This window comes from Apodemus sylvaticus, chromosome 10 (genome assembly GCF_947179515.1).
Source record: "Apodemus sylvaticus chromosome 10, mApoSyl1.1, whole genome shotgun sequence".
Lineage (NCBI taxonomy): Eukaryota > Metazoa > Chordata > Mammalia > Rodentia > Muridae > Apodemus > Apodemus sylvaticus.
Genome location: NC_067481.1, coordinates 74,297,791 through 74,428,451, shown reverse-complemented (window position 1 = coordinate 74,428,451; position 130,661 = coordinate 74,297,791). Strand labels below are relative to the sequence as shown.

The 130,661-nt window shown below is 45.3% G+C and overlaps 3 protein-coding genes and 1 pseudogene across 21 annotated transcripts; 2 read left to right on the top strand and 2 right to left on the bottom strand.

Annotated features, from left to right (window-relative positions):
• Positions 1–24,807: 24,807 nt before the first annotated feature.
• Positions 24,808–25,590, top strand: Cby3 (chibby family member 3). Its single transcript, XM_052195285.1, has one exon. It carries the CDS (start codon positions 24,842–24,844, stop codon positions 25,568–25,570), a length of 729 nt encoding a protein of 242 aa, XP_052051245.1. The 5' UTR covers positions 24,808–24,841; the 3' UTR covers positions 25,571–25,590.
• Positions 25,591–31,268: 5,678 nt separating this feature from the next.
• On the bottom strand, positions 31,269–49,447 carry LOC127694873 (40S ribosomal protein S10-like; annotated as a pseudogene).
• A 313-nt stretch (positions 49,448–49,760) lies between these two features.
• Hnrnph1 (heterogeneous nuclear ribonucleoprotein H1) lies at positions 49,761–58,933 on the top strand. Of its 17 annotated transcripts, none has more exons than XM_052196614.1 (14): positions 49,762–49,866; positions 50,354–50,490; positions 51,838–51,993; positions 52,191–52,334; positions 53,856–53,994; positions 54,929–55,107; positions 55,203–55,274; positions 55,352–55,464; positions 55,577–55,712; positions 56,085–56,144; positions 56,237–56,326; positions 57,041–57,133; positions 57,546–57,595; positions 58,176–58,274. In XM_052196614.1, the coding sequence occupies exons 2-13, from the start codon at positions 50,394–50,396 to the stop codon at positions 57,593–57,595; spliced, it is 1,329 nt and encodes a 442-aa protein (XP_052052574.1). In that variant the 5' UTR covers positions 49,762–49,866; positions 50,354–50,393; the 3' UTR covers positions 58,176–58,274. The 17 variants fall into 17 exon arrangements, with proteins under 17 accessions (XP_052052567.1, XP_052052568.1, XP_052052581.1 ...); XM_052196618.1 differs by having other exon boundaries at positions 55,331–55,464; positions 56,237–56,296; XM_052196611.1 differs by having other exon boundaries at positions 55,331–55,464.
• A 2,531-nt stretch (positions 58,934–61,464) lies between these two features.
• Rufy1 (RUN and FYVE domain containing 1) lies at positions 61,465–104,937 on the bottom strand. 3 transcript variants are annotated; one of them, XM_052196604.1, is made up of 18 exons: positions 104,445–104,937; positions 95,717–95,890; positions 94,452–94,569; positions 93,700–93,801; positions 90,719–90,842; positions 89,766–89,827; positions 87,785–87,850; positions 84,610–84,679; positions 81,613–81,714; positions 80,271–80,387; positions 78,641–78,808; positions 75,656–75,753; positions 72,151–72,270; positions 71,294–71,423; positions 67,306–67,400; positions 64,183–64,231; positions 62,450–62,527; positions 61,465–62,001 (listed from the first exon to the last, which is right to left on the bottom strand). In XM_052196604.1, exons 1-18 carry the CDS (start codon positions 104,761–104,763, stop codon positions 61,978–61,980), a joined length of 2,016 nt encoding a protein of 671 aa, XP_052052564.1. In that variant the 5' UTR covers positions 104,764–104,937; the 3' UTR covers positions 61,465–61,977. The 3 variants fall into 3 exon arrangements, with proteins under 3 accessions (XP_052052564.1, XP_052052563.1, XP_052052565.1); XM_052196603.1 differs by having other exon boundaries at positions 61,465–62,121; positions 104,445–104,936; XM_052196605.1 differs by lacking the exon at positions 104,445–104,937 and adding an exon at positions 96,002–96,115 and having other exon boundaries at positions 61,465–62,121.
• Between the last annotated feature and the right edge of the window lie 25,724 nt (positions 104,938–130,661).

Sequence of the window (130,661 nt, the reverse complement as noted above, 5' to 3'; positions counted from 1 at the left end):
GAGACAGGGTTTCTCTGTGTAGCTCTGGTTGTCCTGGTTCTTGCTCTTCTGACCAGGCAGGCCTTGAACTCAAAGATCTGCCTGCCTCTGCCTACCAAGTGCTAGAACTAAAGTTATGCACCACCCTATTCTTTCATTTTTAAAACAAATGATGTTCTTGGGGCTGGAGAAATAGCTCAGTGGATAAGAGCACTGGCTGTCTTGTTGTTGTTGTTTGTTTTTTAAGGAATCCTGCATCAATCACCAACACTCATATTGTAACGCACAACTGTAACTACAGTACCAGGGGATCTGACATCCAATTCTGACCTTCATGAGCACCAGACACACACATGGTACACAGACACACATGCAGACAAAATAACCATACACACAAAATAAAAATAAAATTTTTATATAAAACTATTCGTGTGTGTGTGTGTGTGTGTGTGTGTGTGTATGCATGTTGTGAATGTATGAGAGAGAAGACAACTCCCAAGAGTCAATCCGTTCTATCTGTGTTTCCTAAGGATTAAACTGAGGTTGTCAACTGAGGTTGTCATCAGGCCTGGTGGCCATCTTAGTTGGGTTATTATTGCTTTGATAAAACACAATGAACAACTTGGGGAGGAAAGGGTCTATCTTTCCACGTATACTTCCATATCACTGTTCATCATCAAAGAAAGTTGGGACAGGAACTTACCCAAGGCAGGAACCTGGAGGCAGGAGCTGATGCAGAGGCCATGGAGGGGTGCTGCAGGGAGGGGTGCTACATGGAGGGGTGCTGCATGGAGGGGTGCTGCATGGAGGGGTGCTGCATGGAGGGGTGCTGCATGGAGAGGTGCTGCTTCCTGGCTTGTTCCCGTGCTTGCTCAGCCCACTTTCTTATAGAACACAGGACCACCAGCCCATGGGGGGCTTCACCTACAATGGGCTGGAGCCTCACCCATCAATCACTAATTAATCGAGTTCTGAAGTAGACGTGGTTCTCAACCTTCCTAATGCCACAACCACTTAATACAGTTGCTCGTGTTGTGGTGACCCACAACCATAAAATTACTTTCATTTCTAATTCATAACTGCTATTCTGGTACTTTTATGACCTGTCGTGTAAATAGCTGCTCTTTCCAACGGTCTTAGATGACAAGGGTTTTCAACTCCCAAAGAGGTAGCAGCCCACACACAGGTTTGGAACTGTAGGCTTGCCTGGAGCCTGACCTTATGGAGGCATTTTCTTAATGGAGGTTCCCTTCTCTCAGGTGACTTTAGCTTGTGTTAGGTTGACATAAAACTGGTCAGTACAGTGGCAAATACCTTTACCTGTTGAGCCATCCAAAGTGGCTCTCGTATTTTTTTTTGTTTTTTGTTTTTTTGGGTTTTGTTTTTTGTTTTTTGTTTTGTTTTGTTTTTATTTGGTTTTTTCAAGACAGGGTTTCTCTGTATAGCCCCGGCTGTCCTGGAACTCACTCTGTAAATCAGGCTGGTCTCAAACTCAGAAATCCGCCTGCCTCTGCCTCCCAGAGTGTTGGGATTACAGGCATGCGCCGCCACCACCACCCGGCATCTCTCTTGTTTTTATTTTTTGATAGAGTTCACTATAAAGGCCAAGCTGGCCTTGAATTTGAAATCTTCCTGTCTCAGCCTCCTTAGGACACATACACACACACACACACACACACACACACACATGCACACACATGTGCACACATACAAACACACACATGTACACACACATGCACACACATACACACATGCACACACACATGCACACATCCACATGCACACACACACAAACACACATCCACATGCACACACACACAAACACACACACATGCACACACACTTACATGTATAACTATATCAAAACACATGAAGCAGAAAAGAAATACCAACTCACCTTCCGCCATTCCAGCCTGGCACTTGCAGTGGAGGCTGCCCTTTCCTCTGGAGCCTCCTGACTTCTGTTTGCTCTTCCCTTCCTTCACTAAACCCTTCTGCTTCCAGTTGTTTGTTGACGAAGGATCTTCCACTATAGTGAGGGCTAACCTGAAACGTAATGAATGCATAGATGTGACTGGCCTTGAACTTGCCTCCTCATTCTAGGATTACAGAACTGATCTTGAGCACAATTGCTCCTACAGCCCCTGCCCCTCCTCCTATGTGCTAGGGTTTTGTATTTTGGGGTTTGTTTAGGAGTTTTAGGGGGGACGGGGCAAAGGGTTCATGATACAGGAACCACTGACTAAATCACTAGCTATAGGTTCCTCAGTCTCCAGGAGCTCTCTTCTCCCCTGAGTGACAGTGGAATGCTCCAGGGCAGTGCTCACAGGGGTGTCTCATTTGTCACCAGCCCTCAAGTTGAAGCTGTCTAGAGTCCACCAGTAGACGTCTCACCCAAACAAACTCTAGAGAGGCTGAAGCACAAAAGATATGACTCAGAACACAAAAACACATTTCTCACCTCAAAGGGAATAAGTTTATTCTGGAGTCAAAAATGAGCAACCATACCCAGGGAAACCGATTTAGATCACCCCAGGCTACCTGTTTATTGAAGGTTTTATAGTAATAGAACAACAACAACCAAACCCAGAAATCAAGATTCTTGAAATACATGGGTAGAAACATTAGGTGGGCGGCTACAGCAGCTTGGGGGAAGTCTCCATTCTAGGCCTCAGATGCTATATAACGACATTCTTATGAAAGATGGGGGTCTTGCTGGTACATTCTAAAATGTTTACTCAATGTTTGTAAAGTCATTGGATTACACAGAGAGGTAGGCAGTAAATGACTCATTTAAAGAGCTAAATATATCCCAAGAGAATCTGGGTCCCCACTTGGGAAACACTTTGGCTCTACACAATCACAGATGTTTTAACCAGTCAATTTGCTTTGTAGAAGGTTTAATGTTAAGTGTGGCTTGGGTGGGGCAAAGGGTTCTATTCCCTCCTATCACCCAGGAAGTCAAAGGCTTTAGGACTCTGTGGTAGGAACCAAACAGTTTTTGACTATACTTCATCCTATTCCAAGTCTCTTCCTGACACTAGGATCAGGAAAACTGACTTGCTCCTATAAAGTAAGATCTGTCTTTTGTAGAACTTCATAACCATGGAATCATTAGTAGTAGCCTTTCCTTACCCAAGGTTCTGCTAAGATTTCAGCTACCTCAGGTAACCTCACTCCAAAATTAGTAAATGGAAAATTCCAGAAATAAAAATAACCAATTTTTAAATAACTTGTATGACAGTATAGTTACAATTATCCTACTATTAGCTATTGTTGTTAAGGTCTTATTATATCCAAGGGTTTAGCAAAATGAGTAGAAACATTTCAGAAGTATCCAAGGTTCCAGGCAGGTGAGGAATACCTTAGAACACATTCCAGAGAGACGGCAGACAACTGTTTAGTATTTTGTGTTTGGATCTTATGGGTTTTCTGTACGTATTTAATGTGTGTGTATATATGCACTGGTGTGTATATAAGTCATGCATGAAGCTCGTAGAACAATTATGTAGGAGTCAGATCTCTCCTTCTACCACATGGGTTCCAGGGCTTGAACTTGGATCCTCAGCCTTGGCCGTAAGCATTCTCACTTAATGAACCTTCTTGCCACGCCTTCTTTTTTTTTATCTTGTGATTCCTTATTACATACTGTTTAGAATCCTTGCTTAGGCCGGGCGGTGGTGGCGCACGCCTGTAATCCCAGCACTCTGGGAGGCAGAGGCAGGCGGATTTCTGAGTTTGAGGCCAGACTAGTCTACAGAGTGAATTCCAGGATAGCCGGGGCTACACAGAGAAACCCTGTCTCGAAAAAACCAAATCCAAAAAGCCAAAAAGCCAAAAAGCCAAAAAAAAAGAATCCTTACTTACACTGTAATCGTCATCAGAACTTTTGGGTTCTCTCTCTCTCTCTCTCTCTCTCTCTCTCTCTCTCTCTGTCTGTCTTTTAGAATAGAAAGAGAAGCATTGTCATTGTGCTTAATGGTACAGCTTAGGCCTGGCATGGAGTTGAAGCATCAGAGACCATTGGTGACCTGATGGAACCTCAGGTGACAAAGAGAATGAGAAAAACAACCACAAAACAGAAGCCCAAGGCCTCCCAGAGCGCAGAGCCCAGAATGGCAGAGCGAAGGGGCAGCCGCTTGAACCGTGGTTCCTCACATACCAGTAATCAAGCTGCCAGACAGTGCTCCAGTGCCAGTCCCGGTCCAGCTGCACCAGCTGTCCATATCCCAGGAGACCACACTGGCCAGGAACTCCCGCCTGGCCACCTAGAGAAGGGATTAGACTTGTGCTACAAAAATGGTCAGAACTGGAGAAAGGAGCAGAGTCCTGGTGGCCCCCATTTCCTTTCTTTCCTTCTTTCTTTCTTCCTTTTCTTATTTTCTTATTTTTTTTAAAGACAGGGGCTCAAGCCAGGCATGAGCTTGCTGTGTAGACCAGGCTAGCCTCAAGCTCAAAGATATCCACTTGTTTCTACCCCCCAAGTGCTGAGATTAAAGGTGGGTGCCACCACTAAAATATACGTTTTTTACAAAAATGTTGTTCACATTTTTGTGCATGGATTACACACTTGTTACCACGTGACTGTGCAGACCAGGGGACAACTTACAGGAGGGAGTTCTCTCCTCCCATGTTGTAGGTTCCAGGGATGGAGCTCAAGTGGTCAGGCTGGGGGTCAAGTGTCTTTACTCCTCACTAAGCCAACTTGCTGACTAAAAAATGTGTAATCTGCCTGCCTGCCTGCCTGCCTGCCCACCCGCATATATGTATGGATACCACATGAATGCCTAATGCCCATCGAGGTCAGAAGAGGGCATCTGATACCCTGGGAATGGTTGTGAGATACCATGTGGGTGCTGTGAACTGAACGCATGTCCTCTGCAAGAACATCATTTTTTTTTTTTTTGGATTTGTTTTTTTTTTTCTGAGACAGGGTTTCTCTGTATAGCCCTGGCTGTCCTGGAACTCACTCTGTAGACCAGGCTGGCCTCGAACTCAGAAATCCGCCTGCCTCTGCCTCCCATAGTGCTGGGATTACAGGCGTGCGCCACCACCACCGGGCGCATCAAGTACTCTTAACTGTTGAGCCGCCTCTTCAGCCCTAAGCCTGTGCGTTCTAACAGAGTAGGTTACTACGTGCTTAATGTCTCATCAGTTGGGAGGTAAGGGTTCAAATGTCATTTCAGTCCAAGAGTTTGAGACCAGCCTGCTCAGTATAGGAAGCACCTATCTCAAACAATATTAAAATAAATGAGAAAGTGTAAACCAGGTGTTATGACACAGGCTTGGAATCCCAGTCCTCAAGAGACAGAGGGAAAATACTGTTGCAAGATATTTGATCACACTATAAACCCCAAGACTATGTTATTTACTGAAAAACCCTGTTTCTAGTTGTGGTGTGGCTCAGCCCTTAGCACACACCTTTTATCCCAAACAGTGAAGGTAAAGTTAGTTTGTAGAAGGAAGCGCCCATGTTTGAAAGTGATGTCTAATTCAGTCGAGACTGAGTTAAGTTGTGTTTTATTCAGAATCCATCTGAGGTTACCAGTTCAACGCCCTGGAGAAACATGTCAACACCACAGTAGCCAGCTGGTTTTATAGTGTGGTGAAAGGAGAGGTGTCAAAGACAGCCAGTCAGGCATTGCTCTGATGAGAGGTCGGCTGCTTCCCCAAGACTGTCTGTCTGTCTCATCAACCCTTGTACTTCTCTCTGCACTGATGGACTTCTTCGACCTGTCTGCGTAGCATAGGATCAACTCCACTCCACACACACGCGCACACATGCACATTCTCTCCCTCTCCCTCTCTCCCCCTCTTCCTCATAAAATCCTTTTCACAATGTATATGTGTTCATGTAGAATAGCACCCCCTATCATCCTACTTACAGGGTTTTTATCTTGTTTTACTTTAGGAATGATGTCTTATATGTTAGCCAGGCTGCCTCTGAACTCTTGATATCAAGTGATCTTTAACCCACCCTTAGTCAACTCTCTAGCTAGGGCAAACTTTTTACCAAGATATAATTTACAGGCTATAAATGTTACCCATTTTCAAAGTGATTACTTTCACTGATTTATACAGCACAAGTACCACCATCCCTTAGTGCTTGACAGTCAACATCCAGCCAACTGAAATGTGTCTCTTTTTATCTTGTAATAGACTATGGATTTAGAGCTGGCATTCACAAACTGACATCACAGTGCTCAGATTGGTTGTGAAAGGCCCTGAGTCAGTAAACTAAGCTACAGATTAACAAGTCAAAACTGTAACCAGGGGCTAGAGAGATGGCTCAGTAGTTAAGAGCACTCACTGGCTGCGATTGTAGAGAACCTGTGACCAGACCCACGTGGTAGCTCACATCTGTTCCTAACTCTGGCTCCAAAGGCCTGATAACCTCTTCTGGTTTCTTTGGGTACCAGACACACAGAAGGTGCACATCATATATACAGATTGACACTCATACAAATTTAAAAAGAAAACTGTAACCAATTAACCTGTTGATTGAGCTGTAACTGATAAAGTTGCTTTTATAATTTCTCACTTGCCTGATCAAGTCATTGATTGCTCTGGTTCTGGAAGCTGCTTGGCTTTCAATTCATGTTTTCTTTGGCTTTGGCTCTACTAATTTAACCATGGAATTTCCCTTGTGGCTTTGGAATGTCGTGTGGCAACTTGCAATGTCTGATTTCTTTTGGATGTTTTTTAGCTTGTTCCAGATGAAGCCTGTATTGGTACTTTATCCCTTTTTATGGTTTAATAATGTTCCATTATATGGATATACCACATCTTATCTACTGATCATTTGAAGGGCATCTGAATGGCTTCCAATTACTATCTGTAGTGAGTAAAGCTGCTATGAAAATTTGTACAGGAGTATTTTTTGTTGGCATGTTTCCAATTCCATTTTGCGGCAGATAGTAGAATTGCTGACTTGCAGGTTTATGTTTAACTCTATAAAGAAACTACCAAACTGTCCTCTAATGTGTCTGTGCCATTTCATATTCCCCTGTGGAAGGTTCCAGTCTTTCTATGTCATGGTAAATTTACTATTGTCTGTTTTGTTTTGTTTTTTTTTAAGCAATTTAGTGGATGAGAGACTATTTCATTGTGGGTCCCTCTGTCAATAGAAGTGTTATTTTGTATATTTTGCCTAGTGTTTCCTGGTATACTAACCCTGCTGAGCAGGGTGAGGCAAAGTTAACAACCCTAGGCAACAATGTTACTATTCTGACCCTTTGGATCCGAAGCTTTGCCTGGATAAACGCTTCCAAATCACTCCAGTGCTTTGGCTTTAGTTCAACTTCTGGAGCTCTCTCTCTCTCTCTCTCTCTCTCTCTCTCTCTCTCTCTCTCTCTCTCTCTCTGTGTGTGTGTGTGTGTGTGTGTGTGTGTGTGTGTACACATGCCACAACTTATGTGTGGAGGTCAGGGAAAAAGCTAGGCTGTTGGTTCCCCCAACCTTCCGCTTTGAGACAGTCTCTTCTTTGCTCTACTGAAATGCAAGTCTAATGACCCTCAAGTTTCTGGGGATTGTCTGGCCCCCCCACTTCCCTGTGAGCATGTTAGGGTCACAGCCGCTTGCACGATGCATTTATCTTTTTGTGGGTCCTTGGGATTCTCACACTTTTTTGCGTGGGTTCTGGCGTTCCACACACCTGAGTGTCAGGTGCTTTTCTCCAGAGAGGGAGTAATCTTCGTACCCCCTTGTCTTACTTTTTGAACCAGGGTCTCACCACCCAGCTAAAACTGCTGGGACTTACTATGTGGCCTAAATGGGTCTTCAACACACAATCTTCCTGACCCCTGAGTGGTTTTAAGTTCTCTCCAGTTCGACAGTTTTCTGAGCTAGGATTTGTTAATCTACCAAACCACTGCCCTCCCTCACCCTTAGCTGAACAGTCTCCCTCTCCATCCACGTTCTCTGTGTGCTCTGCCTTACTTCCCTGCTTGCTTACCTTGGCCTCTGTTCTACGTGTGAGTTATTTTTCCCCACCTGCATGTCAGCAGCACCCCCAACAGCCTCCCTGATCCCAGTGCTGATCAACGCTAATCCCAGGATGCAGGAGGCTGAGACTGAGCATGAGAAGTTTGAGGTCATGGCCTGGGGATGTAGCTTAGTTGTTACAGTAATAGGCACAGTGCTTGCCTAGCATGCAAAAGACCCTGGGTTCTATTCCCAGGACTGCATAAAGTAGGCCTGGTGGTACACACCTGTAATGCCAGCCCTGGAGAGGCAGAGGCCTGATGATCAGGAGCTCAGTCATTCCTGACTATAAAACGAGTTTGAGGCCAAATAAGTTACAGAAGTCCCAGTCTTGTTTGTTTGTTTGTTTGTTGAGACAGGGTTTCTCTGTATAGCCCTGGCTGTCCTGGAATTCACTCTGTAGACCAGGCTGGCCTCAAACTCAGAAATCTGCCTGCCTCTGCCTCCCAAGTGCTGGGATTTAAGGTGTGCGCCACCACTGGCCGGCCTCAGAACTCCCAGTCTTATAAAATAACAGTTTAGTTAGTAAGGTTGTAAGGAATTGGCCATTTCTTCTACCTTCTATCTCTGAATCCCTTGCAGAACTTCCAGTAGGACCATGTTGGTGGAGAGGTCCACCACCATGGTCCCTCACAGACACTATGGGAGGACACAGAGGAAAATGTCCATTCTCAGGGGAAAATATGGGGCAGTTACTGGCCATGAGGATCATGTACTTTGGATTTGGATTTATTGCACCTTTCTGTATGGTAAGGCACCAAGTTCTTTTTTTTGTTGTTGTTGTTTGTTTGTTTTTTGGATTTGTTTTTTTCGAGACAGGGTTTCTCTGTATAGCCCTGGCTGTCCTGGAACTCACTCTGTAGACCAGGCTGGTCTCAAACTCAGAAATCCACCTGCCTCTGCCTCCCAGAGTGCTGAGATTACAGGCATGCACCACCACCGCCCGGATCACCAAGTTCTTAAGAAATAAGGATGCTTTAGTTGGGTAGTGGTGGCACACACCTTTAATCCCAGAGATCCAGAGGCAGAAGCAGGTGAATCTCTGAGTTTGAGGCAAACCTCGTTTACAGAATAAGTTCCAATATGTCCAAGGCTACACAGAGAAACCCTCTCTTGAAAAACCAATGATGATGATGGTGGTGATGGTGGTGGAGATGATGATGATGTTTAATTCATGCATTTAACAGACATGAACAATGGTCAAGCAATGGTATCTTAGTTGCAGTTCTATTGCTATGAAAAAGTCATGACTATGGAAATTCTTACCAAAAAAAAAAAAAAAAAAAAAAAAAAAAAGAGCATTTATCTAGGAGCTTGCTTACAGTTTTAGAGGGTTAGCCCATGATCATCATGGCAACAAACAGGTAGTCAGGCAAGCATGGCACTGGGAAAGGAGCTGAGAACTTTAACATCCTGATCAACAGGAAGTAGGCATAGAGAGACAGAGAAAGAGAGAGACAGAGACAGAGAGACAAACTGACTGACTGGGCTTGGGCTTTTGAAACCTCAAAGCCCACCCCAGTGGCACACTCTCTCCAACCAGGCCACACCTCCTAATCCTTCCCAAACAGTTCCACTAACTGGAGACCAAACATTCAAATGTATGAGCCCATGGTGGGCATTCATATCCCAAACACCATAGGTATGATTTCTAAAAACAGGATTTGACTCTTGAATTTTTATACTAGATAAGATTATAGATAAACTAATGACATGAAAAAAAAAGTATGAAGCTGTGTTAGTCAGGGTTTCTATTCCTGCACAAACATCATGACCAAGAGGCAAGTTGGGGAGGAAAGGGTTTGTTGAGCTTACACTTCCACACTGCTGTTCATCACAAAAGGAAGTCAGGACTAGAACTCAGGCAGGTCAGGAAGCAGGAGCTGATGCAGAGGCCATGGAGAGATGTTCCTTACTGGCTTGCTTCCCCTGGCTTAGCCTGCTCTCTTATAGAACCCAAGAATACCAGCCCAGGGAGGGCACCACCCACAAGGGGCCCTCTCCCCTTGATCACTAATTGAGAAAATGCCCCACAGTTGGATCTCATGGAGGCACTTCCCCAACTGAAACTCCTTTCTCTGTGATAACTCCAGCCTGTGTCAAGTTGACACACAAAACTAGCCAGTACAATTGACCCCTTGTCAACTTGACACACAAACACATCACTATTAAGCCTCAACCCTTACTTTATTATTCATCCCCAAGATCTAAATTACTCTAAAAGTCCCACAGTCTTTACATATTAAAAGTTCAATCACCTTAAAATGTCCAATATCTTTAAAATTCAAAGTCTTTTAAAAATTCAAAGTCTCTTAACTGTGGGCTCCACTAAAATACATTCTTCCTTCAAGAGGGAAACATATCAGGGCACAGTCACAACCAAAAGCAAAACTCAAACTCCAATGGTTCAATGTCTGGGATCCAACTAACAATCTTCCAGGCTCCTCCAAGGGCGTGGGTCACTTTTCCAGCTCTGCCCTTTGTAGCACACAGCTTGTCTTCTAGGCTCCAGCTGCCTGTACTCCACTGCTGCTGCTGTTCTTGGTGGTCATCTCATGGCACTGGCATCTCCAAAACACTGCTGACTTCTACTGTAATTAGGCTTCACCAATAGCCTCTCATAGGCTCTCTTCATGGTGACAAGACTCTGCTCCTATGCATGACTCTTTCAAGTCCTGGGCCATCAATTGCAACTGAGGCTGCACCTTCACCAATGGCCTTCCATGACCTCTCACTGTGCCAAGAGCCTCAGCTGCTCTTCATGACCTCTTCATGCCTTCAAAACCAGTACCATCTGGGTGACTCTTACACAGTACCAAGTCCAGCCACAGCACAAAATACAACTGTGGCTATCTCTGGAACACACTCTCTGTGCTCTCAGAAAACAATTCCAAGAAGATTTCATCTCAGTGATGTTGGTCACTTCTTAATCACCACTAATTTCTTAGCTCCAGCTAACCAGCATCAATAGTCCCAGTAACACAAAGGTTTGCTTTAGTGGTTCTGGTATCTTGTTACTCACAGCTGATTCTTCAGCCCCAGCTAACCAAAACCACAGAATCTTCATAATCAAAACAGGGCCATGCCGGGCAGTAGTGGTGCACACCTGTAATCCCAGCACTTGGGAGGCAGAGGCAGGCAGATTTCTGAGTTCGAGGCCAGCCTGGTCTACAGAGTGAGTTCCAGGACAGCCAGGGCTACACAGAGAAACCCTGTCTTGAAAACACCAAAAAAAAAAAAAAAAAAAAAAAATCAGATCAAGTACAAATCACTAAGATGTAAAATGTAAAATTTGGAAGAAGCTTGACAAAAAAACAGGGTATTGTTTGTTTGTTTGTTTGTTTGGGGTTTTTGTTTGTTGATTTTAGCTTTATTGTTTTTTTTTCCATAAAAATTCTGTAGTCTGGAACTCACAGAGGTCTGCCTGTATCTGCCTCCCGAGTGCTGGGATTAGAGGTGTGCAATACCACTGCCTGGCATGAACAGGGGATTTCAATAGCAGCAGTCTTGAGCGGACACTCCTAGTAAACCTTCAGAACTGAAGCATACATGGGCCATATCCATCTCCATGTAAGGTGGATATCGTGGAATCATTGAAGAGAATACACACTGCAGGCTGGGTGGGGATGCATCTCAGTTGATAAGGTGGTTGACTGGCACACATGAGGCCCCGGGCTCAGCATTTCATAAATTGGGTGTGGTGGCACATGTCCGTCATCCCAGTACTCAGGGATGTCCAGGAGAATCAAAAGTTCAAGGACAGGCTGGAGAGATGACTCAGTGGTTAAGAGCTCTTCCAGAGGTCCTGAGTTCAATTCCCAGCAACCACATTGTGGCTCACAACCATCGGTAATGGATCCGGTGCCCTCATCTGGTGTGTCTGAAGACAGCTACAGTGAACTCATATAAAACAAGTAAATAAATCTTTAAAAGAAAAAGTTCAAGGTCACCCTCAGCTACTCTATCACACACACACACAAAAAAAACCAGCCTGGTCTACAGAGCTAGTTCCAGGACAGACAGGACTATGCAGAAAAACAGTCTTGAAAATAAAAATGAAACAAAAAAGATATGATATACATCAGTTTAAAAAAAATGACTATAATGGGGCTAGATAGATGACTCAGGCTCAGAGGTTAAGAGCACTGGCTGCTTCTTCCAGGGGTCCTGAGTTCAATTCCCACCAACCACATGGTAGTTCACAACCATCTGTAATGGGATCTGATGCCCTCTTCTGGTGTGTCTGAAGACATCTACGGTATACTCATATACATAAAATAAATAATTATTTTTTTAAAATGACTATAATGTATAATGTATATATATAATGTATATGAATGTTTAGAAACAAGGCAAATAGGCTGAAATATTGACAGAAATTGGTTAATCGGTACAGAAGTATTCTTCACAAAACTTTTAAGTTAGCAAGGTTGTATGAGACTGTATAATGCCAGCACTGGGTGTGGTGGGAGGTGCTGCTGAAGTAATAGGACAGGACTTCAAAGAACCTGTCCTCAAAAGGGGGAGGGGATAGGCTTTTTTCACTTAGGACAACTGCCCTGAGTCTATTTTGGAAGCTCAAAGCTCAAAACAGAATTCAGTTTCGTGTAGAATACCTCAGGTGTTTATTGAAGTGGTAGCAAGCTTCCAGGTCAAAAGGCATCAGTCCAGACAAAGGAAGCACACACAGGCCAGAGATTAGCCCCACACAGGCTTATCTGAGTACACATAAGCATAAATCTACTTCTAAATATCCATTTAAGCAGACAATGCAGCTCAGTTGCAAAAACAAACAAATAAGTGTTATTCATCTATAACTATTCTATAACTATAAATTATAAGACATTTCTGCAGTGCTGAACTCAGGGCTTTGTGCATCGCAAGACAACACTCTACCACTGTATAAGTCCTCAGCTCACATCAAAGACTTTTCTTTTTCACACGTATTAGAGACAGGGTCTCACTATATAACCAGGTAGAGCTGGAACCAAGAGATCTGTTTGCCTCTGCTTCCCCGGCACTAGGGATAAAAGCTTATATCACCATGCCTAGTGCACGTTTATTTATTTAGTTAGTTAGTTTTAGTTTTTTGGGACATGTTTCTCTGTTGTAGCTCTAGCTATCCTGGAATTCTCTTGCTAAACCAGGCTCGCCTGGAGCTCAAAGAGATCCACTAGTCTCTGCCTGCTGAGTGCTGGGACTAAAGGTGAGCACCAGCCACCATGTTCGGCTAGCACAAAAGATTTTTAAACTTAGGTATAAAACAAAGAGAAAATAAAATTAACAGTTAAAGAAGACAACAATGAGAAATGGTTCAAGGCTGGAGAGATAGCTCAGTGGTTAGAGCACTCGCTGCTTTCCCAGAGGAGCCAGGTTTGATTCCCAGCACCCACATGGTGACTTTCGACAATCTGCAGCTCAAATGCTAGGGTATCCAGTGCCCACTCTGACCTCTATGGGCACTAGACAGACATGTATGTAACACAAAGATACACAGGTAGGCAAAAAAAAAAAAACATACACATAAAAAATAAAATAATTTAAAATTACATTTTGTTCTCTTTGAGAAAGGGTCTCACTGTGTAGCCCTAGATAGCCTGGAGCTCACTCTATAGACTCGAGCAGGCATAAACTCACAGAGACTCTCCTGCTTCTGCCTCCTAAATGCTGAGATGAGAGGTTATACCACAGTGCCCTGCCCAGGTTTTAAAAATTAGAAAAGAAACATTGTTCTGCTGAAAACACAAAGGGCTGTGTTTTCTGGGCTGGTGCCTCAGGCAAATGTGAGGGAGTCTGCAGGCATGTGTGCTAGCAGGAGACTTATTTTTAGGTCATTGCATTCCTTCCATGACTGAAATCTTCCCTGAAACATCTCAGAGCTCCGTTTCTGCCTGCCTTTCTGCTACTGGGATTTACTGGCTTATAAATACTCTCACTTTAGTCTCCGCTAGCCTACACCTCACTTGGCATGCCAGACTGGTCTCGAACTCATAAAGATCTGACTGCTTCTGCCTCCTCAAGTGCTAGGACTAAAGGCACATTTGGTGTGTGTGTGTGTGTGTGTGTGTGCACCAGTTTGTACACAGCACATGTTAGGTGCCTGTAGAGACCAGAAGAGGGCATACAATCCCCTGGAAGTCCACTTACAGGTGGGTATGAGTCATGCCACGGCACATATGTGGATGTCAGGGGACAACTTTCAGGTGTCATTCTCCCTCCTGCCCTGCTGAGGCAGGGTCTCTAGTCTCTGTTACTATACTACAGACCTTTGGCTAGCAATCCCATTAACTTCCTGATGAGTCTGTCCTGCCTCCCATCTCTCTGGAGTGCTGGAGCTACAGATGTGCACCGCCACAGCCAGCTTTTTACCTGGGTTCTAGGGACGGAACCCGGGCTGTCAGACTTTCACAGTTAGTACATTTAACCTAAGAACCATCTGTCCCAGCCCTGTCTTACTCTTTGCAAAGCACAGAGATCAGCTCATCTTTCTTAGAGAAGGAAAAGTGTCACCAGCACAATATCTCAGAAGACAGGGTAAGTGGTGTAGCTCAGGGGTAGAACAGTTGCCCAGTACACCCAAGGCTGTGGGTTTGATTCCTAGAACTGCAATAAACAAACAAGCAATTACTAGAAGTCAGAATGAAACTGTTGTGGGTAAAACAGGATTTCATGTTTTCAGTTACAGGAGTATTATCTTCCATCTCCAGAAGGGACCCACTAGCCAATATGCATGCAGTACAGGGAAATTGGAAAATTTATTTTTGGTTCCTTTTTTATTTTTCAGAGACAGACAAGAATAGTGTCGAACACTATACATCCATCCCAGGCTGGCCTGGAACTTTCTGCAATCCTCCTGCATCAGCTTTCAGCCTGCTGAGATAACAGCCCTATAATCCCACACCAAGCTTTAGATTTAGTATGAGTGCCAGATGTGGTGGTGGTGCTTTAATCCCAGCACTGGAAAGGCAGAGGCAGGTGGATCTCTGTGATTTTGAGACCAATATAGTCTATATATCAAGCTCCAGGCCAGGAGAGGCTCACAATAAGACTGTCTCAAAAAACAAAACAAAACAAAAATCTATTGTGTATTTATATGTACTATTACGTACATGGGTGTGGTCCAGGTCAGAGGCCAGCTTTCTGGAGTCTGTTCTCTACCTCTTCCTTTGTGTGGACTCCAGAGATCAAACTCGGGCTGTCAGGCCTGCACAGCATCTCTATACACTCAGCCATCTGCAGGCCCACATCTGGCTTTTCCCCCCCTTCTTCTTCTTCCCTGACGTCATTACTACAAACTTTATGTCCTTATTCAGATCTGTTGGTACTTGGTAATCTCTCCTCACAGGAGCCAGATTTAGCTGATGTTGTAGGGAAAACTGTTAAAAAAAAAAAAAAAAAAAAAAAAAAAGTCGAGACCAGACCAGGTCAGGCACGGTGGCATATATCTTTAATCACAGCATTTAGGAGGCCTAGGCAGACAGATCTCTGTAAGTTTTCTAGGCCAGTCTTGAACTGAAAGTGAGTTACGGGATAGCCAATGCTGTTACACCACAGAGAAACACTGTCTTGAAAAGCAAAAAAGCAAAAAAAAAAAAAAAAAAAAAAAAATTAAAAATATAACAATAACAACAACAACAACAATAATAATAATAAATAGTAAAATAAAATAAATAATTACAGGCTAGAGAGCTGGCTCAGCAGTTAAGAGCACTGGCTGATCTTCCAGGGGACCCAGGTTCAGATTCAGTTCCCGGTACCTACATAGCAGCTCATAATTGTCTGTTCCAGGGGATCCGGCACCTTACCATAGACGTACATTTAGGCAGAACACCAATGTACATAAAATGAATCTTTAAAATCAAATATCAAGACCAACTGTGGAGTGTTTATTTGTTTATGTTGCAAATGTAAATCCTGCAGTTAACATTACACATCTTCAAGAGACGGCTCAGCACATTGAAGCACTTGAAGACCAGATTTTAGATCTCAGCACTTGCAAGTTATAACCTTGTAACATGCTCAGCCATCTGCAGGCCCGTGTAACAAACACTTATACACTTGTAACCCTAACTCGGAGAGGTACAGAGACAGGAGGATTTCGGTGACTTGCAGCCTTCTAGACTAGCAGAGAAACGCAAGTCCCAGGTTCAGGGAGAAAGTCTGCCTTAAAGGAAGAGGCAGAAATGGTGCAGGAGACCTAAGAAAGTCTTCTGGCTTCCATGTGGCACACACACGCTCGTAGTGCATAAGTACACTCAAGCACAAACCTTCCCGGGCTGGAGAGATGGGTCAGGGAGTAAGAGCTAGTCTCTTCCAAAGGATCTGGGTTTGTTTCCAAGCACTGACATGGGTAATTCACAACTCTCTGTAATTCCAGCTCCAAGGAGGAATCTTACTCTCTCTTCTGGTCTACAGGCATGCGCGTGCGCCTGTGCACACCCACACCCACAAACCCACACACCCACACCCACACACCCATACACACACCCATACACACACACACACACACACACACACACACACACACACACACACTGTGTGGCCCTGGCTGTCCTAGAACTCACTCTGTAGACCAGGCTGGCCTTGAACTCAGAAATCTGCCTGCTTCTACCTCCCAAGCACTGGGATTACAGGCGTGCGCCACCAGGCCCAGCTGGCACAGGTCTTTAATGTACTCAAAGAAGCAGGTGGATCTCTGTGAGTTTGAGGCCAGCCTTTTCTATATAGAGAGTTACAGGACAGCCAGTGAGACGTTTCTGAAAAAACAAAGTGGTGTTTCCTACACTAACATTCTGTGGTTATTCTGTTCCTGTTTTCCCTGGCTTTCCCGGTCCTCCTTCCCCTCCAAATTAGAACTATTTATCTTCAGTGTTAAATCGACTGGTTTAAAAATCACCATGGACATAACTCTTAAGTGTGCCTATGAAGGTTTCACCATGGAAGTTGTCGCGAAAGTTAATTTCAACTAACAACTAGGAAGGACCGAGGTGTAATTCAGTGGTGAGTATTGCCCAGCATGCACGGAACCCAGGTTCCATCTTTAGCACTGAAGAAAATGCACAAAATTAAATTGACTCTGAAGCAAGGCATGGTGTGTGACTCATGCCTTTAATCCCAGTGCTTAGATGTCAGGAACTTGTTATGTAGACTAGGCTGTACTCTAGGAGTTGGAGGCTAGCCTGATCTACATAACAAGTTCCAGGGTACCCAGGGCTGCATGGCAAGAGCCAAATAAATAAATAAATAAATAAGCCAAAAATATGTTGGGTCGGTCATGAGTGGCCACCAGAAGATAGGCAATTTTAATATTTCAATTCCCAAGTGCTGGGATTAAAGGTATGGGCCATCACTGCCTGGCTGGAGTCACTGGTGTTAAGGATATGCTAACACTCCTCCTTGTGACTCTACCATTCCTATGCTTGTATTAATTTGAGAAACAGAGGAGTGGTGGAGAGAGGGAAGGAGTCCAGACAATGGTTGGCACAGACATGTGCATTAAAGTTTTATGTGTACTTGTCTCCCAACAATAAACAACCCAAATTTCTACCAACAGAAAAGAACAGATTGTGAGGTATATTTATTCGATGGAATACTAGACACCTATAAAATGAAATAAATTGTCAATACAACATGGGTGCCTTAAAATAAATACTCTACAAGCTAGCTGCTACCTCTCCCTCACATAGGAGTTCATAATGACTAATTCTAGTATACAAAATTCCATAGACTGCTAACTACAGCGATGAGAATAGGTAACTTTTGCAAGCAATGTAAACCTTTACCTTATTTTTATTACCATAGGCTTTTGGAGATGAGATCACATAAATTATCCAAACATATCACATTATGCATTAGAAATGCAGTTACTGTGTTAATTATATTAATAATTATCCGTAAAACTGTAACAGAGCAGATATCATGTGAGTCTATAGTCCCTGAGGGCTACTGAGTCCAGTAGTTCAAGGCCAATATTATAGAGACCCAGTCTTAAATCCCTAAAAGACACCTCCAGAGAGCAGTAATGTCATAGAGCAGAGCTGCTATGCTTGAGCATTCCCCTGGGATTGAGTCCACCTCCTCCTAGGGCAAGCAGAGGGTACGTTAACTAGGAAGCCCTGAGAAGAAACCAAGATTAGAAAGGCCAAGTAGAGACAGTCATTAGGAGCACTTCCTCTGTTCCAGACATGGCCTTCTTGTATGGCAAGCTGTTTCCCATTCTAGACCACAGATCTTCCATGTGGTCTCCCCATTGCCACCCTTCAGATTTAGACATGATCATTAAGTGCCCTCTTTGAATAGCGCATAAATTAGTTCTCTGCGTGGTGGTGGTGCACGCCTGTAATCCCAGCACTCAGGAAGTAGAGGCAGGTGGATCTCTGTGAATTCCAGGCCAGCGTGGTCTACAGAGCTAGTTCCAGGACAGCCAGGGTTGCACAGAGAAACCCTGTCTCAAAATAAACAAGAACAACAACAACATCCCAACAATGAATACGTTCTCACCCTTCAACTGCCCTAAAGCCACTTTCTGTATTAGTTTTTATTTTCTTCATGGCATGCACAGTCAGAAATTCTTCTCCAGATAATAATTTTCCTGCCGTTTTTCATTTATTTGCTTTGAGTTTTTAGACAGTGTTTGTGTAGCCCAAAACTGACTTTTCCTGGTTTATGTAAACCAGGTTGGCTTTGAACTTACCATCTACCTAAAGGTGTTTGCATCTGGATTCCTGGCATCTTAAAATCTTTTTGTTTTTATTTTTCAAGAAAGGGTTTCTCTGTGCAGCTCTGGCTGTCCTGGAACTCCCTCTCTACAGAGGCAATGAATTCAGAGATCTGCCTGCTTCTGCCTCCTGAGTGCTGGGATAACAGGCCTGCACCACCACCACCACCCAGCTACTTCTAATAATGTGTGTTGTGGGGTATGTGCATGTGCCTGCAGAGGCGAGAAGAGATTGGATTCCTGGAAGTTGGACCTTAGGTAGTATGAACCACCCAACCAAAGTGGGGGTTTGGAACCAAACTCGGGTTCTTTGTAACAATAGTATATAGTCTGAGCCACTGGGCCATCTCTCCCCCAACATTTTAATTTTAAACTTATTTTTATTGTGTGTGTGTGCATGTGCATGTGTGTGTTAGGGCTACTATCGCTGTGATAAAACACCAATGAGCAAAAGTCACTTGAGGAAAGGGTTTGTTCATCTGACAGCTTCATTATCACTATTCAGGGAAGTCAGGGCAGTCACTGGGAGACAGGAGCTGAAGCAGAGGCCATGGGGAGGGCTGCTGACAGGCCTGCTCCTCCTGGCTTGCTCAGCCCACCTTCTTATGGCACCTGGATAGACTACCTGTCCAGGGATTACACCACACACAGTGGAACGAATCATTAAGAAAGTGGACTATAGATTTGCATACAGACCAATCTTATGGGGGTGTTTTCTCAACTGAGAGTCCTTCCCAAAGTATCAAGCTGACATAAAACTAGTCAGGACTGTCTGAGTGTGCTTGTGGATGTCATGCCTGTGGAGGTCAAGCGAAGGTGTCAGATGTCCTGAAGCAGGAGTTATAGGTAGTTGCAAACCACCTGAAGAGAGCAGGCACTGGTGCCGACTGAGCTATCACCTCTCCAGCTTCTACCCAGATCTTTCCTACTGACAGCGCGACATCCCACTGTTGCTTTATTATCAGGTGATAACTCACAGCCACAGGAACCCCGCCCCCAGCAGTAACTGACAGAAATGTGAGGCCTGAAGGGGCAAAGACCAGCTCTCTCTTGATGCAGTGCAGTCTGTGCTGATTTCCACTCACTCCAGTCTCCCTTCAGTGTGAAGCCTGTCCTTCCATCTTTTCTCCTGAGACCCTCATAAATCACTCAAGAATTTTCATCATATACTGTGTTTCTCAAGGCCCTGCTGTGTGACACCATGTTAGGAGGGACTAGCTAGTATCACTCTGTTTTCTGTTACCACACATGAGACGGTGCTTTGTAAAGAGGATCTGGGACTGAAGCGTTGGCTTACAGGATAAGAGGACTTGCAGATCTTGTGGAGAACCTGAATTGGATTTCCAGCACTGCGAAGGTCAGCTCACAACTACCTATAACTGCAGGCAGGGATCTGATGCCCTCTTCTGGCCTCCTTGGGCACTGCATTCATGTGCACAAACCACACAGACACACATACATGCAGGCATCATTTTTTTAAAAAGTAAATTTAAGCCGGGCGTGGTGGTGCACACCTGTAATCCCAGCACTTGGGAGGCAGAGGCAGGTGGATTTCTGAGTTCCAGGCCAGCCTGGTCTACAGAGTGAATTCCAGGACAGCCAAGGCTACACAGAGAAACCCTGTCTCAAAAAACCAAAAAAAAAAAAAAAAAAAAAAAAAAAAGGAAATTTAAAAAACAAAACAAAAAACCAAAAAACCAGAGAGAGAATCATTTGGCTCACAATTGGAGGGTCCAGGAGAATGGGGCTGATATCTTCTGGTCCTGATGAGGTCTTCCTGGCTGCAACATAACGTGGCAGACAGCAAGATGGTAGATGGTAGGGGCTCAAGAGGAGAGACCACACAGAAAAACTAACTTCAAGCTTCCTCTCTCCCTCTCCTCTCACCTTCTCTCCTCTCTCCTCCTCTACCCCAGGCTAATCTAGAACTCATTCTAAAGCTCAGGCTGACCTTGAACTCAAGAGTAATCCTCTGACCTCAGCCTCCTAAGTGCTAAAATACAGTCAGGGGCCCACCATGCCTGGCATTCACACTCTTTAAGAAAATGTTCTTCAATAGTATGCATTAATTATACGTAGTGGGTTTCATCCTAACTTATTCATAGATGCACAGTGTATTTCTATTTTATTTGTCTCCTTACCCTCTCTTCCTCCATCCTAGTCACTAATCATCTTCCTCTTTCCAACTAGCCTCTCTTCTAATTTCATGCTGTATATATTTGGTAGGGGTTGGGGGGTGAGGGAGAGACCAGGAGCCTGTGCAAGCTCAAAATAAACCGAAGAATGTCATTAGGGCTGCTAACAGGAATGTGGGTAATTTATTTACTGAAGCACTGGAACCTTAACTAGAGGCCACACCATCAACCATTAACTGCATATAAACCCTCAGGGCAGGGTAGGCCCAGGATCACTCTGTAAGCCAGTTTTTCTGGAACTAAGCACTCAAGCCCAGCAGTAATTTCTTATCAGTATAGTAGCCCCAGGGCCCTCACTGCCTTCACTGGGCATCTCCTTTTAAAGGTTCCGGTTGGGGTAGCTCAGTAGGAGAGTGAAGTGGAAACAAGGGTTCTTTGGAAAGTCAGTTGGATGGTGTTTTGTTGGGGCAAACAAGTGAAGGAATGTTTTCCTGAAGTGGACACAGATGAAAGGCCAAGGCAGACTCGAAAGGAACATTTAGCTAAAGCAGACACAGGTAAAAGGATGTTCTCCTAAAACAAGCACAGGAAAGGATATGTGAAGGATTCTTTGCTAACAACATGTATGTATTGGTCTGCCTTATATTGCATAGTTGAGTTCCATTTGTTGGGACTCCATAGAGAGAAATGCACCAAAAAACTTCTGGTGGTATGTTATAGTTTATTGCCACTTCCCTGGACTCGGACTGATTGGCAGTAATGTTAGCAAGACATGTGCTAAAGCAAGACCTGTGGAGGACACATGGTCTTTAGAGGGTATAAATGGGACTCAACAGTGACAGAGGCTTAGCTAGGCTTGCATATAAAGATAGCTGTGCAATCTTCCCTGATCTTTACTTTGCTGAGAGAGGCACAGCCAAGAACTTCTGGTGTTTCTCCTGGTCCCTCCTGCTGACTCCAGCAGAGGCTGAGGCCCGGTTGTCTCTGCTAGGTAGTACAGATTTGTCTTTGCTATCCTGATTCTACCGAACTGGACTGCTGGTGTATCATATCCATGAAGTGTTTGTGAGTGGACTGAGCTGCTGCTGCTGACCTGTGAACTGAACAGCACAGATGGGAGTTGCTCCAAAGAACCTTTCTAAACAGGTTCACTTCTCCCAAATCCTTTCTTTCCCACTACCTCTGGTGGGTAGTAGGTTACCAGGAAGGTTAAAGCATTTAAGAACCATCACTAAAAATAGGATTTGAGAGTATACCAATTCCATGCAGGAGGCCCTGGACTCAATCTGCCCCTGAGTGTTTCCATTGCCACACTTGGGATTAAGGTTGCAAGAAAATTCCTGGAGGACAACCCACATGTATTCTAGAGCAATACCCAGAACCATTTCAGATTCCTTATGGTCACCTCCCACTCCACCCCATTGCCAAGAACGCTGGGTTAAGCCAACTGTGTGCCACAAGCCTATAGGCTGGAGCTGCTCAGGAGACTAAGATGGGAAGAGGATCTCTTAGGCCTAGGAGATTTGAGCCAGCCTAGGCTAACAAAGTAAGAGCAGGTCTCAAAAAAACCCCAGTAAGAGGCTTGAGATGGCTCATGAGGGAAGGGCCTGCTGCTGTGAACTCTGCAGAACACTGTCCTTGGGGGATACAGTGGATATGGCTGCCTGCTTCTCTAACCCTAGTGTGGTCAGGACACTGACACATGTGCACCCCTACACACAACATCTGCAGGGCACACTGATTTCTGTTGGGGATGTGAGGAAGGGAAAGGAGGAAGGAGTAAGATCCCACTGCCGTATCTTCATTAATTGAACACATGATTCTCATAGCTGGCCAGAAGTTGAGTGGAACCCCACTCCCACCTCGTTCACAGATGGCCTCTCTGGGAGCTCCCACACCCTCACCTTTGATGTCTTTACAACTCCCTGGCAAAGGTGGAGGTAGAGGCAGGAGGATCCCTACAGTTTATTTGGCCAGCTGGCCTTGTGACTCTGTTAGCTCCAGGTTCAGTGAGAGACTGACTCAGATAATACAGTGGAAGATCCATCAGGCATGGTGGTTCACACCTTTGATCTCAGCACTCTGAGGCAGGAGCAAGTGGATCTCTGTGAGTTTGAGGCCAGCCTGGTCTGTATAGCTAGTTCCAGGACAGCTGGAACTCCATAGAGAGACCCTGTCTTTAAAAACATAATAAGTAAATAAATAAGGTGAAGAGTGATCAAGGAAGATACTGGATATTATTTTTTGGTCAGAGGTCACACTACCCATATCCCCACCGTCCGCATACAAACCAAAAGAACTGTGTGCTGGCTTTTGACTATAATCCAGCTGGAAGGCTAAGGCAGGAAATAGGAAAACTCCTTGTTTTTTTTTTTGTTTTTGTTTGGTTTGGTTTTCCAAGACAGGGTTTCTCTGTGTAGCCCTGGCTGTTCTGGAACTTACTCTGTAGACCAGGCTGGCCTCAAACTCAGAAATCTGCCTACCTCTGCCTCCCAAGTGCTGGGATTAAAGGTGTGCTCCACCACTGCCCAACTAAGATTACTTTGTTGTTTTTTCCAGACAGGGTTTCTCTGTGTAGCCCTGGCTGTCCTGGAACTCACTCTAGACCAGGCTGGCCTCGAACTCAGAAATCTACCCCTTAAGACTCACTGCTGTCACTGCCTGGCTCAGGAGGATTCTTATTAGCCTGGGTCACATAGTCAAAACAGCATGGGCTAGGGTAGCTTGGGCTATCCTGTCTCAAAATGACCTAAATCAAAACAACAAAGACTTAAATAAAAAAACAAGGAGTGTTATTTAATGATGGAATGCCTTCCCATGCCCAGGACAGCGCCTGGAGCGAGGTAAACGCTCCATAAACTTCACGTAACTGACCACACTTCACTGTCTGCACCTCCCCTTCCCTAGCAGGCCTGGCAAGGAGGCATTGTGAGTCACAGCTGGCAGACAGGTGGTTGAAGTAATCCAGAAATGGGGCTAGGCCTGGAACAGCAGTTTGGGCACCTCCACCACATCTTCCAGGTGAGGAACAACTTGCAAGGAATGTCAGGAAACAAGTCTTCTGGGGAGTTGTGACCTCAAAGATGGATGGATGTGTAGGGACTTCCAGAGACCATTTCCATGAACTAAATGGGGGTGTGGGGGGGGTTCAGCCTGCCTCTGCCCACCTGCAGAATGTGTTGGTTTAATGAAGGTGTGGCCAAGGGAATCCTGACTGCATTTTTCTTTACTCCCACCCATGATGGGCAGGAGAGGTATTTGAAAAACCACACTGTAGGATCCGTACTTTATAGGTGTTGTGAGAAGAGTTATGTAGCAAGGAGAACGGTTACTGGTAGTAAGCTGGGCTTTAGATTCACTGAGGTAGTCCGCTAGGAACAAAAGTCAACTCTAGTGTGCAGAATTGAACTTACTTTAAAGCTAAGCCTAGGTCTAGGCTAAGACACCTGTCCTAAGATGTCAGTGATTGCAATGGATTTTAATATATGTCTTTTCCAACTGGACCAGGAACATCTTGAGGGTAGACAAAGGCTGTGCTTGTGGTAGCTGTGCAGGCCAGACCTAGAATGGAGCAGGTGCCCGTTTAAGAATGTGCTAGCAGTCTTACCAGACAGCCTCTCTGTAGAGTTCATACTAACCCTGGCTTTGCAACCATCAGCAGCCTCCCTTAAAGAAATGACACCACAAATGTTCAGCTTCCTGTACTGTACCTCAGAATGGCCTGGCTCACCTTTCTAGCCTACGTTTTTGCTTGTTCTCAGAAGCAAGCCTATTCGGAGGCTCTTCCACACATCTGGAACATGATAGCCCTTTGCCTCACAGCTTCCACCAAGGAAAGGCCTGTCCTTCTTGCTTGGCTACTGGTCCCCACTCATGGCTGTCCACCTGTGGTCTCTTCCAGCTGCATTTCAGAGAATGTGGTTCCTAGGCCTTTACCTACATTATCTCTTACACACCCACAGATAAAGGATTGGGGGGAGGGAGGAGGTGGTTTTGGCGAACGCAGCTGGTGTGACTATATGCAGGAATGGGCTCCTCCATTAGCCTACAACTGCAGAGCTTTGGACCTGAGGAACAGCCTATTCTGAGTAGGCCGCTCACGGGCCATTTGCTTTCCAGCAGTGCCACTGGCTCGCCTTCATCATTCCAGGACATCAGGGCTCCAGACACCCGCGCGCCCCGCGTGGCCCACCCCAACTTCACCCTGGAGGCCTTTGAGTGCCTGGCCGCGAGCCAAGCGGGCCGCCTATGGGAGCAGGTGAAGCAATTCTGGGCCGACCATTTCTCGCGCCGCTTCTCGCCACGGAGGCCGCCGCTGCGCCATCTCTCATCCATGTCCACCTTCTATCTGCTGGACCACCGCACGCGACAGGCCGAGCTGGGGCTCAACTACGGCGCGCCGCGCACCCGACTGAGCGACGAGGCCTTCGTGTTCCGCGGCGGCCGCTGGACCGCGGAGGGGAGGCGCGCACGCGCGCGCACGTCACTGCCCTCGTCCGCCACCCCCGCCTGGAAGCCACAAGTGCAGCGGATCAAGAGCCAGGTGCTGCTGGAAGAGAACAACTACCTGAAGCTGCAGCAAGAACTGCTCATGGACATGCTAACCGAGACTACGGCGCGCATGCAACTGCTGGAGAAGAAGGTGCACGCGGATGACAACCCCGCGGCCCCGGCGCGCTCCTGGAAGAGAAAGATGCACAAGCACGAGGGCGCGGGCGTGCTTATAATTCAGCCGCGCGCTCTGGAGTCGCGGTGATGCAATAAAGCTGTACCTAATGCAGGGCTGCGCGTGCGTGTCTCGCCTCGCCCCCTCCCCGCCCCGCCCCGCCCCACCACGCCCTGGTGGCCCGGGTGGTCCAGGTCCCGCGGGCATTCGGGTGCTCCTTGGGTGGAACTGAGTGGGGCACAGATAAGTGGGAGTGGGAGTTAAAGCGCGTGGGGCGCTTGGGTAGTAGGGAAGAGGGCGCTTGGATTTTTCTCGAAACCTTAGGTTCTGCTTTCCCATACTTTTTGTTTTGTTTTTATTGGGGAAGCTCGTGATTTTTATCATACGTGGAATAAAGACTTCTGTTTGACCAAGCATTTTTAAAAAAATGTATAGGAAGATGGGCAGGAGTGGCCCATGTCTTTAATCCAAGCACTCCGGAAGCAGAGGCAGGCAGATCCCTAGAGTTCGAGGCTAGTCTCTACAGACCTAGTTCCAGGACAGCCAAAGCTACACAGAGAAAGTTAAAAAAAAAAAAAAAAAGCATTGGGGCCACACATAGCGTGCGTGCATGCGTGTGCGTGTGCGTGTCTCAACAATGTGGGACATAACTCAGTGTAGAGCACTTGTTTAATTTATACAAGGCCCTGTGTTTTCAAACTCCAGGATTATAATTCATTTTGGAGAGAGGCTCATAAGATCCTCCTGTCTCCACTGCCAGTTTTCTGGGGTTAAAGATATGCGCCACCACACCCAACAGCAAACGACTACTTCGACACGTTTCTAATTCACTGGAGGTTGTGGAAGAGCTGATAAGACACAGGAGAGGCTGAGTCACAGCACGGAGAAAGTGTATTTGACTCGTTGGAGGCTTTTCTCTAATGACCAAATGTACATCCCTGTAGGAAAGACCCACGGTGGGCGGTGAACTGGGAAAGCAGAGGTCATGAGACCGAACCTCCATCTACAAACAAGCACTCTACAACTCCACCTGCCGACCAGCACAGGTAGCAGGTGGCCGCTGAGATTGGAGCGAGAGCCTGGGAAAAAAACTGTCAGACAACCATGTGTTCCTGGTTTGCACCTGTAATCCCAGAGAGCGCCTGGAAGTCTGAAGCAGAAGGATTGTTTTAAGTCCAAGACTAGACAGGTCTATATAGTTGTAGGTCAGCCTGAGCTATAGAATTAAGTTCTTGCCTCAAATACACACACATACATAGAGGCTCCAAAACAAAAACCAAAAAAGAAATTCAGAATGGACTGAGGACCCCTTTTCTGAAATCCCTGGGACCCAGAAGTATATAATTTTGTATTGTTTTGTATTTTATAAAATGTTATGTTTTACCTACATGTGTGTGCACTGTATAATTGTCCCATGCCCTCTGCATGTTTTAAGAGGACATCAGAACCCCTGAAACTGGAGTTATGGAAGGTTGTGTGTAGCAGTTAATTATTTAAACTGCTTTGGCTCCTGACACACTTTCCCAAGAGCTCTGGATTCATGAGTGAAAGACACACATAAACCAGCTAATTTTGATATGCCTTGACTCGCTCAATGGCTGGACATTTCTAATCCTCCCCATGGCGGTGACTAACATACATTTCTCTCCAGTATTCCTGGCTTAACACCTTCTGAATCTTATTTTATCTGTGCTGCCCTGTTACCTTCTGGGCAGCCCACCCACATAGGACTGCACTCCCTTTCTACCTACGTTGTAGGATGCTTTCTCTCCTGCAGCTCTTAAATCTGATCCTTCGCCCTGGGAGTCATATGGATTCTCCGTCTCTTCTCTCTCTCCCATCCCCTAGCCCATGCACCTCTGTCTTTCTGCCCAGCTACAGGGTATATGGCAATTCTTTTTAAGCAAGAGCAAAGCACTTTATTAGGAAATACACAGGAGCACAAACTTGGGACAGACAGAAGACACAGGATACCCAGGAAGAACCAAGCAGAGAATTCAATTCTGGGCTCACTCTTGGTAAATGCCACCAAGGGGAAAGCCTTTGACTCCTTTCCCTATTGTGTCACTGATGCATTATCGGTGACTCTGAGTTTATTACTAATGTGCTCAGCCAATGCAGCAGGCCAAGGCTTCCGCAGCTCGTCAATGTCTCCTGTCTTCCTCCATTGTTAGCATGTGCTTGGGGTTGCCTTGTGCTCATGGCTGTCACTGATCCACACTCTCCACTCTTAGCTGGTGGAACCGTAACCTCCACCCAGTGTCTGCTTCTATCGCCCTCGCCTTCTAACCTGTGGCTATCCTGGTGAGTGTGGGTCGCTGTTTGGAGGGGAGGGGAGGGGAGGTGGATGGGAGATGGAGGGGAGGGGAGATGGAGAGGAGGGGAGGAAGGTGCTTGCCAGGAGCTGAGATCCAGAGGTGCGAGTGCTTGTGAGAGAGCTTGGGGCCCATGCAGCTGGGGACATCCTTGGTTTGGGGAGAAGGCTCACACTCGGGTCTCGGTGGAATCTGGTCTTCAGTCATCACACCTTGCACAAAACATGCAGCATGGCACTTTCAGACCGCAGTCCTCCCCATGCAGGCCCTTCTCCCATCCTTCCCTTGCGTGCTGCTTTTCGGGTGCACACACGGCTTTTCCCCTGTATGGCAATTCTTTATTATCAATTGAAGCCAGCTGGGGGCAGGGACCCTCAGGTCTGGAAGCCCGGCTTTTTTGGAGCCAAAATAAGACAAAGCATTAGAACCAATCCCCAACAGTTGTGAGCCACCTAGGAACTGAGCCCAGGCCCTCTGCAAAAGCAACAAATGCTCTCAACCACTGAGCCCTTCCTCCAGCCCTGTGTTGGATTCTTTTTTAATTTATAGACATTTATGTACCTTAGAGGTATCTTATAGGACTCAAGTCTAAACAAGAACTTATTTTTATTTTATATACATTTTATAATGTAGTCTGAGGTAATTTTTTAAATATTTATTTATTGGTTTTTTTTCGAGACAGGGTTTCTCTGTGTGCCCTGGCTGTCCTGGAACTCACTCTGCAGACCAGGCTAGCCTCAGAAATCTGCCTGCCTCTGCCTCCGAAGTGCTGGGATTAAAGGCGTGTGCTACCACTGCCCAGCTTGAGGTAATTTATTTAATGTGTATGGTATTTGCCTGTATGTCTATGCATCATGAGTATGCAGTCCCTGTAGAATCTAGAAAAGGACCTGAGATTCTCCCGACTGAAGTTACTGGGTGGTGAGCCTCCTTGTGGATTCTGGGCATCAAACTAAGGTCCACCGACTCATTGCTTCAGCCCCTATATGATTTTTTTTCTTAAAACCGGGTCACACTCAGTAGCCCTTTTATTGTTTGTTAGAATCACAGCAATCCTCTTGCCCCAGTCTCGAAAGTGCTGAGATTACAGGTGTGCACCACCACACCACCTGATTTATTCAGGCCCGGGGATCAGGCTCCGGTCTTCTCCAGTGCCAGATAAGCACACTGTCAGCTAAGCTATCTCCCTAGCCCAGAGACAGTAGCTCAAAGGGTTTGTTCCAGGCCACAGTTTCGGAGGTTTCAGCCACAGCCTCTGGGCCCTTTGGTTGCATAGTGTAGCATGGTGAGAGCACAAGGAGGAGGGGCTGCGTTCAGAGGTCCGACACGCCCTCAGAGACTCTGGGCTAGTGACCTCCTGCCTCCTTAGGGTCCCACCCCCAAAGGGTCCTCCTTGTAGGCTTACAGCCTTTAGCTGTGTTGTGTAAGATTCCTCTGCGATTGAAACATTCCATCTTGCAGGGAAGCCCCTTAAGCAGGAAGGTAAACAACTCAAGAGCTTCAGGAAGTCCCTGAAACAGACCAGATTCACTAGGCCCCTCCCCACCAGAGTAAGCAATAAAAGATGAGAGTTGGGCAGAGACTCTCAGAGGAGAAAGGCTTCCAAGACTCTGAGACCAGGCCAGCTGTTTGGAGGAAGCAGACACCAGCTAAGCTACCTGGAAGAATCTGAGACCAACAGAGGCCCCTGACAAGGCCACTCTCCAACCTTGAGCAGCCCGCAGCCTGCAGGGTGCTCCAGGTTCCCAGCTTGGTAAGCCCCCATTCTTGCTTGGGCTGGGCTTTGGTGATGCAGCTGTTTTCGAGTCATGTCTGCCCCTTAATGACCCCTCACCCATATTCCTGTAAGTAATCACAATAAAACTCATTGGTTCCATCAGATTGGACTCCGGTGATATCTGTACTCTGGTGTGTCAAGGGTTCCCTAAATGGGATGAGTGGACGTATGTTGCATCTTCCCAGGAAACATTTTGTTACACAACAAGCTTGAAGGCCTTTCAGGGACATCACAGATCCAAACCATGAAAGTGCCAGATTCTGTTCTGGTGCGATGTCACCCAAAAACATTTCAGATTTGGCAGTGTGTTGGATTTCATATTTTTCAGGTTAGACTGGATTAACACGACACAAGAAACAGGAGCAATATTCATTTTAAAAATCAGTTAGTTAGGCTGGGCATTGGTGGCACACGCCTGTAATCCCAGCACTCTAGGAGGCAGAGGCAAGAAGATTTCTGAGTTCGAGGCCAGCCTGGTCTACAGAGTGAGTTCCAGGACAGCCAGGGCTGGCTATACAGAGAAACCCTGTCTTGAAAAAACCAAATCCAAAAAACCAACCCCCCCCAAAAAAATAAACAAACAAAAATATTAGTTAGTTAGGCAGAAGGGTGGCGACACACGCCTTCAATCCCAGCACTTGGGAGGCAGAGGCAGAGGTAGGTGGATCTCTGTAAGTTAGAGGCCAGCTTGGTCTACAGAGTAAGTTCCAGGACACAGCCAGGACTACACAGAGAAACCCTGACTCAAAAAACTAACTAACTAAATAAATAAATATCAAAAAACAAGTAAAAGCAGCCAGGCGGTGGTGGCGCATGCCTATAATCCCAGCACTCTGGGAGGCAGAGGCAGGAGGATTTCTGAGTTCAAGGCCAGCCTGGTCTACAGCGTGAGTTCCAGGACAGCCAGGGCTACACAGAGACACCCTGTCTCGAAAACAAACAAACAAAAACCAAACAAAAAGAGAAAGAAAAAAACAAGTAAAAGCATAATAAAAATAAAAATTAATTTAGGAGAGATGGCGCAGTGGTTGAAAGCATCTGCAGAGGACCTGGGTTCAATACTGAGAACCCACAGGTTGGCTCACAACTTTAACCTCGGTTGCAAGGGATCTGATGCTCTCTTCTGGCTAACACAGGTATTACATGTATGTGACAGCCTTACACTCAGGCAAAAACCTACACACAAAAAAATAAAAATAGAATAAACACAGGTCTCTCTTCTTGGTGTGAAACTTGCTAAGTAGGTTAGGCTGACTTGTCTCTGCCTCATCTGCTTGTCTCTGCCTCACCAGCACCAGGACTGCCAAAATGTGCCACCATACTTGGCTTTTGTTTGGTTTGTTTTGTTTTTCAAGACAGGGTTTCTCTGTGTAGCCCTGGCTGTCCTGGAACTCACTCTGTAGGCCAGGCTGACCTTGAACTCAGAAATCTGCCTGCCTCTGCCCCCTGAGTGCTGGGATTTAAGACGTGCCATCATTGCCTGCCATACCTGGCTTTTTTCATGTGAGTTCTGGGGCCTGAACTTGGATTGTTGTGTTAGAGCTTTTCCACCTGAGCCATCTCCCCAGCCGAGAAGCTCAGCTCTTAAGAGAAAACAGAACCTGACAATCTGGGAACAGAAGGACTTGAAAGAACATTTGCAGGTCAAAGGGGAGAAACAGGTGTGACTACTAGGTGTGCTGGCACAATGGCCATACCCTGTGACAGACCAGCAAAACATGTAAGACAACTGGGGAGAGATGGTGTGTGTGGGTGCATGTTATGTGTAGATGATGCTTTTTTATGTTTTTCTTTAAAGTTTATTCAATACAACATAATCTCCAACTTCACTGAGGTGGCTGACCACACCTGCGACCAAAGCTGCCTCTAAACTGGGATTGGGCTGCTGAGACAGCCCCAGCCTCAGCGTTCCTGTGAGCTCCTGGTGGGACAGCACTCCTTTGTAGGTGTCTCTGTCTGCCTCCGTTCTTGTGAATCTTGCAGGCTGCTCATCCTCTGGCCTTTGGGCCAAGGCCTGCCAGTCTCAGGACAGCTGCAGGGCAGGGTGGCGGGAGGACCTCAGGAGGTAGGTTCAGGTAATCCCAGAGATACCCGGTGCCCGAATTCGAAAGGTACCAGTAGAAATGTCTCCAAGCAGACTGCTCCTTCACATAGCCTCGAGACTTGAGAGGCTGCATGGCCTTCATTACAGGAAGATTGGGCACATTTTTGTCTGCCAGCTCGGGGTGTCTGGGCACGTGGACATCTGCTTTGGTGACCATCACACCTTCCTTAAAGAGGAGTTCATAGGTGGCAGTCCGACTCTTCCGACTCTTCTTCAGCATCAACATCTCTCAGCAGCTGCAGGGTCCGAGGCAGAGGCTGGAAAGGCTGTGGTTTTTTTGTTTTGTTTTGTTTTGAATGTATGTGTTGCTCTGTATGTATACCTGTATACCAGAAGAGCGTATCAGATCCCTTTGTAGATAGGTGGTCATGAGTCACCAATGTAGTTTGGGGATTTGAACTCAGGATCTCTAGAACAACAACTACTGCTTGTAACTGCTAAACCATCTCTCCAGCCCCATGAATGTGATATTTTTAAAGATTTGTGTGCAGGAGTTAGGGGGAGACCATGTGGGTGCAGTGCCTGCAGATATCAGATGAGGGCATTGAATCTCCTGGAACTGAATTTACAGATTGTGAATTACTGTGGGTGCTGGGATTTAAACCTGGATCCTTCGCAAGAAGAGCAATCTCCCCACCCCCACAATTGATTGACTCATTGATTCATTGATTTTGAGAAATGGTTTCTCTGTATAACAGCCCTGGCTATCCTGGAACTCACTAGGTAGAACAGGGTAGCCTTGAATTCATACAGATCTGCCTACCTGTGCTCCCCGAGTGTGACAATCAAAGGTGTCTGACACTAAGCCTAGCTCAGCCCATGTTTCTTACCTCTCTTATCAATCTGGTCCTAATTGGCTCAGTAGACTGCGCATCAGTCTGCAAGGGCCTCTCATGCCCGATTCCTTCAGTCATGCCTGGCCTTCCTCTACTGTCTTGATATTTAAAGATATAAACTGGCAAAACCTAAGTGCTAGCAGGTAATCCAAGGTCCTGCTTTCTTCCCAGTTGTGATGAATTCAATGTATCCTTGTACTATGAGCTGAAACTCATATGTACTATAACTGAGTAAATCTATAAATAACTGAGTGCAGGGTTTCTGTCAGAAAAAAAAAAAGAGCAGCATTGAAGGCAGAGTGGAGATGGCTGCACACCATTGTGAACAGACTTCACAGCCCAAATTATACAGCCCCAGCTGTTCCGTCTCTAGGACAGCGCAGCTGGTGCAGTATGTGTGCCTGTTATTCCAGTGCTTAGTGGTGCAGACAGGACAATCAGAAGTTGAAAGTTATTCTTGATTTTGTGAGCTTGGGGGCAGCCTGGACTACATGAGGCTGCCTGAAAAAACAAAACAAATGCAAGGAAGAAAATAAGTAAATAAAGGTCAGGGAAATGGGGGTGGGGGCTAGCTCGTATACCCTGCTTGGTAGGATGCTTGCCTAGACTATACAGAGTTCTAGGTTTGATCCCCGACACTGCATGAACTGGGCATAGCATTTACTCCTCTGTAATCCCAACACTAGAGAGACAGAAGCTGAAGAAACAAAAGTTCAAGGTTATCCTCAGCTAAATAGCAAGTTCCAGGCTAGTTTGAGATAATATCCTGTACCAGAGGAGGGGAGCAATCTAGAGACAGCACTCAAGTAAGAGATATGAGAAAATCTAGCCAAGAAATGCAGAACCATATGGTATTATTACTGCATTAGCTATATTAATTACTATGCCTGTATGCTTTCCTGTATTAGCTGCACTAATTACTGTGTAGCTATGACCAAACTACTCAAAGAAAAGAAGACCTGACCTGGAGGCTGAAGGGCAGGCAGGCCCTGTCAGCCTGAGACCAGCTCAGCTACCACTCAGGTCCAGATCCAGCATTTTGGGTGCATCCACCCCTCAACATCTACCCGTCTGTGAACTGCTGGAGCATGTGAAGGAGCCAGCCCTGCAGAACCAGAGCCACAGAATGACCGTGACTCTGGGCAGCAGCAGGGTAAAAGAGAGGAGACTCAGTGATGGTCCAGTTATTGGTGGTGTGTCAGAAACTGGAAACTAGACCAATGACTTGTTACAGTGAACATTTGCATGTAAAGCTCTTTAGGCAAATACACGCACACACATACACGTGTGACACACTACAGCTTCCAATGCCACTACAATGAGTGAATACAGTTGTGAGAGGCATGCGAGAAGGCTGCAGTGGATGGAGGAACAAGTCATTGCCCGGTAGGCTCAGCGCGGAGGTGCACAGCAGCCTGGAGCTTCCACAGACTCAGCCCTGGAAAGCTCCCCTCAGCTCTGAGCAATAACAGGATGTCCAAGGTGAAGAGTGCCTCATTTCCTGGATTGAATCTCCCTGAAAGACCTCCCTGGTCCATCCTTCCCCCAGAGGCCATGCTGGCATCAGTGGTCTCCAGGCGGTGATGAAGCCCAGGGGCCACATGAACGTCTGTGGTCTGTGCTAAAGCCCTGCCAATATCCATGGGTTACACTGCTGCCAAAACCCCCATTGGGCCCATGGTCACACAGCAGCCAGGAGCGCTGTTGACATCTGAGGCTTGTGCTACCACCGCAGTTGCCTGTGGTGTATGCCACTGTCCGAGGCCAGGTTCATGTGAGTGGCCTGTGCCGGCCATGCTGAAGTCCGTGGTGATCTGTACTGCCGCCAGAGACCAAGTGGAGGTCCATGGCACCATGCTGATGCTGGAGACCACGTGGATGTCCATGGTACATACTGTTGCCCGAAAACATGTAGAAGCCCAGGACCCGTGCTCCTGCTGACTCTAAGTGGCAAGGAAGCTGCTCCTGCAGTGGTATCGCTGATGGTAGCAGCACAGTTGAGAGGGCCGTAGAAGGCTCCTGCGGCAACCCCTGTGCCCTACTCCTCCAGAGTAACAGCCTGAAAAGGAAGCCATCCAGTAGAACTTGTGATAAGGATGCTACAGAGCAGCCTTCAAAGTTGATGGAAGTGAGGAGACTGACCCCGGGGCTTTGACCATACTCCAGTGAGCATACGGATAACACAAATTGGACTTTTCTTTCTTTTGTTTTTTGTTTTTGAGGGGGAGATCAGAGGGGTAGGGGTAGATATGAGGGGACTGGGAAGTGTGTGTGATCTGGGTGGATGACGTGAAATTCCCAAATAATAAAAATATGTTGGGGAGAAGAAAGAATAAAGGCTCTTGTTTGGCTTTCGTTTTCAGAGGGCGTAGTCTATGAGTTCTTTGAGCCATGGCTTTGGGAGAACATGGTAGTGGGAGTGTATGATATTGATTTTTTTTTTTTAAATTTAGTGGCAGAGGGGTTAGTAGGGTTGTCAGGCACTTTCCTGTTGCTATGATAAAATATTATGAACAAAGATAACTTAAAGAGAACTTGGGGCCAAAGAGAAGTCTCGACAGTGAGGGACGCTTGCTCTTCGCGTCCACTCGGTGGCTCACAAGCATTTGCCGCTGCAGTTCCAGGGCACCTGACACCTCTCTGGGCCTCTGCGGGTCCTGCGTACACACAGGCATGTGCACATAAAGTAGATAAGGATGTAAAGGACAAGAGGCTTTACTTTGTTTTCTGGTTCCCAAGGTCGGAGTCCATCTCGGTAGGCGGTGAGTGGCAGCCATGGCAGTAAGACAGAAGCTGAAGCAGGTGGGAGAGATGACGGCTCAGCAGTCAGGAGCACTGCCTGACTGTTGCATTCTGTAGTTACTGCGAACGAGGGTCCTGGAACAGACGCTGAGGGATGGATGGGGGAGGCAGAAACTTTAATGGAGGTCAGACCATTTAACAGTTTGGGCGAGCCCCTCCTCCCAGACTCTGGGCTGAGCTCTGGGGAGTCGGCTGGCGGTTCTGGGCTCCATTACTCAGGCAGCTGGGTGGGTCACCTGCTTAATTCAGGAATTCGTAGACTGGGAGGAACAATGAACTTCACCTTCACTCTGAGCACTCCACCCTAGGATAAAAATTCCTGATGTAACCTACTTCCCTATTATGCCCTAATGCCCGATTCCAGCCCAAAGCCCCTGTCCTTGGCCAATGTCAAGTTCCTACCAAGTGGCATGACACCCCAATATGGTTCTGTACACCTGATCTTCTGGAGGACTTACGTCCAATTCCTAGCACATACATGGCAGCTCACAGCTCTCTGACTCCAGTTCCAGGGCATCTGACATCTTCACAGACATGCTGGCAAACATCATTGCACATAAAATAATTTTTTTTAAAAAAAAGGAAGCTGAAATAAACTGGAAGTGATTGATTTTATTTTTTATTTCCGTCGAAGCCTATCCCTAGTGACATACTTCCTCCAGCAAGGCCACACCTCCTAACCTTTCCCAAAAGGCACTCCACCAACTGAGGAGTGTGTGTGGGAAGTGTTTAAATAGCCAAAGTCTACTATGGAGGACATTTCTCCTTCAAACCTCCATACAGCGAATATAGAAGAAGCCAGAGCCAGGCACAGCCTCCAAGAACACACACGCCGGTGACCTCCACACACTAGGCCTCACTGCTACTTCTTACTGCTTTCCAGTAATGCCATCTGAGGTGGTCGGAAGAGAATGGGCCCCAGAGGTTCAGACCTTTGACTGTTTGGTCCCCAGTGAAGGGGATGGGAAGGATTGGGAGGTGTGGCCTTGTAGTAGGTATGGCTTTGTGAAGGAGATGTGTCACTGTGGGTGGAACCATGTCTGTCTCGTGGCCTGCTGCAGCATCATGTCTGCCTGCCTCCATACTCCGAGCCTTGATGACTCACCCTCTGAAACTGTAAGCAAGCCTCCAATTAAATGCTTCCTTTTATAAGTTTCCGTGGCCATGGTGTTTTGTCACAGAACAGTGACTAAGACACTGCCATATTAAGAATCCATCATGAGATTAATCCATCATTCAGCCAGAGCCCTCATGATCTAATCATCTTTGGAAATAACCACAGGGACACACCCAGAGTCCTGTGTTACCAACCTCATAGGACTTCCTCAAACCAGCAGTTACAACCAATCATCAGAATGGTATCTTTTGGTTTGAGATTCTGAAGCCATTTAGGTGACTTAAGATTTGTTGGACTTTACATAAAGGAAAATGAACCCAAACACAGACTTACAGGGCATGGGCCTTATAAGAAAGCAGGTCCTTGTTCCTTCCGGCTGCCATTTGCACCAGGGAGCCACAGCCTTCTGTGCACAGCCCACCAGGAGAGAGTGATCTCCCAGAAGTGCTTTCACTTCTGAGCATGGAGGTAAGATCTCCACCTTCTCTCTTGAGGGGAACAGCTAAGAGTGCACAGGGCATACGATCAGTGGAGCTGTTGGGACAGGAATCTCCCCTTCCAGCCACCATTTGCACCAGGGAGCCAGGTGGCTCCACAGCCTTCTGTGCACAGACCCTGCCAAAAGAGAGTTGGTCTCCCAGGGGTACAGACACAGGCTTACAGGCACACAGGAGGGACAAACTCCATCCAGAGACAGCAAGACCAACTAACACCAGAAATAACCAGATGGCGAAAGGAACCCTATCAACAGAAACCAAGGCTACTTGGCAATATCAGAACCCAGTTCTCCCACCACAGCAAGTCACGGATACCCCAACACACTGGGAAAGCAAGAGTTCAATTTAAAATTGTATCTCAGGATGCTGATAGAGGACTTCAAGGAGGACATAAGTAACTCCCTTAAAGAAATACAGGAGAACATGGGTCAACAGGTAAAAGCCCTTAAAGAGGAAACACAAAAATCCCTTAAAGAAATACAAGAGAACATGGGTCAATAGGTAGAAGCCCTTAAAGAGGAAACACAAAATCCCTTAAAGAATTACAGGAAAACACAAACAAGTGAAGAAACTGAAAAAAACCATCCAGGATATAAAAATGGAAGTAGAAACAATAAGGAAATCATAAAGTGAGACATCTCTGGAGATAGAAAACCTTGGAAAGAATTCAGGAGTCATAGATGCAAGCATCAACAACAGAATACAAGAGATAGAAGAAAGGGGCTGGAGAGATGGCTCAGTGGTTAAGAGCACTGACTGCTCTTCCAGAGGTCCTGAGTTCAAATCCCAGCAACCACATCGTCGCTCACAACCATCCTTAACAAGATCTGACGCCCTCTTCTGGAGTGTCTGAAGACAGCTACAGTGTACTTACATATAATAAATAAATAAATCTTTAAACAAACAAACAAAAAACAAAAACAAAAAACAAGAGATAGAAGAAAGAACCTCAGGTGCTGAAGATACCATAGAAAAACATTGACTCAACAGTCAAAGAAAATGCAAAATGCAAAAAGCTTGTAACCCAAAACATCCAGGAAATTCAGGATACAATGAGAAGACCAAACCTAAGGATATAGGTATAGAAGAGTTACAACTTAAAGGGCCAGTAAATATCTTCAACGAAATTATAGAAGAAAACTTCCATAATCTAAAGAAAGAGATGCCCATGAACATACAAGAAGCCTTCAGAACCCCAAACAGACTGGACCAGACCAAAAAGTCCTCCCCTGGCACATAATAATCAAAACACCAAATGCACTAAACAAAGAATATTAAAAGCAGTAAGGAAAAAAGTCAAGTAGCTTATAAAGGCAGGCCTATCAGAATTACACCAGACTTCTCACCTGAGATGATAAAAGCTAGAAGATCCTGGGAAGATCTCATACAGACCCTAAGAGAACACAAATACCAACTCAGACTATTATACCCAGCAAAATTCTCAATCACCATAGATGGAGAAACCAAGATATTCCATGATAAAACCAAATTTACACAGTATCTTTCCATAAATCCAGCCCTATAAAGGATAACAGATGGAAAATGGCAACACAAGGAGGGAAACTACACCCTAGAAAAAGCAATTTTAACATGCTTTTCTATATATTTCTTCGATTTTATTAGAAATATTTTCCATGTAAATCTTCAATTTTATCAGAAAATGTTTATAATTCCACTTTCAATCAGCTTAGAAATTTTTTATGCCTACCATTTTATCTGTATAATTTTCTATTAGTCAATTTTAATGTTTTTTCTATATATTTCTTGAATTTTATCAGAAATATTTTCCATGTAAATCTTCAATTTTACCAGAAAATGTTTATAATTCCACTTTCAATCAACTTAGAAATAATTTTATGCCTACCATTTTATCTGTAATTTTCCATGATAAGCTTCAATTTTAACATGTTATTCCATATTTTTGTACAATTTTATCAGAAATGTTTTCCATGTAAATTTTCAATTCTATCATAAAATGTTTCTACTTCCTTTTTCAATTAATTTAGCAATATTTTTATGTCTACCATTTTACTCTTTCATTTTTCCATGAAAATTGTCAGTTTTATTTTATTTTGTTTTTTTGTTTTGCTTTGTTTTGTTTTTTTCTGAGTCAGGGTTTCTCTGTGTAGCCCTGGCTGTCCTGGAACTTACTTGGTAGACCAGGCTGGCCTCGAACTCAGAAAGCTTCCTGCCTCTGCCTCCCAAGCGCTGGAATTAAAGGCATGTGCCACTACCGCCCGGCTGAAAATTGTCAATTTTAATGTGTTTTCCCATATATTTCTTCAATTTTGTCAGAAATATTTTCCATGTAAATCTTCAATTTTATCATAAAAAAACAGAAGAAGAAGAAAAAAAGAAAAAAGAAAGCAGACCCTCAGGAAAATAGCAGAAGGAATGTGAGAACAGAAAGATAGCCAGCCAAAGGTGCTGCAGCATGCAGCTGGGAGAAGTGGGAGTCAGGGCTCTGGGGGGCTTATCTCGGTGAGGATGTTATCCAGAGGATTAGTGAACACTAAAGACTTTTAGGAAGGGTTAAATGGGGTGGTATGATGGCTCAGCAGGCAAAATGCATTTGCTCTGCAAGCCTGCTGACCTGGGTCTGATCAGACCCCTGGGTACAAGAAGAGCGCTGACTTCCAAAGGTGTCCTCTAGCTTCCACACATGCACATGTGTCCATCACACACTAGACACGTGATGCATGCAAAAGAGTCATTTTTTAAGATAGAAGGGTTTCTGGGTAATAAGTCCTTAATCCTAGTGCAGGAGGCAGAGATAGAAGGATCTCTGTAATTTTCAGGCCAGTCAGAAGAGAAATATGCTGAGACCTTGTCTCAAAAAAACAAAAAACAAAAAAACAAAAACAAAAAACAAAAACAAGAGGGTAGGAGAAATGGCTCCAGGATTCAGAGCACTGAAGGCTTTTCCAGGGGACCCAGGTTCCATTCCCAGCACCCGCATGGCTGCTCATAACTGTCTATAGCTCCAGTCCTAGGGATCCAATGCCCTCTTCTGGCTTCCGTGGGTGCTAGGCATCCAGTGGTGCACAGAGGTAGGAAAACCCCTCATACACGTAAGTTAAAATAATTGTTTAAAAATATAAGAAGTAGGACTGGAGAGACGACTCAGTGGGTTAAGAGCACTGACTGCTCTTCCAGAGGTAACTGAGTTCAGTTCCCAGCAACCACATGGTGGCTCACAACCATCTGTAATGGGATCTGATGCACTTTTCGGTTGTGTCTAAAGACAGTGACACTGTAGTCATGTATATAAAAAATAATAAATCTTTAAATAAAATACAAGAAGTAAAGAAAGGGGTTAAAAACGGGCTTAGGGGCCAGGCAATGGTGGCGCACGCCTTTAATTTGGGAGGCAGGTTTCTGAGTTTGAGGCCAGCCTGGTCTACAGAGTGAGTTCTAGGACAGCCAGGGCTACACAGAGAAACCTTGTCTCAAAAAACAAAAAAACAAAACAACAACAACAACAACAAACCAGGCCTGGGGATGCAGTTTAGGTGGTAGAGGAGCTGGTGCCTGGCATGCCTGAGGCCCTGGCAATAGCGCTGCATACAAACTGGCCTGTGTGTGAATGTAATCCCATGCTTAGGAAGCAGGGGCAGGATAGACTGTGAGGCTCAAGGCCCTCCTCTGTTACCTGGGAGTCACCACCAGCCTGTGTGCTGCATGATCCCACAGAACAAACTGTTTAAAATGGCTTTATGTTATGTATATTTTCTTTCTCACACTTTTAAAATATTTTTTTTCTGGCCCCTGCTCGCTCTGGTCTCATTTGCTCCGGCCCGGCTCCGGCCATATTTATTTCATATATGTGGGCACACTGTCACAGCAGTGAGGGCATTGGATCCCATTACAGATGGTTGTGAGCCACCATGTGGTTGCTGGAAATTGAACTCAGGACCTCTGGAAGAGCAGTCATCTCTCCAGCCCTAAAATATTTTTTTTTGTTTTTTTGTTTTTGTTTTTGTTTTGTTTTGTTTTGTTTTTTCGAGACAGGGTTTCTCTGTGTAGCCCTGGCTGTCCTGGAACTCACTTGGTAGACCAGGCTGGCCTCGAACTCAGAAATCCGCCTGCCTCTGCCTTCCAGAGTGCTAGGATTACAGGCGTGCGCCACCACCGCCCGGCTAAAATATTCTTTTAAAGAACATTAGCCCTTAGTACATTTTAAATACAGTTTGAGAATTTATTACCTTGACTGAGTATTAGGAAGCCAGGACCAGTCTCCACAAGATTCAAAATCTGTTGGGCTGGGCGTGCAGCTCAGAGCACCTGCCTAAACTGGCAAGGCTCTGGGTGCCATCCTTAATACCAAAAAACAAAAACAAAAACAAAAAGTATACGGCAAAAACCAAGTAATTCGAAACAAAGACGTTTTTCTAAGGAATACGCCGAGTGAACTGAAGAGGGCGCAAAACCGCAGACCTTAACGGCAGTGTGCTAGATTGAAGGCCAGAGCTGAGAGACGTCTTCCTTCTCACACAGATTCTCACTGACCAGTTTAAAATGGTTGCCAAGCCAACGCCTGAAACTGGGAGAGCTATCCGGTCTAGGGCAAGGAGGCGGCGGGGCGAGCCCCCGGGAGCCCAGCTTGCTCTCCCTCTGCTCTTCCCAGGTCACTGAAGCTTTGGGAAACTGTCATCTGAACAGACAGGGAGGGCCGGGGGTGGGAGGTGTGTGTGCGGGGTGGGGATGGGGAGGGGGTGTTCCAAGCCCAGGCATGCTACTGCTCTTTTAATATTTTAGCCTTGCTGGGGATGGAATCCATGACAAGCTAGGTAAATGCTCTCCCACTGAGCTGAACCCCCAGTTCCCTTTTGATTCAGTGTTCTGATAATCCTTGCAACTGAATGTTAAAGTCCTATGATCAATCCATCCATCCATCCATCCATCCATCCATCCATCCATCCAATTTTTCTTTAAATTTATTTTCGGTGCACTGGTGTTTTGCCTGCATGTATGCATGTCTATTGAGTCCCCTAGAGCTGGAGTTGAGAGTTGTGAGCTGCCATGTGGGGGCTGGGAATTAAAGCCAGATCCTCTGGCCAGTGCCCTTGATCTCTAAGATCTCTCTCCAACCCCCCCAATTTGTTTTTTATTTTGTTTTTTTTTTCTTTGTTTTTTGAGACAGGGTCTCTCCATGCCCCCATGAAACTACAGTACCCCCTCTTAGGATCAGGCTGGTCTCAGACCTGTGATCCTCCTGCTCCTGCCTCCAGAATGCTAGGATTATTTTGCTAAAAGTGTAGATGCATAAGTAACGGAGGGTTCAGCATTATGGCAGTTACAAATAACAAGAAGAAAACAAGTCCATCTCTGTTCCCACTGTCGAAGGTAGGCTGAGAACATTCTAGACTACTTTGTTCAGGTATATGTTTCTGTGTATGTGTGAATTTTATGTATTTCAGAAACCTGAGTACTATATCCCACTTGTCTTGGAGGTTTCTGTAGTTCCTGGTGTTGAGCCTGGCGGCACACACCTTTAATTCTAGCACTGTCTCAGGCAAAGAATTTTAAAATATATCTTCATGTAATTAATAGCATCAAAATGTATTAAACATACGTTTTGAGAACCTTCAGCTTCTCGTACTTTTTTTTCTCCTCTGAGACTCGGTTTCTCTGTTGCCCTATCTTAGAACTCCGTTCTCGGTCTTAGAACTCACTTTGTAGACTAGCTGGCCTTGAATTCACAGAGATCACCTGCCTCTGTCTTTCAAGTGCTGGCATTAAATTCCTGTGCGACCATACCCTGCTTTGAAGCTTTTCATACCTTAAAAAAGGTTTTAAGGGGCTGGAGAGATGGCTTGGCAGTTAAGGGCACTGACTGCTCTTCTGAAGGTCCTGAGTTCAAATCCCAGCAGCCACATGGTAGCTCACAACCATCTGTAATGAGCTCTGACCCCGACCCCCTCTTCTGGAGTGTCTGAAGACAGCTACAGTGTACTTATATATAATAAATAAATCTTTTTTCTTTTTCTTTTAAAAAATATTTATTTATTTATTATATGTAAATACACTGTAGCTATCTTTAGTCACTCCAGAAGAGAGTGTCAGATCTCATCACAGATGATTGTGAGCCACCATGTGGTTGCTGGGATTTGAACTCAGGACCTTTGGAAGGGCAGTCAGTGCTATCAACTGCTAAGCTATCTCTCCAGCCCCCTTTTTCTTTTCCTTTATTTTTATTTTTATTTTTATTTTTTTGAGAAAGGGTTTCTCTGTGTAGCCCCGGCTGTCCTGGAACTCACTCTGTAGACCAGGCTGGCCTCAAACTCAGAAATCCACCTGCCTCTGCCTCCCAAGTGCTGGGATTAAAGGAATGTGCCCCCACTGCCCAGCCAATGAATCTTTTTTTAAAAAAAGGTTTTGAGCCGCGTGGTGGTGCCTGTAATCCCAGCACTCTGGGAGGCAGAGGCAGGCAGATCTCTGAGTTCAAGGCCAGCCTGGTCTACAGAGTGAGTTCTAGGACAGCCAGGGCTACACAGAGAAACCCTGTCTCGAAAAAACCAAATCCAACCCCCCAACCCCCCCAAAAAACAAGGTTTTAATTATGTGTCTGCATTTGTGTGTATACTGAAACCAGTCAGGGGCCGCCTAACGTAGGTGCGAGAACTTGAACTCAGGTCCCCTAGAGGAACACATGTCCTTAACCACTGCGCAAATTTGCTAAGCCCAGATTTTACAATTTTAAGCTTAAAGCGTTCATCGAGGCACGGTAGCCCATACATCCAGTCCCAGTGCCTAGAGGCTGAGAGGGATGGGAGGACTGCCAACTCAAAGCTAGTGAGTTTAGGGACGGCTGTCCTGGACTCCGTGCTGACTTCCAAGCTAATCTAGGCTGCAGTGCAGAAATGTTATCAAAATAAAAATCCAAATCTCCCAATATAAGTTTAATTCTTTTATAATCTGCTTGCAGTTCTTTTCTTCTTTCTTTTTTCTTTTGGTTTTGTGTGTGTGCTTCTTTTTTCTTTTTTTCTTTTTTTGGTTTTTTTGAGACAGGGTTTCTCTGTGTAGCCCTGGCTGTCCTGAAACTCACTCTGTAGACCAGGCTGCCTCCCAAGTGCTGGGATTAAAGGCGTGCACCACCACCAGCCGACTTTTGGTTTTTCAAAATAAGGTTTGCTCTCTGTAGACCTGGCTATCCAGGAACTCACTCTATAGACTGGCCTGGCCTTGATCCTCCTCTTTCTGCTTCCTGAGTGCTGGCAATAAAGGCCTGGGCTGCCACTACTCAGCTGCTTGAAGTTTATTTTACTATGGAGACAGAGCATCAATGTTATTTGGTTCCAAACTGCCAATCATTATTTTAATATTTATTGAAGATCCTTTCTATTATAGTGGGAAATGACACCTTAGTAGATGATGAATTCCAGACTATACCCTGGACCTGTCTCTAGACTATTCCACTAAATAGTCAATGCACCAGTATATGTTAGAAGTTTAATTGAACATCTATTTACTTTACATGGTTAATGTATTACTGGCTTGTCTGAAAGGCTCTATGTAGACAGGGCTCACTTTGAACTCACAGAGCATGCCACAGCTAAGTATTGGGATTAAAGTTATGGAGTACTACTGCACCCTCCCACCAGGCCATCCTCCAACTCACTATGTAGTTGATAATGGTGATAGTTTTGAATTCCTGATCCTCTTCCTTCCATCTCCTGAGTTCAAGGCTCACACACACCTGGTTAAGAATTCATCAGTTCTGTTGGGCAGTGGTAGCATACTCCTTTGATCCCAGCACTTGGGAGGCAGAGGCAGACAGATTTCTGAGTTCGAGACCAGCCTGGTCTACAGAGTGAGCTCCAGGACAGCCAGGGCTACACAGAGAAACCCTGTCTTGAAAAACCAAAAATCAAAACCAAAATAAATAAATAAATAAATAAATAAAATAAATAAATAAAATTCACCAGTTCTTCCTGGTGTGGTGGCACACACCTTTAATCTCAGCACTAGGGAGCCAAAGGCAGGCTGATCTCTGCGATTTCAAGACCAGGCTGATCTACAAAGTTCCAAGACAGCCAGTGCTGCACCAAGAAATCTTGTCTTGAAAGAAAACAAACACACCCACACCCACACCCCCGCACAAAGAAAACCCCCTTCAAGAATATACAAGCTTGGGCTGGAGAGATGGCTTAGCAGTTAAGAACACCCGACTGTTCTTCCAGAGGTCCTGAGTTCAATTCTCAGAAACCACATGGTGGCTCACAACCATCTGTAATGGGATCTGATGCCCTCTTCTGGTGTGTCTGAAGATAGCAACAATGTACCCACATACATGAAATAACATGAAATAAATCTTTAAAAAAATATACAAGCTCTACCAAATCTAAGATGCCATCTGTGTTAGGACCTGTTTATATTTCACTATGAAAAGCACTTGCTAACCAAACCCTGACATGCCATTGATTTTAAGTTATATTTATGTTTTGGATAAGTTAAACTGGAAAAAATGTGTTTTCACAATTGCTGAAAAATGTTTTCATTTCTGGACAGGAAAGGGTTCTCAGGGTTTGGTTTGGTTTTCCACATAAAACCCTTTTTAAATCTTTATGTTTCAGCCCAGGCATGGTGGCACACATTTCTGATGCCAGGACTGGCAGAGGCAGTCAAATCTGAGGCCAGTCTGGTCTGCCTAACTGAGCTCAGGCCACCCAGAGCTATACAGTGACACTCTGTCTCACACACAACACATTAAGTATGTGTCGCTTTGAGAAATGCAAGCCCCACGTGCATTTTACACTCGGAAGCAGAAGACCGGGCACATGTTACCCTTTACACATTACATGTTACCCTTTACACATTTAGACACTTGAAGGGTGTGCAGCAGCACCTGACCTCTCATCTTCCTGGGAAAGGACCCACATATGACCCTCCTCCTGTCTTAGGTCAAAATCATTAGTTATATAGACTAATAACCATCAATAAGTATAGAAAAGCATTAGGGCAGGAAGTGGAGGCCACATAGACAATCTTGTTTCTTCCAGAATGCAGCAACAGGAATTGGGGAGATGGCCTAGCCAGGAAAGGCACTTGCTTCTCAGGCCCCAAAATCTGAGTTTAATCCTTCTCTCTGAAGACTCTGAGCCTTGCTTATTAAACTTAATATCTGAAGTATCTTCTGCTGCTTAACCTGCTTTTCTGCTAAGGAACTCTTTATAGTATTATGTAAGCAGCACCAAGAGCCAGCTGTGGTGGCTCAACCTTGTAATTCCAGCATTCCGGAGACTGAAGGAGGAAGATGCCTCTGGACACCCGGCTAGCCTGGGCTATACCCTGGGATGCAGAGACTCTGGCTCAAACAAAGAAGAAAGCACACTAAGACCAAAAGAACAGTTAAGAAAAAGCACAAAGAGAAAAGTAGATCTTGGTGAGTTCAGGGCCCTCCTGGTCTACATAGCAAGTTCTAGGCTAGACAGGGATATATAGTAAGATTCTGAGGGGAAGAAAAAAAAGAAAGAAAAAAAAAAAGAAAAAAAAGAAAAGAAAAGAAAAAAATCTCAGCAGAGGCATGTGGATTTCTGAGTTCCAGGCCAGCCTGGTCTACAGAGTGAGTTCCAGGATAGCCAGGGCTACACAGAGAAACCCTGTCTCAAAAAACACCAAAAAAAAAAAAGGCACTAATTAATTACTAATTAGTCCAGACTGGCCTCAAATCTCCTGGGACCTGACTGCTCTGCTGTGATTAAAGATGTGTGCAACCTGTGCCTGGCCCAGAAGCTGAACTTTTTCTGTGAGAAAGCTTTGTGTTGGACAATTTACATCAAAGGGAATGGCTATATCCTAATATTTACTCACTAGTGATCAGATACAAATAGTTACCATAGTCCCAGTATTAAGTTAATAAGAATTAAAGGAAAGGGCACTGCCAGTGTAGTGAAATTGGACTCCGGCAAGTGCAACCCTAGTATACAAGAGGATCTTCAAACTCTTCCTTTTTTGGGGGGCGGGGGTTGGCTTTGGTTTTTTCGAGACAGGGTTTCTCTGTATAGTCCTGCCTGTCCTGGAGCTCACTCAGAAATCCACCTGTCTCTGCCTCCCAGAGTGCTGGGATTACAGGTGTGCACCACCACCGCCTGGCCAAACTCTTCCATTTTTAGAAGTTACAAAAATACTCAAGAGAGCCAGGCAGTGGTGGCGCACATCTTTAATCCCAGCACTCTGGGAGGCAGAGGCAGGCAGATTTCTCAGTTCAAGGCCAGCCTGGTCTACAGAGTGAGTTCCAAGATAGTTAGGGCTACACAGAGAAACCCTGTCTCGAAAAAACCAAAACCAAACCAAACCAAAAACTCCTCAGAGCCTTCTGCCGAGTAATTGTCCATCAGTAAATCCTAACTTGTGTGTGGGGACATACGCACCTTAATCCCAACACTCTGAAGGTGGAGGCTCAAACAGGAGTCCAGGCTTTACTATGAGGGGAGTTAGGGGCCGCCCTGGGATATGTGCAATCATGACTCAAAACAACCTATCCTAAGGAAATGACTTTTATCTATAACTATACATTGCATTTATTTATTCTTACTACGGAAAAATAACCTCCCTATACAACTAGAATAGAATTTAGAGAAACATCGTAGGAATGTGGTTCTGTTGTCAGAGGGAAACATTTCCCCCTTCAGGTGAGAGATCTGGAAGTCCTAAGTTGACTCTCCCATCTCAGGATCTCAAGTAGCTGGGACTACAGGCACACTCCTGTGCAAAGTGAAAAAAGATGATTCAAACAAAAAACAGTGTGTGTGAAGATATAGTTGAGCGGTAGGACTGGTTTGCCCAAAGCCTCTCTAGCTCTCCCCACACATCTAATCATAGACCAAGGACTGCAGGTCATCTAATAAGAATAGGGCTCTCAAATGTGTGAATTAACTAAAGAAGAGTATGCTCTTGGTAATCTATCTCATGTCTCAAGGCCATGTAGTGAGAAATGTACATGCTAAGCAAGCTCTCGACCACTAAGGTTTTTCTCGTCTTTTGAGACAGGCTTTCACTAAGTTGCCCAGGCTCTTGGGCTGGGCTTGTGTTCTTGCTTTTCACCCACCTCCTGGCCTGGAGACTTGGGAGTCTCACTTTTCGATGACCTAAGCTAGTGTTTTCCATCTCCTCTAGATAGATCCTTTGCAGGTGAGGTCATGTCCCGTTGTTCTCCCAGCCTGTTTCATCTGAGTTTCCCTTACACCTGAAGGTTCACATTACACTGCTCCTGTTGCTCTCTTGCTGAAGGCTTGTGATGCCCTTCTGTCTACTTAACACCCTTGCGTAGACTTAAAAGGTCCGAGTTCTGCACGCTGTCTCTGCACCTTTCCTTTGATGACCTCCCTTTAAAAAAAAAAAAGTCCAAACTGGATTTAGCCTCAATATTGTACTTAAAAGAAAAGCGTAGCTGGGCGGTGGTGGTGCACGCCTTTAATCCCAGCACTTGGGAGGCAGAGGCAGGCTGATTTCTGAGTTCGAGGCCAGCCTGGTCTACAGAGTGAGTTCCATGATAGCCAAGGCTACACAGAGAAACCCTGTCTCGGAAAACCAGGACGGAAAAAAGAAAGAAAGAAAGAAAGAGAGAAAGAAAGAAAGAGAGAAAGAAAGAAAGAAAGAAAGAAAGAAAGAAAGAAAGAAAGAAAGAGAAAGACAGAAAGAAAGAAAGAGAGAAAGTCAGAAAGAAAGAGAGAAAGACAGAAAGAAAGAAAGAAAGAAAGAAAGACAGACAGAAAGACAGACAGAAAGAAAGAAAGAGGAAGACAGAAAGAAAGAAAGACAGAAAGACAGAAAGAAAGAAAGAGGAAGACAGAAAGAAAGAAAGACAGAAAGACAGAAAGAAAGAAAAGCGTATTTTTGCCGGCAACCTCTTGTGATGGCATTCAGAGGCTTACCAATTGTGGTACCCACTGTGGCACCGCCCAAACAATAACACTCCAGTTACTTTCTACCAGGTCTGGCTAGGGTAGGTCAGTCAAATCCGGACTCGGGACATCATCCGTATTCTGTTGTGTTGCTGGAATTCTCTTAACTTCACCCCATTTACCTCTGTAAGTGTACACGGGATGACCGGGGGTGTTTCCACCTGGGAGAGGCGCGTCTGTTGGTCGGTCGGTCGGGCGCAGCGCTCTGGGGCTGCGTCCTTCGCGCACCAGGCAGTCTCAGCCTTCACTCGCGAGGCGCAGCACACAGAGCGTTTCTCGTGCGAGGGCCCGCGGCCTTGGGAAGGCGAGAGGTTCGCAGAGTGCGAGTTCGTTAGTCAAAGTGGGGCAATGGCAGCCCTTGTGGGTCGGGGACTGATGCCCTAAAGCGGGCAGGTAAGGGGACTGGTCCCAGACGCCCCACGGTGATCGGGGCTTTGGGCGCAGGGGCGGGGCGGTACCAGAGGAGGCTTGGCACAACCCAGCCCTCCAGCTCCTATGCCTTCTGGGGAGAAAGGGCATGGCTTTCTTTTCCTAGTGCTGTCTTTCAAAACTGACAGGAGCGCGGATGAAAAGCTGCGGATTAAAGGTAGAACGACCGCCCCTGCAAACCTGAGCCAACTCTAGGTTACTACCCAGACCCTGCTGGGAGCTGATTATCGCCATTCCCCTCCCCCACTCTGGCGGGTAGGTCTAGAGAACGGTTTGAAGGTAGACGCATGCGCATTAAGTAAAACGATAAACCGCTGAGACGCCAAGCGCAATAATTGCAAAAAGGCGCAGGCGCAGAAATTAAAAAAAAAAAAAGGTCAGTTTATGAAGAGGGCTGCGCACAAACGCATGCGTGTAATAATACGACAGCGAGAGTAAGCTCGGTTTTTCTTAATACGCATGCGTCCAATCTCTATGTGACGCAAGTGGGGCGGGGCCGGCAACAGGGTGCGCGTGCGCAGAGCTTGCTCGAAGGGCTTTATTTAGCCTGCGCAGGCGCCCGCTTATCATTTCTCCTCAGCCACGCCGAGGCTTTGTGTTGAGGTGAGTGGTGGTCTGTCTTCGCTTGCTGCCGGAGTTCTCCACGGACGTGTATTTTGGTGGCGATTGCTTGTCGCTGAACTTAGGTTATAACCTGAGGGGCCGTGGCAAGCGCAGACTGCTCCTGGGAGCCGCTAGTGTCTCGCCGGCGTGGCAGCGCCGCCTAGGCCTGCAGGCCGCGCCGCTTCTATTGTGTGAGATGTCTGAGGAGGCGGAGCGGAAGCGGCGGCCGCCATTTCCTCGTCTCCACCATGGTTGTAGGCCAGGGTCTTCTTAGCTTGGAGCCTCAGCCCTGGGCGCACAGGGCGGCTTTGGGGATCGAGTCGCTAGCGGAGGGCGGGTTGCATGCTCGAGTCTCCGGGGCCAAGGCATCTTCACGGGCGGGGCTCCCATCGCGGCTCCCGGTCCCCGCTGGCCGCCTTGAAGTGGGAGGGCCATTTAAATGACTATTTCTCAGACGTGTTCCTAACGCCCCACCCCCACCCCGCAGCCCTGCAGTCTGTTTCGACGCCAGGACTCGCGAAGAGACGATGATGCTCGGAGCAGAAGGCGGAGAGGGCTTCGTGGTGAAGGTCCGGGGCTTGCCCTGGTCCTGCTCCGCGGATGAAGTGCAGCGTTTTTTTTCTGGTGAGTTGAGGCGGGAGTTGTCAGTGGGGCCCGCGGCCGGGTCGGGGCCGGGCTGAACAGGGGCCGGGCAGGGGCGGGGCCGAGCGGGGCGGGCCGACCTCCCGGGCGCCCCCTAGCGAGTCGCGGGCACCAGCGGTTCCCCTGGCGGCTCGCGCCCGTTGGCCGCTGTTACGCAATGGTAATTGCGAAATTCCCCCTTCCCGTGCAGCCCTTGGGGATGCTGGTGACCCTGCTGAATTTTTTTTTCTTCTAAAACTTTTTCTGTCCCTGCATCAATCTGTGCAGTCCAAAGCTGTCTCTAAGAAAAATTCAAGTAGGGAAAGATGTGATTTCTTTGGCCTTGAAAAAAGACAGAGAAACTATGGGGCACAGATATGTTGAAGGTTTGATTTACATTGCCCTAGTAACAGTAAATGTTTAAACACATAGATGTTTTACCCCTTCTTGAAAACAAAAAAGTGACAAGCCTTAGTTGGACAAGTAATAGTAGTAATTCGCCCTTGAGGTGCCACTGCACTTGTTTACATATATTCACTTGAAAAGAAGGGGCATTCTGCTTTGGAAAGTTCAGTTTTCCTAATTAGGATTTGGTCCTTGAATTCATGCTCAAGATGTAGTTAATTCATAATCTGGCTCCCTTTACAACTGAGAACCCTGAAACCAAGGAAGTTTTATCACTGTAGAGTCTTATTTATTCATTTATTTAATATGTAGGCTTTCTGAATAATTCCTACCAGAATCTTGTTCCCACTGTTGTAAGAAGAAAGGTATATTTCTAGAAAATTGTGAGGTTTTGTAAAAAGGTACTTGTGGTGTTGATCTTACTATCTGAATTTAGCTGTGGTAACAGAAAACGACCTGTAAACTGAGACACAAGTATACTGGAAGCAATTGCAGGGGGCAGTTGCCGTTGGGGTTTAAGTTGAGCTGTACAACTTGGAGCCTTTAGTTGTTTACATTGATCACCTTTCAGGTGAGTATTGAGCTGGAGTTTGGATTTGAATGACAAATTGTTATGTGGCTGCTGATAGAGGAAAGCTGATGTGGTACCCAGACCAGAAAATGCTGAGAAGTCACCAGATCCAGATAAGATTATTCTGAAACATTGTACAAAGAGATGGTTAGTGGATACTTCATGGTGGTAGCTTCATATGAACTATTTTTGAGTATTGGGTTACCTTGATGGATTAGGAATGTAGCCTGTATATGCAGCTACATTTGATGATGTCATGTTTGATCAGTTTAGGTTTTTAGGCCTGGCGTTTTTATGATGACACGAATATGCATTTTATCTGTATCACCCAGAGGTGGTTTTAAATTTCGTATTAAGCGTTGTTTTCTTTTCAGACTGCAAAATTCAAAATGGGGCTCAAGGTATTCGTTTCATCTACACCAGAGAAGGCAGACCGAGTGGCGAGGCTTTTGTTGAACTTGAATCAGAAGATGAAGTCAAATTGGCCTTGAAAAAAGACAGAGAAACTATGGGACACAGATATGTTGAAGGTTTGATTTACATTGCCCTAGTAACAGTAAATGTTTAAACACATAGATGTTTTACCCCTTCTGAATTTTAGGTATTTGACCGCATGGAAATGGTCATCTAAGGGAGTTTATGGCAGCTCTTCGTAGTTATCTAAAAACCCAGGAAATCTGAACTTTGTTCTCTAACTTAATTGACTAATTCTAAGCACCTCTTTCAGTATTCAAGTCAAACAACGTTGAAATGGATTGGGTGTTGAAGCATACTGGTCCAAATAGTCCTGACACGGCCAATGATGGCTTTGTGCGGCTTAGAGGACTCCCTTTTGGATGTAGCAAGGAAGAAATTGTTCAGTTCTTCTCAGGTATGTAGTCCTGTTTGTTGCTGAGCAGTGAGGTATGGCAGCTTCTGGCGACATGATTTAGTAAAAGTAGGCTTTAAAGTTGAGTAGTCTAGGTTCTTAAAGTAGCTGTTGGATATATGTTGTTGAATTCACATTTTTCTTCCTGGAGACCTTCAAATAACTTAAGCCCATCTTAAAGGTGGAAATTAGAAGTATTTCCAGAGTGTTAACTTTGCCTATATTTAGTATTGTAGTTCAGAGTAGACCTTTGAGGATTCTACTCAGCCATCTTAACTTCTTCCTCATATTGCTGTTTAGCAAAATACTTCAAGTTAAAGGTAAGCTCTTTTAACATTAGATTAGTGTGAGTTTAGATTGTTACAGTTTATAGTGTTTGTTGTAAGATAACTTATTTTCCGTCATGGGACCAGAAATATTTAGCTAGTGTAATTCTCTGTATGAAAAATTGTTATGAAAGGAACTTGGCTTAGCTAGCCTATTAGAAGTCAAAAGAGTCAGTTGTAGCAAGTGTAGGTTGAATGATTGTAGTCTGAATATGAAAACAGTATAGAAGTTTTTGAAGTTGTTCTGGGCCTAAAGTATTTGAATGTTTTTATGTTGAAGAGCTGATAGGATTGCATGCTTAGCAGAATGTTAAATCTTACATATATATTTTAAGTAGTAAATACTCTTGATGACATAGACAGAATTAATCAGAAATCTTCATAGTTTTTAGCATAGTCTGTATTAGAACTTTGACTATAGAACTTTATATATGTATCAATTTGTAATATTTTGTAGTTTGAAATCAAGTCTGTTTTGTTTTATCTAAACTGGTGAGAATTGAATGCTATCTGTCAACGTTAAATATGAACATAATTTCATATCTTCTAGGAAAGTGCTTTAAGGCCTTTTTGTAAGCTTGGGAATGTATCCACGGGAAGGATTTTTCATAGACGGAATTTCCAGAAGTGAATCATACTACTGTTAGAACATAAGAGTGCATGATTGCTTTGTAGATAGTTATTGTTGAAAGTTCAGTTTGTATGTTTGTCAATTATGATTCTTAAATAATGTTTTCAATTTTTACATGAACTGTTTAAAAATGTGTAATTTTAAAATTTTTCAATTTTAAAATTGAAGTTCCAATAGCTTAATAGAATTAAAATATATGAGATTAAAAGCTTATCTTATTTTAAACTGTTATTTTAATGCTTAAAAAGTTTAAAAGTTCTTGTGTGTCTATTAAGTTGCATAGATTAAAGTGTTTTTAATTGTTGAATTCTTAATGCACCCTCTGGAGTATAATTTTTTTTTTCTTTACTGTATATACTTTGCCTTGGGTGTGTTAAGAATTGAGTTATACTTTGTAATAGTGGAACTTCTTATTATTGCAATGCATATTTTAAGAGTACTTGTTGAAAGCATACCATTCACCTAAAGTTAAAATTCTGGTTTATTTAAAGCTATAAGAAGAATCATTTCTGGGCTTGTGATGTTAATATTGCCCCCCTACTGGGGTTATTTGTCCTTGGGTTGAAGGGTTGGAAATCGTGCCAAATGGGATAACATTGCCGGTGGACTTCCAGGGGAGGAGTACGGGGGAGGCCTTCGTGCAGTTTGCTTCACAGGAAATAGCTGAAAAGGCTCTAAAGAAACACAAGGAAAGAATAGGGCACAGGTGGGGATGGATGGTTGGTTGGATATGTCACTTTTCTTATGGTAAACAATTAAATCCATATTCTCTCTGCTTAGAAAGAGGAAATTACCCATTTCCTATTCCCATTTAATTGATGATCTGCTATAACTTCTAAATTTTCCTAATATATTTCATTCAAATTAAATTTTAGGCTTTAAAATTATCCCTAGTTTATTTGGGCTATCTTTACAATTTTGTAGGACTCTTAGTTTATTAACCCCAATCAATAGAGTTGAGAGACTATGGCTTTAAAAAATTACTACAAACCTGTCTTTAGCTGTAAAAATACCCACATAGGAAATTAATATTACCATAAGAAAATGTGATACTTTCTGATCTTGTTTTTAAAGTTGAAATGCAACAAACTTTTTCTTGCTGTATAAATATTCTGCATATGTATTAATAAGCATAGCTTTCAAGAAATTGTCACAAAGGGTTTTATTCTCTTTGCTTGTGACTATTTTTCATTGAAGCATGCGCTTTTTTTACCTATGCTGATTCCTACTAAAAGCATAGGCTGGGTATTGGCGAAAAGAAGTGTGTAGTGTGGGCTAGATTGTTGGTGGAGGCTGGCTTTTTAGCCCACTTGCTACACATACTGCCAAAGGAGTTGAAATATGAAAGTTGAGTGGAATTATTCCCTCCTAAACCATTTACTTAACAATACTCCTCTCTGCCTCTAAGGTTGGGCTCTGTCTCAGAGGAGTTTGTTTTCTTTTTTTCTATAACGTTTAAATAGTCTTTTGAGTGAATTTCTGGTCATTGCCTATACAAATGTAAGAAATCTGGCTTTAAATATTAGTCAGTTTCATGGCTATGACTAAATTGTTTTTCTTGTATAATTAAGTAATTTTATGACATGAACTAATGTTTTCTCTCCCCTCCCCATTCCCCTTCCTTTTGAATAATGCTTTAGGTATATTGAAATATTTAAGAGCAGTCGAGCTGAAGTTAGAACTCATTATGATCCACCACGAAAACTCATGGCCATGCAGCGGCCAGGTCCCTATGACAGACCTGGGGCTGGCAGAGGGTATAACAGCATTGGTAGAGGAGCTGGTTTTGAGAGGATGAGGCGTGGTGCCTATGGTGGAGGTGTGTATGTCCTGTTACGTGCTGAACTGGTTTCTTTTGTGTAGTTTTTTTGTTTTTTGCTTTTTTTGTGTGTGACTGTACTTTTTATCTTTCAGGCTATGGAGGCTATGATGATTATAATGGCTATAATGATGGCTATGGATTTGGTTCCGATAGATTTGGAAGAGGTAAGGTAAGAATTGAATTTCTCAATTGAAGGATACTTACACACTTGTCCATCTAGACCTCAATTATTGTTTTTCAGGAATGTCTGACCACAGATATGGGGATGGCGGCTCTACTTTCCAGAGTACAACGGGACACTGTGTACACATGCGGGGGTTACCATACAGAGCTACAGAGAATGACATTTATAATGTAAGTGTTCAATAAATTCCCTTAGATAATTCAGTACAGCAGTAAAAATATGGGGTGATATCATACATTTAGATTTTAAGAGTTAACTAATTTGAAATAACTTATATTTTAGTTTTTTTCACCACTCAACCCCGTGAGAGTACATATTGAGATTGGACCTGATGGTAGAGTAACTGGTGAAGCAGATGTTGAGTTTGCAACCCATGAAGATGCTGTTGCAGCTATGTCAAAAGATAAAGCAAATATGCGTAAGTGTGATTAAAATATTTGTAACCTCAAGGCAGTTGAGTGACAAGCATCTAGAGTAGAATAGATTAGTAAGGGCATATATAGGAGAGATTTGATCTCTAGTGGGGTAGCTTGGTTGTACTGAAGGAAGCTTATGTGTTGGGTTTTTTTTTTTAAAACCTATTTCGGATTTGTGATAAAGATATGATCTTGAGGTTTGTCCTTAGTTGATATGATAGTTCAAAGTTAAGTGTTTAAAAAGCTAGTTCTTAACTAACATGGGAATTTTTTTTCTTTTTGCCAAAACATTTGTGATTCACAAATTACTTTTAAGTTGATTATTGTTTTCTTTTACCAACAAACATTTTCAAACTTTTTTTTTCTCATTTCAGAACACAGATATGTAGAACTCTTCTTGAATTCTACAGCAGGAGCAAGCGGTGGTGCTTACGGTAGCCAAATGCTAGGAGGCATGGGTTTGTGTAAATATCACTTTAGTGTCTTTTTTTTAAGCTAACCTTGTATGCCTTTTCTCTCATTTCAGAACACAGATATGTAGAACTCTTCTTGAATTCTACAGCAGGAGCAAGCGGTGGTGCTTATGGTAGCCAAATGATGGGAGGCATGGGCTTGTGTAAATATCGTTAGTTTTTTTAAAAACCAAAACATTTATATCTGTATAAGTAGATAATCTAGTGTTTTAATATATATTTAATTAGTTTAGCATAAGAGTTTTATTAGCATAATAATTACATAAGTTACAATAATCTTAAGTTAGGAAGCAAATGTAGGCAGAGAGATTCTTAATTTGAACAAATTTTGTAATTGATGTATTACTAAAATCTTTCAATTAACATAAAGCTGCTTAGGTAGATTATTCAAAGTAGATATAAGTACTTCTGTTTGGGGGAGGGGACTATTGAATATTACATTATCTGTCTATAAACTTTAAAATACATAGTAAAAATATAGAATTAAAATTTAATTAGTTGGGCATAATTAGGTGTTAACTGGTAGCCTGTATAATGACATCTAAATATATATTGAGCTAAGGAGGAACCCCGATAAAATTTCATAAGATGGTCACAGAATGATTCTATTTAGGAAATCATGTGTATTTAGTCCTTAACCCTTTGATTTATAAAAGATTGATTAGCTCATGATTAATATAAAGGTTAATCTGGATATAGACAGTTGGAATCTTGTCATAGATAATAGGCAGAAGGAGACAGTGATATAAGAATAAGAACAAGACTGCAAAATTGTAGACATAGATTTACAAGCCCGGTACCACCAGGTACCACATTGGATAAGGAACAAAGCTCTAATGTTCTCTTAACTTTAACAGCAAACCAGTCCAGTTACGGTGGCCCAGCCAGCCAGCAGCTGAGTGGTGGTTATGGAGGTGGCTACGGTGGCCAGAGCAGCATGAGCGGATATGGTGAGTGCTTTTTTTCTTGCATAGTTAGAGTAGGTTTCTTTAGTTGGGGGTGATGTACAGGTTCCTTTTGAAGAGATTGGGGTTATTAAATGTTATGTTTTTAATTGTAATTCTTAATAGCTTAATTTGCAGAAAGTCATTGGGGAGGAGGATACATGCTCTAATCATTGCAATTTTGGAACACTATCCAGAAAACCAGAAAACCTCTGTTTATTAAAACATTAATTTGCTTTTCTGTTGTAGCATTAAATTACTTTTTGACAGGGTGATTCTTAAATATTTAGAATGGTGGTTGGGTTCAGGACAGTATTTTACTAGTTGGTTAACTTAGGGATGGTGGTTTTTTTTTTCAATTGGTCTAAAGAATGGTGATTTTGGTATTATAGTCTTACCCTACAAAATCCTTTTGCAGACCAAGTTTTACAGGAAAACTCCAGTGATTTTCAATCAAACATTGCATAGGTAAATATTTTCTCAAAAAATATAAATTCCCAATAGCAAATACTGATGTTGTGATAAACTTTCTATAGCAGTCAGTGACTCTGACTTAACTCCACGGAGGCTGCCATTTTGGGCACAGTGAGTTGCCTATAGTCCAACTTTTGTTGTCCTTTAACTTTTGCTCACGATGAATAAACAAAGCAAAAGACTTCCCCTGTGCTCCCCTATTCATACACATCACTCAATGGACACATAGTACATGTTTATGGTACAGTTTTTTTTTAAAGTGCTTTGTGTACCTTTAGAAACAGTAATTTTGCAATTTTTGAAAAACACTAGTTTTCCTTTAAACTTAAATTTCCACGTTGATCCTGAAGAATCCACTTAATGGTAGCACAAGAGTCTGGCAAGTTGGTACTGCAGAGAAAAGGGTTTAAATGAAATTTGTTTGGAGTCGGGATTCCCTTTCCCAGACAGCGTCTCACCACTTGGACAGCAGCCATTTGCACTCGTATACCTTTTAAATTTTTTCTTGGAATGCTATTTTATTTTACTTTTTATTTAGCACTATTTGTAACTTGTCAAATGGATCTCTTTACAGGTAGCCAAGGAGCAGTGAACAGCAGCTACTACAGTAGTGGAAGCCGAGCATCTATGGGCGTGAATGGAATGGGAGGGATGTCTAGCATGTCCAGTATGAGTGGTGGATGGGGAATGTAATTGATTTTGATCACTGACTCTTGGTCAAAAAGAATTTTTTTAAAACCCTTCAGTTTAACAGTTCTTGCAATCCATCCAGTCTTGTGGCTTTATGCCTGCTCTCTTAAGTGAACATTGGCATCACTCTAAAGAAGGTTCAACGTTGGACATAGCAGTCACCTAGGATGGTAGGGCAAAGTTGAGTGAACTGTAACTGTTAAACTTAATTCCTAGCTTTTCTCTAGTTACTGTAGGATGTATGTAAGCAGTAAGTGTATTTAGGTTAAAGCAGTTGAATTATGTTAAATGTTGCTCTTATACATACATTACATTGAACACTGTTGATGCATGTTGGAAAAACATGCTTTTTTTTTTGTAAAACTATAGGGACTGCGTCTACAATTAAAAGTGAAACATTTGGCATGTTTGTTAATTCTAAATTCATTTGATAACCTGTAAGGCACGTGAGTTTAAAGCTCTTCTTTTTTCAAGTTAATGGAGGAATTTTGAGACGCAATACCATTACTTTTTAGGATTTTTGGTCTTGGTGTTTGTATGAAATTCTGAGGCCTTGATTTAAGTCTTTCATTGTATTGTGATTTCTTTTTAGGTGTATTGCGCTAAGTGAGCCTTGTCAAATAAATCTTCCTTTTAAAAGTATACTTTGTCTGTGCTTTAGTGTCCTGTGTGGACTTTGTGTTCTCTTCCTGCTAGGGTATAGGTAGGTCCATCTTTCTTCCTATGACAAACAGGCTAGCTAGCTGAGGCTGCTGTTCAGATGTCTTCAGACTTCAAGTATAAGCAACTGCAGGCAAATGTGGCTGTGGGCCCTTGCAGAAGGGTTGTTTTGGCCTGGCTGCTCATCTGAATGGTCTACAACATACTTTACATGTTCACGAGGCTCATAAGTGCCAATGTTCAACACTAGCTCTCCAGCATGGCTGGAACAAGTGCCAGAGCAAAAATGCAAGGCAGCTATACCTGTGATGCTACCAGCTTCCTGAGTGCTAGTTAAATGTGTGTTGTATATGCTGCTATCTAATGTGTTTCCCCTGTCCCCAGGTCCTTAACACCTAGCCACAGGTTCCTTAGCCCTCATGCTTTTGGAATTTGCAAGGTTCATGCCTTTGCACATCTACTTGGAAATATGCCATTACTCTTAAACCACCTGAGTTGGAGCACTAGGAAAAAGTGGGTGTGGTGGCGGTACTTGGGGAGGCAGGCTAATTTCCAGGCCAACCTTTTCTGAGTTCTAGGATAGCCAGAGAAAACCTTGTCATTCCCTGTACCCATCCCCCCTCCCCCCAAGAAAACAGTGTGTAGCCCTAGCTTGTAGAAGCAGAACCAAATCCTATAGATGTCCTCTGACCTCCATTTGCCAGATGGTATACCCACATTCACAACGAATATACACCTTAAAGATTTCAGTACTGGGCATAGTGGCACATGCCTTTAATCCAAGCAGAGGCAGGCAGATCTCTGACCTCTAAAAGAATGCTGTGGCCTCTACACATTATAATTTAACAAACTTGTATTTGGCTACATTCTGCATTTAAGTTTGAGCAGCATTACTGTGGAGCACCTGTGCCTTTGCTCAGGGTGGAGGTACAAGCTGGATCAGGCACTGAAGTTCTTGAGTTGAATTCGGTATAAAATTCTGCCTTGACCAGGCAGCTAAATAGTGGTGACTTGGATTCATTGTGAAAAAGTACTTTTTGTTACTTTGAAGTTGAAGCTGAGGTAAGGATAAGGGAGAAGAAATTTGAATGGTATGTGTTAGGTGTAGGTGGGACTTGATGTGTTTTTACTGAAGGATCAACAGCACAGAAATGGGAGGTGTTACCCTGCTTTTTTGTACACACATGAAAAGATGTGACACAAGTTAAATGACTAGATTAATGCTCCCAGCAAGCTGGAGGTTACAGTTACGTGAACTTTGTGGGAAAATTGGGTCTTGTTTGAGGTTAGAAAATGGGCTCAGGTAGAAAAGGAGTGGTCTCCTTTAGCTGTTTTTTACTTCTCACTGGGTTTAACTGAGCGTGGGAGCTATTCAGGCTTAGTTTTTTAAAGTCTCATGTGCAGTCTTTGCTATAGGACTTGGGGTAAATGGGGGTTGGGGAAGAGTCAGGGACCTAATTCCATCCTCTTGTTTCTCATCTGCAAAACATGGAAAATCTTAAAAGCACCAATACCAGTACTGACTGGAATGGGAGGCAGGAGACAGAGGCTTGGATTGGTTGGGCTGACTGGACAATAAACAGGACAGGAAATTGGTAAGCAGTGAAGGGGTGTCATTTGTGAACAAGGGATTAGGTGTAGAAGGGCGGCAAAGTACAGTCTGGAAGACGGGCTGACTGCCCTGTGGCTAGATGTTATTAATATTTATTCTAACTTTCAGAGTCAGGCCAGCAAGATGGCTGAGTAAAGGTGTTTATTGTCGAGCCTGATGACCTGAGTTTGATCCCTGGATGCCACACGGTAGAGAAAATTAGTAACCTTACATCTGACATGCATCCTGGTACCTTTTTCCCATGTCTGCCCAAAGAAGTCTTGAGAACATTGGCCTTGGGAGGGATATGTGAACTTGTACTGGGTGGGACCATAAGACAGACAGTCTACATGGCCACAGATGTCTGTGTTAGCACTGCAAGTCTCATGTAGCTACATGGTCCTCAACTTCGCCATTGGTGTAGAAGTACTTGAACAGCCAGTTTTCAGTAAATTATTGAGATAACATCTATAAAATAGGCTTTGTATGTTTTGTTGGACATGGTAACACATGCTGGCAATGTACATGGGAGGCAGAGGCAAGAGGAAAGTTCAAGTCTTGGCTACATTTGAATTTGAGACCAGAGCAGGCTATCTGAGACTTTGTCTCAAAACAAAAGATTGTTAGCTGTCTGCTTTTTTGCAAGCTCGGTGGTTTGAGAACTTTCAAGGCGGGCTAAGAGAGGCTGTACTGTGGTCATTATTGGCTCATTTCTATTTGACTGCAATGTAGATGTAACCCCACTTTGAGCCGGGCATCTGTGTAAGTAACTCACTTGGACTTTAGTGACAGGCTTTGGTTCACCTGGGCGGAGCAGCCTGAGTCCAAACAACACTGAGCTGAAGAGCTCAAACCCAGCAGGCCCTCCTCCCCACGCCTTGCTGAATCCTCCACAGGCAAACTGGAGGCCAGCACTTTGTACCAGAGTGAAAAATAAAGAATTTTATTGCAGGGCTGACAGTAGGTGTTGGGAGGGGCATGGTGGCAAATGCTGGATGCTGGAGCAGACAAGGCACACTGACAGACCCACAAGGTTCAAAGCACAGCAGAAATCAAGGTTTCTGTGGGATGTAGGTAGGAAAGAAAGGATTCCGTACTAGTGCAACTGCTGCACAACAGGTTAATCCTTTGAAAAGTGAAAGTGACAGTAGCAAAATCATGAAGATGCACCCATACCTAAGCCAGGATTTAACCGAGGACACAGAAGTGTCTGTCTAGAGGAGCTGGCTGCATACAAACGTCGGCAAAGTGCTCAGCTGCCACTGGGCGCTCTCTTCTGAGGATGACAGCCTGGTGAAAGGTTTATTCTTTCCTTTGATTCTTGGGTCCCTCCAGGTCTCTGGAGACCCCAAGTTTGGCACTGTACCTGAGGCTGTCCTCCACTCTCGAGATGAAGGTCAACAGGCTAAGGACCCTGCTGTTGGGGCTGATGGCTTCAGGACGCTGTGGAGGAGCAGCGCTGCAGGAGCAGGGTATGACAGCTGTCACAAACGCGCACTGGCTTAGGGTAGGAGGGCAGGGCCAGCTCATTGCTAGAGCAGGTGTTGCAGAAAATGTGGCCACAGTTTCGGCAGTGGTGCTAGACGGCAGGACAAAGGCAGTTAAGACTACTGGGGACGTGGGACCTGACACCTATAATACTTTGTAAAGCATGGCTTCTATAAATGGCTAGGTCATAGACCCATATGCTTTTAGACAGCCTCTACTGATTAGGAGGTTTGCCTAAGTTAGTCAAACAACTGGTCCTGGTGCATAGAGAGGGCCGCCAGTGGTATACACAGCAGCTCTACACAGATGCTCGCTGCCCCACCCACGCCAGTCATTACAGAAAGCTGGGTAAGGGCCTCCAGCAGACAAACAGGCAAAGCCAGGCTTTTCCAGGGAACCAAGGAGTGGCTCCTACATACCTTCCTCCGGGAAATGGAGAAGTCCTTCTCACACTGCTTACAATGTGTTGCCTCGTCATCTTTTAACCATGTGTGGCCCTGAGGAAGAAAGAATACCTGAGAACTCCACCTCATGTCTGTCCCTGGTTGGCTGCATCTAACTATCTTGTGACTGTGCTGATTTTTTTTTTCCAGGCCTTGTTGCTTTACCAGACAATTAGAGTCCATTCTCTCATACTGGCTGCAGGTGGAATTCACATGTCCATATAAGGTGCCTGCTCTCAGCATCCTGGTCTCCATCACAGCACAATTTACCCAAGACACTTTCCTGTCCTTTAGTTTGTTTTTGAGACGGTTTCTCTGTGTAGCCCTGGCTGTACTGAAATTTACTGTACAGACCAGGCTGGCTTTGAACTCACAGATCTGACTGCCTCTGGTTCCCAAGTGCTGGGATTAAAAGTGTGGGCCACCATCACCTGGCTCCTTAAGTTCCCTGTAGCTGACTGAGGTCACCACAGGTAAACTCTGGTGCCTACAACCTCACGTCTGGCCTGAGACATGATCTTACGACTAGCTACATTGGCAGGAGGGAGGGCTAACCAGATCTGAGCTAGGCTCAAACAAGTGACATGGACTTCTGCAGAGAGACAATGTGCAGGGGAGGGATGCTCTCAGTCCAGTGACACTCCTCTGCATACCCAGCCCTGGTCCTCAAATGGCTTGGGAAGCAGCTTGGCTACTTTACGTAAATGAAAATGGAGGCTCTGGAAGAGGATGTCTTGCAAGTTTTTACTTGGAAAAACTGTTCTGAAATGTAGTCTCCCTTAGGAATTCTGTAGGTGATCAGAAGGGTAAAGGGCCCTTGACACACCCTTCACTAGAGAAGCAGGCTGCTGGGGTTACCTAGGGTACTCACCCTTACTCAAGAAAGCCCTTCTGGAGCTGTGGGCTGCTACTGTCATGCAAACACTGTATAGGAAGACAGAGACAGGCAGCTCCCCAAAATTACAGTCAAGGTGCTGCACTAAAGAACAGGAGAAGCTGCCGGGCAGTGATGGAGCACGCCTTTAATCCCAGGGCTTGGGAGGCAGAGGCAGGTGGATTTCTGAGTTCAAGGTTAGCCTGGTCTACAGAGTGAGTTCCAGGGCAGCCAGGGTTACACAGAGAAACCCTGTCTCGAAAAAACAAACAAAATAAAATGAACAGGAGAAGCCAGGGACCCACACTCCTCCTGGGCTAGAGGCAGCGGCGGCACCTCCCACCTCTGAAGGAGTCCCTTTCTGCCTTTCAGCTTCTGCTCTGCTGTGGCAACTGAGGCAGGCCCCTCTAGCTGGCACTTTGTGGACATGCAGAACAGAAACGCTGCTGTCTGCTAACTCCTCAAGCACACAGAAGGTCAGAGACAGTCAATAGGCAGAGCGCCTACCGAGAGCTTAGGCTAGGGTCTTAGAAGAACAGCCACCAGCAGTTCAGCCTCCAGCTCATGCCTGTCCGCCTGCAGCACTGCCATCTCAGACATGCCTGTGTACTGTGCTGTCACCACTGTGTGTTTGGGGGGGCGGGGCGCTTTGAGCAGTCTTTATTTTTAATGAGGCAGTCTCACTATGTAACCCTAGCTAGCCTGGAGCTTGCTATGTAGACTAGGCTAGCCTTCAATTCAGTAATTTGTGGCCTTTGCCCCCAGAGTGTTGGGTTTCCAGCACTGCACCCCACTCAGCTGTGACTTTGCTGGCGTATGTGATTTTATCTAGTACCTTCAGTGCCTTATTTACTTCCTTTATGTCTTCCATCTTCAGTTTGGACCTGCAAAAATAAAGATAATTTTTTTTTTCAGCAGTGAAAGATTAAGACACAGCTAATGTACTGACTATGGCTGGGGGTGGGGCTAAGGGTGGGGGTACAGACGGACCCTGAGTATAAGAATGAAACAGGGGTGCTTTGAAAATGACCCCCATTTTTGTGAGGCCCGCAGTTATATTTCATACCCCTGGCTCATGTGCCTGCAAAGCCTGAGTCTATGAAACCTATGAGAAAATTGTCAAGCCCCCAAGGGTCAAAAAAATTGAAGTGGCCGCCCATTATTACAGAATGGTAAATGAGCTCTGGAAGTTTGCAATTCTGGCTTCTCTGTGTAACTATCCCTGCATTTAACGTACTTATGATGCTAAGGCTGGGAAGTACAGGCCTAACTGGCACTCTCAGGAGAGACTTTAATCTCCCAGGCTTCGTGGAGGGTCTCCAGCCCACTGGGCACTCCAGAAGGGGCATGCTGAGAGGTGCCACAGATTCTCCATGCTGGCCATCTGGGGTAACCTTCTGGACCTTTTTTTTTTTTTTTGGTGTGTATGTGTGCTATGTGTATGTGTGCTATGTGTATGTGCTCACACGCCTGTTGGCACATGTCAGATGGGTAAGGATGCGTGATACTGGGTGTTGTCCCTGATCACTTTTCTACTTTACTTCCTGGAGCTCGCTGACTTGGCTAGTTTAGCTAGCCAGCTTGGCCTGGGGGAGAGTTTGCTTACCTGAGAGTTGGGGGTTACCGACCTGCTGCCTGTTTGTGTAGCTGCTGGGATCCAAGCTCCAGTCCTCATACTTACATAGTGAATAAGCGCTTTATCTGATGAGCTATCCTCCCAGTCCCACATGCAGTTAACTTGGTGATCCTTCTGCCTCTACCTCCTTAGCATTTCCTTTTGGCATGTGCTACCACAACTGGCACAGACCTTTTGGGTCCCCTGCCCCGGCTTGGAAGTGCAGGTTGCTGCAGGGACACCATGACTGTAGCACAGTGGCTAGAACCCTTTATTTTTGTTGTTTTTTTGTTTTATTTATTTACTTTTTTTGAGACAGGGTCTTAGGTTCCAGGCTAACATGGAGGTCAATATGTATACCAGAGTAGCCTCAAACTTATAGAGATCTATAAGCCTCTGCCTCCCAAAATGCTGGGACTAACAGTGTCCTCTACCACACCTGGCAATTACCTTCAAGTAATTGGGGACAAGTTAAAAATGACTATGTAGACCAGGCTGGCCTTGAACTCACAGACCTGCCTCTGCCTCCTGTATGCTAGGATTAAAGGTGTGAGCCACTACAGCTAGCCTTGGGCTTTCTTAAAAAGGTGATTAGTCTTAAACGCCTTAGATTGCTAGGTGTTGAAGAGGTAGATTTCTGAGAGATAGGCTGAATTGAGCTAGAGCTTAAAAATAGCCTCAAAACATTCGGAAGGCCTGGCCTTCGCCTCTGATCAGCAGGTAGCCCCTTCTCTGTCAAGCTGTGGAGAAAGGAGAGCAGACTGACTGGACCAGAGGCTGTCCTGGCACGGGCTAGCAGGAAGGGGAGATAAGGTGAAGCGACTACTTGGGCAGTCCTGTCTTGGACTCATGTACACCTAACTTTGGCACAGCCACACAGCACAGCTTTGAGGGACACAGTGACCAAGCATCTCCAGGTAGGATTCCAAAGCTAGCTCAGGTGATAGCACTGAGATAGCCCCAAAGTCAGAAAGCCACATCTTTGAAGACCACTAGGTGTGGCTCTTTGTGTCCATCCATTGTGGGGACAGGCAGAAGGAAACGCCAGGTATAAACCCAGGTGGTCCCTCCAGGCAGCTCCACATCTGCCTCTGGGGAGGGCTCCTGAGTTTGGCACGGGGACAGACACTCGGTTTTGTGTTTGTTCAGGGAGAGTAGGGTGGAGTGGGGAACAGGGCAGAACATGGCAAGTCCCAGGTCAAGAGAAAGCAGCGTGGAGCCCGTAGGGAAGGTTAGGGCTCAGGGTGGGGTGTGGCCCATCAGTAGCCCTGTGCATCTCCAGAAAGATGTTGAGAGAGAATATTGAATGAGCCTTTGCTTGCATCTGAGACAGGACAAAGGCTGAATGTTCTCCTTTCTTGGTAATAGGAGCTCTTCCATTCAGCATGGTGGGGCAAGCTCTAATCCGTATGAGGCCTTTTTTGTTGTTGTTGTTGTTGTTGTTGTTTTGAGACAGGGTTTCTCTGTGTAGCCCCTGGCTGTCCTGGAACTCACTCTGTAGACCAGGCTGGTCTCAAACTCAGAAATCCACCCGCCTCCGCCTCCCAAGTGCTGGGATTACAGGCTTGTGCCACCACTGCCTGGCTGGTATTAGGCTTTAGAAGGAGGACTAGAAGTTCAAGGCTAGCCTGGGCTACATAGTAAGACTGTACCAAACACCAAGGCCTGGGACAAAGCACAGTGACAGAATACATGTCCTGGGGCCAGTCTCTAGTATCACAAGCCTTGGGGCTGGAGAGGTAGATACTCAGTCGTTAGGAGCACTCACTGCTTTTCTTGGGGACCTGAGTTCAGTTCCCAGCACCCATGTCAGGTAGCTCACAATTGCTTGTAACTCCAGCTCTAGGGGACCCAATACCCTTCGGCCTCTGAGGGCATCAGCGCTTCTGAGCATTTACTGCCTCCCCATATTTCAAAATAATAAAAATAAATTCTTTAAGAAACAAAATAGGAGACCTTCCAACATTTCAGACAAAACAAAAGGTTGTGCACGTTCTCATGCTTCTTGGATTTTCTAGCTTTCTCTCATTTGGTTCCCATCTCTAAACTTCTTCTGGTCACACATATCCTGGCTGTATGGGTCACACGTATCCTGGCTGTACGGGTCACAATCCCCCAAGGCTCTGGTCATGTGGGGTGCAAGAAGAACTTTTCTTCTCTTAGCCTGACAGATCCGCTAGGATCTGGTTAAAGGACTAGGAACCACAGAAATGCCTCTTGAGGCCTGACTCCCTGGGAGGTCATCCCGGAACAGCTGAGAGGCCTCCGGGCGGGCTGGCTGGCTCCTCCTGTACTAAGCCCGGAAGGTGCCCAGATCCAGCCTTGCATGTGGGTGGCTCTTACTGGCTAAGGTGCAGTCCCATTTCCTGGAGGGCTTGCTCCTGCTCCTCACAGACCTTACGTAACTCTGCCTTCTCGTCCTGGAGCTCCCGCAGCTCCTGCAATAGACAAGCGACATGTCATACACATTGCATTTTCCTTTGTAAGTGTTTAGGAAGCTCTGTGGTCAGGAGATCAGGATGTCTTGCAAAAGCAAAGAGCAGTTTTGTAGCATGACTATCATCTCTCGTGGATGGATGACTTCACACCAGCTATGGGCAGGGGATACAGTGAGTTTGAGATCAGACTGGGCTACAGGGAATCCTCTCTCTCTCTTTGTTTGGGGGGGGGGGGGGTTCTAGACAGGGTTTCTCTGTGTAGCCCTGGCTGTCCTGGAACTCACTCTGTAGACCAGGCTGGCCTCAAACTCAGAAATCCGCCTGCTTCTGCCTCCCATGTGCTGGGATTAAAGGCATGTGCCACTACTGCCCAGCCTAGGGAATCCTCTCAAACAATTGCAAGTGGCTTTTAGCTAGATACAAGAGTGCAGGACAGGGATGAGATACAGTCAGGCCAGTTAAGAACAGTTACCAGGGCTGAGCATGGTGGCATACACTTTTTACAAATTACTATTTTTAAAAAATTATTTATTTTTTTTAAACATAGTTTTCTATCTGCATGCACACCTACAGGTCAGAAGAGGGCATCAGATCCCTTTACAGATGGTTATGAGGCATCATGTGGCTGCTGGGAAATTAAACTCAGGGCCTCTGGAGGAATAGCCAAGGTTTTTAACTGCTAAGCAACTCACCAGCTCACGGTGGCATATACTTTTAATCCTAGCATTCAGGAGGCAGAGGCAGGTAGAACTTTGAGTATGGACCAGGACAGCCATAGGCTATATAGAGCAACCTTATGTCTAAAAACCAAAAAAAAAAAATAAATAAATTCAGGAGGCAGAGGCAGGTAGAACTTTGAGTATGGACCAGGACAGCCAAGGCTATATAGAGCAACCTTATGTCTAAAAACCAAAAAAAAAAAAATAAATAAATAAATAAATAAAATAAAATAAAAAATAAAATAAAATAAAATAAAATAAAAGGGAGTTGGAGGAGTTTGCAACTCCATAGGAAGAACAACAATATCAACCAACCAGGGATCCTAGGGTCTAAACCACCAACCAAGGAGGATACATGGTGTGACCCATGGCTCCAGCCGAATATGTAGCAGAGGATGGCCTTGTCAGGCCTCAATGGGAGGAGAGACCCTTGGTCCCATGAAGGCTCAATGATTCAGTGTAGGGTAATGTGAGGGCAGGGGAGTCAGAAGTGGGTGGATGGGTGGGGGGGCACACCCTCACAGAAGCAGGAGGAGGGGGGATGCGATGGGGATTTCTGGCAAGGGGGGAATTGGGAAGGGATAATATTTGAAATGTAAATAAATAAAACAGCCAATTAAAAATTATATTTATAAAAAAATGAACAGTTCCTCTGCACTTGTTTGTTTCTGGTTGCACACAGCTCACACCTTTAATCCCAGCACTTAGACACAGAAGCAGGTGGATCTCTGAGATCCAGCCAGCCTGGCCTACACAGTGAGACCCTGACTACATAGCTGCTGTCTTAAAAACCAAACACAGTCACCCCAAGGTACAAGTAAACTTTGCTTGTCTTGAGTGCCTACGGAAGGCGTGGTTTTAGAAACAGTTACCTGGGCTGGATGTGACAGGAGACAGCATTAGGAGCTCAGTGTGCTCCTACCACATACTGAGCTCTAGGTTAGCCTGGGCTACAAGAGGCCTTGTCCCAAAACAAAGTACAAATCACTCCCCCCAACAGCTATCTGGAAAGTATACAGACCAACTTTATACAGAGTCGTCCTGCTTCAAAAGTGGCTTAATTTTTTTTGTTTGTTTTACATTATTTATTTGTGTGTCTGCATGTGAGTGTGCATGGATATGGGCACATGTGTGGATGTCAGAGGATAGCCCTCAGAAGTCTGTTCTCTCCTTTTACCTTGTGGGTTTGGGGATTGAACCTAGGTGGCCAGGCTTAGAAGCAAGCTCCTAGGGGTGGGAGGGAGGACAGGGGAAGAGAAGGGGGCTTACGGGACTTTCGGGGAGTGGGGGGGGGCTAGAAAAGGGGAAATCATTTGAAATGTAAATAAATTATATCGAATAAAAAAAAAAAGAAAAAAAAAAAAGAGAGGAAGACGGTAGCTGATGTTAATCAACATGGCCACAAGTTGTTATATCATAAAGGTTAGAATATTGGGATAGTTTGTATAATCTAGGTGGGCAGCTTTTATCATTATCAATTGGTTCTGAAATTATTGTATTGACATCTTGTGTATTGAGAATTTATTGATATATAAATCTTATTAGTTAACTATAAAAAAAAAAAAAAAGAAGCAAGCTCCTGCAGCTGCTCAGCCACCCTACTGGCTCTAAAGTCTGTTTTATCATCTGTCTGTTTGTCTGTCTGTCTACCCACCCACCTACCCACCCATCCATCCATCCATCCATCCATCCATCCATCCATCCATCTATCCATCCATCCATCCCTCTATTTTGAGACAGGGTTTCTTTGTGTAGCCCTGGCTGTCTTGGAACTCAACTGTGTAGAACACGTTGGCCTCCAATTTAACAGGCCTCTCCTCACAAAGGCTAGGATTAAAGGGTGTGTGCCGCCACAATCCCACTCTAAAGTCTATTTTATAATATCTTTGGAGAAAAAGAAGAAGAAAATCTTTGGGCAATGGATTAGGACACTTTTCACCAAGTCTGACAACTTGACTTTGACCTCTAAGACCCACTTAGTGGAAGGAGAAAACTGATACCCGCAAGCTGTCCTCTGTCACGTGTGCACACGTATGTACATACACGCGATATATGCAATAAAAATGTTTCTAAAAAGATTTTTAATAAAACTCCAACTGCTTTGTATTGACTAGTCCTAGAATTCTTTTCTGCACTAAAGCCACGAACCCTGGATTTGCCAATGTCAAGGTCTTGAGAAGATGAAGGGGCTACGTGTACACCTTTAGTCCCAGGACCGGGGAGTCTGGTCCCAGAAGGCGGCAGGTCTCTGTGAGTGCAAATCCAGGGGATCACACTGAGACCTTGTCTTATAATGAAAGGTTAGCATGACTGCAGGGAGCATGATCTGCCCCTTCACTGGCAGCATTATCAAGTCTGTGGTTATGTATAATTCAAATGCACACTGAAGGTTTTTGAGGTGGATATGTTCAACGACAGACACTTTCTAGGTCCTTTCATGCCCAGATTCCTCCCTCTGCTCTCTGGGGCTGGCCTGCCTCTGAAGCCCCTTCTTTCCCTTCATGGTGTGCTGAGGGTAGTGCACACTTGGCTTTGTTATCCAGGCGGGGTCAGTGGCTTGGAAGCCTGATGCTCAGGATGCGTGGAGCTCTCCAGGAGATCACATTCTAGCAGACAGACAGACTGCAATCAGCTGAGTTTCCTCAGAGGTCTGTTCCTACAACAAGACCATCACTAGGACAACACTCCACTTTTGCTCACAGGATCCAGGACATCCCTGAAAGTGATCTCAGGGACTCCAAGGACTGGCCATGCCAGGAGGAGATGCAGCATGGGATGACCATGGGGTCCGGCTCTGTCTGCATCCTGGGATGACTTGAGCTTTGGGAAAAACAGCTCACTAACCCCTGTGGAGGTCACGTGCACAGATTTTTGCTGACAATGTTGATTTGCTGTCCTGCACTGGCTCTCCACATAGCAGCTGATCCTAAGCCCAGCTGCCAGGGCATCGCCGCTTCCTGCTTCCTTGGCAGTTGGCTTGGCCCTCCCCCAGGCCTCCCCTCTCCTCAGCCTTCGTTCTCACTCTCAGCCTTACTGCCCACTCACACATCTGTCAGGACAGACTCTGTTGGAGTGAAACACTGCCCCACAGAGGCGGGGAGGGACTGGCCTTCATGCAGCCTCTGGAGAGGCCCAGTGCTGAAGGCCAGTGTGTTGGCCATAGGCAGCTCTTACCTTCTTGAGACCTTCCACTTGCTGCAGTTCCATCTGGAGCAGAGAAGAGGTGTCTTTCTCCCGCTGTAGTTCTCTCTGGAGAGCTTGTCTTTGTTCTTTTTCTGACTTCAGTTCTTTCTCTAGACATGAGCTGTTGTTTCCCCAAAAGTGAACTACAGTTAGTTTCAGTGGGAGATTTCCATGGAAGACCCACAATCTACCATACAAGATATGGAGACTCATCTGAACAACCACATGGACATCAAACCTTTTTCTTTCTTTCTGGCTTTTTTTTGGGGGGGGGGGGGCTTTGGTTTTTTCGAGACAGGGTTTCTCTGTATAGCCCCTGGCTGTCCTGGAACTCACTCTGTAGACCAGGCTGGCCTTGAACTCAGAAATCCACCTGCCTCTGCCTCCCAGAGTGCTGGGACATCAAACCTTTTACAGAGAGTGAACCCACGCCGCCAGCTCCTCCTATATGGCTGCCTGAGCCCCCCAAAAGACTAGGAGCTGCCCAGTACATACTTGGCTATGGTGCCAATGAGAGGAAAATACAAGGACCTGAGCAGCAACAAAATTCGGTATCTCTGGCTTCTTACAGTCCACATTCAGTAGACGGGAAGATAGCAAGGGGTGGGGGGACCAAGGTCGGGGGTGAGTTTGGCTGGACTCTGACTCACCCTTCACCAGCCAAGGGGGCTGAGGACACAGCTGGCTCCCAGAGCCGCCTGCCCAGCTCTCATCTGTGAAGCAGGTTTGGGTGTAACAACACCTGACACAACAACACCTGGTGAGGGACTGGCTATCTCCTACTCTTGCTGGAGACAAGGAAGGTAGGAAGCCACCTCCCGGCCCTCTCAAGCTGCCCAAATCCTCACCATTGGTCCTGCAGCTGGGTCAGCTGTAGCTGCAGGGCACTGATCCTCGTGCTGAGCTCCCGCTGTAGCCTGTGGCTCCGTTCTTCGGCTGCCTGCCTGGCCCGTTCTGCCTGCTGCAACCTGGAGGCAATGCCAAGATTCCACACACAGACTCCCTCTTTGTAAGGAAAGCCTCGCCTCTAGTAACTAACAGCGCTCAGCATGAGCTGCAACTCGCCCCTTCCTTCCTCCCTCATTGTTTTTCTTTTCCTTTCTTTTCTTTTGAGATAGCACTTTGTTCTGTAGCTTAGGGACGCCTTGAAGTTGCTACCTAGTTCAGACTGGTTTCAAACTCATGATCTTCCTACCTTAGCCTCAGTGTAGACCATGCACAGCTCAACACCTGACACGGCATTTATATGATGGATGGACGCTGTTCTTTTTCCCTTCCTTTTCCCTTCCTTCCCCTCCCTCCCTCTTCTTTCCCCTCCCTCCCTCCTCTCTCTCTCTCTCTCTCTCTCTCTCTCTCTCTCTCTCTCTCTCTCTCTCTCTCTCTTTCTTTCTTTGGATTTGGTTTACAGAGGCAGGGTTTCTCTGTATAGCCCTGGCTGTCCTGGAACTCACTCTGTAGACCAGGCTGTCTTAGAACTCAGAAATGCGCCTGCCTCTGTTCCCAGAGTGCTGGGATTACAGGCGTGCGCCACCACCGCCCGGCTCCTTTTTTTTTTTTTTGGTTTTCAAGTCAGGATTCCTCTGTGTATCTCTGGGTGTCCTGGAACTCAGACTAGGCTGGCCTTGAACTCAGGAATTCTCCTGCCTCTGCCTGCCAAGTGGCATGTGCATGTGGAGGTTAGAGGACTGCCTGAGGCACCAGTCTTCCCCTTGCTAAGACAGATCCGTATTTGCACAGGGCTTGCTGGTCCATATGCTTCCATGAACTTGGCTTTCTTCACCTCCTATCCTGCCACAGGCGCTCTAATTTTATAGATCTGTGCTACTGCCCACGGCTTCATGGGGGTCCTGGGGATCTGAATTCAGGTCCTTATGCTCTCCCATGGCAAGTCCTGCTAATCACAGAACCATTATCCCCCCACCCCCTCACCCCTGGCTCCATCTGTTTCTAGTTGAATTGTTTGGCTTACTAGGGTTCTTTATATAGTCTACTACAAGTTCACTGTCAGATATTATCTGCAAATTTTCACTAAATTCATAAGAATTCCTTTTAATTCTTTTAACTACCTTTCATAGGATTAATGTTTAAAGTATTATTACATTGCTATTAGTCTTAGGGTTTTATTGCTGTGAAGAGACAGCATGACCAAGGCAACTCTGGTAAGGGTCATTTAATTGGGGCTGGCTTACTGGTTCTAAGGTTCAGTGCATTATCATCATGGCGGGAAGCATGGCAGCATCTAGGCATGCGTGGTGCTGGAGGAGTTAAGAGTTCTACATCTTGTCCAAAGGCAAACAGGAGAAGATTGGCTTCTAGGCAGCTAGGAGAAGGGTATCAAAGCCCACCCCACAGTGATGCCCTTCCTCCAACAAGGACACATTCCTAATGGTGCCACTCTCTGTGCCAAGCATATTCAAACCACCACAATATTTTTTGTTGTTGTTGCTTTTTAAGACAGGGTTTGTCTATGTAGCCTGGGCTGACCTGAAACTCACTCTGTAGACCAGGCTGGCCTTTAACTCAGAGATCCACCTGCCTCTGCCTCCTGAGTGCTGGGATTAAAGACTAGTGACACCTTGTCTAGGAAGTTTAGAATTTTGATAGAATCTAGATTCACCCAGTTTTTCTCTTACAGGCTGTGGTGGTTTGACTAGAAATGGCCCCCATGGGCTCATATTTGTGCTGGGTCATTAGGGAGTGGGACGATCTGGCAGGGATCAGAAGGTGTGGCCTTGTTGGAAGTGTGTCACTGGGAGTGGGCTTCGGGGTTTCCAGTGCTCAAGCCAGGCCCAGCAGGTCTCTCTCTCTCTCTCTCTTCTTGCTGCCTACTGATCCAGTTGTAGAACTCTCTGCTCCTTCTCCAGCACCATGCCTGCCTGCCTGCCCGCCACAATGCTTCCCACCATGCTGATAATGGACTAAACTTCTGAACCTGTAAGCCAGCCCCAGTTAAATGTTTTCCTTTTTAAGAATTGCCATGGTTGGGCTAGAGAGATGGCTCAGATGTTAAGAGCACTGGCTGCTTTTCTAGAGGTTCTGAGTTCAATTCCCAGCAACCACATGGTGGCTCACAACCATCTGTAATGGGATCCAATATCCTCTTGCTGGTGTGTCTGAAGACAGAGACAGTGTACTCACATACATGAAATAAATAATAAATTAAAAAAAAAAAAAGAATTGTCATGGTCATAGTGTCTCTTCACAGCAAAAGAAGCCCTAACTGAGACACAGGCCATGTAGAGTTTCCTGTTTCCCTCTAAAAGACTTGTAGTTTTTAGTTTTACATTGAAACTTACTCTCTTCTTTGAGGCAGCTGTTCTATCATATTAGAGGGTTGAGTCATTGTTTGCAGATGAAGTACCAAATGCTCTGATACTATTTATCCAAAAGACCACCTTTGTTTGGAATCAGCATCTGTTAAAAGTCAGCTGGCTACATCTGTGAAGGTCTGTTTGGGATGCTATCATTTTTTTAAGGTTTACTCTTGTTTAATGTATATGAGTGTTCTATTTGCATGTACATCTGCAGGCCATAAGAGGGCATCAGACCTCATTATAGATGGTTGTGAGCCACCATGTGGGTGCTGGGAATTGAACTAGGGACCTCTGGAAGAGCAGGCAGTGCTCTTAACCACTAAGTCATCTCTCCAGTCCCCATATCTTTGTTTTTGTTTTTGGAGACAGGATTTCTCTGTGTAGCCCTGGCTGTCCTGGAAATCACTCTGTAGACCAGGCTGGCCTCGAACTCAGAAATCTGCCTGCCTCTACCTCCCAAGTGCTGGGATTAAAGGCGATGATATCATTTTTTGATGATATCGTTTTTTAAAAAATTTATTTTATTTGTATGTGTGTGTATGAGAGAGAGATAGAGAGAGAGAGAAAGAGGAGAGAAACTCAGAGAGAGAGAAACAGAGAGAGTGTGAGTTGTGTGTTAGGATCCGCAGAGGCCAGATGATCACATGGAGCTGGAGTTAAGAGTCACTGTGAGCCACCCAGTGTGGGTGCTGGGGTCTTCTGCAAGAAGTACGTGCTCTTAATTGCTGAGCCATCTCCCAGTCCCTGCAACTCTATTCTGATCCACTGCTGAGCTGTGGATATTTGAATGTGACAGTGGTAATCCACTCTGTCTAGTTCTAGATCCTGAGAGGACATTCTGATGGAGTGGCCAAAAACCCGACTGACTGGCTGACTGACTTACCAAGGCTGCTGTGCACCAGTGTTCTCCTTAGGTGGAGGGTAGCCAAAGAAGAACGGTGACCCCAACTTGTCTGTACTTTTCAGTGGGACTCTGTCTCTAGGCCCATGTATGCCCAGAACCTTCTAGAGATGGCATGTCTACCAGGGAAATGATTACCTTTCCTCCATTTGTTTCATGCTGGACATCACTTGAGTGGTTTTTCCTTCAAAAGATGCGATGGCTTCATTCTTCTGCTGTAAACTGCTCTCTGCGCTCTATCAAAGCAAGGAGGGGGAGTTGTAAGCTGCCCACGTCTCCACATTTCTGCACGACATACAGGGTTCACTGCTAACACATAGTCTATGATGCTGGCAAGAGTATTTTATTAATGGCTATCCTTCCCTAGAGCCTGGAAAGACAAACCAGGTCAAGGCTCCAGCTCTGCCAATGGAAGAAGAGCAAAGAGGCAGGGACTGGGGTTGGCTTGATGGAGTTGGTGTGACCTCGGCTTCTGAGCATCCTTATAGCCTGGACACACCTGCCAGGTCATGTGACCCCTTGAAGGTTCTCAAGGGAGGCCTTGTTAGCCTCGGTTTCCAGTCAAGAAAGGAAGGCTCAGAAGAGAAGAGACTGCCTGGGGACTGAAGAGCCAGTCCGAGGCAGGACAATCCCTCAGCCATATCTGTGAGATGCACTGTGTCCCAGTTTTAATCAGAACAGGTACCCAGTACCAGGAAGCAACACTCTAAAGTCACAAAAGACATGCTGTAAAAGGACAGGCTACAGAGAGGCTGCTGTGGAAAGAAGTCCTAAGGAACACAGACGGCACTCTTGGACGGACACTTACACTAAGGAAATCACCGAAGAAAACAAGACAAAACAGCTCACTAATTATAGTTCAGTTCAAAGAAAAAGCTACAGAGGAAATGCAGAGAAGACAGCGTAATACAGGTGAGGACGGCCAGCCTTATCAATAGCACTTCTGACCTCAGTGTGGGGTCCCCACATGATCAACCCTGATGCCACCTGGTATTCTACAACTTAATTCAATTTAGTCTTGCTGGCACCCTGCAGAGTTAATGATGATGCCACAGGTGAAATGCACTCCACAATACTGCCCACTCTCCTCACCTCAGGGGAGGTCCCACAGTCACTACCTGCCTATACCTCTGTTGGCACTGCTGATCAGTAGGACAGACGCCATGGCCAAGATGGGAGTGCTGCACACATGATGCGTTGGCCATGCCAAGGCTGATGTGACAAGCTGGAAAGTTGGTGGCTCTTGCCAGTTATGCAAAGCGGTTGGCATAACCCTGTCACCCAAACTTGGAAGACAGTTACTGCTACCACCAGGAGGTGCCTGGGGGGAGGGGTGAGTGCCAGCAGCTCTCAGTGTTCCTTGCTGCTTGAGCAAGGCTCTGAAGAAGGGCAGAGTCCAGGCCAGAGCCGACTGGTTTGCAGACAGACACACAGCACATCCCGGGGGAGGGCGAGTTGTTCCTGACCCGTCAACAGTGAAGACAAAACACTGCACAGGCATAGAGCACATCCCTGTAACCCGAGCACTTGGGAGGCAGAGGCAAGCCTGGTCTACATACAGAGTTCCGGTACAGTCAGCCCTGTAAATCAGCTTCTGCAGGCTGGAGGAATGATCACTGGCAGAGAGCACTTGCCTAGGATGCATGCAGCCCCATGCTGTGAAAATCAGACCCCAGCTTCCTCTATGTAAGTCTAGGATTTTGGATGATCAGTTATTTAATGAAACAGAGAGACCCAGACACAGGTGTAGACTCAGACCATGGCACAGTCATGCAAAGCAGTGATCAAGAAGTACATTCACTGAACTTGGAAGGAAAATGAGCAGAACCTGTGACAGAGGTGACAGCACTGCCAATGAGCCAAGAATCTGCTATGACAAATACTTAGGAGTATGGTTCCTATTACAAATGCCAGGCTGGCAAACTGACACCAGCAAGAGGCTGGCCACCAAAGCTGTTTATCTTCAAGAACAGACACACTCCCCGAACTCCTTCAAAATGTGGCCAAGGATGGTGGTGGCCCTCGGGTGACACAAAAGTCCTTTCAGAAGCAGAAACAAAGCCCACTGTTCGGGACTGTGGTCCTGGCAGTTCCTACTCAGACAGTGTGCTTGTCTCTTTTCCAAGTTGGTCCTCCACACTGCTTGCTCTGTTTCTACCTCATCATCATAGGCTGTAACGGGTGAATGTGAGCTGGACAGCGGCTGGAGAGCTACTGGCCGTCAGCCAGAGTCTGTGGCCTTTGAGGAGGATGCAGGGTGTGGATGTATTTCCCAGAAGCTTTCTTGGGGCTAACTATAGACAGCCGATTACGTGCCCACCAACAAATATTCTCTCTTTCACCAGGCTGCAGCCCAGGAAAGATGGAGTTCCTAGAGCCCTGCAGCTCCAATGATCAGCATTCCCACGGAGCATGCCCGAGCGATGTGTACAGCCCCCATCTCGCCTGGAGGCGGGACGTGTCTGGCTGGCTCTCGACGGCTTCCTTTCCTTTTCCCTCTCAGAGGCATGAGCACAAAGCTGTCTAGGTCTCTGAGTGACCGCCAAAAGCAAGGTGTGCAGTGCTCACCCTGTTACAGAGACACTCCCTGCTCACAGGCATTCTAGTGGATGATAGGAGCACTTTTCCCTAACACACACTATTATGTCTCCATATGAGCCAAAACCTGAAAAAAAATGTAAAATCTTAAAACAGACGGTTTGCCGAGAGGTTCCAGTACCCATACTGGGCAGCTCCCAAGTGCTCTAAGGAATCGGAGGTATCTGGCTTCCTCAGGTACTTGCACACATGTGTGCATGCACTCACACAGGCACACGTGTACACACATACATAAAGATAAACCTTCAAAAATAAATGTACACAGCAAACACAGCAGAAGCACACTTCTAACCCCAGCATTCAGAAGGCAGAGGCAAGTGGAACTCTGAGTTTGAGGTTAGCCTGGTCTATATTGTGAGTTCCAAAGCAGTCAGAGCTACCAGTGAGAACCTGTCTCAAACAAAGAAACCAAAATTCTACAATAACATGGAGGCTTGTCTGCACACTGTGGGGAGGAAGACAGCACTGGAGGGCATCAGTGTGAGTGTGTGTGTGTGTGTGTGCAGACCTAAGGCCAGCTCTCACCTGAACTTTGTGAAACATCTGTAAGTTAATAGCTTTGACCTCCTCCAGCTGCTGGCGGAGGGCGGCCAGTGTGTCCTGCTTCTCATGGGTGTCTTTCTCCAGAAGCTTCATGGCGATCTCCATCTCTGTCTTCATTCCAATCTGTAACTCCAGCTCCTTTTCGAGTTCCTTTAAAGACATGTACAAGGAGAAGCAAAGGTGGAGAAAGGCCTGATGGGATTCATTCATTCATTCATTCTCTCCTCCCTCCCTTTCTCCTTTCCTGTTCCCTCCCACACCCTCCTTCCCTTTCCTCCTTTCTTCCTCTCTTTTCCCTCTTCTTAGCTTGGCGAGTGTGTGTAACCTAGGCTGGCCTTTAACTCATAATCCTCCTGCCTCAGCTATTGAGTTATTAGGAGTGCACCACCACCACACCTGGCACACCTGGCTCTTTGTCAAAGCTGGCTCTGTGTCAAGTCAATGTTGGGGTGATCTTTTTGTGCACCATGCAAAGGTTGTCTTTGTATTATTCAAATGCTGGTTGATGTGCTGCAGAGATCTGATTGCATGCATGCTGCTGCATCATATCTTATACACTCTAACACCTTCCGATTGGTTTGATAAAGAGCTGGTGGCCTACAGCAGAGTAGGAGAGAATGGGCAGGGCTTCCAGTAAAGATAGGGGCCCTGGGAAAGAGCCAGGCTCAGGTAGATATTGAGGTGGTAACAAGCCACGTGGCAGAATGTAAATAAATACAAATGGGTTAACTTAAGTTCTAAGAGCTAGTTGGGAGCTAGCCTAAGCTAAGGCTGAGCTTTCATAATAAAAAGTTTCCATGTCAGAGCTGGAGAGATGGCTCAGCGGTTAAGGGCACTGGCTGCTCTTCCAGAGGTTCTGAGTTCAATCTCTGGAAACCACATGGTAGCTCACAACCATCTATAATGGGATCCAGTGCCCTCTTTTGGTGTGTCTGAAGAGAGCAACAGTGTACTCACATACACTAAATAAATAAATCTTAAAAAACAAAGTCTCCGTGTCATTACTTGGGAAGCTGGTGGGCTGAGACAATCTGGAGATATTTGGCCTTCATCGTTGGGTGACACACACTGACTTGGCAACATGAGTCTAGAGTTCTAGAAGCCAGGTTGTCTCAAACTAGGAAACAGAACCCATGGTCTGCAGGATTGTGGAGCTTGTGGCTGAGTACCAGGAGACCACAGGGAGCAAGAGTACAGTTTCTGAATACTTTGGACTTTATCCTAGAACAGGTACCGCCATTCTGAAATGGCTTTTTCTGTCCTGGGTACCTCAGGACACAGTATCCCATATGCACTGGCATCCAGGAAGCCAAGACAAGAAAGCACATGGGAGAACTAGGCTCGAAAGGAACTGCGGCTACCAATGCATAGCGTGGAAACACGTGGGCCTGAGCCTGTGATGGAGGAGCCAGAACTGGTCTCACAGCAAACAGCAGCCTCCAGAGGAGAATCAGACAATGGGACCAAACACAAATGATGACACAAAACTGCAGAGTAGACACGAGCTAAAAAGAGCAATTTCCGGCCAGCAGGTGTGAGCATGCATGCGGAGTGTAGCCAGGTTTCCTCTGGAGGGCAGTTGACAGACTCTTCCTAAGGCCTCGGGTCTCACCAGTCGGACTTTCTTCTCCTCCTTCAGCTGTTTCCACACATCGCTGTACATTTCATCCAGGCCCTGCCGGGTCTGCTTATACGTCTCCAGTTCAACTTTGGTGTCCTGTTTTGTTATCTGAATGAAACAAGAACACCAAGAATGACTCACTCTTGGAAAGTGAACTAGTGACAATACATTTCAAACTACGTCACTTCCTTAACAATAAAAAGACAATTTTATACCTTTGAAACATGATGGATCTTAAAGATGTAATAACCGGAAAGACAAAGGATGCCAGCAGGCCAATAAATGTTGTGTGACTGTGCAACAGTGTCTTACCACCTTAGGCAGGACTTGAACTTGTGATCCTCCTGCTTCTGCCTCTTTAGTGATCGACTTGTGGGTATACTACCACATGTGGATTTTTAAACGAGTTAAACGGTGTAACAGTTTTGTTAATTTTCTTTACCACAGGACAATGATTCCTGGTGGGAAAGTCTCCCATCGACCCATCACACTGCATTTCCTGCCATTCCCACCTAGCACTGTGGCGACTCAGACCTGATCTCTACCTGCAAGCCACCAGGTGAGGCAGAGCTGCCACCTCGTACCTCACAGATGCCAGGGCATCTGCAGTGCAGGAGGAATGAAGTGCTCGAATGGTGCAGAAGGCAGGCTGTGCCCAGGGACGGAATGTGATCCGCATGTCGTGTGAGTGACACGCGTGGGGACAGCAGCGAGAGGTACTTTCTGGTCACACAAGACACCCTTTCTTCACTCTGGAGACCGGGGCAGTTAAATCGCAGCTGGCCCTGCTCTTGGAGGCTCGGCACAGCTTGCTCAGCCACCAGGCTGTGGGAGTGGTGAAAACAGCTCTCCGCACAGCGCAGGCTCGGCGTTTCCTCTCCAGGAAAGCCAGATGGCCACCGTTCCCCGGGTCATCTAGAGAGGTTTAAAGCATCCCAAAGGACACGTGCAGGTGATCTGTGACTGCCAGGACATTTTATACAAGAGATTCAATATTCTTATTCTTTTTTTTTTCCTTCTGTAGTCCTGGCTGTCCTGGAACTCACTCTGTAGACCAGGCTGGCCTCGAACTCAGAAATCTGCCTACCTCTGCCTCCCCTAGTGCTGGGATTAAAGGTGTGTGCTACCACTGCCCGTAGAGACTCAATATTCTTAGTCTCGAATCTTTCCCCCACGATGCCAAGGGTCAGTTACAAACTTGAAACTAATGATGTGTATCTGTGTCTGGGTGTGTGTGTGTATGTGCGCGCGCGCGGGGGTGGGGGGGGTGGGGGAGGAGGGAGAGAGAGAGAGAGAATAAAAAGACAGCCAGGTTGTCAGGTCAGCCGCTCACCTCCACGCTCTTCTCGCTTCTTTCTCGGATTAGTTCGTTCTGTTCTCTCAGCTGCTGCTGTTCCTCTTGTAGGGAACAAATTCGGTCTGTCGCAGCTGAAAGCTGATTAAGAAAGATTTCTTACCTTTTTTTTTTTTTAACATCAAAATCAATCTTGCTACCCATGTTAAGAACTGACACTTAGCTTCTGCACAATTTACGATGCTCCTTAACGCCTTGTATTTTATTTCCTTGCTTTAAACAGGAAACATGTGGTTCAAACTTCCAGAGATACCTATGTAGTAAAACTTTTGTCGCACCCACCCCATCCTGGCTTTCTGTACCCTCCCCAATTTTTCCCCCACATTGCAAAATCAGTTTCTTAATGCGTCACATGAGTGAAAATTTATGTACATACACATCCAAATTATCCACTACTACAGAAGCACCAAACAGAAATCTGCCATTACTCAAACATTTAGAATAGCTTTTAATGACTTGAGAAATTCTTATACCAACAGGGGGACATGTTTTATGGTACACTCTCATTGGTAATTTAAAAAAAAAAAATCAAGGAAGCCCCAAATGTGTAAAATGAGGACTATTTATGCTATGAGAGGCAAAGGGATCTCAGCGTGCTTTCTTGTTATTTGGGATGGGGTCTCACTGTGTAGCTATTGGCTGGCCTGGAACACCCAGAGATGCGCTTGCCTCCGTCTTGTTTGTTGTTGCATGTGTGTACACAGCCTTGCCTGTGCATGCACATGTACACAACCTTCCCTGTGCATGCGCCTGTGAATGCCAGAGGCCGACAGTGGGGGTCTTCTCCAGGGTTCAACCTTAGTTTTTGAGGCAGGGTCCCTCACTGAGCCTGGAGTGTGCTGCACTGGCTAGGCCTCCTGGCCTGGCAAGCCCACGGAGCTGCCTGGCCCTGTTCCCAGCACTGGGGGGTCAGGTGCGTACATTTGTGTGGAGCTTTGACTGAAGGGCTGGAGACGCCACGTCAGCTCCTCACGCTATGGAGCAAACGTTTCCGACTGAGCCATCTCCTAGATCTCATCTTCAGTTTCTCGATAAGCAGAAACATATTTTATTGTCAAGGGAGATTAAAGACTTTGGAGGAAAGAATCAAACTTAAGTCAGAAATAGGCCCCAGAGGAACCGTTCCTCTCCTGAGATGTGTCATCATGGCTTAATGGAAGGATAGTTGGATTCATTCATGAATGTGTCTAGTAAGCGATTATCATGGGAGGCAAAGGGGATGGGACAGCACAGATCCCAGACCCCCTTAGTCCAGCTCCAGGCTCCAGCTTGCAGAAGAGGAGGAGGGAGGAGCAAGCTATCTTGTTCATTTTTCCTCAGTGGAGAGATCTTGAGACACTGAACTGCCCTCTAAAACCCTTCAGAGTTCTCCTAAGACCCCAGACTGACGTTTCTCAACAACTGCTGTGCCTGAGAAAGACAGCCTAAGGCCCCGGAGGTGTCAGTTGTCAAACGGGAAGAAGCAGGTGACAGCCATCAGCTATTTCCGTTCCTCTGCGAAGGTTTCTCTAAAGCAGGTCTTTCCCACAGTCTATGGAGGAGCACCCCACTGTTGAGTCTCAAGAGTGCAATCAGATCTCCAGCCCAAGCCTGCTGCCTGCCTAGGAGCGCTGCCTTGTTCTGAAGTCAAGCCTCAAGCCCTCCCTCTCCCAGTGCACCTTCAGGAGTATTTATACCACAATAAGCTGGCTTGATTTCTACAACACAATTATAAATTCCATGTATCACCCAACTTGGAGACATTAGAATGAGGCTTAAGTGGCTGGAGAGATGGCTTAGAGGTTAAGAGCACTGACTGCTCTTTAAAAGGTCCTGAGTTCAAACCCCAGCAACCACATGGTATCTCACAACCATCTACAAGGTGATCTGATCCCTTCTTCTGGTATGTCTGAAGGCAGCTACAGTGTTCTCATAAATTAATAAAAATAAAAAATTAAATTAAAAAAAAGAATGAGGCTTAAAGACCTACCTATCTCTGAGAGGCTCCAAGGCCTGCCTACCAAGCAAGGCATGTGGACTAACTGCAGTGGCGCCTCACACGACAGTCCCCTGGGAATACTGTCTCTGGTGGGTGTGTCCTTCAGTTCACACAGTCCTGAGCCCCTCCCCGGAAACCCCCTAAGGAGAGCAGCCTACAGTGAGCCTTGGTGGGTCCTTCACTTACAGACCCTCCCAGCCTGCTGCATCCTGCCTCCACACTTCGGGATGCCCCTTCTCAAAGCTCTCCTCCTTCCGACTACCTGTGGAAAGTCTCAAGGCTGAGCAACCCCCCTCCTGCTAACAGGAGACAAGATGTATCCAGCAGGGAGATTGCCGGGCAGCGGGCAGCAAGCCTTCTTCCTCGGCCTCAGCCCTCCTTCTTCCTGTCCTTTCAGTCTCTCTCTCTTCCTAGTGAGAAAGCAGAGAAAGACCACACTGTGGGGAGACTGGATCTGTGCTCCTGAGAGGCCAAAGCAGAAGGGGTGGGCTGGGGTGCCTCCGGGGTGGCCTGTGTTCTCTGGGGCAGCAGGGATGCATGTGACACTACAGCAAAGGTGGGTAGAGAAGAAAACTCCCCTTTCACAGCCACCCGATGGTGCTCTGCCCTGAGGTGATATGACCGAGCTTACGGGGAGCTGCCCCAAGATCAGCCTCAGTGTCTCCCTACACAGGTGGACCACAGATGCTCTGTCTCCTGTGCAGTTCCACAGGAGGCGTGCTCCCCTCCCAGTGAGATGCTCTGGTCAGATGCACCAACTATCCCGCCTCTTTCTCTCTCTTTTTCCTTCTTATGCAATGTATGGAAGCCAGGGCCTTGTGCACACTCTTTACTTTGAGACAGGGTCTCCTTAAGTGGTTCAGGCTGGTTTTGAACTCATTCTATAGCCCTGGCAGCTTTGAACGTGCAACCTTCTTGGCTCAGCCTCCTAAGTAGCTGGGATGACAGGCCCAGCTTAAACCTTGGGTCACTCTTTTGTTTAGGCTAAAGTTACCAACCTCTTCTTGAAGCTTTGAGTTCGTCTTTTCCAAGCCATCTATTTTGGTCTGAAGGTCCCCAACTGTGCAGCTGTAGAGAATAAATGCAGGGGTTAGCAGAAACTTAAAACAGTGGACTGATTGTCTTACCAATTGGTGGGAGAAGGGACAGTCCTGACTTAGTGCATGAAAGGAAAGGCATGGGGCTTCTCAGAACTTGGAGGTAGAAACTCTCAATGTGTGTGAATATTAAAATATTGTCAGCCTGAAGTGCTGGTACATACCTTTTGGTTTTGTTTTTGGATTTGGTTTTTTTAGAGACAGGGTTTCTCTGTATAGCCCTGGCTGTACTAGAACTCACTTTGTAGACCAGGCTGGCCTTGAACTCAGAAATCCGCCTGCCTCTGCCTCCCAGGGTGCTGGGATTACAGGCGTGCGCCACCACCGCCAGGCTTCATTTGTCAATAAATCTTATCTTCCAAATAAAGAAAATATTTCCCTCCACTTTAACAGATGATGAGAATCAGAAATACATTGGCATTTATATTAGGACTTTTAAAATAGAAAAATTAAATTACATTTATTTACTTATTTGGCAGGGGTCATTTGCCACAGGGCAGCTGTAGAGCTCAGAGGACAACACATGGGAGCTGTTTCTCTCCTTCTACCACGTGGGGCCCAGAGGCCAGGCTCAGTTTATTTTATTTTATTGTTATTTTGAGATATGGTCTCTATATGTATCCCTGGTTGACCTGGAGCTCACTACGTAGATCAGGCAAGGCTAGCCTCGAACTCGAGAGACCTGCCTCCCAAGGGTTTGGGAACTGAAAGTGTGTGCTGCCATACCCTGCCAAGACCACCATCAGGCTTGGAAGCAGGAGCCTTTTCTTGCTGAACAATCTTGCCAGGTGTGTGTGTGTGTGTGTGTGTGTGTTTAGGCCAGAAGTTGCCACTGGGTATCTTAATTTGTTTTTATATCTTTAAAAAGACTTATTTGTATGCACGTGGGTGTTTTGCTGGTATGTTTCCATGCGCCTAGAAGCTACGGAGGCCAGGAGAGGGCGTCAGAGCTTCCGTCAGAGCTTCCGGTCCTGGAGTGCAGACGGTTGTGATCTGCTATGCAGGTGCTGAGCCAAACCCAGGGCCTTTGCAAGAGCAGGAACTGCTTGTGACCACTGAGACCTCTCCAGCCCTGTTCCCCTAACCTTTGGGACAAGGTCTCTCACTGGATAGTTCTAATTGGCTAGAATGGTTAGCTACTAAGTTCTAGGGATTTCCCATTTCCTTGTCCCCAGGCTGAGGTCACAGAAGTACACAGCAATGCTCAGCCTTTTATGTGGGTACCGGAGCGCAGAACTCAGGTCTGTGCAGTAAGTTCCTCACACACTGAGCCATCTCCCCAGCTGCGAGACAGGTTTTTAATTTTTATTTATTTATTTTACTGCATACATGTATGTTTCCTGCATATATATTTGTACTACATGTATGCCTGCTGCCTGCAGAACTCAGGAGAGGGTGTTAGATCCCCTAGAACTAGAGTTACAGATGGTTATGAGCTAGCATATAGATGCTGAGAATTGAACATGTTAGGAAGTATAGTCAGTGCTCTTAACTGCTGAACCATCTGTCCAGTCCTGTAAAGTTAATTTTTAAATCCTATTTACACTTTGATACATTTTTGGAAATTTCTTTTTAAAAATTAACTTATTAATTTTTATTTAGTCTTTTAAAAAACAAGGTCTCTTTATTATGTATCTCTGTCTGCCCTGGAACTTGCTAGGTAGACCAGGATGGTCCTGAACGCACAGATCCACCTGCCTCTTCATTGCAAGTGCTAGGATTAAAGCCTTGCACCAACACACCCAGCCTAGCTTTACTGTTTATGTGTATGAATGTTTGCCTGCATGGATATACGCGCTCCACATATGTGCGGTGTCCACAGAAGTCAGGCGGTGTTGGATCCCCCGGAGCTGGGGTTATGAGCTACCACGTGGGGACTCTGCAAGAGCAACAATTGCTCTCAACCACTTAGCCATTCCTTCAGCCACTTCTGTAATATTTTAAACAACTTTATACTGAAAACATATGAAAAAATGTAAAGATCCTGTAAACAGGGAATAGTAGGTTTGATGACAGCAACAAGGCCACTGATTTGGCTGAAGAAGGACAGGAGCTTACGTTTCTGGACTAGGTGTCACACCATCTTTGCTGAAAGCATTTACGTCACTTAAGCATCAGCTCCGCCCCCCACAGTTGGAGAGGCAGATCTCTTCACTGTCAATGCTCACGGTGAGGCACAAGCACTTGGTTAAGGGACTCAGCGCACACACCTATCCCGTCCCTCCCTCCCACGCCCTTTCACTTTCTTTTTCTTTTTTCTTTCGGTGATACAGCTGAAATCTAGGGCTTCTCTGAATCACAACCCGGACTTCCTTTCCCACCCCTAAATTTAAGACTTCATTTTGAGCCAGGCTTGAGGCTCACACCTTTAACCCCGAGGCTGGAGAAGCAAAGGCTGGTGAGTCTCCTATTCACCCGTGTGTGTGTGTGTGTGTGTGTGTGTGTGTGTGTGTGTGTGTGTGTAGGTGCCCATGGAGGCCAGAGGTAACAGCTCCGTCTGGAGCTGGAGCTGGAGCTGCAGGCAGCTGAGGCTGTCTGAGGTGCGTACAGGGAACAGGATTCTGGAAGCACAAAATGCCTTCTTAACTGCTAAGCTGTGGCTCTCAACCTGTGGGTCACGACCTCTTTGGCAAACCTCTGTCTCCAAAAACATTTACATTATGATTAATAACAGTAGCAAAATTACACGTATCAATTAGCAATGAAGTAATTTTCTCGTGAGGAACTGTATTAAAGAGTCAGTGTGAGGACGGCTGAGAGCCACCGCTCGCTTCTTCCTTCATTTCTCATATTCCACTTGTTCCCTTTCCCAAGGGCAGAGCTTCAGGCTCCTGTATTTATCTCTCTGTGCTGTACAGCTGCGCGTGCACACACAAAAAGCCCAAAGTCTTCCCAAAGCTGTTCATCAGGGAGGGGTCCCCTGAGGCTTGACGCACAAACATGGCTTGAATGGTTACAACTTGTCTCTCCGTTTAGACAACACGTAATCACCACAACAGCTAAGACAGCAGACCCCTGCAAAGCTCCGGCAGCAGACCCCTGCGAAGCTCCGGCACCAACGAGGAGCGAGTCTTACCTCAAGTGCCGGTTAAGTTCCTCCACGTAATTTTTCTGATCAAGGACATCGGTAATTCTTTCATGCCTGTGAGAAGAACGCAAAGAGAAAACCCTAGACTCAAGTCAAACTGTGTATATATAGCCTGTGTATAGCCATTCCCGACCTTCAGAAACTGAGAGACCGGCAGAGCCACCCGTGGAGTGAGCAGCACCGCTTGCCTAACCCAGCAGCCAGACCTGAGGACAGGCTGCTGCGCCTGCGCAGGACCCTGACTGCTGGCCAGCGCCTCTGTGGGGAGAACAGAAGGCCATGGGCACCTATCCGTGCGTAGTGAACACACCCGCCTGCCGCACAGGCTCTGGGTCTTACTGTACTGAAGGGGATACGCACTCAAGGAACAAAGAAAACCCTGATTGACTGATTTCTTTCTTTCTTTCCTTCTTTCTTTCTTTCTTTCTTTCTTTCTTTCTTTCTTTCTTTCTTTCTTTCTTTCTTTCTTTCTTTCTTTCTTTCTTTCTTTCCTTTTCTTTCCTTCCTTCCTTTCTTCCCTTTCCTTCTCTTCCTTCCTTTCTTTCTCTTCCTTCCTTCCTTTCTTTCCTTCCTTCCTTTCTTTTTTGATTTTTTATTGAGACAGGGTTTTTCTGTGTAGCCCTGGCTGTCCTGGAACTCACTCTGTAGACCAGGCTGGCCTTGAACTCAGAAATCCACCTGCCTCTGCCTCCCAAGTGCTGGGATTAAAGGCATGCGCCACCACTGCCTGGTAACTGATTTCTTTTTTTAAAAAATTCCAATCATTTAAAATTTTTGCATATATGTGGTTTCCTGTTTGTCAGTAGGCACACCATATGCAAATACCCGAGGAAGACAGAATGAGTGTCAGATTTTATGGGACTGGAGTTACCAACTGCTATGAGCCACTTGATGGGGGCTCTCTGTAAGTGCGGCAACTTAACCACCGAGCCATCTCTCCAGCTCTTTCTGTAAATCGTGTGTATGTGTGTGTGTGTGGGTGTGCGCGCGCGTGTGTGTGCATGCATGCGGGTATGTAGGGCTTGGCAGCAGGCACCGTTCCGCATGGAGCCATCTCACTGTCCTTCTTGTCCCTTTACACATACATTTACATATGTAGCTCACATCAATGGGGCCATGACACACTGTTTATGCCACAGGTGCTGGGCTGGAGTTTGTTTTTCAGTTGCTATCATTTTGCTTCTTTTACCTTTTTTTTTTCTTTTACTTGATATTGCTCCTTGAGGTAACCAATAGTAATGGCTTATTGACTGTCTTCTTTTGTGCATAACCATCATATCTAGCTAACATATTAATGCACTATATAGTGAACTTTTTTTGGCTTATAAAAAAGGAACATATATATATATATTTCTTGGTATCATACTTTTCTCATTTCATCATCCTTTGGGCAAAATTTCTCTTGGTCTATTATACAAGTAGCTCAGATTTAGTCACATATGTCCTCATAACACACAACCACTAGAGATGTCCTTTAGTTATCCCCTTATTGGTAGAAAATCTCAAGATGTTTTGGACAGTCAATAAAATAAGAAAAAAATAAAATTGGAGTCTAATGCAATGGTTCAGGGGGTAAAGTACTTGCCATGCAGGCCCAATAACCTGAGCATAATTCCCAGAACCCATGGAAAGGTGTTCAGAGACAACCAGCTCCAAACAGAAGTCCTGTGACCGCCATATGTGTGCTGTGGAATATGCATCCACCCATGTGCTACACCATATCCCCTATACATGGTTTAGAAGGAAGTGACCATAGCAGCTTCCTGTGGTGAGCAGAGTGGGCTGCGATGGGCAAAGGAGACGGTACAGAAGGGAACTTCCGCATGCATGCTCTATTCTGAGCTTAACTCCTGAAACAGAGAGGATGTCACAGACTCACCTCTGAAACTAACTCAACAAAGCTAAAGTTGCAAAGCAAACTGAAGCCCGTGTCACCAGGCGGTGGGGGCTATGAGCACATACTACTTACTCTCTGCTGCCATCAAGGTCCTGCACGTCCTTCAGATAGAGGGAGAAGTCAATCACTCCGACCTGATTGAAACAGAGGGCATAGGCTTAGATCAAACATGGCAGTGCTCATCCCCACAGACCCTGGAAGCCTTGACATTCAGGATGATCACTCCACAACCGTGTGTGCATCCAAAGGAGGATCATGGCATTTATAAAGAGCATCAAAGATTTGGGTGTACTAAGTAATTTTAAAACAGAGGAGAGGGAGGGAGGGAGAGAGTGAGTGAGAGAGAGAGAGAGAGAGAAACACTAGCCTAGAGAAACTTCTAGACTAAAGGACAGTCTTATTTATCTGACACTTCTAAGTCCTTTGTGCCCGTCTTGTTTGTTTTGTCAATGTGACACAAGCTAGAATCATCTGAGAAGAGGAAACAACTGGGAAGCACTTCTGAAGGGAGCCCACAGGGCATTTTCTTGATTGATGATTGATATGGGAGGGCCCAGCCCCTTGTGGGTGGTCCCACTGGGCATGCGGTCCTGGACGCTATAAGAAAGGCTGACATGAACCAAACAATGACCAGCATGGCACCGTAATAGACTAAGGTCCAGGAGTGGCGCAGATACCTTAGCAGTTCAGCTCTCTCACTGAACTGATGAAGACCCACTCAACAAGCAGGAAACCATGTCTGGTGCTGGAGACCTAGCATCTGCCCAGAGCTAGTGAAGGCAAGGATCTTGGAGAGGAACCCACAACCACCATTTTACTAAACCAGCATAACCTCTAACTACATTCTAAATACTCTGAATACTAACAGATAAGTGTAGTCCTCACCCCCATCAAGAACTTCTCTTTGCAAAAGATGGAGATCATTACAGAAAATTACATCTAGTCAAAAATGTAGAGATGTCTGCAATTTCAAGCCAACAATTGCTGACCTGGTTCATTCCACTAAAGCCTAAATTCCATGTTACCTGAGAATCCAAGTCTTCTCCCTTTAAGCAGAGATTGGCATCCAGAACGTTGAGTCCCACCAGCAGGCCGACAATCACCATTCCTTCCTCCTCCATCATTAAGGCCTCAGGCTCATAGAACTCACTGCAAGAGACTGTTGCGTCAGGGGGCTGCTCACCAACACCTCTGTTACTCACCTCACCCCAGCTCTCCTCCTGCCTTTCCCTCACTAGGATTCATAGGCCTGGCACCTACCGTGCAGCGGGGACCCTCAGGGACTCCTACCATGTCACATGCCTCTTCTTGGCCTACATGTCTCCCCAAAGCTCCATGTGGTCAACGTGCTTCCCAGCTTGGTGCTGTTAAAGCTTCCCACTTGAGAGGTCATTAGGTCACTGGAGGTGCGCTCTGAAGGTTCGTGACCTTTGCCTTTTCCTCTTTCTCACTTTCTGTCTAGGAAGTCAGCAGTTTTTAATTCTACCTACCACATGCTTCCTACAGGATATGCTGCCTTGCTCCATTCAAAGCAGAAAGGACCACTTATGGATGGAAACCTCAGAAACCCGGGAGCCAAAGCTCTCTTCTTCTTTTATACATTTAGGTGTATTTGTGTGAGACCGAGTGTGTGGGTGCACATATATGTATGTGTGCATGTGAGAGGTCAACTTTAGGTGCCTCAGGTGCTGGTCCTCAGATGTCTGCTTCCCCCTCGCACCCAGACAGGGTTTCTCTGTGTAGCCCTAGCTGTCCTGGAACTCACTCTGTAGACCAGGCTGGCCTGGAACTCAGAAATCCACCTGCCTCTGCCTCTCAAGTGCTGGGATTAAGGTGTGTGCCACCACTGCCCGGCTGAAATAGAGCTTCTAACTCCAGCTTTTTCACATGTGTACTGGGGACTGAACCCCATGCCTGTACAACACACAGCTTATATACCGAACCACTACTTCACCCCTTTCTCTTTAACATCTGACTCTCAGGGGCTCGGTGACAGCATGGGAAAGCCACAAAGCTGCCTCTCAGCCTCCTCCACTGGGATCTTCCTCTCAGTCCTTCTCCCCTACTCCTGGCCACTGTCTTCCTGTCACTCTGCCTTGTGTCCCTGTCTCTTCACTGGCTTCTGTCACAGAACTAGGCTACCTAAAACATTAGGTTACTATGACTGGCTAGTGAGGTGACAGTGACAAAGGCTCCTGCCACCAGCCTGACAATCTGAGTCGATCTCCAGAACCCACTAGATTGAAGGAGAGAACTGAGCTGGGTATGGTGATGCTCATCTTTAATCCCAGCACTTGGGAGGCAGAGGAAGGTGGATCTCTGTGAGTTCAAGGCCAGCCTGATCTACACAGAGAGTTCCAGGTCAGCCAGGGCTACAAAGAGAAATCCTGTCTCAGAGAAAAAAAAAAGGAGAGAACTGACTTTCTCTTTTTTTTTCTGCCACACATGTGTGGCCTGGTATCCACACACGCTCCCTGAAAATAAGTAAATAAATTTTTATTTATTTATTTATTTATTTATTTATTTGGTTTTTTTGGATTTGGTTTTTTTCCGAGACAGGGTTTCTCTGTGTAGCCCTGGTTGTCCTGGAACTCACTCTGTAGACCAGGCTGGCCTCGAACTCAGAAATACGCTTGCCTCTGCCTCCCAGAGTGCTGAGATTACAGGCGTGCGCCACCACCGCCCGGCTAGTAAATAAATTTAAAAGGAAAGAAAAACCAAAAATTAAAACAAGCTATGTTTAACAATAAGAAAAATTTGGGTCTTGGCTATGATGAAAAGGATATTTTTATATGATTTAGACAAGAGAATTAACTCTAGAGATTTCTGTTATATGAATTTCAGTCTAGAGAAAAATCTCTTTACAATGACTACTTGTTTATAAACCATAAATATAAAGAATGAGTCAGTCATAAATTTCAGTGATAGCCACTTTTTTTTTTTTTTTTTTTTTTGAGACAGGGTTTCTCTGTGTAGCCCTGGATGTCCTGGAACTAGACCAGGCTGGCCTCGAACTCAGAAATCCGCCTGCCTCTGCCTCCAAGTGCTGGGATTAAAGGCATGCACCACCACCACCCAGCGATAGCCACTATTTAAGCTTTCACTGATACTAACAAATAAATATACATTTTACAAACTAGATAGGAAATCTTCATTCAGCTAGACGACATATATATGTCCTTTACAAAAAAAATTTTACTCACTGTCACTAGTTCAAAAGTTATTTTATTCCTGTTATCATCCAGTCTAATAAATACCACTTTATTGAAACTTATTGAATGGGCTGCCAGTTACCAAATTATAAGTATTAATGTTCTGGGAGAATTATCTTCAGAATTTCAAAATGAAGTCCTGTGAGTTTCAGTCATAATGCTTCTGGGATACTTGGGTTCAATAAAGAAACACTTCAAACCAAACTTCAGAGCATCAAAGACTAGGAAGAGTTGATCTCAGCTATGAACATTCTAGTTTCTTTTTTTGACAATGACTTATAGACTATGTTGCAACTACAAAGTAATAGACAAATACAATGATGGAGCTGTTTGCTGTCTATGATACCTTAGGAGATGCTTGTTGTCTAGGCTACCTTAGGAGATGCTTGTTGTCTATGATACCTTAGGAGATGCTTGTTGTCTAGGATACCTTAGGGGATGCTTGTTGTCTAGGATACCTTAGGAGATGCTTGTTGTCTAGGATACCTTAGGAGATGCTTGTTGTCTAGGATACCTTAGGGGATGCTTGTTGTCTAGGATACCTTAGGAGATGCTTGTTGTCTAGGATACCTTAGGGGATTCTTGTTGTCTAGGATACCTTAGGAGATGCTTGTTGTCTAGGATACCTTAGGAGATGCTTGTTGTCTAGGATACCTTAGGAGATGCTTGTTGTCTAGGATACCTTAGGGGATGCTTGTTGTCTAGGATACCTTAGGAGATGCTTGTTGTCTAGGATACCTTAGGGGATTCTTGTTGTCTAGGATACCTTAGGAGATGCTTGTTGTCTAGGATACCTTAGGAGATGCTTGTTGTCTATGAGGACTTTCAGATAATCTGCCAGTTTCTTTTGCATGAGAGCAAGATAAAGCCATGCTCTGCCTCTTCCCACAGCTGTCCTAGAATTCAAACAGAGAATCAGACAACCATGGCAAAAGAACAGCAACACAGAACAGAAAAATTACACGCGTGCGCACGCACACACACACACACACACACACACACACACATGCGCGCGCGCACACACACCATACTGTAGTTTAGGGGTTAGAGAGGTACTGTCTGGGCACAGAGAATGCTCACAGACAATTTGTACCATAGGCACTTCAAGTGTTAAGAGTCTCATAACATTTCTGAGGCACAAGGTCATATATGCAATTTATGTTTGTGGTGAAATACCACGTCACTGAGCTAGAGACACGTCTGCAGTTTCTCTGATTCCCACTCCACCTGCTGTGAAACAAAACTGCAGTCCTCTGTGAGAGCAGCAAGCCCTCTTCACTGCTGAGCCCTCTCTGCAGCCCAATCAAGAATGCAAAGGATGTGAGCCTTGTGGTACGGGGCGGCCGCTGTCTTCACATTAAAGGAGTGTGAGGCCCAGAAAAGTTCGTGTCACTCAAGGTCATGTGACCAGTGTGCAGCAAAGGCGGGGTTAGAATCCACATCAAGCATGGTTCCTATTACAGAGTGTTCCAAGTTAGGAAGGAGCTCAGAGGAGGCGGACACCAGAGAGGAAAGGACACACTCGGCATTACTACTTCTTACTCACTTTAGTTCTGGAAGATTCCTGACACTGGTAGCTATATCTGATGCTTCAGGACAAAGTTTTTCCACCAGCTCCAAAGGACCAAAGAAAGACTTATTTTGGCCAATGAAACTCTTCTTGACTAAAAGGGGAAACATCGGAGTGAGTCTCGAGAATGGGCTGTAGGTTCTCCTGGGGCCCACTGGCTTCCTTTCAAAAGCCAAGCACAGCTACAAAGCTCCACCCTCTGCCATATGAGCCAGGCTTTGGATGGCAGAGGCCACAGAACAGATGAGCTCTGCTTTCCTTCAGCAACGAGCTTTCTCTGATCCCACGCACTTTCTTTAAGGTTACTGCTTCTGAACTGAAACCTGCGAAGTCCCGCCCCCTTCGTCCTGCGGGCAGCATCAAAGTGGGGCTCCTGATTGCCACAGCTGCCTCCATCCTGAACTGCCACAATATCCCAACTGCTTTCCTAATATCTTTATTTCCTTACCCTTATAATTTGTTCTCCATTTGGCTAGAAGGGTTTGCTTGTTTAGGATGCAAACTAAGTCATATTGCTCCTGTAAACTCCAAATTTACTTAGAAGAAAATGCAGCTTGCTGTCATGATCTCTAAGGGCGGGTGTGGTCCAGTCCCTCCCCATTTCCTGGCTCTCATCTCCCGTTCCACACTCTGGGTCGTCAAAGGTCTGCCTCAAACCACAGCTGGTCCCACTCAGGCCATCTGCACCTTCATATCTGTTTTGTCCCCCTTCCCTTGTGCTAGGAATGTTGTGGACCAAATATCTGTAGTGTTCTCTCTTCCTTAAGTCTCAGATCACACGTCAATCCCTCCAAAAAGGCTTCTTGACTTTGCACCCTACCATCTCAATTTTTTTTTCCTGGCTTCCCTGAATTGATAGCATTTCATAATTCTGCATTTCTGTATTCACAGTCTTGGCTTTAACTGTGTTCCCCAAGGCTACCACCAGCCACACGAGCTACCATGAGTTATTAATGGTGCACCCGCAGTGTGGCTACTTCAGTCAAGGACTGAAATGCCATGTGCTGGCAATGTAAAACATGGTGGATTTTAAGCCTCACTACTAAAACGTACCTATCAGAGAACTAAGAATAGCCTCTGTGCTTGCAGTACCATTTCTACTGGACAATGGTGCTCTAGAACACTGGGAACTTGTCTGTTCTGTGGGCTACTCTCCTCTCTACACCCACAACAATGCTTGGCACTAGCGAGGGCAAAGACTTAGTCCAAATTCCTACACCCCCGAACGCCCCCAGGCTCACCTTTCAGCCCATGTTTGAGGCAATGCTCCATCACTACAAAGAACTGCTGCAAGGGGGCGTGGTCTGCATCCAGACTGCGTCCCAGGCTAAGCGCCGACTGGAGTAAGACCTTAATGCTGAGTTTCATCATGTGCATTAGGTTGGCACGCTCCTCCATCATCTGGCCTTTGGAAGCTGTGGGTACACACAAGGAAAGTTTAGTTAGTGGGCTGAGTGGGGTTTGGAGGTGAGAGGGGTCAGAGTGGTGCGGCAGAGGGTCAGGGGCTTCTCAGGGTGCGAACATACTGGTGGGAGGATATCCGGGGTTCGTAGTCAAGTCGCAGTCCATTTCTGCAGGCTACAGATCCTAGAGTTCCGGGCGCTTTAAGTGGCAGCAGCTGAGCCTTCTTCTAAGCAGCTCCTTGCGTTGCTAGGGGGCTGGTTCTAACAAAATTCGCCGCGATTGGTCTCTGCCCTGACCAATGATAGGGCGCAAAATCTAGGCAACCTTGCCTCACCCCACCCCGCCCCTAACCATTCCTATTGGACGAAGCCAGTTCAGGGCCACACCCAAGGAGGAGGGTGGCCATTTTGCGCTGTCTTTGGACCTAGTCGGAACTTCCCTGAGGCTCACAGGGTTTCAGATGTCTTTATGTCCCTTTATCTGTGCCTGCAGGAAAGCGTCCTTCCTTCTTTCCTTTCCAGACTCTGAGCTTTTATTCACGACTTGTGGCCATTCTATGTTTTGCAAACCCTTAAAAAAAGTTTGTTAGAAATAACTGAGCTACATTTCCACGTTATTCATCTTGTCACTTTGGAGAGTGAGAGTCTGTCTACAGTTAGTATGGGATCTCTAGAACAAGTGCTTACCAAATGCTCGCTCGAGCCCAGGAAATGGCATCCTAGAATTTCTTTTTTAAAAAAATTAGACTCCACCACAGGAGAGATTATGTGGTTATGAACATATTATGACCATGTGCTGCTCTTTCAGAGGACCCAGGCCTACCACCTAAGCTCACAGCGACCTGTAAGTCCAGCTCCAGTGCATCCTACGAGATTTTCCGGATTCTGCAGTCACCTGCACAGACTTTCCTCCCCCATACACAAATTAAAACAAAACAAAAGCAAAATACCTTAACCCCCACCCTCCAAGACTTCAAACTAAGAGCTTGAAGGTGCACTAGCTACAGGAGGAGGGCCTCCTGTGGTGTGCCTGCCTCTCGGCCTGAGCCAGTCTTCTACCTTGTCCTTTGGTGCAGGAGATTCCAGTTTGCTTGTCATCTATTGCCTCCCAGGTTTTTTGTTTTGTTTTTCTGCAAACCACTTGCTCAGTTTTAATTTTTGTGCGGGAGGCTTTGCCCTTCTCATTGATAAAGTACATTCTGGATGTGAACACTCAGGAGGACATAGAATTAAAAGGGAACACAGAGATGCCCTGTGAATGAAAATGAGGACAGGACTGCTCCTGGGTATGGTTGAAGAGGTCCAGACTGAATAAGGGCAGCAGAACAGGGCCATCAGAGGAGTGTTGGCAGAGAAAGAGGGAGACAGAGAAAAGGAGAGGACAGAGAGGGAAGGGGAGAGTGCAAACGGACGAAGAGAGATACGGAGGCCCAAGAGTGGCTAAGAGGGAAGCCAATAGAGTTTGTAGCCAAAATGGCTGAGGTATCTAGGAAGGAGAGGCCGGAGGAAGGGAAGAGAGGCAGGGGTGGCAACAGAAGGTGGGGTAGACACCAGAGAGGTTTAGGGTAGGGGGTTGAGGTATGCCAGCCAGAATTACTTGGTGACAGGCACTTCTGAATAGGGAACGAGGGACCCTAGGGTCTGTGATGTGCGAATAGGCAACAGAGGCATAGGTTAATGGATGAGTCATGTGTCCTTTTTGCCAGAGATAAGGAGACTACTACCTTCTTAAGTCCTCGAGGGAATGGCTGGCTTTTGTCTAAATGTAAGACTTTGAGGATATATATATATGTGTGTGTGTGTGTGTGTGCATGCAAGACTGCAATTGCAACGGGGCTAACATTTCTAAGTTCTCTCAGTGTGGGGAGAGGTGCTGGGTCTGCTGTTCTCTCTATTTCCTCTTGGCTGCAGGAGAAAGAAGTGGATTAAGTAAAGCATTTGGATAAGAGTGGGAAAGTTATTTTTACCTGTTGGGAAAACCTATTAATTAAATGTTTACATTTTAAATAGATTGGAAAAAGCTATAAAACTTAAGGGAAAAAATAATAGAAAGGAGGACTTCTTCAAGAAAAAGTATGAATATATCATAATCAGAAAGTTTATTAAAAAGTATTTATTTATTTATTTGAGACAGGGGTTCTCTGCGTAGCTCTGACTGTCCTAGAACTCACTCTGTAGACCAGGCTAGCTTCAAACTCAGAGATTGGACTGCCTCTGCCTCCTGAGTGCTGGGATTACAGGGGTGCAGCAGAACACCAGGCCCCTGAGATCTGACAGTGCACTCATCGTGAGACCCTAGGTTTCCTGTGCTTTCTTCCTTTGCTTTGTAAAGGCGAGTGATCCCTGAGCCCATAGCTTGTCTCAGTGCAATGACATCATGGAAAAAAGACTTTTGATTAAAAAAAAATACTGCATTAACAAAAGAGTAATGAAATAAGCAACATTTAGATCACTTTGAGTTTTCTGCGTTAAACATGGTGTGTGTGTAAATGGACCACTAACAGGTATAGTTACCATTTGGTAAGTCTTGGTGAAATACTTTTGGTATTTCTCAGAAGTAGAGACATTTCTTCCTTTCTTTTTTTAGAAAAGCATTTTAAAGGTTTATTTTTATGCTGTGCATGTATGGGTATTTTACCTGCATATATGCACATGTACACGTGTGTGCCTGGTGCCCATGGAGGCCAAAAGAGGGTGTCTCATGTCCTTGGACTGGAATTACAGAAGGTTGTAAGCCTCCATGTGGATGCTGAGTATCGAACATGAGTCCCCCGAAAGAACAGTCAGTATTCTTACTCACCGAGCCATCTCTCCAGCCTACACTTTTAGGTTTAAAGTCAGTATCTAGGCCAGCATGTTAAAGTGGCTCAGTGTGTTCAAGAGTCTGCAGGCAAGCTTGAAGACCTGAGTTCTATCCCTAGGACTCACACGTTGGAAGGTGAAAACCAACTCCTGCAAGTTATCCTCTGACATACAAGCAGTGTGGCCCCACATGTCCACACACAGGAATACATTAAAAATAGGAAATAGATAAAAGACGATATTCAACTTCTGATCCTTTTGCTTCACCTTGTAAGTGCTGAGATTACAGGCCTGTGCTTCCATGCCTATTTAGCTTGTGTTGGGTATTGAACCCAAAGTCTGGTGCATATCAGGCAAGCACTCTACCATTGAGCTGTAGCCCCAGTTGCATGATCCACCAATATTATCCTCAGCTGCATGGCCCACTAATATTATCACAGGTTGTGTGGTGCACTAATATGGGGTAGTGTTTATGGCACTGAATTGCTAGCACAAACAATCCCAGGCTTTCTAGACTTTCAGACATTTTCTCTGTTTGTTTTTACAGCTCACTTAAGGGAAAGCTGGCTTGTGTCACTTGAAAAAGACTTTACCAGTTGTATGTAGAGGTGTTCTGACACATGGAAGATGGGCATGGTAGCATATTCCTGAATCCAAGCCCTTGGGATAAGAGACTGAAACCAGTCTTGTCTACATAGCAAGTTTGAGGCCAGACTGGACAACATAAGACTGTCTCAAAAACCAAAGAAAACCAAACAAAAGCCGTGAATAAGAACAGGCAGACATAGTTCACACCATGACCTGATGAGACAGACACAAGGGAGAATTTCTTCCAGATGGCTTGCCAGTATGCTACCTAGTCTAGCTTTTGACTCCTGGCTCAGCAAGCCCTGCCCCCCAGTCTTGTGAGTAGCCAAGACTCCAGGCCTATCTAAATAACTGTAATGTGAAGACTGCCCCTACAGGCCTTCATTTTTTTTTTTTTTTTTTTTTTTTTTTAGGAAGTTTCACTCTAAAAAGCAAGATACACCATTATGTATGTCCAGTGTATCTGAAAGCACTGTGTTGAGAGGGGAAAGCTAGTGAGCTTTTGCAAAGGCACTTGGAAAGATTCAACAGCACGCATGCACACTCGTGCACACATGCATGTGTAAGAAAAATCCCACCAAGCAAAACAAGACAACGATGCACCTGGGATCATGTGGGATATTTTAACACACGGATCAAAGCATCCTGCAACATTCCATAGCAGCTTTTTTTTCTTGCTTGCTTCTCTCTCTCTCTCTCTGTTTCTGTCTCTGTATTTCTCTCTCTCTCACACCCCCCCATACATTATCTCTCATTAAATAAGTAAAAAATGTAATAAAATGGATGAAGGTAATAGTAACCTCCACATAATTCATAAAGCCCATATAAAATCTGGGCCTGGACCAAAATACCAATGTCAGTCTTCCCTTACCATAGACTGACGGGTGACAGTCACCTCCTCAGTGGCTTGACTAGAGTGGTGTGGTTCCACCCTGCCCTCAGAGGGGCTCTGTCCCTGCCCTTCCGGGCCAGTCATGGCTACAGTGGAGTTGAGTGTTAGGGAGTAGTTTCAGAGTTTTTGAGAAGGCAGACAGGGATCTCATATGAGTTTGGCTGCAAGTGCCTCTGCTCCTTGGTCTCAGCACGCTTCACTTATGAAACACAGACTCAGGGCTGGAGAGCTGGTTCAAGAACTAAGAGCGTATGCTGCTTCTCTCAGAGGATTTGACTTTGGTTCCCCGAACCCACATCCCACAGCTCATTCCAGCTCCAGAGCACCTGACACCGCTTCTGGACTCTGCAAGCACCTACACGCATGACTCGAGCATAAATTCACCCAGGCACACATATAATCACGTAAAAATTAATTATCTGCCTTCCAGAAAATCGAGGAAAAATTATTATTGTGTCATTTTGTTTTTTGGTGCAGAAGTCTCACTATGTAGGTCAAGCTGACCTCAAACTTGTGCTAATTTTCCTGCCCCAGTCTCTCTAGTGCTAGGATTAGAGGTGAGAGACACAATGCCTCGTTGAAAAAAATGATCATTAACTCCAAGCATGGGACTTCTGCAAGCCTTGCTTTTTGATTGAAGCGGCTGTAGGGGCATACCCACGAGGCCAGCCAGGCTTACTGCGGAAACAGAGGTAAACTGGGGGGTAAGGGGGTGGGGGGGATAGTGTGAGCCACAGATCTAACACTCTTATGGCATTTGGTAAACACAGAATGAAGTGTTGTCTACACTTTATGTCATTGCCCTAACAGGAAAACAGATACACCCTTGCTCACCAGACGGTTATTGATTATCTATGATTCCCGAGAGGCACAGGCACATTTTACCAATCAGTGAGCAGTATGAGCAGTACAGCAATGCTTTAGTCAATGACTGATAAAGTACGAGATTACAAGGGAACAGAAGAATTCCCATGGTCTGTGACCCTCATAGCGGCTGCAAAACCGCATTCCTCACACACTGTGGGACGACCGTATAAACAAGCCGTTCGTACTGCTGGAAGTGCAGAGTACAGTTCACACACAGTCAGGGACAGCAAGAGGATCTGGTAGGGATAAATTACCGTCACTGGCTTGTGTACTCACCCTGTTACACTTTTTATCATTAGTGTAGTATATCCTCCTTCCATATTTAAAAAGTTAACTGTGAAAAGTGATGGGCCAGTCGGACTCCAACTTAAGATTATAAATCACTAGCACTGCTTGGGTGTGGTGGTGTGTGCCTTTAGCCCCAGTATTCAGGAGGCAGAGGCATGTGGATCTCTGTGAGTTCAAGGCCAACCTGCTCTACAAGGTGAGTTTCAGGGCAACCAAAGCTGTACACAGAGAAACTCTGTCTCAACAACACCAAATACCAAACCAAACTAAAAAAAAAAAATTGTTACCAGGTCAAAATAAGTTCATTCCTGTTTTCTGTAAAACTTGGGTTTGATCATGTCTTGACCCATTTGACATATTACACACTCTAGACCCTAAACTCTACCCTGATTAGATAAGATGTTCTGCCAAAAAAAATTTGAGATGTTCTGTCAATTTTATATGTAACCAAAACCCCTGGGAACCCCCTAGTCTTGCAGCTTTCTGGGCTATGTGATTCTCACTTTCCCCCTTGAAGATATGTTCTCAAAGCCCACTTATCCCCGACTGACATAAAATAAGACCTGCATAATCTGACCAAGGAATTTGGATAATGGTCTTTACTCTCCTTCTGTGAGATTAACAAATGTTACCTAAGGATATGTATGTGTGTGTGTGTGTGTGTGTGTGTGTGAGTGTGTGAGTGTGTGTGTGTGTGGGGGGGTGTGTTCTAGAAGAAGGCATTGTTAACACAGGTGATGAGGTGATGGCTCTGGGGGTATTGTTTCCTGAAGATTTTCCAGTTGGATGGACAAGATGCAGCAAATAGTCATTTAGGATGCTGACCTTGGAGGATAACCTAAGCTAATGTATCCTAGTTAAAATACAGGTCCATATGTGCATATGCATTTAGTTAGAGAGTTGGGTTGCCATGGTACACAGATGGTGATCAGAAATCAATTTGTGAGAGTCAGTTCTTCCCTTCTACCAAGTGGGCCTTAGGGATTAAACTCAGGCCATCAGATCAGGAGGCAAACACCCTTACCCACTGGGCCATTTTGTTAGTGTATATTTACACTGTGACATTTTAGTTTATGGATATGACATGTAATGATCACCAGGGCAACTGGCACATCCACCACCTCAAACAGTTTTCCTTTCCCTGCTGGGAAGGAATGAGTAAAACATCCCCTGTAGCTGTTAAGACAATATTCGATAGTTGTTGCAGATCTGAGCTATTCTAACTTCAGTATAGAACTTCAGAAACCACTCCTCCTACCCAGTTCTACCCTGAGTTCACTAACCAGCCTCTTTCCATCCTCACCCAAAACTCCCTGAGATCTGGGAGCTCTTGTTGATTCTCTCTGTATCTTCACTCTTAGCCAACAGGCTTAAGTGAAAAACTAAAACCAAAGCAATTTTAAATAGAAAAAGGATAAGATATGGATATCAAGAAAGAAAATATTTTTGTATAAGTACATAATGTGTGTATGTTTTAAGCCACTGTTATAAGAGTCAAAAAGTGAAAACCAGGACTGGTGAGATGGCTCGGTCGGTAAAGGCTTCTTGACAAGCCTGGTGATCTGAGTTCTGGCCCTGAATGACATTACAAACTGGGCATGACAGCATGTGTTAGCATTCCCAGTGCTGGGAAAGCAGAGACAGGAGGATACCTGGATCTTGTTGGACAGTGTGGCCAATTGTTAGCTCTGTTGTCTCAAAAATAAGGTGGATAAACAGTAGAGGAAGACAGCCAACCTCTGGTCTTCAAGTACACAGAGACATGTATAAACACATGACCCCATACATACACAAAAGTAAAGGTTATAAAAATAACCAAGATTGCCAGGTACTGGGGGTGCACATCTTTAATTCCAGCACTCAGGAGGCAGAGGCAGGAGGATTTCTGAGTTCAAGGTCAGCCTGGTCTACAGAGTGAGTTCTAAGATAGCCAGGACTACTTAGAGAAACCCTGTCTCAAAACAAACAAAAAACTAAAACCAAAACAAAAAACCAAAACCAAAACAAACCAAGACCCAATCCAAAAATCAAGGTTAATTCATTACCAAGGAAAGAAGTTTTTTGTTGTTGTTGTTTTTGCTGTGATTTTTTTTTTTAAATAAAATCTGGGTAATAAAGTCTATTGTATGCACGTGATGCCCCAGGGGTTTGCAGTCAAGCCTCAGTTTACCACAGTAACTTGGAGTCTGCATGGTCCATTCACAGTAAGTGTCCTAGCCATGTGAAACATGGTTATTTATCTATTTGTCTGTTTATTTATTTAGGGGCAGGGACTCACTATGTATAGGGGGGGGGGGTGTCTCAAACTCTCAGAGCTCCACATTCCTTTACCTCCTAAGTTCTGGTATAAAGGAGAGAGCACCACAATACGCAACACCCTGGCTATCTTTTATATTGTAATTTTAGATATGTCTAGAAACAGAAACACCAATGCATTATAATTAGCACAGTTCTCAGTACTTACATTAACATGTACAGGAAGTATGCACCTGAATCACCATGCCCAGCCATCAAAAATAAATAATAATTTGCTTTTTTTTTTTTTACCTGTATGCTGAAATTCTAATCTAGATCATAAGAGCTGAACCGGATTGTACAGGTAGCTGATTAAAAGTTTTTTAAGATCCCCATTTTTTAGATTGGGAAATGCGAGTAGGAGGGGTGATGGGTTGTCCCTGTCCCACAGGGGGTTAGTAGCGGGAGAATAAAGGGAACCAAAACCTCCTGACTCTGACTCGCTGCTCTCACCAACTTTGGAATAAGCTGTCAACCTCAGCCGCAGGTGCATACCGGCTGGCTGCCAAGATTGTTAACAGGGGACCAGCATCAGACTTCATTTGTCAAGTATGCAGACTATGAACACAGACGACTTTCCGTCTAAGCCTCTAATTTAAACCTCCTATTTAAAGTCAATCCGTGATCACGACGCAGTTGTTCTGAGGTTCACAAAGAAAACACAAGGTGGGAGGGGAGTCCCGGGCCGCGGCCACCCAGTCCCGCGCTTCTCCCGAGGGGTCACATCGATTGCAGAGCCCCGCGTTGCGCGGCACTGCTCGGCGGAGCAGCTCGTCCGGCGGGTCGGGTTTGCCCAGCCCGGTAGCAGCCCCCGCCCGCAGGACCCCGGCCTACCTGCGCGCTCCCCGCCGCCGCCGCCGCCGCCGCCGTCCCCCAGTCCCGCGGCCGCGCGCAGCGCGCTGCCGCAGCTCGCCGACAGGTTCCCGGTGGCTCTGCGCGCCAGCGTCAGGATGGGCGCCGACCAGCTGTCGGCCGCTCGAGGCCGCGACGCGCTCCGCAGCTCGCCGGGGCTCGGCAGCTGGCTCCGGTCCACGATCTCGAACTCTTCCCCCGACTCTAGGCCTGCTTGGGGCTCAGGCTCCGGCCCCGGCTCGGACTCTGGCTCCGGCTCCGAAACCTGCCCCTCCCGGCGGCAATCTCCGCGGGCGGCCATGTTGGCCGGTCACGTGACCCGCCGCCGGCCTGGACCTCCGACCTTAAGCTGCTGCGGGCCGCTTTTCTCCCTGCTCGCGCTCACCTGGGCTTGCTTTCCTTGTAAAACATTCGGGGAAAGTACGATTCCTAAACGCAGTTGATACCCAGCTGGAAGTACTTGGAAGTTACTTTTGGACTTTCTACTTCCCACCACCGGGAATGCCCCTTATTTTAACGTTTTGTGACACAGCTTCCTCTTTTAAGCTTTCATTTCACGCCCTTTTTTCCCCTTTGAAACAAAAATCTCACTGTTGGATTTTTTTATTTGTCCTTTTTATTGGCCTTTAAAACAGGCCATGTAGCCGAGTGGTGATGGTGCACGCTTTTAATCCCAGCACTAGGAAGGCATAGGCAGGCAGATCTCTTGAGAACAGCATAGTCAACGGAGCAAATTCCAGAACAGCCACAGTTACACAGAGAAACCCTGTCTCCACAACCCAGTCCCCCTCATCCCCACATAGGCACTTAGCAAGGGTGTGCTTTAACTGCTTTTTTTTGTGTGTGTGTGGGGCAGGTATGACAGTTCTGGGAATTGAACTTTGTATCTCACACATGCTAATCAAGACCTCTACACCCAACCCCCAACACACACACACACACACACACACACAAAACCAACAGCACCATTGATTTTGTGATCCTCCTCTCTCCATCTCCCAAGTGCTTCTGACACCACACCATGCTAAGCCCGCACTCTACTAGCAGAGCTATGTTCCCAGTCTGTAGCTCAGGCTGGTCTAGAACTCAGTAATATAACACTAGCTGGCTTTGAACTCCTGGTGATCCTCCTGCCTCTGTCTCCTGAGTATGGGGATGAATATGTGTCTTACCATGTCAACTTATGTCTAGTATTTTCTACTTCATCATTTTCGGCAGTATTCTTCAGAACAGGCTGTAAAACGGCTGCCAAAGAAACTAGGACAGATGAATCAGAGGTGTGTGTGTGGTGGTGGGAAGTTTTCTTTCAAATCAGATGAATCTTAGTGACAGCCTAGCAGGCAAGATCCGCAGTGGTGGACTGGAAATGAGCTCTGTATTCTGCTATTAATTAAGTGTGATAGGAATTGAACCAACCTCATTCCTAAGTAAGATTTCACAATAAGGAAACACAGCACACACCTACCTTGTGATTATTATCTCTGCTTTCCAACTCTGGCCTGGATAAGTCACCATACAGATATGTGGTTATTCAGCCTATTTTCTTCCTAGGAATAGAAGGGAATTTGGCAAGACTGAGATGCAAATGTTACGAGAATTTAACAATTTGCAAATTAGAATTTAACAATTTGGACCATGTCAAACCACAGAACTCTTAGTGTTTAAAATTTTTACAGTGTGGTTGCAGGCCAGGTATGGTGGCGCACACTTTTAGTCCCATCACTTTGGAGGCAGAGCAGGTAAATTTTTGTGAGTTTGAGGCCAGCCTAGTTTACATAACCAGTTCCAGTCCAGCTAAGGCTAGGTAGTAAGATCCTGTCTCAAACAAACAAAAAAATAAATAAATAAAAATAAAAATAAAAATAAAAATAAAAGGCTGTGGTAGGTTGTTAGAGATCAAATAATTTTACCTAAAAATCTGCATTTTACTCCTTTTTGAATCACTGAGAGATTGAACAACTTAGAATATGTTTCCTGATGGTGACACATTATTGGTAGTGGTTGGATGGCTGCTATGAGAAATTATCTGTTTGTGCTCCCGTTGGCATTACAGACACTAAAACTGGGACAATATTGAGAAGCTTAGCATAGTGTCTGTGTGTCCGAGGCACAAAGGAAAGGTTCACGTGGTCTAGATCATCATATCTGCTGCACCAAGCTGTAGAAGGAGAAGCACGTGACTGAGACCTGACACAGGGCTAGGCTCAAGGACAGTGACCACTAGAAGATCCACCCACACCTCAAAGAATGAGGCCCTCATCAAGTTTAATGCAGATGAATTTGAAGATCCGAGAAGTGGCTCATCCTCTGTACACCTTCACAATGCCTGGTGGTTTCTGTGGCGGCCGGTGTCTCAGACAATCCTGCCTGTTTTGGAAATGTGGCAGGGGCTAATGCAGATTCATTGAGTCCAACCTTAATTCTCCTGTCACCCTGCACACAGTAAATGTAGCTCTCTATAGGTCTCTAGTATGTGGTTTACATGGTGGATTCAAGTTAAAGAGGCTATGGCAGAGTGCAAAGGGTTTGAGAGTGCACGGCCGGAAAAGTCAATAGAATCTCTATGGGTAAGAACCTGAGAGCAGCCCTGGGGTGAAGCTCCTGCTGTGGCCCAGGGAAGGGACAGGCTGAAAGACAGGCTTCAGGGTGGAGCCTGGAGAAGAGTGAAACAGGCTGGAGGAGGGAACTGTGTGTGTGTGTGTGTGTGTGTGTTGTGGGGGGGGATGTCCAGGTATGTGTATGCTCCCAGGTGGTGTGTGTGTGTGTGTGTGTGTGTGTCCAGGATCACCAGGCAACCACATGGATCAGCAGGCATTCCAGCAGGCAACAGGGCCCAAGCTGAGCTAAAGGTCCAGGGTCAGACTAGTGTTTTGAGGTTGTCATTCTTGGTGCATACTGGGTGTCAGGCTGGTGGGCCATGCCATGTCATCTTGGTGCTAGGAATCCATCAATTTATGGGGTCCAGGGAGTTACACACTATTCTTGGTCTGGTCTGGCCAATCCACTCTCCTGTTTTCCCTCATCTGATTTTAAAATATCCATGTTTCCCTAGCCACTTAATTACCCTTAGAGCGACAAGCGTATAGTTTGGTTCTAGTCCCAGAAGCCATCCTTTTAATAAGTCTGTGTGGCATGGTCTGCTTCTGACAGATGGTGAAGTTGTGGGTCCATCCAGGGGCTCCAGTCATCTTTGAGTGGACATTGTAGCCTGAATGGTGCCCCCCTCTTTGTGACTACTCTTTTGCATCAATAGCAGCCCCTCTGTGACTTTTTCAATTTCCTGAAGTCAACACTACAAACGCCATTTCTGCCGTATTCTAGTTTAACTATTAACACTTCTTGACCACACCAGACTTCAATCCCTCCCTCTGCCAGCCCAGATCCCTTCCACTGATAAGACACCTCACCTGTAAGTGAAGCTCTCTCTCTCATCTTTTCTGATCTTTACCTTCTCAGGTTTGTTCTACAACAAACCAATCCCCATCACCATTAAACCTCCCTAGTTTTCTTTTCTCCTAACATCCCTTCTCCCTAAACAGAGCCAAAAACCATCTGTAAAATAGCATCTCCTACAGCACAGCCTGAAAAAGCACAGTTTTATACATGATGGAGTGAGTTAGAGAAGGGCCTAGTCTGACCTCAGCATCCTCACCTTGTGAGACCAAAGATTCCTCACCTTGTAATCTGTAGCCCCTGTTTTTCTCCATCATGACCCATGGAGGGCGTGGTAACTTTGGTTGTATATTCAGCACTGTGAATGAGAGGAAGCCGCTTGCTCCAGAAGTAGCAGTTGGGGAATTTGGCTTTTCGAGACCCATCCTGGTCATGCCTGGATTAAGGGCATTAACAGCTTTGCACAGGAGTTTGTTCCATAACCACCCTGGCCAGGAAGGGCTGTGCTGCTCTGTGGAATCAAAGGCCCATTTATTTCTCAATGAAGAATAGAAATAACTAGAAAGAGGCATCTGGGAGCTGAACAGATGGCTCAGTGGTTAATAGCTTGCTGCTCTTTTAAAAGACCTGAGTTTGGTTCCTAGTATCCTTGTTTGGCTGCTTACTGCCTGTAACTCCAGCTCCAGGGGAGTCTATTCTCTCTTCTGGCCTCTGAGGGAACATGCACCTACCTACTCACACACACATACACAGGAATAGAAATAAAATGGAAAAATAAACAGCACACATGGAACAAATAGAAATATTTGGCTTCCATCAAGCAGTCTAAAATGGATTTGGGTTTCTAACCATGCAGGATTTGACAGTATCTATGCATATATTCGTCCATGAATCCATCCATGTATGTATACATATACCCTCCTATTCCCTCACCTGTTTATGCTTTATTAAAAGCTTTTTATGCTTTTTAAAAAAATTTATTTATTTATTTTGTTTATAAGTACATTGTGGCTGTCTTCAGACACACCAGAAGAGGGCATTGGATCCCTTGTGAGCCACCATGTGGTTTCTGGGAATTGAACTCAGGACCTCTGAAAGAGCAGTCAGTGCTCTTAACCACTGAGCCATCTCTCCAGCCCCTGCTTTGTTGTCTTCTAATCGATCCATATCTGTTTTCTACCCATTTGGCTATCCTGTGACTATGAGACCTGTTCTCCATCAGTCATTCTGACTCCTTTTGGTATCATTATACAGGATGTGGATTTATGAACTCCTCATAATCTTTTCATGTAATTTAAAAGCATTTATTTTTTAAAAAAGATTTATTTCATGTATATGAGTACACTGTAGCTGTCTTCAGACACACCAGAAGAGGGAGGGCATCAGATCTCATTACAGATGGTTGTGAGCCACCATGTGGTTGCTGGGATTTGAACTCAGAACCTCCGGAAGAGCAGTCAGTGAGTGCTCTTAACTGCTGACCATCTCTCCAGTCCCCAAAGAGTTTCTTTTTTTTTTTTTCTTTTTTAAATTTTTTATTTCTGGGTGCTGGAGAGATGGCTCAGTGGTTAAGAGCTCTGACTGCTCATCCAGAGGTCCTGAGTTCAATTCTCAGCAACCACATGGTGGCTCACAGCCATCTGTTTCAGGATCTGATGCCCTCTTCTGGTGTGTCTGAAGACAGCAACAGTGTACTCATATGAGTAAAATAAATCTTAAAAAACAAACAAACAAACAAACAAAAAAACCTTTAAAAAAATTTTTTTTTTATTTCTTGGTTTTTCAAGACAGGGTTTCTCTGTGTAGCCCTGGCTGTCCTGGAACTCACTCTGTAGACCAGGCTGGCCTCGAACTCAGAAATCTGCCTGCCTCTGCATTCCAAGTGATTAAAGGTGCACACCACCACTGCGTGGCAGGCATTGTTTATTTATTTATTTGAGAAAGGATCTCCCGGTGTAGCCCTGGCTACCCTAGAGTTCAGGCTGGTCTTGATCTCACAGAGCTCTTCCTGCCTTCATCTCTCAGGGCTGGGATGATTAAAGTGCACTACCACCAGAGAGCTCATTTTTATTTATGTGTAGCTGTGCATGTGCATGAGTTTATGTATACCACATATGTGCAGTGCCCTGAGAGGCCAGAGGGTGTTGGATCTCCTGGAACTGGAGTTATAGGTATTTATAGGTAATCTGATGTTGGTGCTGGGAACAGAACCCAGGTTCTCTGGAAGAGCACCAAGTACTTCTAATAGAGGAGACATCTCTCCAGCTCTTTCTTACTATTCCTAAAGACTTCAAACTAATTGCTTGCACAGGCTCTGCCTGCTATACCAGTTTTAGCACGACTGGCTGACTTTAAAAATATATACATATTTAGCTGGGTGTAATGGCACATACCTTTAATCCCTGAACTCAAGAGGCAGAGGCAGAGGCAGGTGGAGTGAATTCCAGGACAGTTAGGGCTACACAATGAAACCCTGTCTCAGCCCATGCCCAAATTATCTCTGTCTATTGTCTGTCTGTCTGTCAATCTATCTATCTATCTATCTATCTATCTATCTATCTATCTATCTATCTATCTATCTATGTGTACGTTTGTCTGTGTTCTTTTATGTGTGTGCAGGTGCCCTCAGTGGCCATAACAGGCTGTCAGATCCCCCAAAACTGGAATTGTAAGTGACTGAGTCAACATACAGGTGCTGGCGACTGAACTCAGGTCCTCTGGAAGAGCAGCAGGTGTTCTCAACCACTGAGCCATCTCTCCAGTCCTAGGACTGTTTTTGTTTTGTTTAAACATCACCAAGTTCAGTTCCACACACGTTTCCAGGGAGATTTTTCTAGTCATCCTTACACGTGCACTTCTCCCGACCTGCCTTCTCTTTGCCACCAGCTTGGCTTACCTCACACTTCCTGATACTGTCTAGCTGAATTTGTCTGCGCCTCTGCCTGCTCCTCAGATGCAGCTCAGAGGGATGCTTGTCGGTTGTGTTTTCCTCTGTATCCCCAGAACATACTCCAAATGTTTGTGAGTTTAAACAGTGACATTTATTCCATGCACTACAGCAAAGCTGCCTCAGGTTAGTGGAGGACCTGCACACTCCTCCACGCTTGGCGGCCAGCGCCTCGGGTTAGTGGAGGACCTGCACACTCCTCCACGCTTGGCAGCCAGCGCCTCCACTCTGTTGACCTTTCTCGTCTCTGTAAGAAGATGGGGACAGGAAGGACTGTGTTGCTGTTCACTTCATGTAGTGGCTCAGGAGGCAGTCCAACTCCTGGGCACCTTCTTCCTTATCCCCCAGTTTAGCCTTTGTGCTGAAGCTGTTGGAGGAGAGAGAAAAAAATACACACAGTGGGGTTGGGGCTGTGGCTGTGGCGGGGTCTGGGGCTGTGGCGGGACAGGGGCTCCCTTGGCAGAATGCTTATGTAGCATCCACAAAGCTTGATCTCTAATACCTCCCAAGACTTGGGCTGGTGGCCTCAGACTCCAGCAGACCTGAGCACGGCACACTAGCTCCCCCAGGGCTTTTACCTCTTACTGTTTTCCCCATTCCCTCTGCCCTTTGCTCAGCTGTTAGACTGCACCCCTAAAGCTCGCCTCCAAGGTCCGTTCCCTTGTTTGGCCACTTCCTCCCCTGAGGCTAATCACAAACATGAAGCTATCAGAGCACTGAAGTCTAGCAATCCAAAGCCCCCCCCACCCCCACCCTAATTAAAATGCCTGGTCAAAACAAATCAAGTCATTCTAACTTGGGGTTTCCCTTTTCTCCTTTATAGCATGCAATCCCCCTATGGGCTGCCTCTGTGTTTTCTCTGCCCAGAGGCAGTCCTTTGTCCCTCTCAGGCAAAGATCCCCCTTTCCTCCCCCTTGTTCTTTCCCCCTCTCCCTCACCTTGGTCTCCTGCCTTTGTCTCTTAGTCCCTGCTGTTTGCTCCCCTGGGGCAAATGAATCTCCTTTGTGTTGAGAGCTTGGTCTTGGGTCTCCCAGTGCCTGTGATCCCAGGACTGAGGTGGTGGAAGCACCTCAGAAGTTCACGGTCATCCTAAACTATGAGGTGATGTCGAGGACAGCCTCGACTGAGTGAGATCTTTGCAAAAACAATAACAAACAAAAACCAAAACCAAAACACCCCCAAACACAACACAAGATCCCCCTCACCCCTCCAAAAAAAAACCCCAAACCAAAAATACTTCAAACAAAACCGACCAAACAACCCTGCAAGCACACACACACAGCATGTTGGACTTGCAGTACAGGAGGTTCAGGACTGAGGCTTGCCTGGGACTGGAATTGGAGAGAAAACTGATGAGCAGGTCAAAGGGCAGGATGAAGAATAGTCCTCCTTTTCTGGTCCATGGCTGCTTTTCAGACAGGAAAGGAAGTCCCACCACAACTGCTTATCCTTCTACCCACCCCAAGTGGTCATCTTTCTAATCTCTAAGTAGTTATCCCCCTACCCACCCTAAATGGTTATCGTTCTACCCTCTCTCCAAGTGGTTATTCTCTTACCTCTACTCCAAGTGGGTATTCTCCTGTCCCAGCCTCCCATGAGCTGAAAATACAGGCATTTGCCACCAGACCTGGTACTGGTACTGGTTTTTGAGTTCGGTTTTAGTTAGCTTTGTACTACAGTGGCACAATAATTTAATAATCAATTTGATACAGGAAAAGGTTTATCTTGACAAAATTGAGATTATAATATAATGAGATCATTTCCCCCTTCTTGTTTCTTCTTCTAGGCCCTCCCATATGTGATGTGTTTATAAAACATAAAGAGGTATAAGATATGTTCTATGAGAATATAGTGAGGTATGAGGGGAAGGGGGGAGCCTCAGAGGGTCCATGCCAAGGCATCCCTTCCCCCTGAGGGACCAGCTATAGGACGGTAGAATAGTTTATTCAGGGCATGGGGAGGGGAGTTAAGAGGGTAGTAGAGGCAGAGAAAGGCAGAGAGAGAGAGTAGAGGAGTAGAGTCCGGCCATGACCACGTTGTGGGGGGGGATGGGGAGAGGGGGAGAAAGAGGGCAAGAGAGGGAGGAGGGGGCAAGCAGCCCCTTTTATAGTAGACCAAGCCTGTTGCCAGGAAACTGGGGTGGAACATACTTGGCTGTTGCCAGGTAACTGTGGGGTGGAGTTTAGACATAATGTTCACAATATGCCCCTCCTTTCTCTCTTTCAAAGTCATGGTCTCTTTTTTCATTAATTGTTGTTATATGCATATATGATTATGTATACCCAGAGTCCTAAATATATAGATGCCACCTGCTCAGTCTGTATAATGTTATGTGTGTGTGTGTTTTTAGGGATTATCATTTGGTGTTGGATAAGCAATGGATGTTTCCCCAGAAATCCTCTGGGGAAAGAGGATTTCTCTCACTCCCAGCATTCCCTTTGTTGCCCATGGTCCTTTGTGAAGGGTTGAGGCCTTGTGGGCTTTCTCCCTTCCACTGTAGGCTGCTATTGTTGACTGACAGGGTTTTAGTCCACTGACTCTTAGTCTTGCTGCTTTGGGCCTGTGGTGAGGCAGCACAGCATGGCAGGCTGTGTGTGTGTGTGTGTGTGTGTGCAGCGTGTGCGGTTTGATTCTGTTAGCTATATTTTATTCTATACTTATGATCGTGCTCTGGAAGAAAGCAAGTACTCTTGCTCTGGACTGCAGAGCTACCTCTCCAGGTCCCATAGCAATAATTTTAAAGTAAAAAAAAAAAAAGGTTAAGTGTCAAAAATGTAACAATGGAAATAAAAGACACAATAGATAGGGTAGGAAATAGGAGAGAGAGAGAGAGAGAGAGAGGGAGGGAGAGAGAGAGAGGAAGAGAGGGGGAGGGAGAGGGAGAGAGAGAGGGAGAGAGAGGGAGGGAGAGGGAGAGAAAGAGGAAGAGGGAGAGAGAGAGGAAGAGAGAGGGAGGGAGAGGGAGAGAGAAGGAGAGAGGGGGGAGGGAGGGAGAGAATGCTGAAGAAAGAAGCAGCAAAGGACACAGAGGACAGGCAGACAACTTGATGATAAAAGCTAAAGAACAGACTTGCTGGAGAGACAGCTCAGAGGTTAAGAGCCTTGCAGACAATGCAGACAATCCCAGGACCCACAGGGTGGGTGACTCACACCCATCTGTAACTCCAGTTCCGTGAAATCTTATGCCTTCGTTCTCCTGGCTTCCACAGACGTGCGTGGTGAATAAACACACGTGCAGGCAAAAACACATTCAAAACACAACCTTCTGTAATCCCAGCACTTGGGAGGCAGAGGCAGGCGGATTTTTGAGTTTGAGACCATCCTGGTCTACAGAGTGAGCTCCAGGACAGCCAGGACTCCACAGAGAAACCCCATCTCAAAAAAACCAAAAACCCAAAAAACAAAAACAAAACCAAAAAAACCAAAAAACCCAAAAACAAACCAAAAACAACAACAACAAAAAAAACAAAACAAAAAAACAACCAACCAACCAACCAAACAAACAGAAAAACCCCCACAGCCTTTAAAAAAATAAGACAGAAATTTAGAAAATACAATTATAAAAATCCCAAGTTCAGATCCATAGCACAGTGTAAAAAGCTTGGTATAGCTACATGTGTCTGCAGTTCTAGATTTTCCTGGCCAGCCAGGCTAACCAAAATGGCAAGCTCTAGATTCAGTGAAGGGACCTTGACTCAAAAAAAAAAAAAAAAAAAGTCCCTTACAACAGGTAGTTTAGGAGCAAGACTGACCTCAGAGTTTTGAGGCAGCAAAGGAGAACAGAAAGCGAGTGCCCTAGATTCCTTTTGCTCCAATGATAGAATAGCCTGACACCCCTCCCCCATGCCAATCTTGAAGGAATAAGGAACTATTTCAGAAACACAGGTCTGCTTAGTGCTCTCTGCTAGCATTCCCTGCTCTTACACAGAACAGGGCCAAACCCAGGGAATGGTGCTGCTTACTTTCAGTCTGGCTCTACCTATCTCAATTAAAGCAATCAAGACTGGTGCCCCATAGGCATGCCCAGAGGCCAACCGGATCCAGACAACTGCTCATTGGAGATTTCCTTCCCAGGGTGTCTCCTTGACAATTGAGCGAGTAAATTTCTCAGTGTTGTGAGCCTGGAGATACAGCTCTCCGGGCAAACGCTCATTCACACATGTGCATGTCATTAAATACCACTCACAGGAGGCAGCTCTTCAGATGTTTGCTCACACAATGACTCACACTGGAAACAAGTCTAGTTTCCTATGACTCAAAATCCAGAAGCAGTAAGAGCAACAATGGATACACTTCATTACACACAAAGTAAAACGTGGGGGCTGGAGAGGCGGCTCAGCAGCTTCTAACTGCATTTTCTGCAGAGGACCAAAGTTCAGTCACTAGCACCCACGTGGGCTAGCTCACAACCACCTGTAACTCCAGCTCCAGGGGATCTGACGCCCCCTTCTGTCTTCCTTAGGCACTGCATGCATGTGGTACTTACCTATGCATGGGCACTCTTCAACCACAGATGATGTGCACGGAATCTCTACGCTCTATGCCTGAGGGTTGCCTTTTATCTAGTGAATTTTCAGCTGGTGTACAAAATAATAGGGCTCATTAAGACATTTTTCTTTCTTTCCTTCTTTCTTTCTTTCTTTCTTTCTTTCTTTCTTTCTTTCTTTTGTTCTTTCTTTCTGTTTTTTTTGGATTTGTCTTTTTCGAGACAGGGTTTCTCTGTATAGCCTTGGCTGTCCTGGAACTCACTCTGTAGACCAGGCTGACCTTAAACTCAGAAATTCGTCTGTCTCTGCCTTCCAAGTACTGGGATTAAAGGCGAGCGCCACCACCACCTGGCGTTATGACATTTTCTTACGTACGCATATCTAACCTCTCTCTTCCCTTCTCCCCAGTCCTGTGTTCCTCTTCATCCTCCCAAATAGTCCTCCTTCCATGTTGAGCACACATACTTACACACATATGCATGCATGAACACACATGTACACAGCTCAGATTCTGTATATGAGAGAAAACATGGTTTATTAGGCAGCTGGAGTCTTTTTTTATTTACTTCATCACTTATGGGGACTCTGGTTCCATCCATCTTCCTGCAAATGACATAATTTCCAGGCTGGCCTAGAACTCAGTTCTTAGTTCAGGCTGGGGGCAATCGTCGTGCCTGTTTCCCAATTGCTGAAATTACAGGAGTGAGTCACCAGGTCCAGCTTAAAAAAAAACATTATTATATATATATATATATATATATATATGGATTTTGGTGGCATTTGTCTGAATAGCACTTACATGCCTGGTATTCACAGGGGCTAGAAGTGGGGGTCAGATTCCCTGGAATCGGAGCTATCGACAGTTGTTAGCCACTCTGCGGGGATGGGAAGACGTTCATTTGATAAAGACAGCTGCTGTGCAGGAACAAGGCCTGAGTTCAGATTCCCCGCACATCTCTGCCTTCACCGTTGGGGGGATGTGGAGGAAGAAGACAGAAAAGCAAGGACCCTGGAACTCACTGGCCAGCTGAGTCAACCCGAGTGTCAGGGTTCCTGGGACCTCATCTCAAAATATATAAGCAACATATGCACATCACACACACACACACACACACACACACACACACACAACACACACACACACACACACTCACAGACACAGACACAGACACAGAGAAAGATATATATATAGAGGCAGACAGACAGAGAGAGACACACACAGATAGAGAGGGAGAGAGAGAAAGAGAATGAGAGAGTCCAGAGTAAGAAACAACACACACACACACACACACACACACACACACCCCGGGCAATGGTGGCACACGACTTTAATCCCAACACTTGGAAAGCAGGCAGATTTCTGAGTTCAAGGCCAGCCTGAACTATAGAGTGAGTTCCAGGACAGCCAGGGCTATACAGAGAAACCCTGTCTCAAAAAAAAAAACAAAAAACAAAAAACAAAAAACAAAAACAAACAAACAAACAAAAAAACCAAACACACACACACACACACACACACACACACAATCCACTTTGTATTTATTGAGTTTGGGATATCTAACACTTTATTGGGGTGTTCACTAGGCGATTGGCTACTTGAGTCTAGAGCAGTGGCACTCAAGCCGTGGGTCAAGGGACCCTTTTACAGGAGTCACCTAAGATCATGGGAAAACACAGATATTTACATTACGATTTATAACAGTAGCAAAATCACAGTTACAAAGTAGCAACAACAATTATTTTATGTTCGGAGGTTATCACAACAGGAAGAACTGTGTTAAAGGGTCCCAGCATTAGGAAGGCTGAGAAACATTCACTGGTCTAGACTGGTTTAGACTCTAGGAAGATCTAGAAATGTGGACGTTAGTAGTGTACAGACAGTATTTAAAGTACAAACCTGGGCAAGTAACTATATGAAGTTGGGGCAGATTTGGGCCCCTGCCTTGGTAACAAACAGCCCCCAAATCTGTGGTTAGACTTAAAAAAAATTTTTTTTTGGAGATGATCTTATTATGTAGCCCAGGCTGACCTGGAACTTGCGATCCTCCTGCCTCCGCTTGCCAAGTGCTGGGATTTCAGGCGTGCGCCACCACACCTGGCACTGCACTTTGTTTCTTGCTCCTGTGAAGCCTGCTGCGGGCCTGGGCTTCTTCCCAGCCCATCTGTCTCTCATAGCATGACTCAGCCATCCAGCTGCTTTGGTTTTTGGTCACATGTCTCAATGTGAAGATCTTTTCAAATAGCTGTAGCCGGAGAAAAGGCAGCTGGAGAGTCGTGTGCCAGGCGGTGCTGGGAAATGACCTGTCTCTTCTGTTCACAGCTCCTGGGCCAGAACTAGTCGCAGATGCCTTTCCACTTGCTGGCAAAGGGAGAGGATAGACAGAGGAGCCAAGAGAACAAGGAAAAGTGGGTGGGCAAAGAGGGAAAGGAGGCCACGGAGAAGGAGAGCCGGCACTGTGGACAGGGGAATAGAGGCCTGCTAAGGGAGGGGTGGAGGGAGAGAACCAGGAGAGATCACAGAACCCAGGGAGGGAGTCACCAGGGCGGGCAGGAATCCAGCCTCAATCCCAGGGCTTAGGAGGCTGAGGCTGGAGGACTGAGACATGGAGGCCCGCCTGTGCTGCCTGCTGAGACCCTGGATCCCGCCCACCTCCCCCCCCATACACAAAGAAGAGGAAACAAGGAAAGTGAGCCGACTGAGGCCTAGCAGGCAGAAACAACCTGAGATCTTGATTAAAACCATTTCCCAGAGCCACATGCAAAAACCAAGCAAACAGAAGCCTGTTTGGAGCAGGCTTAAGTGAGATGGTGGGACGTGGGGAGGAATAAGAGATGAATAGAGCCAGACAGCTGGCAGGGGAGGCGAGCCTGGGTGCTCTGTTTGTTCTCTTCAGCCAGGGCGGGCAGCAGCATCTTCATATGCTAGAGAAGGCCAGTAATGAGGAAAGCTGAGGGTGGTGGAGGGGGGATGCTGGAGGGGGGGGATGCTGAGGATGGACAGCACGGTGGATAGGTGGGGGTGTGGCTGTAGGCACAGCCAGGATTTCCCCCCCACACACACACCTTGAAAAGCAGAGGGAAGGCAGAGCGGGTGGTAAGGACTCTAAGAGACCCCCCTCCCCCACACCTCCTGCTCCCAGGAACACATTCATATTGTTTTTTATTCAGAAACTTCCTTGCTTGTTTGCATTCTGTTAATTCATGTTGTGCTGGAGATTAACCCAGGCTGTCATGCTTGCTAGACAGGTACCCTACCACCGAGCTACAGTTCCTTGCCCTACACATGTTTTTTTTTTTTTTTTTTTATTTTTTATTTTTTTTATCTCAGAGAAGTTTAATAGTATTTTAATGTTACCTGGTGACATTAATACTATGAAATTACATTTATATTTGAGGTCACAGTTAGCACTAATATGTCAATTACACTAGCATCTCGTGTTATTCTTTTTACAACACAAGTACAAAATCATTAAGTTTCTTGCTGGTCAGAAGACTCAACTTGGAATCCCAAATCTAGTACTTATTCACTGGAGACACCTGGAAAATGGAGGCAAGGGCTATGCTATGAAGTTGCTGGAGGAAGAGCGTTGGAGAGGAGTGGATGTCTTCTGAGGACTTCAGCCTGTTTGTCAGTCTCCGGGTGGATTAATGCACACTTTGTGAAAGACCAAAAGGATTCAGTGAGGAGAGGGCATATATGCAGAAGAAGACGAAACGTTAACTCTTTCACCTACAAGTCCTAAACACATACCACATATCCATACGTGCCCTACAGACAGATATACAATATATGCCAGCATACACCACACACAGTACATACACAAAAACATGCACATAGACAAATACACTGCAGCAAAACACATGGTCTGTGCATGTAGCACACACAATGTGACGTGTCACATAAAACACTACATGTGTACCCAGACAAGGCAGACATATAGCATATGTACCTGCAAGACACATACATTACCTGACAGATACTATAGCATATACATACACATGCATGCATGTATATCTCATACAACACAACAAGCAAACCATATATACACATGCTACATGCTCATACATTTATATCATGCCATATGCACATATCCTCTGTTTACAATACACTAAATATCCTTGCACACACAACACATGTCCACACACTCCACATGTTCACACACTCACACACTATGTGTAGCTCATAAAATATGTATCTAAGGCCCAAACGCATCTGTGATCCATAATCAGAAGATTGCAGTAACTAAAAGTACCACTAAGGGGCACTGTGTTACTTATCCATAAATTGGACTTTGCCTACTTTTATGCAATAATTAGACTGTATACAGTAGTTTTAGAAGTATGGCCCCAAATATTTTAATAATACCGTTAAGATTTCATTTGCCTTCTAAAAGCACATACTTCTCATTCTCCCCTGAGAACTGAGTGGAAATTTCCACAGAGACTTCCAGATGTGTGGCATTCAATAAACTGAGCCCCAAAGCAGATGTGAGAATCCAGCTGTCACCCACTAAGTCAGGAATCTTTTCAGAGAGCTGTAAATGCTATCATGCTGCTCTTTAAACTAATTAAAAATTTTCTTTGTTTTTCTGAGATACTGTTTCACTATGTAGTGTTGGCTGGCCTAGAACTTGCTTTGTCGATTAGGCTTGCCTTGAATTCACAGAGATCCGCCCACCTCTAGCTCTTGAATGCTAGAATTAAAGGTGTGTGCTAATACGCTCAGCGTCTCACTAAATTTTAATAAGATGTGGTTATTTATATATACTATTGTTAAAATGCAAAGCACTCATTTTTATTTAAAAACATAAACATTCTAGGGGCTGAAGAGATGACTTAGTGGTTAAGAGAGCCTGATGTTCTTGATTCTTGTTGAGTTTCTAGCACCCACACTGGACGGTTCACAACCTCTTTTAGATCCAGCTTTGGGGGATACAACACCCCTTGTGGCATCTGTGGCCTGCATGTATGATGACCATATGAACACATATAAAATACACATAAAGTAAAAATATTAAAAAACATTTTTTAAAATATTCATTCTATATATACAAGAACACTGTCGCTGTCTGCAGACACACCAGAAGAGGGCATCAGATTCCATTACAGATGGTTGTGAGCCACCATGTGGTTGCTGGGAATTGAACTTAGGACCTCTGGAAGAGCAGCCCGTGCTCTTAAACACTGAGCCACCTCTCCAGCCCCCTTAAAAATGTTTTAAAAGTTTTTAATTATGCGTTATGTGTTGAGGGGAAATGTGCACATGAGTACAGTTGCCTGGGGAAGCCAGAAGAGGGCGTTGGACTCCCCCTAGAGCTGGAGTTTTGAACCTTCAGTTCCCAAAATTTTAAAGTATTTTTTAAGTTGAAATATGACAAAAATTGCATATACTTATCGTGTCTAACACGATGTTTTGAATGTGTATTCATCATGGGGTAGTTAGACTCATTAGCAGGTAATTGCTTTACATCAATTTTTGGTGATGAGAGCACTTTAAATCTGCTCTCAGTAATTTCAAGATTATCTTAATTAATAAATACTAAAAATTAATCATAACTACATATTTTCTTTTTTGAAATATGTACAATGCAACGCCAAAATCTCCTCAATTTCTTGTGATGAGAAGGTGACTCGGAAATCTGAGAGTGGGCGCAGGCATTGGCGTGGCTGTGGTGAAGACCTCAGGATGAAGGACAGAACAGTCTGCTTATTCCTCACCTTGCTGATGTCATTCATTGCTTTCGCATCGTCTATTGCTCCCTGCTGAGCACGGAGCACAAGGCCTTGCCACATGGCCAGTGTGGCTCTTGCATCTTTTCCCACTATGAATTAAGTTGAACTTGACATGCTTGTACAAGTGTGTGTGTGGACACGGGCCATTTCATTGTTGTGAGTGGTTGAGGGGTATAGTTTCAGAGTCACCACGCCTTTGCGGGAATGCTCTCCTGCTTTCGCTCTAAGTGCCCTGGCTGCTCCATGCCTTGCTATTGCTAGTTTATTTGTTTTAGAAACAGTTTATTTTTATTATATGTGTATGAGTCTGTTTCCTATAAGTATGTGAGTACACAGTGTGTATAGCTGGTACCCTCAGAGGCCGAAAGAGGATGCCAGATCCCCTGGAACTGGAGTTACAGGTGTCTGTATACTGCTACGTGGGTGCTGGGAATTAACATGCTCCTCAGTGAGAGCAGCCAGTGCTCTTAGCCTTTGTTTGTTTATTTTTGAGATGGGCTCTCTTTACGCAGCCTGAGGTGTCCTGGAACTCACTGTGTCCACCAGGCTGGCCTAGAACTCACAGAAATCTGACTGCTTCTGCCTCCTGACTGCTGGGATTAATCTTTGAGTCAAACCTTTGAGTCATCTCTCCAGCCCCAAATGAGTCCTTTTCTTTTTTTTTTTTTTTTTTAAAGACAGGGTTTCTCTGTGTAGCCCTGGTTGTTCTGGAACTCACTCTGTAGACCAGGCTGTCCTCAGACTCTGAGGTCTGCCTGCCTCTGCCTCCTCAGTGCTGGTATTAAAGGGGCGCACCACCATGCCTGGCCAAATGTATTGTTTTTAAAATGAGCATTTGCATGGGTGTTGTCTTACTCAGGGTTTCTATTCCTGCACATACATTATGACTGAGAAGAAGTTTGGGAGGAAAGGGTTTATTCAGCTTACACTTCTACCTTGTTGTCCCTCACCAAAGGAAGTCAGGACTGGAACTCAAGCAAGTCAGGAAGCAGGAGCTGATGCAGAGGCCATGGTGGGATGTTTCTTACTGGCTTGCTTCCCCTGACTTGCTCAGCCTGCTCTCTTATAGAACCCAAGACTTCCAGTCCAGGAATGGTACCACCCACAAGGGGTGCCATGATCACCAACCGAGAAAATGCCCCACAGTTGGATCTCATGGAGGCACTTCCCCAACTGAAGCTCTTTTCTCTTGTGATAACTCCAGTTTGTGTCTAGTTGACACACAAAACCAGCTAGTACAGGTGTGTAGCAGAATCTCAGAGTTTTAGTTTGTAGAATATGTTTAATTTCATAGGTATCTTATATTTATTTTTTAAGATAGGATCTCAGATGCTTCAGACTAAGTCTCACTGTGTTGCTGACGATGATCTTAAATTCCTGCTCACTTCCTCTCCCACGCTGAATTACAGGTGTGTGCCGCCACACCCAGTTTATGCAGTGCTGGGGGTGGAGCCCAGGGCTTTATGCTGCTAGGCGAGCACTCTACCTGCTGAGTCACATCCCCCCCATTATTTTATTTATTAACAGATTCACATTTTGCCACATCCCATATTTAGGTAATTGTACAGAGCCATATTGGGGCAGTCTTGCACTTGGTCAGAGTTTGACTTTGGTCAAGGTTAACTTCTCCCAGTTAGCCAGGATCCTGCTCCACCTAGGGTGGAGTGCACGTAGTAAAGGTTAAGTTCATTGTTCTTCCTGGTATAGGGATTCCTGAATTAAACAGGTGACCCACCCAGCTGCCGGAGCAGTCAAGACGAAGACCTCCAAGAGAAGCTAGACAACTTCCACCGGAACTCAGCCTGGAGTCTGGGGGGAAGGGTTTGCCCAAACTGTTAAAAGGTCCGGCGCCATTAAAGTTTACGGCTTTGATCAGTGAACATTGACTTAGCCGCGCTTTCTTTTCGCTTCTCTTCCCTATGACCCCCAAAATTCTCTCAACAGGTAACCCGGTTTACATGTGGCTGCGGGCGGCTACATAGTGGCGCCTGAACGTGGGAAGACCTGGCACGAGAGAATTTCTTGAGGTAGCCCTATCCAGCGAAGCTTCGCGGAAAAGGTGAAAATTAATGGTATCTGCACGGTAAGCAACATAGAGGTCAAAGCTAGCGCTAGTGAATTCGTGTCTATTGTTGTGAGTGCAAGGAATGGATACAGTTTTTCAAGCATACTGCGTGGACCCAGCGCAGGACTGCTTGGGTTGATAAGATAGGGAAATATGGGGAAGGAATTTGGTAGGCATTTGCCCAAAGCTCGTAAGAGCTGATTTCGGTGAAAAGAAAGGGGTTTTTAAAAATAGGCATATGTCCACAGCTTCTAAGAGCTGTTTAAAGAGGAAAATGGATGCAATTGCTTAACAAGCACGCTTAACTTTCTGTGTATCTTTCCGTGTTTGTCCCGGTGCACCGACTGTCTATGTTTATGTTTATGTCCTCTCTGTCTTTGTGTGAATGACTGTTTCATGTTAAAAAGAAAAATTGGTAAAGATTACATCTGCTGGTAACCTCTTGAGCTAGCCACAGTTTGTGTGGGGATTGATTCAAAGCCACGCTGCAGCAGCGTAGCTCACTCACCCAAGACAGAAACATGGCTGGGGAAAAAGCCGCTCTTAAAAGCCCAGAAACCTCGAGATTTGGGAAGACTTTGGTTTGGCTTGTGAAATTCATGTAGCCGCTTTATACTTGTTTTTAATTGATTTTAATGATATAAGGCTTTACATTTCTTGACTAAAGAGTTATAAATTAATTGGTTATTATGTAAAAGGTATAGTGTTATTAAGAAAAGGTTAGTTTAAAACTGGTGATTCAGTGTTAGAGCTATCTTAACTAACTACACGTGGCCTAACGCCACTCATGCCTTGTTCTTGTTTATAATTGGATTTAAAGGTATATTTTGCATGACTTGACTATAGAGTATTGGCTTAAGTCACTGGACATGATTTAAAAGGTATAATGTTATTAACAAATGTTAGGTGAAAGCTGGTAGCTTAGGGTAGTCGCCATTTTGAACACGTGGCATGATGGTTAAGGCTGGTAGTTTAGGGTAGTCGCCATTTTGAACACGTGGCATGACGATTAAGGCTGGTAGCTTAGGGTAGTCGCCATTTTGAACACCACGTGGCATGACGCAATCCAGGAAATACAGGCCTTTGGGACGCTCCTAAATTGGCATGGTGTTTCATGTGAATCTTGGCCTGGAGATTAGACTTAATGAAGATTAAGATCTAAAATATTGTCTCTTTAATAAGTTACACTGTTATACACTTGAACATAAGAACTGGCATACAAACCTTGTGCTGTAAATATGTGTTTGCCATTAATTTTAAAGAAAATAGATTGTTTAAAATTGAGATTTGCTTCCAAAATTACAATTGTGCTCTAATATTGCAAGAAAACATTGAGTTACAATAAAAATCAGTGTGTCATTGGCTACAGTTTTCAGTTTGCAGGCTCGTAATTGTTAACATTTTGTAATTAAGATAATTTTGAGAGTGATACAGCTATGGGTTTTAGAGGCCCATTGCCTCTTTTCCACAAGTTTATAGGCTACAATGGTAGGAGCAAAATTTAACCCTCCAAGATTAAAAAGGAGATCTCTGTAGAAATGTATTTGATATCAAGTAGGTTCCTTTGACCATGAAATTACAGGTTTCTTTTGTTTAATCCTTAAATTGTCCTTGTAGGTTTGGGTCTGGTCTTAGATAAAAGGCTCAGATTAGAAGATATTTACATTTGAGGAATCTCATACAATGTCCTTGCCAAGGACTCAAGGTGGATCCTAGGGCAGATAAAAAAATTTACATTTGAGTTAATGCAAAGCTTAGAGCTGCCTCAGGGGAAGCTAGTGAGGAAGTTTGAGAAATTGTTTCTGCCTTACAGGCCCCACCTAGGGAGTGTTTGGCTCTTAAAAAAAAAAAAAAAAAAAAAAAAAAGGTTTTTGACTTATCCAGGTGTGGGTTAAAATGCAGTTCAAATCTATGAAAGGTCAAGGAGGCTATAAAAGCATTAACATTTGGCCTGTCTACTCCCTATAAAATTATTGTAAATTTAAAGGGTTGGTTTTTTGCTTTACATTCTGATAATTATAAAAGCATTTGCTTCTAATTTTAAAGAGACAACAAAACAATTTCATTAGAAAGTTTTGCCTCAAGGAATGGCTAACAGCCTTATGTCTTGTGAGAAAAAGTGTTTGTCTCTGTTTCAATACTAGAAGTTAAGATCTTAAAAATTTCAGTGTATAATGTTCATAGAATGTTTGTTACAGGCCCTTGCTCCTATAGACTTTTAGAATTTTTAGGTAAATGGCTTTCAAAAGTTGTTAGGATATATTAATTGGCTTTATCTTATTTACCTCATTTTAAGCTTGCCACAGAAGGTCTTAAACCTCTGTTTTCAAGGTAGGAAACGTTTGTTCCTTGCTTCAAGCAACAATCAAATTTATTATTAATGGTTGATCTATTACATGGCAAGCATTTTTAGGCAAAATTAATAATTGTTATCCAAAAGATAATTTGTACTATCAGATCACATGTTTATTCCTTTAAGTTTCTCCCTGCTTCAACACAGATACCTGAATTGGGTGCTATAGCAGCTATTTTTAAGATGTTAAAGGTCAAGCTTTTAATAATAGTAGATATACATAGCTCATGGTTTATAATTGCTTAAAATTGGTCCATTTTTAATACTGCTAATTCTTAATTTCTACAGTTTGTACAAATGTGATTCAAATTTCTAAGAACAAAGGATATGTTCTCTAAATGACTGTCCTTTAGGTATTTGAAATAATTTTATATTTTGTGCACATCAAATTGTAAAGATTTGTTCTTGATGTCCTCAATTTCTACCTCTACCACGTAATGGTGTTAATCCTAGAGGACTTAGTTATTACAGATAAATGATATTCATATTTCTAATTTAAAAGATTAAAAAAAAATATGTACATGTGACTAATGATTCATTTTTAGGCTGTCTAGTTGCAACTGCTCTAACAGAAAAAGCAACTATATTTTATATAATTACATAGTTATTGCCTATGTTATGGTTTATACTTTGTGTTCCAACTTAAATTAATAAAACAATATCTTCTTGGAAGAAAGAAGAGAGGGGAAATTGTGTCCCTGTGCATATAATTTAAATTATGCTTGCATGTTTTTAAAAAAAAAATTTTAAAATTTGGATCCCAAGAAACTCCTTGCTAAATGTATATGACATCTTGTAATTAGACATATTGATGTCTAGGTGAAATGAAGGAATTCACTTACTAACATATGCCATGATCCTGATTTAATACTGGGGGAGAAGGCATGTCCTCTGTTTTTTCCACAGAATGCTGCAGAAGATATGCTGACTGTGCTTGCTGAATGCCCAGACCATGGTAACATAAGAGCTATATTGGGTATATGTTCTTGACTTACCTCAATTGTCAAATGTCCCAGGTTAGATAAATTGCCTAGCTTCAAGCTTTTAGACTTTGTGGGACAGAACATGGAGACTGTTATGCTAGCTTAGGAAAAATTAATTAAGAAGAGTTAAAATGACTCTTCTCCTTATTGTGCTCAGCTGACTCAACCATAGACTGGTCTAGAAATAATTCCAATATTGAAGATTCCAATTTTGAAGATGGCTAACAATCTTCAGCCAGCTGTGTTAATTTAACATATAGTCTCCACTTTTCCTGAGAAGTAACAGCTTATTTCTTGATTCACAAGGCTACCTCTCCCACCTCAGAGGCCAAGCTTTGGGTCCTTAAAGTTGTTAATTTACAACTGAATTGGATACTTCTGGGACAAGTTAATCCTATTTCACCTTTAACTCTTGACCTTGTCTGTTAAGCAGACTGGCTGTCTCCACCCAGGCTCACCTGGATGGAGAGATTACATGTCTGTTAAAGACACTTGCAGACCCCCCTGGCTTCAAAACTTACACAAGTGGATCTCCAAAGAGGGAGCCACATAGAACTCAGATCTATGTGTGTTTGTTTTTGAACAAACATGGGTACCAGCGAGACGTGCGAGGCAAAGCACTGCATGGGGAGGTGAATTTCTGCTTCTGAGTCCCCAGGAAGTACACCTAATTGCATAGGGGTTAACGTCGAGAGGCTGTCCTTAAAATAATAAGGGAGCCTATTACCCCTCCTCTGAAAAAGACGTTATACAATATTTAAGAGGAATTACGGTCAATGCTTCCCCTCCTGGTTAAGGCCCGCCTTCTTATGAAGGATATTTATCCACTTGTTTTCTACCTCCTCGTGTTCAAATTAATAAAAAAAGGGAGGACATGTACAGAGCCATATTGGGGCAGTCTTGCACTTGGTCAGAGTTTGACTTTGGTCAAGGTTAACTTCTCCCAGTTAGCCAGGATCCTGCTCCACCTAGGGTGGAGTGCACGTAGTAAAGGTTAAGTTCATTGTTCTTCCTGGTATAGGGATTCCTGAATTAAACAGGTGACCCACCCAGCTGCCGGGGCAGTCAAGACGAAGACCTCCAAGAGAAGCTAGACAACTTCCACCGGAACTCAGCCTGGAGTCTGGGGGGAAGGGTTTGCCCAAACTGTTAAAAGGTCCGGCGCCATTAAAGTTTACGGCTTTGATCAGTGAACATTGACTTAGCCGCGCTTTCTTTTCGCTTCTCTTCCCTATGACCCCCAAAATTCTCTCAACAGGTAACCCGGTTTACATGTGGCTGCGGGCGGCTACAGGTAATTTTGTTTCTTTTATTTTATATAGTCTCCTGTGGTAATTTATTTCCAAAGCATTTAAAAAGATGTGAATGAGCCCTGCACTTTTGTTAGCTATTTTAGGGAGGATGACAGTGAGGTTAGGATCATAGACACCCTCGACCCCTGGGCCAGAGGGATCAGTTAGATGTTCATCACTAGCACTGTCTGATTCTGAGAAGGTGGCTCCATCTCTCTGGGCATCTGTGAAACTCACAGTGCTGTGAGCATCGAATGGAACCACAGAGGTAAAACCGTGGAGAACAGATGTTCAGAGAAGTGCTTTCTATTATGAGCCACACTGGCTATGTGCAGAAATCCCTTTTCTCTCCTTAGGTTCAATATGCAGAAGCGAAACTGCTGGGTCAGTGAGTGCCAACATTGTGAAGACTATTTTGACAGCTATCTCCACACTGTTGCCCTAGCCACTCTTGCGAGCAGCATGCAAGAGCATTGGAGTCGTGGAGCTGTGCTTAGGAAGGAGTGGCTCTTCCAGGAGTATCCACCTGAGGAAGAGAAGCCTTTTAACAATAAAACCCAACAGTTACTCCCCATGCACCACAGAGGTCCCTGAACGTTTTGGCCTCCAAGTATCAGTTAGCTAATGCCACAATCATGTTGTATAACAAGCCATCCCCAAATCACAGTGGCATCCAACACTAATCATCTGAATCTTAGGCAGAGTTTGCAGGTGGTTGCCATGGCAGCTGGACAGCTCCTCTCTGTCTACACGTCTGTCATGCCTGTCCTTGGATTAGCAAGGGCGTGCACACCGGTGGGTGATGTCAGGAGCACGGCTGCCACACAAACACATCTCAAGCTTTTGCCTGCATCACACCTGCTGACATCTCATTGGCTAAGCCCAGGGTCGAGGGTTGGGAAATGGCTCTCCCCCTGTACTGAAGCTATGTGGGCACCCGTGAAGATCTGGGGCTAAAAAGTTGACCAGCTCCGCCCCGTGTCCTGCAGTCCTCGGTTACAACAAAGTGTTTATTGGACTTGAAAGGACAAAGGAGATGTCTCCGTCTGCTTGTTGTGGCGATAGATAGATGGTACCTGCAATGGTTGGTTTTCAGTGCTGTGATCCAAATAGCTGACAGTTTCATAGAGGGAAGATTCCTTTTGACTCACAATTAAGAGGCATTTCAGTTCATCCCAGTGGGGACATCTCAGTGGTGTGACATAGTTCCTGGTGGCGGGAGGTGGTGGTCACAGTTTGTTCTAGCTTGTTCACATGGCACCAACCAGAAGTCGGAGATGGCAGGCCAGAACCAGGCTTAGGTATAACTTCCAGAGTCCCTCCTAAAGTCTCCACAGCCTATGGGACAGCACCACATGCTGGCAACTGAGTGTTTAAAACACGAGCTTGTGGGGGACATTTCAGATTCAAAATGTAGCAGCAGCCAGCTTATGAGAACTTGACTTAAAGATCTTTAAAATTCTTGATGATAGAAGTATTGAGTAGCATCCATACTTTGAGTTTTCAATTGGGATCTTTTCCCTTGACGATGCTGTCTTGGGGTGCTGGGTAGCGGCCCTGTGGGCTTGAGGTAAATACCCGGTGTTTTCTGTTATATTATGTGGCTGTCTGTATTGTGTTTGGTAGGCTAGGAAAAGTCAACTTTTTTTTTTTTGATATGTGGGTCTTATTATGTAACCCAAGCCAACCTCAAGTTCACCATCCTCCTAATGTAGGGTCCAAAGGACTGGGACTGGGAGCGAGTGCATAGCTCCTAGCTTTGCATTTTGGACGTAAGTTTCAGTTTATGACGTAGAAGTACCTATCAGGAATGTTGCTTGACTTATCTGTGTGACTTAGAATTTTAAGAGAATTCGTCTGCACTAGGGGTGATGCGAAGTAGTGGACTGAGTGCCTAGTTTGTGGGGCTCCATTAGTTTGACCTCCAGCACACACAAACATGGAGGGAGATAGAGATGAAAGGGGGAGGGAGGGAGGAAGGGACAGGGACAGGGAGAGGGAGAGGGGAGGAGGAAGGGGAGGAAGGGGGAAGAAGAGGGAGAGAGGGGGAGGGAGAGGGAGAGAGGGAGAGAGGGAGAGAGGGAAAGGGGAAGAGGAGGGGGAGAGGGAGAAGGGGAGAGGGAGAGGGAGAGGGAGAGGGAGAGGGAGAGGGAGAGTGTTTTGGTCATATAGTACCTATCTCAATTTAGGCACTTCTCAGCTAGCATGATTTTCATATATTCTATTATAAAGAGGCTCTCACTCTGCAGTCCATGCTGGTCTCAAACTTGTGATCCTTCTGACAGGATTAGACAGGATTACAAGCATGTGCCACCATGCTCATGAGTCTTCCTCTTTAATTTTTTTCTTTCTTATGGTGATAGGGACCGAACCCATGACCTAACACACTAGGTAAGTACTCAGCTGTGGAGCAACACTCCCAGTCCTTGCATTCCTATCTAAAGGGAGCTGAAAAGTTATGGAATTATTTAAATACATTTCTTAGGTGATTTCCCTTTTTTAAAACCCCTGACCCTGAGTGAATTCAAATATGTGAAATTGACAAAATTTTTCATTTGTTCAAAAGAGCAAAACTAGCTTACTGATTCAATGATTTAGAGAGCTTTTAAATTATGCTTCTTTTAGAAGTCTCATAGATTTAAAATATATTTCTTTTTTTAAATTATAAAAGTGTGTGTGTGTGTGAGTGTGTGTGTGTGACAGACACGTGCATCCATTTATGTGCATGCAGTGTCTGAAGAGGCCAGAAGAGGGTGCTAGGTTCCCTGGAGCTGTAATTACAGGTGGTTGTAACCCCCCTTGGATGGAATGAATTCAAATCTTCTGCAAGAACAGAAAATATCCTTATCCACTGAACATCTCTCAGCCTGTGTGGCAGGGCTAGCTGAATAGTTTCCAAGTCCTGCTCTTGCATGTGAACAGCGATGCATGTGGAAAGGATGTATG

What these genes read in the sequence shown, in the direction of transcription:
- Cby3 (XM_052195285.1), top strand. Translation starts at nt 24,842, where the DNA reads ATGGGCTCCTCCATTAGCCTACAACTGCAGAGCTTTGGACCTGAGGAA.
- Hnrnph1 (XM_052196606.1), top strand. Translation starts at nt 50,394, where the DNA reads ATGATGCTCGGAGCAGAAGGCGGAGAGGGCTTCGTGGTGAAGGTCCGG. An exon ending in TTCCGATAGATTTGGAAGAG is followed by an intron (nt 55,275 to 55,330) that starts GTAAGGTAAGAA and finishes TTGTCCATCTAG; the next exon opens with ACCTCAATTATTGTTTTTCA. An exon ending in AGCAAGCGGTGGTGCTTACG is followed by an intron (nt 56,145 to 56,236) that starts GTAGCCAAATGC and finishes CTCTCATTTCAG; the next exon opens with AACACAGATATGTAGAACTC.
- Rufy1 (XM_052196603.1), bottom strand. Translation starts at nt 104,763, where the DNA reads ATGGCCGCCCGCGGAGATTGCCGCCGGGAGGGGCAGGTTTCGGAGCCG. An exon ending in GACCTTGATGGCAGCAGAGA is followed by an intron (nt 87,851 to 89,765) that starts GTAAGTAGTATG and finishes TTCTTCTCACAG; the next exon opens with GCATGAAAGAATTACCGATG. An exon ending in AAGTAAATAAGGCACTGAAG is followed by an intron (nt 62,528 to 64,182) that starts GTACTAGATAAA and finishes TTTCTTCCTCAG; the next exon opens with GGCCACACATGGTTAAAAGA.